The 144179-nt window shown below is 46.7% G+C and overlaps 2 protein-coding genes across 4 annotated transcripts in view; both read right to left on the reverse strand.

The window, feature by feature from the left end:
* Positions 1-33367: 33367 nt before the first annotated feature.
* On the reverse strand, positions 33368-99674 carry ABCC12 (ATP binding cassette subfamily C member 12). Of its 3 annotated transcripts, none has more exons than XM_040633258.1 (29): positions 99556-99674; positions 95826-95981; positions 92556-92703; positions 92034-92267; positions 89878-90051; positions 89334-89481; positions 85812-85960; positions 83050-83157; positions 80729-81004; positions 76647-76718; positions 74200-74324; positions 66439-66511; positions 64598-64801; positions 61013-61147; positions 60828-60903; positions 60673-60744; positions 57753-57842; positions 56984-57087; positions 54872-55069; positions 53945-54171; positions 49814-49951; positions 45903-46089; positions 41457-41546; positions 38957-39146; positions 38351-38510; positions 37247-37325; positions 36123-36236; positions 34168-34332; positions 33368-34063 (listed from the first exon to the last, which is right to left on the reverse strand). In XM_040633258.1, exons 1-29 carry the CDS (start codon positions 99672-99674, stop codon positions 33971-33973), a joined length of 4104 nt encoding a protein of 1367 aa, XP_040489192.1. In that variant the 3' UTR covers positions 33368-33970. The 3 variants fall into 3 exon arrangements, with proteins under 3 accessions (XP_040489192.1, XP_040489193.1, XP_040489194.1); XM_040633259.1 differs by having other exon boundaries at positions 45903-46059; positions 60673-60747; positions 60822-60903; XM_040633260.1 differs by lacking the exons at positions 37247-37325; positions 61013-61147; positions 64598-64801; ... (10 more) ...; positions 95826-95981; positions 99556-99674 and having other exon boundaries at positions 38365-38510; positions 60673-60732; positions 60828-60876.
* Positions 99675-124513: 24839 nt separating this feature from the next.
* Positions 124514-144179, reverse strand: part of ABCC11 (ATP binding cassette subfamily C member 11) — a 69297-nt gene continuing 49631 nt past the window's right edge. Inside the window, exons 21-30 of the mRNA XM_008702776.2 lie at positions 141468-141694; positions 140986-141123; positions 139553-139739; positions 135218-135307; positions 133662-133851; positions 131813-131972; positions 128256-128334; positions 127444-127557; positions 124733-124897; positions 124514-124606 (exon numbers count right to left, since the gene is read on the reverse strand). Of these exons, the coding sequence (XP_008700998.1) occupies positions 124514-124606; positions 124733-124897; positions 127444-127557; positions 128256-128334; positions 131813-131972; positions 133662-133851; positions 135218-135307; positions 139553-139739; positions 140986-141123; positions 141468-141694 (1443 nt within the window). The remainder of the gene's footprint in view (positions 124607-124732; positions 124898-127443; positions 127558-128255; positions 128335-131812; positions 131973-133661; positions 133852-135217; positions 135308-139552; positions 139740-140985; positions 141124-141467; positions 141695-144179) is intronic.

Below are 144179 nucleotides of genomic sequence, written 5' to 3' on the forward strand. Positions count from 1 at the left end.
AGGAAAGAAAAAAGGAAAAGATGCTAATTGGCCAGCTTGGGTCATATGACCAGCCTCTGGACCAATCACTGTGGGCAGGAAGCTGAGGCACTAAATCAGCTCAGCCTGGGCTAGGTGCTCGTTCTTGGAAAACTTTTGGAGAAGTTACTGTGTGATTATTGTGCAGTCATTGTGCAACTACCAGAAGTAGCTTCTGGTCAATCACATTTTAGAGTCATGGAATAAGAGAAAAACAAAACAGTTCCTTAAAAGATGGGCGGGGGGGGGGGAGGTAGCACAGCTTTGCCCCTGGTGCAGTTACTGTACACTGAACAGCAGTCCCCAAAGAAACGTAAAAGTTAGAGAAATAGAGAGGGTAAAATAACTGTTCCTGAAACAGATGGAATCGATCTGCAGACCTGGCAACACCAGACTTGGAGGTCGACAGTCAGCAAGAGCTCGGGACCAGATTCCCCTTTTTGGTGGGATGAGGACAGTCTACTTTCCAAAGCCACCATCAGGCTTGCTTTGCTCATTTATGTGACCGCCCGGCCCCTGTAGGCCTTTGAGTTTGAGGCCTGTGGCATAGCGTATCGCCAAATAGCACATTCCATCATCGGGACAACCAACTGGAGTATTCGTTTCCTCCATCATATTTGGCCAACAGCCCAAGAAGAAGGTTAATGGTTTGAAGAAAAAAGAGGCAAGGCAAAGGATCTGGCAGTTAAAAACAAGAGATTTCTTGACAGAATGGCTTATGGCATTTGACAGAATTTTTCAAGGCGCAGAAAAACAAGTTTGACAGCCTGTGTTTTAAGCAGAGATGCGTATATGGCACTTCCAAAGTCAATCACTGCCAGCCTTTGTGTGAGGTGGGAGTGGGGAGGGAGGGGGACTTTTTCCTCTCTCTTTTCTCCTTCTTCTTTCCACCCAGAGCCTTGGTCTGCCCTCTCTAGAAGGTTGTGTGAAATAGGCAAACCTGTTTCTTTCTTGTTCCCGCTGATTTCTAGGTCAGCTCTCTGCCTTGGCATTCCGTTTGTAATAATGCCCAGTGGCTCCAGGAAAAGCCACGAGCCCCAGGGCATTGTACAACACTGTACTTTTCAAGCTGTGGCCCTGGAGATCCTTTGCCGTGTAAGCCAGGAGGTGTTTTCTGGCAAGATGCCTGCCAAAAGCCTTCTAGGGCTTAGAGAAAAGATTTTGTTTTCCCTGATAGGCTGGGATGGAGTAGGCTAGTAATGGAAACACAGGATGAAGGTTTATGCTTCACATTCAGTCTGCATTTTTCTCCGCATCCAGGTCTGTGAAAATATAAAGAGACTCTGCGGGTGGGGGGAGAGGGCAGTGACCCCGAGCTGGGAAGTAGAAAGTGAGTAGGAGGTGATCATTTAGGAAAAAGCATCACTCCGGTCAAGCAAAAATGCAACTTTCTAGTCTCCTCTCACTGAGTGTCCATGAGAGAATGAGTCTCTCGCTTCCTTTTATGGAATTATTGGTGTCATTATCACATTCGGGGTGGACAGCAAGCTTGGCTGCCAGTGACCGTCTCCTTCTGCTGTCCCTTTCAGAATAAAACCCATTATTTCTGCAGCAGATCCAGTTCTCCTGACTGCTTTTCTATACCTCTGGGCGCTATTGTCCTCCCTGTAACTTGTGTAATCACCCTGCTACGTTCCTAAATGATTTCGTGTTCATTTGTATGTTTCCCTCTCATTTCACCGAGAGAGAAGAAACAGTTTATTGCTCCCTATTGCATCTCTACAAAGTCTCAGCTTCTGCGTAGGGTTAGACTTAGATCGTCATCCAACCCCTTATTTTGCTGATTTTTTAAAGACAAGAAATAATGCCTTTATCGGGGCTCCTGGGTGGCACAGCGGTTAAGCGTCTGCCTTCGGCTCAGGGCGTGATCCCGGCGTTATGGGATCGAGCCCCACATCAGGCTCTTCTGCTATGAGCCTGCTTCTTCCTCTCCCACTCCCCCTGCTTGTGTTCCCTCTCTCGCTGGCTGTCTCTATCTCTGTCGAATGAATAAATAAAATCTTTAAAAAAAAAAAAAAAAGAAATAATGCCTTTATCAAATTCCATTATTGGCCGGAAGGAAATGGGAATGTGTTTTAACTCATATTTTTTCAAATTTATAGCCTGTGCTCAAGGTCATCCTTAATCTAACAAGTAATTATCTCTCACACCACATTAATCACTCATCTGTCCATCTTTCCATCCACTCATGCATCTACCCATCCAACCATGTATCCGTCCGTCCGACCATCCATCCATCCATCCATCAATAATATTTATTCAGATTTAAAAAAATCATATAAAAACCCATCTCTTTGACATGCGCAGTCATCTCGGGGACCATATAGAATCAGCCACATCAAAAACATAGCTACTACGCAGAAGTCAGTTTTTAAAACAACCAAATAAACAATCTGACCAGGCAATTATTAAATATAGAACTGGACTTTTCTGGAAAATATTACTCCCAAATCTTTAAAAGCAATTTTTAGTTGTGAAAGTAAAGTATGACTATTTCTTAAAAAGACAAAAGGAAGGAAAGAAAGAGAGGAAGAGAGAAGAGAGATGTGAGAAAACCACAGCTATCTCTTTGGTAAGGTCTCTGCTCCTCATGCTCAACCTTGGTCCCCTCCCTTCTCCCTAAAGGCCAACATTGTTGAGGTTAAGATTTGCAGACCTTTTTAGATGCATTTAAATAAATATACAGTATGATACAGTTTATATTAAAATATACACAAAATAAAGCCGTGTATTTCTCCATGGTAAAAAATATATGCCTGTATTTGCTGATTTTTTTTTATAGCAAGGAGTTTCAAACATTCTCCACAGTTTCGATAGAAAGGTACTTGGGTCATTTATTCCTTGCTCTTTGGTAATATTTTGAAGGCCCTGGTTAAACATCAGTGCTTTGGGTGGCATCAGTGTCTGAGCTTGGGTCAGAATATTGGCATAAATTTGGAGAAATGCAATTTTCCCGACTGGGTGGCTGAGTCATTAAGCGTCTGCCTTCGGCTCAGGGCGTGATCCCGGGGTCCTGGGATCGAGCCCCACATCAGGCTCCTCCGCTGGGAGCTTGCTTCTTCCTCTCCCACTCCCCCTGCTTGTGTTCCCTCTCTCGCTGTCTGTCTCTCTCTGTCAAATAAATAAATAAAATCTTAAAAAAAAAAAAAAGAATTCAAATTTAAAACCACCCACTTTTACAGACAACACTGTATTACCAACTCTCCCAGGATTTTTCCTTAGTAGGGGTGGGAGATGAGGAAAAACAGCCTGTCCCCACCCTGATCTCCACAGGCTGGGCTTCTCCCACCAATTCACTTGCTCTCAGCTCACTCTCCCTGAATTGAGAGCAGAAAAATGGCCACCCAGGGAAAAATAACTTGAACAAGAGAGAGTCTTAAAGTATGGGGCTGTCTCTATATCAAGCCCAAACTGGAGGTGGTGGAGACATAAAAAGAGAGCCTTAAGTCACAATGTTAAGCCTGCTGTCACTCTGACAGGAGTCTTTCCTTCAGCTCTTCCCTCACATCATTAATTCACTGTATATTCACTTTTTTGCTTCGCTCCGGTAGTTCTGATCATAATAAATTCATTTGCTTTTAAAATAGGAGCTTGTTCTTTACCCTCTGCCCCACTCTGTCACCAGCTGTGCACCCCAACATAGATTAAGAAAACATGGGTACCAGGGCGCCTGGGTAGCGCAGTCGTTAAGCGTCTGCCTTCGGCTCACGGCGTGATCCCGGCGTTCCGGGATCGAGCCCCACATCAGGCTCCTCCGCTGGGAGCCTGCTTCTTCCTCTCCCACTCCCCCTGCTTGTGTTCCCTCTCTCGCTGGCTGTCTCTCTGTCACATAAATAAATAAAAAATCTTAAAAAAAAACAAAAAAAAAACAAGGGTACCATACTTCAACAATGGCATAGTCATATGTTAACATACAGAAACATTTCCAAACTGGAAGACTTTAAGCTTAAAAAATATGTATCTGAGTTATAAATTAGGAGGATTTATAGATATACTCAAATAGTCCATGTAAACATGAGTGATTGTGTACGTTATCCTAAGAATCTATATTAAATTATTCATCTATACAGCAAATTTTTCAATGAACCCAGAGTCCTTTACTTTAAGATGCTTCTTTTGAGAGTAATGATTGTATTGGACTTTAAAAAAATAGTTTCTGTTTATTCCAAACAATTTAAGGTATGTTGGAGCCCCTGGGTGGGTCAGTCGTTAAGCATCTGCCTTTGGCTCAGGTCATGATCCCGGGGTCCTGGGATCGAGCCCCACATCGGGCTCCCTGCTCAGCAGAAAGCCTGCTTCTCCCTCACCCTCTGCCTGCTGCTCCCCCTACTTGTGCTCTCACTCTTTGTCTGTCAAATAAATAATTAGAATCTTCAAAAAAAAAAAAAACACGAATTTAAGCAATGCCAAATCTACAAAGAAGAAAGTAAAAGAATTATATTGAGTCTAACCCCTAGAAATAGATATTATTAAAAAACTACATCAAAAACTAATAATGAGGGGCACCTGGGTGGCACAGCAGTTAAGCGTCTGCCTTCGACTCAGGGCGTGATCCCGACGATCTGGGATCGAGCCCCACATCAGGCTCTTCTGCTATGAGCCTGCTTCTTCCTCTCCCACTCCCCCTGCTTGTGTTCCCTCTCTCGCTGGCTGTCTCTATCTCTGTCGAATAAATAAATAAAAAATCAAAAAAAAAAACTAATAATGTACTATATGGTGAATAACATAGCATAATAAAATTTAAAAAAATAATGTGAATTTTTTTTAAATTATCAGAATATCATTCCACATACCTCGTTTTCTTTTGCATGTATAGATGGGAGGACACATAAGTCCTGTAAAATAGGTTTCTATGAAGGAGATGATACCATACATGTTATTTCTAAAAAATAAATTTATTTTACTTGAATTTAGTAGGAAAAAAATTGACATTAAACTAAAAGAATTTATACATTTCAAGTAAAAGTTACTGTACCATCAAACGTATTAATTCCTAAAGAGCCCCCTTGGATTAAACTAATAATGACAATGAAAACTCGAAAATGCCTCATTTTTTTTCTTTAGCCCTCCATATCAATTTTTAGGTGTTGTTTATATACATCTATCAATTTCAAATAATATTTACTTCATCCTATGGAAGATACGGAAATCAGCACTGTCCTCCCCCTATTATTGTTGGTTATTGTTTCTTAATTTTCAAGATTTGTGACATTTGCAGACATTTGCAGGCTATTCTTTAGTTATAATTCCCAATTTATTTAGTTCTGGTTCACAATTAAGTGACTCTAGTGTTCAGAACCTGCCCCTTTCCATGACTTCTCCAACCCTACTTTGTTTTCTTTTTTTAAGATTTTATTCATTCATTTGAGGGAGGAGCACAAGAGCAGGGGGAGGGGAAAGCAGACTCCCCACTGAGCAGGGAGCCCGACCCAGGGCTCCATCCCAGGACCCAGGCTCATGACCTGAGCCGAAGGCAGATGCCCAACCAACTGGGCCACCCAGGCGCCCCTCCACCACTACTTCTTTATTTTGGCTTCTATGTTAATTGGCTATATATTGTTATTGGGTTCAGATAAAAAAGTCCTTTTCAAGAGGACTCAGGTGTGTTGTTTTTCTGTGGTTCTCTCCCATGAGAATCCTGGTCTGCAATTTTTATAGCTGAATGACACCTTGTTGGAGTAGAGTAGATTAGGAAGGTCTGTTACAGCCCGACCCCAAAAACCTTGGGCAGAGATCCTGACAGTATTGTACTCAGCCTGTTGGGTCCCAGTGGTCTCAACGCAGTTAACACTTAGAAGCAAAAGGAAAAGAGGAAGAAGAGGAGGAAGAAGGAAACGTGTTGGGGCAGGAGAGTGGGAATAATTCTGCGGGAGCCTGGGTGAAAAAAGGTACCCTGGTCCTTTGTGGGTGCCAAGGAGAGGCCGCCCATCAAAGGGTGAGCCCCACACTTCCAGCGCTTCCATGAACTACACATGAAACCCAAAGGAGGAGAAGAAATGCCCTCATGAAATCACAGAAGCAGAGATGAGAGCAAAACCCAGCCTGCCAGGGAACGAAGGAGGAAATTCTGCCACCTGAAAGCCAAACCCTCTGAGGAATAAAGCAGAGTAAAACTAACCAACTAAATAAATCAGAGCAAAAGCAAATTAACAGGGGCAGTGAGGACAGGAGGGAATGAAAAGCTGGTGCTCAGGCACCGCTGGCCCATTCAGAGCAATCTTAATATCTCTCAATTACAAGATGAGCTCGGCTCTTCAAAACCAGTTATACTCATGTCTTCATTCAGTTCACAGCAACACTGCGAAGTTGACAGGACTAGCCCCATTTTACAGAGAAACACACCAAGCGGGGATATGGCAGGGCTGGGACTAGGTCCCCAACACCAATCCAAATGGGGGCTCCCATGTGATGTCTCTGGTATATTCAAATGACGAAGAGGGTAAAACTGGGAGAGCTTTAGACATCTTCCTCTGGATTTCCTTTTGGTTGTCTTTTGCAAGATGGATGCTGGCCAACAATATCATGGACAGCCATCAATGGCCCACCACTTTCCTGTTGGTAAATTACTTCCTGTGCTCCCCACTGGGGATAGTCTTGGTGAAAAACAATTCCAGATGATCACCTTTCACCATAAAACTAAGGGAGCCACTTCAGGATAGCTAGAGCGGATGCTCTCTCTCCAAACTATGAATCTTAAAAAAGTGCTAAAAGGAAAAGTAAAACCGTTGAGAAGTGAATGACCCACGATGAGACCATTCATCATGGCAATGGTGGAGGTGGTAGTAGCCATGGCATCCACACTTGAGACAGAACAACTCCTACTTGTCATAGCTTTCCTATCCGTCTCCATTTGGATAAAGAAACCAAAGATGTTTTCTGTTGTGTGCAGCCCAGAATCCTGACACAAAGGGATTGGCGGGGCTTATAATCTTCTCAAAGCTCCAGCCCCCTACTTGGCTATAGAGACCCCAGGTGGACAGTCAAGGAATTGGGAAAGTAGCAAAGAGGACCAGGTCTTTCTTGGGCCATGCAGCTATAGATGAACAGATCCCGGATGGCAAATGTTCGGCAATCCTTGTCTAATCAGTGAGAAGCACCCGGAGTCTCCAGAATGGTGGGTTCATGGTCAAACAGGGAGTTCCTGGGGGACTGTGGGACTGAAGTCTGCATTAAGCTGGAGTTGCCCGAGGGAAGGGACACGGGCTTTGTACAGGAACATTCTTCTGGAACGTAGAAATGCGTCTCCATCACCAAGCTTGTTCAAGGTGTCATTTTCTCCTTCTAATGATTCCCTGCACCAGCGGAATGGCAGGCATCCTGAAGAAAGGCCATGCTCTGAGTCTCACTGTTTGCAGAAGAGATGCTGGAAAGCACCTGCCCGGGAAATGTCAGTGAGTCAGCTCTTAAGCACTCACCTCTGGACCTGCACGGGGGCAGCCTGTAAACATGCATTTTCCATTGCATGGCAGAGCTTTGTTTCTAGAGTACTCAGTAGAGTGGCCTAGCCAGCAGGCCTCCATAAATCATACCTCGGAGCCCACTTCACAGCCTCTTTCCCGCTGCCTGAGGGCTGAAGGATGACTGTTTCCCTGATGCTGTGGGTTTCTGCTTCTCCCCTCTCTGCCTCCTCTTGCTGTGTAGGAAAAGCAACATAGTTCTCATGGTGGGAGTCAGTCTTGAAGGCAGGAGTTGGTTTGGCAAGAAACAAAGAGCTTTTATTTGACTTTATTCATTCCCTCAGTCTTTAGGCTGCTTGCAAAACGGAGATGAAGAACTGATAGGGTGACAGCAGTAGAAGAAGCAAATCCGTCTCTCCTGCCTCTCCTCTCATTGCCTTTCCAGCAACACACTGCCCGAGCTGCGGTAGGAGGGCCAGAGCTCTTGGACCAGAAGCTCATTTATGGGCCCTGTGCGTCTGTCTTTCCCTCCTAGAACAGAAGACCCATGAGGGCAGAGGCCGTTTGCTCTGGTTACTGCTACATCTCCAGGGCCAGGGAACGTGCCTGGCCCTGAAGGAACAGTGTGCTCAATAAATATGGCGGAAAGGAAGTGGTGCTCACCAAGTGACGCGATGTGGCAGGGGGTCTCTTTCTCTTCTTTTTTTTAGTATCTGGAATAAAATGTAGAATGTGAAGCATTCTCAGGGATATACTCCAAGAGCCGTACTTTGGGATGAAGATGCCCAGGGAAATAAAAGAATTTGCCCCTGAGTCCCACAGCTAATTAGTGGTAGCTATGGGACTCACACTAGAGAATTCAGACAGGTCTGTCCAGACCACAGAAGTCCCCTTAAATTATTAATTTTCCAGGTTATATAAGAAATATGAGATTTTTTAAATTTAATTTTATAGTGGCAAGAACACTTAACAGGAGATCTACACTCAACAAATTTTTAAGCATTGTTAATGACAGGTATAACATTATACAGCAGCTCTCTAGAACGTCTTTACCTTTCTCGACTGAAACTTTTTACCTTTTGATTAGTAATTCCCCATTTCCTTCTTCCCCCAACCCTGGGAAACCACCAGGCCACTTTTTGTATCTATGGATTTGACTATTCGAGATACTTCGTGTAAGCGGACTCATGCAGTGTTTGTCTTTCTGTGACTGTCTTATTTCACTCAGCATAATGTCCTCACAGCTCATCTCTGTCATTGCATATTGTAGAACTTCCCTCTTTTCTAAGGTTTCATTGATTTTTTTTTTTAAGATTTTATTTATTTATTTATTTATTTGAGAGAGAGTACAAGCAAGGGCAGAGGCAGAGGGACAGGGAGAAGCAGACTTTCCACCAAGTAGGGAGCCCGATGTGGGGCTTGATCCCAGGACTCTGGGATCATGACCTGAGCCAAAGGTTAACTGACCTGAGCCACCCAGGTGCCCCTAAGGCTCCAGTTATGTATGCACCACATTTTCTTTATCCGTGCATCTGCTGGTGGATATTTTGACAGTTTCCACATCTTGGCTACTGTGAATAATGCTGCAATGAACACGGGAGTGCGGGTATCTCTTCAAGAAACTGATTACAGTTATTTTGGATAAATACCCAGAAGTGGGATTGCTGGGTTATATGGTTAAAAAAAAGAAAAAGAAATCTATGATCCTGTCCAAGTGCCAGATTTTAAGAGGGATTCAATAAACACTTTTTGAATGAATTGATGTTCGAAGACTTACTTTGACAACTGGGATGAACTGAAGAAGGACAATGCGGTCGGAAAGCCGTATCATTTGAGGACCTGAATACATGGGGAGTCTGGAGAAGGAAGGGCAATGGGGTGCAGAGCTGCTATCTTCACATACATTTCTTTCCTCCCCCACAAACACTTAGCACAGAGTCGGCAGACCATAAATATTTGTTGGGTGAGTCAATTAATTGCTTTGCTTGGAGAAGAGAGGGCTGACATACTACATGCTGCTTCAGAAAGCTCGAGCTTCAGAAAGCTCATGATAGCTAATGAGTAGAAAAGTTTCAAAGAGCTGGCTCTCTTCGGGGGAAGTGGGTGGCATCTGTCAGAGGGGAAGGAGAACAAGGCTTCTCAAATTTCAATTGTTCGTGACTCACCTAGAGGTCTTGTTAAAATGCAGATTCTGGTTCATTAGGTCTAAGGTGCAGCTGAGATTTCTGCATTGTCAGTGAGTTTCCAGGGGATGCTGGTGCTTGCTGCTCACAGACCATTCGTCGGGCGGGGAGGGTATAGATGAAACTCCTCAGACAGGTTAGTGTCAATAATCATCGTAGGTCACCTCCACCCCTAAGAGTCCCTGAGTGCTGAGCCTTCAACAAAAAAGACAAAGTTGAGAAATCTGGTAGGGTGTGATTTCCAGACCCACAAATTAATCTATTTATGCAAATCCAGAGATCTCTGTGCTGGGACCTGTGATCAAAGGAAGGAGGAGGTATTCGTATTTTCACACCAGAAGAAAAGCATTCCTGGGGGCTTTGATTCTACTAAAATGCCCAGCATATGTGTGCTGCATTTCACAACAAATCTGCTCAGTTTGATGCATTTAAAAACCTGTCAAATGCTTTACAAGCAGAAAATACATAACTCGTGCAGAAGCTGTAGACACTTTAAAGCCCCTTGCTGTTACTCTTGGCAAAATGGTCTCTCGCCCTCCCATAGCCTCTCCATTAGGTGTGTTTCTGAGTTACCGGTTTTCCATTCAGATTTCCACCCCGATGCTGCTCTCCCACTTGGCCCAGGAGAGCGGGAGGAAATTGCCCTCCCCCCTTGAGCTGACCGCACTGGCCATTCCTGAAACGCCAGATAAAGGGCCAGTTTTTCCTCACCAGAAATCCCTAGATTGATAACTTCTGTTTCACACAAAGTCAACAGGGAAGGGAGAAGAGAAGGCAATCACATTTGTTGAGCACCTATGACATGCCAGACGATGGTCCAGACTCATTCCACAATTTTCCCTCTGCTCATTATACATTGTTATAAGGCAATAGAGGGTAAAGAAGTTTCTGGATATACATGGGCTTTGGGGGTGAGCACACATTTCCCAGGCTGCTCCCATGTCCCTCTACACACAGGTCCTGACTTCGACCATGTCCCCAAATTTCCCACTGTGGCTGGAGGGCCAGGACAGACACCAAAGCATGCCCAGATTACAGCTGCCTGGATGCCTGAGGAGAATCTAGTGAAGGGGGCTGTCGGCTGTCACTGTTCCCTCCAGTGTTGTCTGCTCCTGCGGGAGAGCTGCAGAGAGCAAATGCAGAAGTCCTGCCTAGATTCTGCCTTCACAAAAACCCTTTCCTGGGGCCTGAAGTGCCAGACCAGGAGAGTGCTCAAGCCCAAATGCTAATGCCGCAGCACGAGGAGCCCGTTATTAATGCTGACAATTTCAGGTCTATTTCCAGTAAGGGAGGAACGGGTTTTTGTTTTGTTTTGCTTTGAGGCTAAATTGATAAGTAACAATGTATATCCTTTGCGGACAATGGGCCACACTGGCAAAAAAAATGTCTGCGATAAGAACAACAGTAGCAGCCGCAACAACAACAATAATAATATTAAAACAATGCCACCATGACCTTTCAGCCATATGGAGGCAATCATTCTTCAGCAGGGATTCATTTTTCCAGCTTTCATGCTTTTTAGTCATAAGAAATAAAGCATAATCCTATTCTTTAATTCACTGTCTTCCCCTTCCAGTTTCTGTATGCTGGTAAATTAAATAAATACAATTTATAGGTTTTTTCTTACTTTCCTTGCTCCTGTGAGCTGTTTCCAAAGCCTCTCAACTCTTCCCCTCTCCTACCTTACAAATTTCTAACTCGGCCCTTCCAGAGGGCTTATATAAATACCGCTGAACTGGATCGGGTATCCTGCACATAGTAGGTGCCCGGTAAATGTTGCGTGGGATTAAATTGAAGCCCTGACAGTTTCTTATCTTAGTGTTAGCCCTATAGAGAACTACAGGATCTGGGGAGATGGACTGATCACCCCTTGTCCCCCAATCTAGTTTGCTCTCTTTCACGTTCATTACCCGACTTGTAATGGAAAATCTCACTCTGCTCTGTATCCTCAGAAGAGCTTTTCCTCCCTAGATACTGTGTTGGATGAAGCATGGAGTCCAGCCCAGCCTGTATCAGCCGTAACAGCCTGCACCTGTCAGCACAAGGTCTGCAGATCAAATGGAGGGGCCTTCTAATGGGGCCGTCCTGGCAGGGCCACTCTGTAAGAAAGGAGTCACGTACTTGCAAAATGGGGGCAGAGGGCAAGCACACTACCCAAATCACAAAAATATGCACGAACTGAAATAATCATTGCTTTGTCTTTTTTTCTCTTTTTCTTTTTGTAAACAGCTCTAGGTTCTTGGTTCTATTCCCTGACCACAGCATCCCCTAGTGGCAGTAAGGTGCAACACACAGGACTGCAAAAGGATCCCAAAAAGAAGGGCTTTAGAGTTTCGATGGTTCTAAATATGTCTCCAGACGTTAGTAGGAGGCTGAAACATCCCCCCACCTCCCTGCTCACCTTCACTAATTTTCTTAGGGCCTAGGTTAGTTGTAGACTTATACTGACACTGTGTGTGTTGGGGGGGGGGGGCTGGAGAAGCATCTGGGTCAACCAGCCCCTGGGGTGGGGGTACAGAGCTGCAGATTGATGAGGACAGGGAGTGATTCTCAGCAAATGCCCATGTTCACTGGCCTAGTGTCTCTCCTGAAGCTGGGGCCCAGCTCTGACTTAATTTTTGTCCAGAAGAATTATCCGTCAAAGAATGAGAGGTAGGCAGGCCAGGCCTCACCCCGGGGCTCACCATCTCTGCTTTTATCCTCCCACCCACACAAGCAGCAGGGACCAGCCAGGGTAAGGAAAGCATAATGGCACCCTTGAGAGAGGGCCTTGCATTAGCAACAGAGTATCTTCTCTCTTCCCAGGGAATGACAACACAACCTGAAACTCCTACCCTGGATGACAGTTTACACAACTTCTTTTAAAGAAAACCTAAATGGAAAAGTTTACTTGTTTTTTGTTTTTTTTGTGGTTTGTTGTTGTTGCTATTGTTTGGCATGTGTGAAACTTGGTGCTATATGCTTTATTTTTTTTAGTAATGATTTTTTCATTATGCTATGTTAGTCATTTGAAACAGCATACTAAGGGTGTCCTTGGATGCCTAACCCCAGGTAATGAGTGGATACAAAGACGACTTTCCCTGACGGGAGTCTGAACAGTCAAGGCCCTCTGAAATCCCCCTTGCTAGGATCAAAGGCCGGTGGGAAGCCCCAGCCTCTGCCCAGGTCCATTTTGGAAGGGCTGGAAAGGGAGGGGGAAATGGATTTGTGAGTGCCTACTGAGTCCTGAGACTGCTGGATGCTTCTTTCATTAACCCTTAGCCCACTTGAGACTCACACAGAGGAAACCAGCATGTGAAGGATTCCTCTGGGAGGGAATTGACACTTGGAGGGATGGAACCCTGCCTTCAAGGGACTCTGCAAATATTTGAATTGATTTAAATACATTTTTTTAAAATTTATTATCGAAGTATAGTTGACATGCGATGTTATATTAGTTTCAGGTGTGCAACGTCATGATTCAACAATTCTATACATTACTCATGGCTCACCCCCATAAATGCAGTCACCATCTGTCACCGCGCAACGTTATTATAATATTATTGACGATATTCCCTCTGCTGTACTTTTCATCTCTGTGACTTATTTATTTTATAACTGGAAGTTTGTACCTCTGAGCTGGGTGATTTCGACATTGATTAATATACTCCAATAAAGTTAGCTGAAGGGGTCTTTGAATTAAAACTCAAGAAAAGAAGAAGAAAGACCGGCCTTTATACTTCCTGCTTTAAATTTTAACGGCGTCTACAGGGCAATTCCCTCAGGGCTTATTATAAGACTCAGAAGATGCTAAATCCGCAAGGAGAATCCCAGAGCTCTGAATCTTGGAGGAAAATGTGAGTTAGTCAGTAAGGGGACAGTAGATCACTCTAACCATGTGTGATAATGGCCTTGGTGGGGCATGCTTGCCAGCTCTTTGAAGGATGGATGTCAGAGCAGGCAGGTTGGGTTCTCAGGAGCGCACTTCCAAGACATGATCAGGAGAGAAGAGTTTCCGAGGGACAGAGGCATTTTAAGAACCACAGCCTCCTCCCCATCATGGCCTGCCCCTCCTAACAACGTGAACGTGAAAGATTATCCCCTTCCCACATGACCCTTCATTGCCCAGCCTTTGCTCCTCTCAAGTCCCCAAGCCTGAACTGTTTCCACCTCTTCAACCCACCCTTCGTCAGGCTGCATCCACTGACTTGGCTTTGGGGAAGTTTCGTATGTTGAGTGCCCTCTTACCGTCCAGATCCAGGAGCCTCCTCTCCCCTTCCTGCAGTTGGCCTGCCTCTCTGATCTGTTCTCCTCATGCAGCTCCGGAGACATGGCTCCTGCTCAAGTGCCCTTTCCTCCTCTGTTCTCCCTCCTGTCCCTCAAGCTGACCTCCGTTAAGGATTAATGCTCTCTGTGGTTTGGTAGCAGACATCCCATCTTTCTACAAACCCAGGATCCACTTCCCTCACATGCGTTCATGCCACAAATACTCATTAAGTACCTACCGTCTATCAGACATTCTGCCAGCATTGGGCATATAGCAGTACCTACAACAAAGTTCCTGTTCTTATGGACTTAGGTTCTAGTGCAGGGGTTGGCAAACTTTTCTGGAAAGAACCAGTCTATTTTAACAACATATCCAGGACAATTCCCCCAGGGCTTATAACAAAAATCCAGAAGATGTGAAACCCATAGAGAGAAGCCCAGAGCTCTAGATATTGGAGGAAAATGTGAGTTAGCTTGTGAGGGGACAGGATCATAGGATTGCAGGCTTTGCAGGCCGGGTGGGCTCAGTAGCAAGGACACAGCCCTGTCGCTGTAGTTCTAAGCTGCCGTAGACAATGCGTAAACATGCGCGCAGCTGTGTTCCAAATAAACCTTGTGAAATGGGCTGTAGGAGGGAGGATTCGGCCTGTGGGTTCTCCTGGGTTAGCAGCACGTCCAATTTCCTTTGCCCAGGCATACCTTCTCTACCCTCAGTTCCTATTGTTTAGGTAGCCTTGAGCCCACTCCTCAGACCTAAGGGTGGTCGTGTAACCCAGGCCCAAGGTCATGGGGACTGTCTTGGGGCTGGACGGGCACAAGAGCCACGAGCTGATGAGAATCAGTCTTGGTTCCTGTGCCAGAACTGCTGAGAAAGACATGACCTTTCTCTGTTGGTATTTCTGAGTTATAGAATAAAGCCTCGGGGCCCTTTTTTGCCCTACACGGGGAAAAACGTACTTGAGAATGAAGCCAACCAGAAGGAGAGCAGAAAGGAGAATCCTCATGACATCCATGACATCTTTGACATGCAACCGGGTGTGAAGCCACGTGTGGACCTCCCCCTGGAACTTCAGTTCCTGGAGTCAATAGAGGTTCCTCCCCTCTGCATTTTTGTTCTTAAGCCACTTGAGTTAGGGTTCTATCACTTGTAACCAGAGCTCTGATGGATACAAAAACCACTCTTGAATGTCCTTTTTGCTCACTCTGTATACTTTCCCAGGGAAAGCTCATCCACCTCCATCAATTTCTTCTGTCGCCTCTACGTAGATGATTCTCCTATCTTTATTTCAGGTCCTGACTTTAGCACTGCGTCCATATTACCTACTGCCTAGTGGACATTTCCACTGAGATATCCTGCAAGTGTAACATGTCTAACGCTCAACTCAGTGGAACCTCCACTCATCCTAACAACTTCCCGTATGTTTTGTAATAATACTAAAACTAATAACACCAGCTGGGTTACCACTCTGTGCAAGGCCCTACGGTAGCATTACACATACACTATTTTCAATCTTCCCAGCTAGCACGCAAGGCAGATATTGTAAGCCTCTCTATACAGATGAGGAAACTAGACCTCAGAGTCTAAGCTCATTTGTTCAGTGAATGCCTGACCTGCAGCTGAACTTCTGGCCAGCTGTCCCAAACCTTGATCCTCTCTACTAGGTCAGTCTGGCAGCCTTTCTGTTTGGTTAACAGCACCAGCACCCAATCAGGCATCCAAGCCAGGAACTTCAGTATCCCACTGGTCACTAGGACCCACTGACTCTTCTTCCAGACCATCTTCTTCAGCTTCTTCTCTATAAATAGCTTTTGTCTTGGTCGAAGTTCTCATTCCTGAGATGATGCAAGAGCTTTCCAAACACCTTCCTTTCCCAAAGTCCTTCCATTCCACTCCAGTCCATACTACGTTTCATCTCATTATACATCTCATTATAAATCCAAACTGTCAATGAACAAAAATAAAAATCTCTTCATCTTGAACTCCCCTTCTCAGAAATGAACAGAACAGTTCCTCCATCCTCCAAGCACCATAGCTTGCAGTCAAGGCCAGTTTTTTTTCCTGTTTCTTTTTTCTTTTTAGAAGTGGGGGAGGGGCAAAGGGAGAGGGAGAGAGAGAATCTTAAGCAGGCGGAGCCCGATGCAGGGCTCAATCTCACAACCCTGAAATTATGACCTGAGCCAAAATCAAGAGTCAGACATTTACCCACCTGAGCCATCCAGGAGCCTCTCCTTTCTTCTTCTTTTTAAAACAGCTTTACTGAGGTGTAATTGACACACCAAAAAATGTACATAGTTAATGTGTACAGTCTGATGAGTTTGGACACACACATACACACAAGAAACCATCATCACAGTCAAGGGAATAGATGTACCCATCACTTCTAAATGTTCCCTTGTGTCCTTTTTGTATATGTGGTGAAAATGTTTAGCATAAGCTCTACCCTCTTAACAAATTTCACATTTTTAAGGGCACAATACAGTATTGTTAACTAGTCACTATGTTCAATTCGTATAAAATCTCAGTTATACATGATGAATAAGTTCTAGAAATTTGCTGGGCAACATAGTCAAGGTCGACTTCGATCCAGCCCATGACCTACCTTTTTAACCTTCTCTTGTAGTGACCCACCATTTAATATAGTCTTGATCTAGCCACTGCTTCCAGAATATAAGTTTAATCTCCCTTTCTAGAGCTATCGGACCACTTCAGTTTGGACTAATCCACCTGCTCTCCGACTGTCCTTAAGTTCCTTCTCGATTTCCAATTCTTCCACAAAGCCGTCACAAAGTCTTGAAACTCCTCTTCCCTCCACGCCTCCCCAACTTGTTTGTCCCTTGAGTTGCTGTCTTATTTCACGAGCTAACACGTACACTGTTATTTAACGCATATGTTTCCGTAACTAGGCGGTAAGTACCCAGAGGTCAGGTGTTTGGTTTTGTTCACTTGTTTTGTTTATCTTTCCACAGTTCCTAGCACATTTCCTCTCAACTTTAGTTGCACATTAGAGTCTCCAGTGGAGCTTTTTAAAAAATACAAATGCCACGTCCCGCAATCAGAGATTTAGATTTAACTGGTCCGATGTGATGCCCAGGCCCAGGTGATTCTAATGCGCAACAGGGTGGGGAACTAGAGGCCAGCCCGTCAGAGATACTCAGAAAATGGTTGACAGATATTTGATTGATCGGCTTGCGTCTAGATGTGGACCCAAATTTCATAATTAATTACCCCACGTTTATTTGGCTGCTATAATAACCTACTTAATAAGTATTGCTTGGGATTGAGGATGATAATGTCATTGATGAGGACGATGATGATGGTCATGATGTTACAAACAGAGATGAAACAAATTCCATCTGTTTTCCACTTGACGCAACAGGCAAGAGTTCCCCAACAAGAAATCAGGTCGGCCCCAGTTCAATCTCTGCAAATTCTTTTCCTCCCTAAGAGGCGCCTGGTGCCTTCTCAGTTACTCCATTCGGGGCTTTGCAAGACAACAGGCTTCCTGCTGCAGTGGAGCAGACTCGCTGGGAATAACCCAGTTCCTCCTCATCCCCAAGGCTGCAGTTTATAAAAAGCTTAGTTAATTTGTCATTCTGAGGAACTTTTGGACCCATCTCAGTTCTTTTCTTAATGAGGCCTGGCTCCCAGGGAATGGGTAGGGGCACAGCCTTTTAGTCCATGGCCTATAACATTCTTGGAAGAAAAGGCGTTTGCGTCAATGGCTGTTGTCAGTTGTTTAGAGACATTTGCTAATGAGGGTGGTGTCATGGCTCCAACCCCTCATAGAGTAATGAGCTTTGTCCATTCTGTGAATGGAGCCTGCCCCTGGTCTCACTCCGCCTCTTGCAAATGCCCTCAGACGTTCCTAGCGATGGTAAGACAGTGTGAAAGATGGCTGGTTACTGCTGGATTAGAGAGCACATGCGCATCTGTGACGCAGTCCCCACAGTTACAGCCTAAGCCTCAGGACCTGGGAGCCATTTCTGCCATTTTATGGCAGAGCTGATTAGGGACTTATCTTGGTTAGAAGTCAAATAAGCCAAGATGCCCTTCAACAGACGAATGGATAAAGAAGATGTGGTCCATATATGCAATGGAATATTACTCAGCCATCAGAAAGAACGATTACCCAACATTTGCTGCAACATGGACGGGACTGGAGGAGATTATGCGAGGTGAAATAATAACATAACATAATAAAAAATATTTTTAAAAAGTCAAATGAGATCTAAGATGCAAAAATTGGACATGTTTTTATTTCGCCTGTAGTCCAACTTCCATTTAAAGCCAGAAGAAACCAGGACAGGTCTGAGTAGATCGGAAACAGAGTGTCTTGGACAGTGCTTATTTTGGGGACCAGGCGGGGAACATGTCAGGGGATCGGAGTAGTATAGGGGTCAGGAGGACAAACTCTGGAGTCAGACTGCCTGTGTTCAAACCCCACACTGACCTTTGGCAACTGACTTCATGTTAGCCTTGAATTTCCATATTTGTAAAATAGGATAAAAATAGTAAGTAATGGTAACAATCCTAGAATGTTCTGGGTCAGGGCAGAAGGAGCTAATTGTGGGAACTGTGGCACTGAGGGGCCTCTATGGCTATTGTGTGATAATAACATTGATCCCAATCCTTGTTCCCTGTAGCCTAGCTTCTGTTTAGCACACTCCTCAATTAGGAGAACCAGCTTCTCATCTCAGTGGCCGGTGGAGGGTAATAGGGACTCTTTTGTCCTCAACCCACAGGATAGACCACTCTAGAAATGAGGATCCAGTCAGAAAAGTAAAAGTCAGCCCAGGTCTTCCAAGCAGAAGCAATTTGATATGGGGAAACTGTGGCAGATAATGTAAAAACCAAGATGCCAAACAGAAGACAATGTGGAGAGCCAGAACTTAGCAACCGTGGCGAGTCACCATCACCTGAGGGCTGGAAGGACGAGAGGAAGAGATGGGTCTCCAGGGTGCAGAAGCCAGGCCTCCTGGTAGGAGCTAAAACCACGGCAGGGGCTTCTGGGAAGTATCTGGGACCATGGAGGGAGAGACTGCCTGGTGGAAGCTAACCAGCAGAGGAGACACAGCCACTGGTAGAGACACCCAAGTAGGCAGAGGGAGGTGGGAAGAAATACCCCGGCTTTTCTCCTTCTCTCGCCCCCACTTCAGGGAGCAAGGGAGTCTGGGAAATGTAGTTTCCAATGACACCCTATGAGACAGAGAATGCAGGGAATGGATCTGGGAGCGAACAGGCATCTGAGGAGCACAGCCTCCTTCCCCACTTCCTATCGCACTTGTCCCCCCACCGGAGGCAGCACAGAGCTTTGTCTCATTGGATGAATTACAATACAAAAGGGCATCTCTCACCTGGGAGGTGTCAGAAGGCACTGGGTAAACTGAATCAGAAGGGTCCTGGAAACACACTGCATACCCAGGGCTGCTCTATTCGAGTGCAGAATACTACAGAGAGCAGGAAGGCAAACACTGCAGGGATTGGGGGCATTGGATTTGCTTGTTTCCTTTCATTTTTTTTTCTGACAAGTGCTTCTGTTCTTTTTTATTATTAATCTGGGATTTTTCTTTCATGTTCTCCATACATCTTTGGAAGATTAATTTAACCCAAATCTGTAGGTTCCCAAGAGGCTAATCCATTTTTCTGACTCTTTGAACAAAAGACAAGTATCATTTCTTATCAACAGAAAAACACAACTTTCTGAGTTAAGAGTGCAAGCAGTTCCCCACCCCCTCAGCAATCTGGAGGCTTGAGACATGGTTAGCCATCTCGGCACAGACGGAGTTTCTCGTGGGACTGTGAACGTGGTGATAAGGGAAGAGAGAGAATGGCCTTTGCCACAGCAGGTGATGACCTCAGGCCATTAGCACCTCAGGCCACTACCCTCCCTTGCCGTCCTTCCATCCCAGTTCTGTGAAAAGAGCGGGTTTCCCATCAGCCAATGGGTAAATCTGTAATGGGGAGGAGAAATGAGTCTTCCATCTTTTGTCTGAAGTTCGGAAGCTAGAGCCTTCCAGCAAAAAACAAATCATGGCTGAGGCTGTCCAGGGGGCACTGAGAGACACAGCTAGTGCTGGAGATGCCAAGTAAGCAGAGAAACTGGGGATAAATGCCCTGGCTTTTTTTTTTCTCTTCCTGCCCTTCAATCCTGGAGGAAGAAGGAAAATGAAGACTTTAAAATAATACAAACTCCTGGGTGGCTCAGTCAGGTAAGCATCCGACTCTCGATTTTGGCTCGTCATAATGCTCAGGTTTGTGAAATCGAGCCCCACATTCGGCTCCAGCTGGACGTGGAGTCTGCTTAAGATTCTCTCTCTCCTTCTCCCTCTGCCCCTCCCCTCCCTCCCTCTCTAAAAATAAAATAAACAAAATTTAAAAACCACAGACTCAGAGCCCGAATGTCCGGCCTTCTAACAAATGTCCCCTCCCTTAATATCCCCTCTCCCAACCCCCTCTCCTGACCCCCCCCCCACACACAGAGAATCTTGATGCTGTTAGAATATAATATGTCCAGCACTAGGGAGTTCACTTCCCTGCATCCCTTTGGTGGGGAGCCAATCACTACACTTCTTCCTTTCACTGAGCCAAATCTGTCCACTGGTTGGCTTCCCTGCCTGGAAACATCTCTTAGACCTACCCCCACCCGTCCAGTATCTTCTTTTCTCCTGGCTGAAAAGCCTGTTAAGCACTACATTCAGTTCTGATTTTATACGTCTGCCTATTAAGAATTTGAGTCAGATTTATCCAGAATTTGTCACAGCGTATGAATTGATGATCTTTGGCCGTTACCGTCAGCATCTACCCATATCCTTCCCTCTCCCTCCTCCACTGCACACCAGCCCTCTTTCCACGGTCCGTGCGCGCATTTCTGTTCCTGAGGGCCTTGTCTGATCCTTGGAACCCACTTTGCTGAGCCAAAGCAAGCAAGAGGTGCTGAGGAATGAACACTCTTAAGGAGGACCCCTCAAGTAAAGAGAGCTGGAGGTGGGGCTCTCTCACGTTACCCTCAGGTGCGAGGACAAGCCCGTGTCCTGTCTGGCTGCAAAGGTCCGCAGTGGGATTAAACTTCAGTTCACAGTGGTAGCTGGTCCTCTAACTCATCCTTTACTGGCTCCTTTCACTTTGCTTTCTCACTTCCCCGCTCTTGTTCTGTATCTTCCAGGACTCAGGAGTCTCTATCTCGGTGAACGCTCTTGGGAAGCCCAAATTAAAACCCAGCCAACTTGCACTGTAAATCTCCATAGTCAGAGGCCTTTCCCAAATGTATTTAATCGAGGAACACTTTTCTCACGGTTCATCTTAGGGACCAGTGTTCCAGAGAACATTCTTCTTCGGGAAGCCCCGTTCTAATTCCTAGGCGGCACACACACCTGTCACTTGTTGAGAGGAAAGAAGTTGAGGACGGATGCATGAGGCAGGAATGATGCTGGCTAGGGAATATTCAGCCACCTAGAAATGCCTGAGATTAGGACTCCTCAGAGACAGAGTCCAGTCTGCCAGAAAGTGGCTGACGTGATCGTTAAACAGATTCATCTGTTGTTACCAGACCTGCTTGGAATTACCATTCTCGCCCTTAAAGCGCAGTGTGTGGACTAGGCTAATTCCTAGAAAATTCACACTTCTCGAAAAAATTATATTTTCACTGTCTGTGAGGGAACTATCCCTCCTGCTCGGCTTCTATCTGTAAGGAAATGGTACCAGTCTCCTCCAGCTGCGAGACAAAGAGGCAGAGACACCCCGGGATGGGGCAATTATGTCAGGAAATTGAACATTTGAGATGAATGGGAAAATGGCTGGGGAGTTTTTTTCAACAACTTGGCTTGAGCAGGATTGATTCCAGGACTGAGAAGCATTCAAGCAATACGGTGCCTGCCGTGTCATAAAATAGGATGATTTTATAGTTGGAAAATCTGAGGTATGCCCTCCCATCAAAGCACAGACATTTAATAATGTTGGTTGAGAGGGTGGAAGCAGTGCGGGGGGAAATCAACCATGAAACTCTCTGTCAAACCTATCTCTGGAGTCTGGACCATCACAGAGACACAGAGACACGTCCTCCAGATTTCGACACAAAGTGGAAGCCTTCATTTTCCCCTAGAAGGACTGGAATATTCTCTCTGGGATGCTTCACAGCGCCCTCCCAGGAAATCTCCACGAGTCAGGAGTGCTGTCTGAGCCTGCACGCGGATCCTGGAGGCCTCCACCAACCACTGGTATTCACATTTGGTATTCGGTGGTCCGTCATCCACGTGATGGAATATAACATTTAAAAGATGAATGTTCTCAGTCTTCCCTGACCCCTTACCCACGAGTGAGGATTCTGTCTGAGCCTGCTCCCTATCCTTTAAGAAGGGCACCACTCAGCAGGCCAGCTCTTCAGACCGCGTGGTGCAGAATCTGAGGAAAGGGAGAGGGAAGGAAATCCAAGAGGTCTTGGGGAGGCAGGGCTGAGAGGATGAAGATTTTCAGGGTGGTTTGGAAAATAAGTCTGGAGTGCTTTAGCACGTGAGCAAAGTAGATGAGAGAAAAAACAAAAATGTGTTAAGGATGACTGAGGTCAACGCGTGCTTTCCTTGACATCTGAAAAATATAAACCAAGGATAAGAGTGCCTGCTTTGAAATTACTCTTGACTGTGGTTTCTCTGGACCTCTGACCCACCCTGGCACTGGATTTTGTGGGTCATGGCTCAAAGGACGACATAGGTGCACACCCAAACCCTGAGCCTATAAATAAACTCACCCACCCACAAAAGGTACGGCTAATGACCAATAAAAATGGACGTTGGGACCTCCAGCCAAGTTCACAGCTTAGTGTCTTGGATCTTCTCTCTCCTCCCAGCCTGTTCCTCTAGTCTTTTACTGTTTAGTCTTTTCTTGACTTCTGACTTTCAACACATCTCCCGTTTTTGGCCCTGCCCTTCCTTCTAGGACGGGAGCACAGAAGTTGACTTCCCTGGCGTTGATCCTTGCTGTCCGAGGGGAACACCTTTTTTCTCTTTCTGGCTCTCTCCTACCCTAAGCCTCCAGCGTGAGCACCAGCTCAGCCTGGCTCCAGTCCCTGGGCCGCCATGATGCCTGGTGTTAGCTGGGCTTGATCCACACCCCACTTTGGCCTTGAGGGGTCATTAGATGGTGTAGAACATGGCTGTTTTCCCCGGAGCTTGTACCTACTGGCTGTAGTACTGTAACTACTGCGACTGCTCAAGATCCCAGATAGGTCTGGTCTAGCATGGTGTCCTCCCCACTCCTATCCCTGTACCTCATCTAAAGCAAGGGCTTATCAAGTAGCTATTGATTCCCAGACATAAGATCATCTTTAGATCTCTGCCCGCAGAAAATGCCAATAACAACTGTGACACTTTGAATTTACTATTGAGATGTTTACATGTGTTAACAGAAATTCCAGAATTTCAGAGACGTTCCCAGAGAAATTAGAAATCGTAGGAAAGAGAGATGCTATTTTCTGGTCAACAGTCAATGTACTAATGACCAAACAGTCAATAGCTCGAGACATCTCTGTGACCTTACCTCACTGAATTGTCGCCTTTCCTTTTGCTTTTAAAGGTCGGTCCTTTCCTGGCTCAGCTGATTTTTCCCAACTAGACTGCACTTTCTCTGAGTCCCTAGACTCCTTCCTGCCTTGTGTAGCTCTTCCCCTCTGATCTCCTCCTCTTCATTACACCTAGAACTTGGAGCCAGACAGAAGCCAGATTTCCTTAGCTCTGTGATGAAATCTTGAGTTGTTTCTGATTGGACTATTCACTTTTCCTGGTTTTATTCACTTTTCAAAACATTGTTTTAAGTATGATGAGTAAGCCCTTTTCTGGGCTCTAGGAATACAGTGACAGATCTTGACATCAAGGTTCCAACACCCCTGGGAAGACAGACAAGATGGCGGTGAATTACAAAATGCTATTTTGGTGGGGCTGGAGTGTTGCAGAAGCAGAGAAAAGAGCCACACAACCTAGCCTGGGGTTGGGCTTCTGCGTGTGGTGGTGGGTGATGAGGGGGTGGGGGTGTGGGTGAGAAAGGCTTTCAGGAAGGAGCAATACCTGGGAAGATTTTAAAGGATAGATAACAGGTAAGTTAGTCCAATAGAGGAGCAAAAGGAAAGTGTTCTAACCTTCCTGAACAATCCAACTTGAGTGTTCTTTGAGCCTTCTTTACCTGATACATCCATATACTTCCTCCAAAGCCCAGCTCAGACATCACCTCTGTAGGGTCTTCCTGACCCCCTTTCCCCACCTCAACTTTTGGGACTCAGCTCTCTGGTTTCCTCATGGTACTTTTGAATCCAATGCAATAAAACTTCTCCCACTATGTCATTATTATGCACCCATGAATCTATCTCCCCAAATGGAAAGTCCCTAGGTCTTTTTCATCTCAGTAGCCACAGGGCATAGCACAATACCTGGAACCTAGTAGGTACTCAATAAGTGCTTGTTGAGTTGAAATAATAAAATCTTAAGACAGCTTACTGACGTCATAGAGTTTTTTTTACAAGTATCAATTTGGATAGTGATTGGTGCCTATTAGAGAGCATATTAGAGTATGCTAGGCCATGATACTGTAACAAAATCTCAACCCAACAAAGATTTATCTTATACTCAATATGGCAGAAATTTATTTCTCATACCACCTGATCTATTCAGGTCAGCCTGTGGTAGGAAAGGGGGGGAAAGGAGAATTTCTTCCTCACCTACTTACTCAGGGACCCAGGATGGTAGAGCTTCACCATTTGGAATGTGGCCAAAATAATGGAAGAGATATCTAGAAGGCTTTCACTGGTTCTTCCAAGCATCAGTTTATTTCGACATGTGTCACTTCCATTTAAGCCTATTAACCAAAATTGTGAGGGAATTGCAAAAATCTCTCCCTGACAGCAGGGAAGCCAGGAATGCAGGGGGTAGGGAGGCACAAATGGAATGTTTGGTGAGACCACTGCCTCTGCTACAGGTAGAAACTAAAATCCCCACCACCTTTTCTTCACCAGATTTGGAAAATAGGCACCATTGGGGGAAAGTCACCAACCCACACAACGTGGCCTGAGATCCCATTGTCCTGGCTCCAATTAATTTGCCGAGAACTTGGTAAGCCTGAAGCCTCAGGAAACACTCATGTTTTGGGGGGTATTTTTGTTTTGTTTTGTTTTTAAAAAACACTCATGTTATGTTCATCTTTCCTTAGAAATGCTAACCACTGCTCAGATTTGACCAGTCCCTGGCCTTCCCCAGTACCATCACCACCCCCATTAGAAGAGCTCCATCGTAATGCAGGTGCCAGAGGCTCGATGGGCAGTGCCCCTCTGTCACTGCATCCATCAATGGCCAGTGGAACTCTGTCCCCACGGATTCCACTTTGCACACAGTTGCAAATGCAATTTTGTGGAATCATGCTCTTTACTTTCTTGATTTTCGAATTTTCCTTCCTCGTTCTCCTCTCTGGTGCCAATGCCTTGAATACTGCCATGTTTTCTACTGCAGTTTAATCAGCTCATCTCCTGAGTTGCTGTTACCAAGGGCTTCAAATAAATAACTTTTGGTAATCATTTTCAAAGTCTTCCCAGCCCTCCCTGTGGCCCCTCCCCCACCTTCTATTGTCCTCTGCATCTTCTCTCTGTTCCGAGCTTGGACTCATTTATGAAAGTCGTTTGAATCTGTTTTCTGCTTGGGTCTATTAATACAAAGCATTTCCATGCTATCGCCCTCATTAATTCTACTTGTGCTGCCGACTCCGACTCAGGAGATATCCATCAATCCACACGTGTTAGCTTTTTGGAAGGGAAAAGAAAGAGGCTTGGCTAGCGGCGGGCGTTTGCGTTGCCTCTACTGCTCTGTTTCTTCCTTACCTCTCAAGTGCAGTTGATAGTTTGCATTTGCTTGGGTTTTTCCTTCTGACTGTGGACTCCCCCTGGCTGTCTCCCTCATGTCTTCTCTGTACTGTGACACAGGGCCTGCTGGCTGTGGCTGCTCACTGGCCTGCTTGTCTGGCTGATCCACTCCCATCCTCCTTCTGCTTACCTCTCTCAGGGACTCAGTCTGTGGGAGCAGAAGAAGACCAGAGCCTCTCAGCAGCCAGGTCCTATGAGAGCCCTGACCATCCCTAAAAGATGTTGGTGCCTTCGTCATGTTCTTGCCTCCCCCTTCAGCTTGTCTTCCGCTAAAAATTGAGGGAAATTTGGAAGTCCCTTGGACACTGAGGACACTTCCTGACAGAAATAAAGCTATTGGCCTATTCTGGGTAGCGAGATGGGGGTGAGGGTGGAGAGGAGTAGTTTCTGAGAGGGTGGGTAAGTGCAGTGTGTGTGTGTGGTGGGGGGAGAGAGACAGAGACAAACAGAGACAGACAGAAACAGAGAAAGATGCAGAGACAAAGACACAGAGGGAGAGAGTCACACATTCTCCAAGGAGCAGGGTACAATACAGGAACTGGGAGATTAAGACTCCAGATCCCAGCTTGCATTTAGGCAAACCTCTCTGTCCTTAGAGCCTCTGCCTCCCCTCCTGTTAGATGAGCAGTCAGACTTGGGTGTCTTTAGTAGTCCCTGCCACCTCCGAGCTTCTGTGGTTTTCTGAATGAACTCTGACTTAAGAGTCATAGTTTGACCCCTGGCAATTTATCTCAACTTTTTATGCTCTTCAAAAAAATTCTAAATGAGGGCTAATAATCCCAATTCCTTAAACTGTTGTGATAATAAAGCAGATTAAAGATGTGAAATCATTTAAAAAACTTAATGGTACCTTAAAAATGCAAGATCCTTGGGCAAGTAACTCGGCCTGCCTGTGCTTCAGTAAAACGTGGATAACAACCCCATGTGCTCATCGAGCTCTTGTGAGAAGTCAATGAGGTGACCAGGCCAAACTCACGAAACAGCGTCTGGCACGCGGCAAGCACTGAATAAGTGTCTTATTATTTATATGCTTCTAGACGCTAGCAGAGGGACCTCCCTGTGCTGAGACGGTGATTCAGGGACTGATCTGCTGGAGATGTATGCAAGGGAGGCCTGGGTCTGGAAGAGCAGCTAGCTCCTTGTCTTGCCCCGTGGGCTGGGGTGGGGCCATCTGGTGAGGACCTTCTTGCCATTCAGGCATGACACAGCACAGCTATGACACAGCACAGCTATGACACAGCACAGCTATGACACAGTGGGGGCATTTGGGTCTTTGGGGGGTTAGGAGGCTCTGTGGGTACCAGAAGTCAGGAGCCCAGGCCGTCCGGCAGCAGCAAGGCCATCAATAGGGACTGCGCTCCCTCACAGCTGGTAAGGAATACCCAGGGCCCAAGGTAGCATCTTCTCCATATCTGAACTCTGCTTTCTTCTATGCTGCCTTCACTCTCAGGCAGATACTCTCCTTGCAATATTGAAAATGGCATCTGGAAGCTTGAAGCTAAAGAGGTCTGTGGACCTCACCATCCAAGAAGGAGAACTCCCCGTTTTCCTCTTAGTTCCAGGGTTTGACCTTGACTGGCCCAGCTTGGGACATGGGCTCACCCCCAGCCTCTCAAAGCACCACAGAGGTGTGACTCCTATCAGCCTGGCCTGGTCCCCAGCCTCACCCCTAGAGGTAATTGTTAGGGTCAGCCTGAACTGCTTAGATCCCAGGCTAAGAATAGAGTGGGTGGGGGTCTTCCAAGAGGCGCTGGAGACTTGAAATGATGGGTTTGCTTCTAGGCTTTTCTGGGTTTTCTCAGGAGTGGCTCCAATAGCCCAAGGCAGTCCTGGGAAGGAGAGTTAAAGGTACAGACCAAAAACACACCGGAACAAGCAGCAAGACGGACCTGGGCAGAGTTCTAAGAACACTTCCTAGAATCCTAAAGCCTAGGCTTGTTTCTCTGTACCACGTGTCCCTGTTCTCAGTCAATTCAGATGTTAACACGTTGCCTTTGATCAGAGTGAGGACACTTGGCTCTAAAATCCCCTTGTCAGAGAAAACGGAAGAATTTGATTAGTGTGGTAGCACCATTATGACCACTTCCCAAAGATCCCCTTAGGCTGCCAAGCCAAATGTGCTCTCTGTACAGAGAGGCCTCCTCATTTCCAAAATGATCCTGCTATGCAGATTATCTCTGATTTACCAGTCGCCGAAGCAAAGAGGCACACCATTGAAATGGAAGCCGCAGAAGGAACTTGGCTGTCCTGTCTCTTCCACTGCATGCCTGAGAGAGAGCTTCCTGCTGGTGGGGGCAGGGTGCATGTTACAGATGCCCTGGGGAAGAGGGTGATGTGTTGGAACCAACCAGTTTCTGTCCCCCATAGCTTGTTGGCTCTGCTGCAGTGGGATTGTCGGAAGCCCTGCTTTTCCTTGGCCAGACTCCCATGATTGCTAATGGGTTCTTCCCAGCACTGCCCTAATTGTTTCTACAACAAACTGTTCTCCCACCACCAATTGTATCTAAGCCACTGGTGGTCTCCAACTGTGTTTGGAGATGCAGACAGTGAAGTACCTGACGGTTTTCCAAACAATCATCAGCCCTAGTTAGACAGTTGCCTGCTGTCTCCCTCAACCAAGCTAATCCTTATCTCCAGGTCTCTGGATGATTTCCCCAACCAGGATCACATTCATGGCCCCTATTTTTCCTACAAGGGCCATTGGTTGTTTCCAGAATCATCTTCATCTCTGCTAGGCTTCAATCACCTCTCGCTTTTTTAAATGGAAGGATGGATCGAGAGAGTGAAGAATCAGGTAAATGAATGAGTGAATGAATGAATGAAAGGATGAATGAATGAGCCGACATCTAACCTTACACTCTGTCCTCCAGCATGCTATGCTATTCTCTTTGGCACTGTTAAATCATCTCCCCAGGAATATTATAAGCTACCTGGAGGAAAGTACTATTGTTTTCTATGTCTTTCATGACTTGGGTCACAGAACCGGGCCACCATTGGCCTTCTTGAGAACATTCTGCATCAGTCAATGTGCAGTCATGGATATAACGCTAAGTTGGAATTCAGGGTACTAATCCTCCCCCACGACTCTCTGACGTTAGACCAGTTTTAGGCTTTGTGGGCCTTAGTTTTCTAATCTGTGAAGTGAAGGGATTGGGCTGAGAGAGTAGGCTCTGGGCTTTCCCCTATCTACCCTCTAGGTAACCTTGGGCGGGTTGCTTGATTTCCCCAAGCAGACAGGAAGAACCATGTCTACCCCGTGAGCTGTTTTAAAGACTTAATGATGTGACGTACATCAGAAGCTTAGCCCAGAGTTCATAATTATATTCCCTAAATTCCCGTCGAGATTCTGACACAGACTATCCACTCGAGATGTTATATTAGAGAAGGAACTTTGCAAAATGGTAGAACGCTGTCTCTTCCGTTAAGATGTTTACACGCTATGTAAATTATCTTTAAAGAAATGCAAGGCCAATAAACACATGAAAAGATGCTCTGCATCACTAAACATTAGGGACAAATCAAAACCACGAAGAGATCCCCCTTCACACTTACTAGGAAGGCCTTAAAAAGAAATGACTGTCCGGCACGGGCCTTGAGGGTGTTATGCTAAAAGAATTCTTCCAGCCACAAAAAGGCATTATACGACTCCATTTTCATGAGGCACCTAAACTCGTCGGATTCACAGGGACAGAAAGTAAAATGGTGGCGACCAGAGAGTGGGGGTGGGGCGGGGAATGGGAAGTTATCGTTCAATGGGTAGCATTTCAGGTTGCGGAGATGAGAAAGTTTGGGAGATGGGTGGTGGTGAGGGTTGCACAACAGTGTGAGTGGATTTCACGCCACTGGATCCTACACGGGAAACAGTTAACATGGTAAATTTTATATGTACTTTAACATAATAGAACAATGTCTTAAAGAAATGTAAACCAACATTAGTTTCCTTTGGGTGTAATTTTTTGCCAGGTGAAGGAGGCCCAGAGCTGAGGGTACAGATCATGCTGCCATGCTTTGTGCTGAAACCCCAAGAACAGACTCGGCCTGGCCCTTTAATGCCGGTCCCACCAGAGAGAAAGCTTTTNNAGCAGGAGCCATGAAAACACACATTGTGAAGTCAGGCAGACCTTCTCTATGGAAATCAGCATTTGTTTGAAGGCTTTAGTGCCCGATTTAGCCTCACCCAGAGGTGACCTTCTACACAGGGCCGAAAGAAAAGTGATTTCTTTGATCGTCCATTTGACCCCAAACTGACCTCCTGCGCTTTTCAATTCATTTTAAATCATGCTGTTCTGGCCAAAGCGATTCCAACCCTCAGCAGAGAATATTTCACATTTTTACCAACAATTCTGGGCCAATTTCAGATCCGTTCCCTCGAATAGCAAGAACAAACTCTGTGAGTTCTTTCTGAGTCTTTCTGATCTTAAGCAGCAGGGAGGAAAGTTGAGGGAAATATTCATAAATGGCATGAATTTTCCAGGGGGGAGATGTGAATTGGAAACTCCTCCTTGCTTAGATATGACCTAATGCTCATTTGGGACACATCGAAGGTAGGGGAGATAGGTGTGACTCCCCAGGCAGGGACCCAGATTCTCTTTCCCTTGAGTCAGAATCAGCAACGTCCCAGGAAGGAAGACATCACTGTTCTCTGCATTGTTTATGGTGTTGTGGGTTGCAAGTAACAGCAAGCCAACTCGGGCTGGCTTGCACAATAAGGAACGTGCATCTTCTGGCACAATAAGAGGTGGAGTGAGGGCAGAGTTGGTGAGCGAGGAGATCAATGTTGCAAACAAGGACCTGTGCTCTGTCTGTCTCTCCACTTCCTCTGTGATCACAAGAGAGCTGCCATAGTTTCAGACACTACATATATACCAGGCAATGGGAGAGAATGCTTTCTAGAACTTGCCTCCCAAAACCCAGATAACTTCCCTCTCACATCTCATTGACCTGAATTGTATCACTTACAAATGCCTAAACCAGGAGTGATCAAAATTTTCTGTAAAGGGCCAGGTTAGTAAATATTGTTGGCTTAGAAGACATGCATTTGGTTGCAAAAACTCAGTGCTGCCATTTGAATGTGAAAGCAGCCATAGGTAATGCATTAACAAAGGAGAATGGCTGTGTTCCAATAAAACTTTATTTATAAAGACAGGTGGCAGGCTGGATTTGGCCAACAGGCTATGGTGTGCCCACCCCTGTTCCAGATCAGCCATTCCACAATTAGCTTCAGGACACAACTAACTGGGAAACACATCACAGGCAATTTGCTATTAATTTATAATAATAACATTTGTAAGTGGCTTCTTCTCTGCTGGCCCCCAAGAAAGGATATTCAAGAGGTTCTCATTCATAGATCACTCGATAGGTAGGCAGATGAACGGACCAGAGTAGAACCGGGCCACCAAAATAAAATGAGAATAAAGTTTCAAAGAAGTTCTTATGTGCAAAGAGCATCAAAGGAGGAACTAAGGAAGACCCAGAACTTGGTTAAACTTTGTTCAACATATTTTACAAATATAACCTTTTATCAAAAATGTTTAATTATAGTTAGGGTTCACTGTAATTCCCCTAAGAGTCTAAATTCCACTCTTTAGAAAGTGTTCTTATATCCACCTTTTTTTTCCCTTCCCACCGTTAAAGTCAGGACTGGAAAGAACCTTATCACTCAGTCCAAACCCCAAATTTTACAGATGAGGGAATGGAGGCTCAGAGAGGACATGCGAATTTCCCCAGATCACACAGCTACCCAGTGGCAAAACCAAGACCCAAATTCAGGCTCTGGTGGAGTGTCAGAATACCTGCTACCCCTCCCAAGAGGTGGATTCTACAACTTCCTGCAGGGAAAAATTCCACCACGTGCTTGTGGTGCCCCTCCCTGCAGGCAGACTATGTATATCCTTTACAGCTGAACTCAGGAGCAGCCACGTGACTTGCTTTGCCTGTGGAATGTGGGTGAAATGGCACATTTCACTTGTGATTCTCATGTGTGTCCGCCCTCCCTCACAAGACTGGCGATGTGCTGGGCAGAGGCTGCTCTGTCAGCCTGGGCCACAGAGTGAGGAGGATAAAAAGTACAGGCACAGCTGACCCAAGATGGACATGTCACATAAACAGGGAATATACCACCGAGATCTGGGCCTGCTTGTTACCGCAGCATAACTGAGTCGATGCTGACAAATACATGGGCTTTACAACACTAAACGCTGGGCTCCCTCTCACCTGCAGAATCTCAGGTTCCCAGCAGCATTAAATGGACTGAAGAGCATGCAGGTTAGAGTTGGCCTGCCTGGGTTGAGATTTCACTAGCTGTGTGACATTGGTCATGCTACTCTCTGACCCTCAGTTTCTTCATCTGTAATATAACACTGGTGCTTACCTCCTGCGGATACGGTGAGGATTCAATAACTGATCCTGTGTTTTGTGGACTACTGGCTAAATGTTTGTTACTATTATTCTTCGTAGGGTCTCCGTGGGGACAGTTCAGTAACAGTAAGGTGTGGGTGGTGGGGGGCTCACTGAGACTGTTCCGTGTCATTACACATGAAAACAACAGCCATCCTTCCAGAAATCACTCTCCCTGGTGTGCAGTGCTGACAGTCATCACTGTCCCTGCTACAGGCCCAGGGGAAGGGGCATGAGAGGCTGTTACAGAGAGTTTAGGAGCAGGGCTCCTAGGGTCAGCCTGGTGAGGGTTCAAATGCTATCTCTGTCTCTCCTTCCTGTGCAATTGTAGTGAAGTTCTTAACCTCACACACTCGTGCCACTCATTTCTGAGTGTTCATGTGTGCCAGGCATGTTTGGAAGGGTGGGGAGAAGTATGTGACCAAGACGAAGAAGGGGAGGTGCATAGGAGATATCAAACAGAAGCTTTGCGGGCCACCGCTGCCCTGTGCCACACCTAGAGCTCAGCCGGGGGCTGAGAGGTGAGTCCCGAAAACCTCACCAAAACATCACGGGGGACTTCAAAGTTAAGGGAAGACAAAGGGTCAGACTGTGGGTGTGCCCTTGGCAAACAGTGCGCAGGAATCCTTTGGATCTTCTGTCTTCTCTTCTCTTCCCTTCTTCTCTTCTTTCTCTTCTCTTCTCTTCTCTTCTCTTCTTCTCTTCTCTTCTCTTCTCTTCTCTTCTCTTCTCTTCTCTTCTCTTCTCTTCTCTTCTCTTCCCTTCTTCTTCTCTTCTCTTCTTCTCTTCTCTTCTCTTCTTCTCTTCTCTTCTCTTCTCTTCTCTTCTCTTCTCTTCTCTTCTCTTTCTCCTCTCCTCTCCTCTCCTCCCTCCTCTCCTCCCTCCTCTCCTCTCCTTTCTTCTCTTCTCTTCTTTTCTTCTTCCTTTCCTTCCAAATGTTACCATGACTTAACAGCACTCATTCCTGGGCTACTGGAAACATATCTTTCCTTCCTCCAACATAGCAAACCTTAAAGTTGGAAAGCAAGCCTTTTATTTAGGGATGCTGTGGGGGTTTATTACCAAGTCAACCCAGAAAGCAACGAGGGCCTGTGAGAGGAAGTAGTACAGAAAGTGGAAGATCTTCAGTAAAATAATTGCAAGGCGACACTGCAGGGTAGTTTAAGTTCCTTCTGCATTTTAATGACCAGTATAGAAGATATAAAAATGTCATTTATAGAGAAACTCCAACCTTTTGTTTTCCTTGTTATTCTAATAGCTCAAATGGAACATATAATATGATTTTTTTTAATTTTTCACCAAACACTGTAATCAATCTTCGTGCTACAGATCTGTGTCGTTACTGCTGGTCACACGCTCAAAATAGATGTGACTAGGACTTTAACAGGGAGGAAACTCTGCTCTTTTCCCTTCTGGTAACAAGGCAGGAAACCTTTTACAAATTCCATCCTTAAGCATTTTCCCATTCGGCTTGATCAGACTTAACTGAAAGTTACAAAGTTTCCATTCTCAGGCACTGAGGTTGTATTGATGGGGACACAATGATGGGGACTTTGGGGTTTTAGGAGGTGAGGGACAGTTTTTTAATCCATTTTTCTTCTGCCTCAGTTCACCACCCAGAACCAACCCCAAGCCTGCCAGGTGAGGTCGGAAGGCATGGGCTGGGTGAGGCAGGACAGCAACCCCCACCCCAGCTCAGCCCTCGTGTCAGGGCTGGGAGGGACAGTGGGCCAGGGCTGCCTGCAGAAATGGCAGCCCCTTCTCCTGCAGGCTCCTCCAACTCGTCTGAAGCATCCTCTTCCTCCTCCAAAATCAGCTGACGTGGCCCCCTCAGAGACCTCTACAGTCGGACTTTGTTTTCTGCAGCTAGTAACATCGCAAACGCAGAATCTGGCTTCTCAGCAAGGACTTCAGGCTTGTCGAACTCGACCACCTGAAAGTCAGAGAAAAAGAGCTGAAGTTGGCAGAAAATACCCACTCACCTAGAGTCCAAACCACTGAAGCCTCTGGGGAGGTTATGCCAACAACTTCCTGTACCTTCCCATTTTCCATGACCAGGACGAGGTCGCAGTTGAGCACCGTGTTGAGGCGGTGGGCGATGGTCAATACGGTGCAGCCTTTGAAGGCGTCTTTGATGGTGCTCTGAACAAGGGTGTCGGTCTTGGAGTCCATGGAGGCGGTGGCTTCATCAAGGAGAATGATCTGTTGAGGAAGGCACGTTGTAAAAGTCACACTGAGCCGAAACTGCGGCTAAGGGAAACTCGTGGTCTTAGCTCTACTTATTTAAAGAAGAAGAAGAAGAAAAGGAGGAGGAGGAGGAGGAGGAGAAGTAGAGAAGAAGAAAAGGAGGAGGAGAGGGAGAAGGAGAAGAAGAAGGAGAGAAGGAGAAGAAAAGGAGGAGGAGAGGGAGAGGGAGAAGAAGAAGGAGAGAAGGAGAAGAAAAGGAGGAGGAGAGGGAGAGGGAGAAGGAGAAGAAGAAAGAAGAAGAAGAGGGAGAAGAAGGAGGAGGAGGAGGAGAAGAAGGAGGAGGAGAAGGGCTGAAAAGTCATGAGCTAAGTGTCCATCTCGAAAGGTTAGAAAAAATAACAGCAAAATAAAAGTCAGTTCACACCACCTCCATCTCCTTCAGAGGGACTGACGGGAAGAATAAGGTGATATATGATTTCCTTCTCTTTTTAAATGGTTTATTCTAATCTTACAAACTAGTGGGAGGCCTTATCGACTGTGCTAGCATGAATCGGCATGAGCTATAATAACTTGTATTGTTTCCAGTGGCAGCTGTAACAAACCAGCACAAACTCCGAGGCTTAAAGACAACCCACAGTGAGCGTCTTGCAGAGCTGGAAGTCCCAAGTCCTAAAGTCAAGCTATTGCCAGGCCTGCATTCCTTTTGCAGGCTCTAGGGAGGAACTGTTCCCTTGCCTGTGCCAGCGCTCCGGGCTGCCCGTGTTCCTTGGCTCGTGCTACCTTCCTGGCATTGCTCTAATGGCTATTTCCACTGGTCACATGGCTTCTTCTCTTTCTGACTCTCCAGCCTCCCTTGTATACAGATCTGCATTATACTAGGCCCACCCAGGTAATCTAGGAAAATATCCCCGCCTAGAAATCCTCGACCTTAATCACACGTGCAACGCCCCTTTCTCTCAAGTAAGATGGCATATTCACAGGCTCCGGCTATCAGGACGGGGATACATTTGGGGGGGGGGGGTACTGTTCTGCCAACCGCAGTGCTGGTTTGCAAGTCAGAGGGCCTGAGCTCAGCTCTAGCTCTGCTTGGCCTTGGTTAAATGACTTAACTTCCCTAAGACTCCCTGTCCTCATCTGTAAAAGGGGGCTATACCTGCTTCTGAGCATGAAGTGCAAAGACAACACAACACACAAGCACTTAGCAGCGTATAGGGCCTCAGCCAGCACGGAAGGCATGCTGGGGCTGGCTCTCCCCCTTGCCATTAGGACGTCCACACAACACACAGGATGGGTTACCCTTTGCTCCGCGTTCAGAGAATGGGATTTTAAAGCAAGAGCAACCCGTTCCTTGAAATCAGTAACCAAGGATGACTAAGTCACTAAGAAAAATGAGTATAAATCGTACAATTCTCATTTCTTAGCATTCAGAAGGTGTTCTTTAAGCATCCTGGGTATTGTTTATCAGGCTTCAGGATTGTTCAGGGACAAGGCAAAAAAAAAAAAAAAAAAAAAAAGGAGAGGCAGGTTCCTTATACTCAAACCACTTAGGAGGACAGAGAGAATACCTAAGCAAGGCTTCCCAGGGGGGAGGCCCAGGGGAGGCAGGTGCTATTGCTGTAAATGGCTGTTATTTTTCAATTTTTACCCCTTACAACTTTGTCTTAAAAGAAAGTGCTCGGTTTTTAAATGGCTCGATTGTTCTCTCTTTGCTGAAAGACAAACGCGTGGCTCTGCCTCCTGGATTGAGGGGCGCTGCGGGAAATATCCAAAATTTGACCAATCCATTTTCCGTGCTGTTTCCTTACTTTTGAATTACGGAGAAGCGCTCGGGCCATACAAAGCAGCTGACGTTCCCCTACTGAGAAGTTTTCTCCATTTTCTGTGACTTCTGCCTGTAATTTTTCCGGGAGTTTCATTATCTATAAAACACAGAAAAGGCCACAGTTATGCTGATGACCTATAAAATTGTCCTGCGTCGTCTGTATTGATTGCCCCCTTCTCATGCATTCATCAGCTGGCTTTATTTTACTGAGGAAAAGAAAGTACAAAACAACAATCCTTTCTACATCGCAAACAGGCACCAGGGAAAGACCAGGGAGTAGGCGGACGTTAATAATTTAAAATCACAGTATGATTCACAGAGCCCCGTGGACACCTTGCCAAAAGAGGACAAACGGTACACATATGGCTCCAGAGAAACACAAACGAAGTGTAAATGGCTTCCAGGGCCCCTATTTCCATGGACAAAATGGACATGGGATGGGGGAGTTTTCTAGTCATCAAAGAAAGGTAAGACAGTGTCTGATTTATGCAGTCATGGTGACATTGGGACATGCTCAGCTTGGTACCAAGTGTTGGTGGGAACAGTCCCCTCGGTGTGCAGAGGTGACCACACTCACTGCTGACCCCAGCTGCAGCTTTTAGAGGACAGGACCCCATCTCACAGAAACTGGCCATATTGGCCTTTCCTGGAGCGTGCCATGCCCCCTCACCTTCCTGTGGCTTCTCTGTTCCCAGAAGCGAATGAGCCTATTGCGCCATCTGCTCTAGAGTCAGACGCAGTTGGGTTCAAGTCTCCATTCTGCCACTTACTAGTTCATACATGTTTCTTCCCTGAGTCTTCCTTTCTGTGCCTCTGAAAATCCGGGTAGGAGTCCCAACCTCTGAGGGCTGTAGTCAGGACAGGACCGAATGAGACAATGCATGCCGAGCTCTTGACTAGACTCTTGGAGACGCCTGATATGTATTATCTACGGTTGCTTTTCACAATGGAGAGTAAACAAGGATCACATTCTACTGACATATGTGACGCCCCCAAATGAGCCTGGCCACACGCTGGCCCGGTGCTTGTCCAGTTCAAACCTGGGCCAGGTATCTGGGGCCCTGGTGCTGAGAAACAGGTTTATCCTGGACAGCCCCAGAGACCTACTGTGTCTCTCATGAATGTCCTCTCCAGAACCTGCCAGAGCATCTCATCCGAGTGGCTCTCAAAGGGATCCAAGTTGTACCTGCAAAAAAGGGAAAGAGCGGGGAGCTGGATTTCTGAGGAAGACAGGATGGGGGGAGGGTGTTTACTACCCCACGTGGGAGAAGTAAGAGGGGGTGTGTAAGGACCCCCATGCCTCCAAAAGCGGTGCTTAGCCGAGGACAGTGGTCCATAAAATAACCAACCTTAGGCCGAGAGAGCAAGAACCCACCGCTCTGTGATGAGGCCAAGACCACCAAGGCAGGAGAGAGAACACTGAGCAAGGCCCTCAGGAAGACACAGTCGGTCCTCATGGCGGCTGTGTGTGGCAGAATGCATTTGGCCTCTGCAAGTTCTTGGTGCAGGTGGACGGGTGGGGATTCACTCTACCGCTGCATTCACTCTGCCTTCAGAAGCAAGGGGTATAGCTGCAGCCCCCAGGCCCTCACGCAGGGTGGCTATCCCACTGGCAGGGTGAGTCTAGTACACAGCCCACTACTTGATCTGGTGCTCAATGGGAGAAATGTCCCTCTCATCAGAGGGGCAGCCACTGCGCTGGATTAAATGAGAAACTGGTTTTCTCCTTGTCCCTTGACATCAGATCTTGAGCCCTGTAGAAGTTGCAGCCCTATGGTTCTTATACTTGGAACAATTTCTGTCCGCTCCTCAGTGGGAATAAATTGACGCATTTCCCTACGGATGGCTACGTATATACGGTAACCATTTATTTTATCTCACAAACTGGGTTCTTTTGAGAGTGGCCATTGCTAAACGTGATAAAATGCTGAGACACAAGCATAAACCAGGGCTCTCCCGGGCCAACTGGGATACCTGCTCACCCAACGTATAATCATCTCACTTATTGGTGTCGTAGCTCGTAAGATACCGGTGATGTTCAGGGCCTTGGTCCTTGGCTCCCCCCAAGGCTTCACTGAGGTACTAGCAGTGCTCGTGAGCACCTCAGGATGCTGCTTCCCTCATCCCCACCGTGGACACGTCACAAAGTTCCCAGCTGGTCTGATTATACTATCCAAAAAATAGGAATGCACGACGATCAAAAACAGCTACCTTACTGTACCTACAAACAGGACAGGATCCTGGGGGATCACAGTCAGCTTGGTTCTGAGGTCTTCCAAACCAATCGTGCAGATATCCACCTCATCGACGAAGATCGTACCGCCGGCTGGCTCCACCAGACGAAACAAGGCCATTCCCAGTGATGACTTTCCTGGGAGCAGTAAAAGCAAGAGCAGCAAATCAAACATCGGTTTGCACTTCCATCATATCCAAGTATCTCATCGAGGGAATTCGTCGTGCAGTGAAAGGGCTCGGTGCCGATGACCATGCAGACGGACAGGCCTCACTCGGTGGGGGCAATCCGCTGCCCATCCCCGCAGGGGCTGTTAACACACGGCTCGTCCTCTGGGCCTCGTTTCACCAGAATGATTCTCATTTAATTAATTCAAAAACTGATGTGTGTTTGTTTCCAACTCTGCGCACCCGTTCAACCTGAAATCCTAATTTACAGTAAAGAGAGTTGAGGGGGAAAAACCCAGCCAGTGCAACACACACACACACACACACACACACCACCCTCTGGTGTGGCTGCCAGCACACCCAGTAGAAATGCGAAGAAAACAACCTGAAAAAAGCGCAGCCAGAGCTGGTCCTCACCAGAACCCGTTCTTCCGACGATCCCAACTGTCTGCCCACTCTGAATGACCAAGTTCAGCCCGTCAAGGACAAGGGGAGTGTTGTCTCTGTACCTCATCTGATAGTCGCGGAATGTTATCTCCCCACGGCTGGGCCAGTCGTGGGGACAAGTCTCTGCTTTGAGGGGGTGAGTGCTTTCAGGAACACAGGTCTGAAAGGCAGAATGACCAATGACAGGTTAATAACCATTCACTTTTCCATCCATTTAATTCATTCCTTCATTCCCACAAGTCTAGGTAATGGCGTTCATGGTGGTGAGCTAGACCACTAATTCAGTCAAGAACTCGCATTCCAGTGGGGAACTCGGATGACAAACAAGAAGCGAAATCAGCAATGAAGACAATAAGACAGAGTCTTGTAACAGAATGTAGAATGTGTGTGTAGGTGGAGTAAAAGTAACTTCAGGGTTGAAGAAGGCATCTATGAGGATGCAGCATACAAGCTGAGACCTGGAATGTTGAAGAGATGCCTGCTATAAGAAGATGTGAGTCCAGAGCCTTCCAGACAGAGTGGGCAGCTAGTGCAAAGGCCCTGAGGAGAGAGGGCAAGCTTGGGCACTTTGAGGAATAGAAAGAAAAGTCCTGTGGCTGGAGCTTAGTGAAGAGAGAAATGGAGAACTACACGGGACAGCTCCTACTGGGACTTGTGGGCCTGGGCAAGTGTCAGCAGTGTGACCTTGAAGCTGTGTGACAAATCCAGACCAAATCTTGGGATTTGCAGAATTCAATCAGGTATAATTTCAGTAACTGCAAGAGTCATCATGGTTTTAGAAGTAGGAAGATGACAAGAAGGCAGAATGTCAGCTTCAGAGGTCTTTAAAGTGACGTGGAAGAGACATTTTAGTTTCCCAAGAATCCGAGAAATGCAAAGTCTAAGTAAGGAGTAGAGCAACTTGGCTGTGTTATAAGACCGGCCCCTCCTCCGAAGTGATGAGTCTCTGTTAGCGATAAGGAGCCACTCATGTGCCCTGTAGGGTGGCTGACCAGCCCGAATCTGTGATGAGCAACCACAGTCAGCTGAGAAAATAACTGTATTCTTAGACAGTGAATATTTTCAACCCCCAGGAGACCTAGATTCATAACAAAAATATTTAGGAGAAGTTTGAGGCACCTGGGTGGCTCAGTGTGTTAAGCGTCTGACTCTTAAGCTTGGGGTCATGAGTTCAAGCCTCACATTGGGCTCCACGGCCAAAAAAAAAAAATATAGATAGATAGATGATAGATAGATACAGATATATATATAATAGAGAAGCAAAATTGTAACAGTAGTATTAACTGTTTAAGGAATCTGCATATTTGGTGTTTAAAGTATAATAATATTAGTAACATAAGGGCCTGTGATTCTAATTTAAAATGTATAATTGAATAGGGGCGCCTGGGTGGCACAGCGGTTAAGCGTCTGCCTTCGGCTCAGGGCGTGATCCCAGCGTTATGGGATCGAGCCCCACATCAGGCTCCTCCGCTATGAGCCTGCTTCTTCCTCTCCCACTCCCCCTGCTTGTGTTCGCTCTCTCGCTGGCTGTCTCTATCTCTGCTGAATAAATAAATAAAATCTTTTTAAAAAATGTATAATTGAATAATTTATTTAAACATGATTTTAAGTTAAAAGTTTACTGTTCATCTACAGCATTGGGATTGTTATGCAAATTTAAAGCTTACTGTATTTATAAGTGTAATGTATTACATTTATATAACTTCTGGAAGGTTTGTTTGTTAAATCAGATAATCAAGATACTTAAGAAGGGAATGAAATGCACTAAATTTTAAAATACAGTTTAAAATGTTTTAAAGAGTTTAATTAAGTTTGTAAATGGGGCCAAATGCTATTCAGAGTCCCTCAAAAGTGATTGCTTGACTTGTCTAGACTTCTTTTCAAAGAATGGAAGGATTTGTAAGTCGAACTTGAAAGCTTTTAGTGAAGGGGTGCCTGGGTGGCTCAGCTGGTTGAGCGCCCAACTCTTGGTTTCAGCTAAGGTCATGATCTCAGGGTCATGGTCTCAAGGTCATGAGATCAAGCCCCACACAGGGCTCTTTGCTCAGCAGGGAGTCGCTTGAGATTCTCTCTCTTCTTCTCCCTCTACTGCCCAGGCCCTGTGCGCGCGCTCTCTCTCTCTCTAAAATAAATAAATAAATAAATCTTTTTTTAAAAAAGCTTTTAGAGAAGAGTTCAACCATTGTTTTTGTAATTTACCGTTTCCGTCAATCAAATATTAATTTTTAGAAACTTAAGTTAGCCACTGATTTCTTTTTGTGTGCAGAAACTGCCCTCGAGGAAAAACTTTTTAAAAAGCATCTCTTCCTCAACCTCAAGAACTTTAGAGTAAATGTGGGTTTTAAGAAGAAGTTTGTGGTCCCATTTCAGTTTTTAAAAAGATCCCTTTCACATGTCAAAAACATCAAATGCCTACCTAAATTCTTCCAGAGTTAACTAGCCCCTCCTCCGGCATGCACTCATTTCTTACCAAAATATACTCTCTGAGCAACTCCACGGAGGTGAATTTGGCCTGGGTCTCTGTCCCTGTTCTCACGCACACTTGGAGCAATCCGCTTAGCTATTGTGGGGAAGCAAGCAGCTGGGTTAGAGCCCTTTCCTCCCTTGGGTTCCACCATCCCACCTTCAGGGGAAGCCCTTATGAAGTACCCCTCCCCAGTCTCACTCAGGGCCACACAGAAAGTAGGCCTGCATTCCCAGCCAAGTGCCTAGAAGATACTGGGGTGTTTTGCCTTTAAACATTTCCTCTGCATTTAGAAACAAATGGGTAATGACATTTTCCCTGGCACTCCAGATGGCAAGTACCATCCCACCACAGTATCACTTGATCACTCTTAGTCTGAGCGACAGGGAGCTGCTGTTGAGCAGGAATCTTCCAGGGCCACAGAACTGCGGGCTCTCCACCCCTTCCTGCCATCTGGGGGGGTCCTGTACCTCCATGCCCTCCCCGCTTTACCCTACCCGCAGCCAAGCAGCAACTGAAATCCAATCACCACAGATCATCAGAGGAAGAAAGCCATTAAGCCCATCTGTTTGCTTCAGACGTGAGAAAATCTAGGCTCAGAGTGGGGGATGTAGCTTGCTAAGGTTACTCACCTCAGGCCAGGATCCCCTAGAAGCCAACCCTGAAATTTGAGTGTAAGCAGTATATTAGGGCAGGTTGAATGGTGGTCCCCCAAAAAGATATGTCCACATCTGAATCCCTGAGCCCTGTGAATGTTACCTCATTGAAAAAAGGATCCTTGCAAGTGTAACTAAGGATCTTGAGATCATCCCGGATTACCTGGGTGGACCCTAAATCCAATGACAAGTGTCCTTCCAAGAGACAGAGGAGGAGAAGACACAAAAGAAAAGAAGAGGCGAGACAGAGGCCAAGAGTGAAATGACGCAGCTACAAGCCCAGGAATGCCAGGAGCTGCCAGAATCCGGGAGGGACAAGGAATGGATTGTCCTCCAGAGCATTCGGAGGGAACGAGGTCCTGCCTACACCCTTGGAACGTCTGACCTCCAAAACTGGGAGAGAATACATGTCTCTGGTTGTAAGCCACTAGCTTATGGTAATTGGTTACAGCAGTCCTAGGAAACTAATCCAGGAGGTGGACCCCAAAAGTACCCATAGGAGCTGGGAGAAGTGGGGCACAGAAGAGAAGGTAAGTCCTGAGAGGTTCAGTTGTGGGCAACCGAAACTTGATCCCGCTGGAGGCTCTGGGATACGGGATACTGCATGAAACACGCTTGAGTTGTCCTGAGGAGGCTGGGCTACATCTCCACTGACCCCCTTCCATCATCGCTGGGTCACTTCCAGCTGAGGGAACTCCCCACACCTGTAGGCTGCCCTGGGCTTGCACAGAGCACCTTCCTGTAGCAGCAGGATGCCAACCGGCCTGCCCTGGAAGGTTGCTGGGCCAACAGCACCTGCCTCCGTTGCAAGGTGGGCTAGTGGGCTCGAGGCAGGACCAACTCTTCTTTCTCTAAGTGAGCCGTGACTGTGGGCCAGGCACTGCGGGGGTGGGGGGCTGGGTTTCCAGGGCTGAACGTGATGAACAAAACCCCTGCCCTCATGAGGCTTATGTTCTAGCAGGCGGGCAGGATAAGACACGGGTGATTTCAAGAAGTGGTGAGAATGCCAATAAAACAGGATGACATGAAAGAGTGGCCGGGTTCGGGGGTGAGGTTGCCTCACTCAGGGAAGTTAAGGAACTGTGAGTGGAGCCATTTACAGTAAGAAGAACACCAGGCAAATTCGGGGTTTGCATAGCTCTGAGTAGCAGCAAGTGGCCTTGACAGGAAGGAGGCAGTGTGGCCCAAGCAGGTAAACGAGGGGAGGAGCAGTGCAGGTCCAGACCCTTTTCAGGGTTCCCTTGCTGCTTCCCCTCTTAACACATGCCACTGGCTTTCCATTTCTCTTAGAGCAATGGCTCTTGACCTGGGTGATTATGCCCTTCAGGAGACAGTTAGCCATGTCTAGGGATACTTCTGGTTGTCACAGCCTTGGAGGAGGGAGAGGTTCCACTAGGATTTCCCGGTTAGAGATTAAGGAGGCTAACATCCTACAACACACAGGATAGCCTCCCACAAAGAGGATCATGTAGCCCAAATGTCCATAGTGTTGCAGTTGAGAACGCTTTCTTAGAATATAAGCAACCCCCTCCCCCCGCCATGGGTGACAAAGCCCTGCAGAGTCTATCCCTGCCAAAGCCTCAGACCTTATTTTCTACCAATCTGCTCAAACTACATGACCTTCTGAGTTCCTCAAATGCATTGAGCTCCTGCCTACCCCAACCTTGCCCTGGCCCCTCAGCTGGAAATATTCTGCCTTCCACGTTCTTTGATTCTTCGTCGATCAGGTATCGGTCTGGAAGTCACCTCCTGGCAGAGGTGTTCTCTGACTATGGGATCTAATGCTGCTCCCCTGCTGACAGCCACATTCCCTGCTTTAGTATCTTCATAACATTTGAACAATTTCCAAAGTCTTCTCCTTGATTTACTTGGGCACTCATTTATTCCATCGCACGTTGTATCCCTTTTTATCCCGTAGAGTATAAGCTCCCTGAGGGCAGGGACCTGTCCAGCTTGTTCACTGCTGAATCCACAGCACCTACCGAGTTCCTGGCTCATGGTCGGTGCTCAGTGGCTATCTGGTCAGTGCAAGCCTTGAGAAGGGCTTATACATGTTTTGTTCAATTCAAGGGTATCAGCCCCTCAAGGCTCCGGGGAGCCCTCCACAAGTTTAGAACTCCCCTGTCAGCACAGTGCTCGCCTAGTAAGTGCTCATTCTCCTCCATGATGTGATGTGATGTCACTTTACATTCACTTTCTGCTCTGTGGGACTTCACACCTCTAGGGAATCTCGTCTGTTCTCAAGGGAAGTTCTGTCGTCTGGATTCTGTGTTCTCCAAAGAGGGGTAATGTTCAACAAAGCCACAAAGCCAGCTAGAGAAGTGTTCCCCTAGAACTCAGTGTGTTCACATTCTCTAGCCTTACAGCAATGTTTGAAAACAATCTCATGGAAAGCTGATGATATCCCCAAAAAGCACAACCTCAGTTGAGGAAAGCTGTTTCACTTGGACCAAGTAAGGGAATCTATTCAACATCGTCTGCTTTCTATTTTACTAGGCAACAACAAATAAAAACATCCATCAATGAGGGAAACTGGGTACCCAAGAAAAATTCCTTTTTTCCCCACTGAAGATAAAGACCTGAGAATATATTTTTGTTCCTTCCCCTTCCCAAAATGCCATTACAATAATATCAGAGAGATTTTCAAAAAGGAATAGACCTTTAAGGGCAAGGCGGTTGGGAAGAGATACCTTTGAATGAAAGAGTCACAGATTTCTGAAAGATGGAAAACGGAAGAAAAGCCTTTTGACAGAATGGAGGCAGAATGTGCTGCAGGGGCTTACAGAGCCTTCTATCTGGCAGAACTCAGACAGGCCCCAGGTGTGAGAAGAAGCCACAGGAAGACTGATTTGATTGGTAGTCTGTCTACGGACCCATCTATTCCCCTCCCCTCATCTTTCTCCCAACCAGAGGTAGCTGGATACTTTATCCCCTAGACAACACACACACACACACACACACACACACACACACACACACCAACATTCACACTCAGATGGGTATCAGACCCAAATGACCTTGGTTCAAACCCTAACTCTCACACATGACAGGTGTGTGATGTTGGACAAGCCTATCTGAGCCTCAGTCTTCTCTTCTATAAAATGCGGATTACGGCAAGACCTATCTCATAGGGTCGTTATGGGAATAAGTGAATCAATTTACATACAAGACTTACAATAGTGCCCAAAACGGCACGTGTTTCCTGATTATTATTATTATTATTCTCTATTACTATTATTTCCCTATTACTGTCTTTTTCAAAAGAAAAAACACCAAAGCAACCAAAATGAGAAGTCAGTATTATTTGTCATGGACATCACGGTTGCCTCTCCAGCATTCTTTTCCTGCTCTCTATTGTGGAGCAGCTGTGTGACTTGAGGGTTGGATGGGGTGTGACTCCATCCTTTGGCCTAAGCCAATCATTCCAATTCCACCCAGGCACTAACTAATTCTGCGATGCCCAAATTAATCCAGGAAGAGTAAAGCTCAGGGCTTTTGCTCAGTGGCTAGGGTAGGAAAAGCTTTCTTCCTCTTTCCTTCCTGTTACAGCCCTCAGAGACTGTCGGTCACCATTGTGCAACCATGAAGGAAGTCACCACAGAATAAGGACAAAGCCAGGGGCTCTGATCCAACTATTCCTGAACCCCTGTTAACCACCAGGCCTTGTAATGATGTGAGCCAGTAAGTTCTTCATTCTTTGAACCCATTTGAGCTGGGTCGTCTATTACGTCCATCCCCCCTGATACGCCCTATGCCAGAGCCTGCGGGCCAAGCCCAACCTTACACGAGGTGTTACCTGGATGATGTAAGACAAAGACAAGCCTTTGGACGAAGCACTAATTGAGGAGAAGCTCAACGTCACCAGCAAGGCCACAATGAAGGTGACGATGTTCATGAGGACGTCCATTCTTAGAGCAAACCACCTGAGAGCACAGTTGAAGTATAGCAGGTGGCTGGAGTTTTCATCGTTTAGCATCTTAAACCTAAAATTAAAAGATCAGACAAAACAGGAGATCAGGTGTGCTTCCATAGACCTAGGGTTGGGGCTACTGGAAAATTAAAGCAAGGGGGATTTTTAATCAAGGGCTGATGTACTTACATAGGAATCCCTTACAAAGATGGGGAAACATCCATACTCTAAAATCCACTGCCTTAGGTATCTTTGATTTGTGCATATCCCATGTGACAGTACTGTGCTGAGTGGGTTCTTTCTCTTTCCCAGAACTGGCAACTAGGACTCACAGCTGAGAACAAAAGGTACCCAGTATCTCACGCTCTACCATCAAAAGATCCCTATTTTGGAGTCAGCCACTCCCCATAAAGGCCTTGTGGAATTGATAGTTGGCCCCCTCGATCCATATAAGGGGTGAGGGCTGCTTGAGAAGGAGGTTGCCTTTAGGGAGAATCAATGTTTATGATGGTAAGAGAAGGGAACAGAGGATGCTTGGTTCCCTCTCAAGTCACAGAAAGAAGATTCAAGGCAATTGCTCATAAAGCTGGGGGTCTCCTCAAGAAGAAAACGCTGCCTTTTTTTTTTTTTAAGATGTTTTAAATTTATTCATTTGAGAGAGAGAGAGAGACAGCCAGCAAGAGAGGGAACACAAGCGGGGGGGAGTGGGACAGGAAGCAGCAGGCTCCCAGCAGAGCAGGGAGCCTGATGAGGGGCTCGATCCCAGGACCCTGGGATCACACCCTGAGCTGAAGGCAGACGCTCAATGGCTGAGCCACCCAGGCGCCCCTGAAAACGCTGACTTCTTGTACCTCTGCTGTGTATTCACTGAGCCAAAGAGGAGAGGGCATAAGGCAGAGGGACAGAGTGATGACACCGCCAAGGATGAGGACAAGACCCGTCCCAGGAGTTGCTCATTTCCCGGATGTGTAGAAGGCAGATCCTGCCCATTCCTGCTGTTGCTACGGTTGGGGGTGCAGAGAGGTGACTTTCGGTGCTGCGGTCTTAATGCAGTATTCCTCAGCATGAGGCTAAGAGGCCCCGCATGAGTGGAAGGCAGCGTGAGGCTGCCCAGGAGGAGCTCTCCCGAGGACCCAGGCAGGTCTTGCCTGTCAACAATGCCCGGCAGAGCTGCTAGGGATTTGGTCCTGTTGGAGCCTCCACCTGGCCACATCACTTCGGCACAATTTTCTGGAATAGCAGAAATGAGCAGCAGGCAGGAGAGAATAGCCCGAGGATGTGTCCTCCCCCACTCCATTCCCCTGCACCAGCCTCGGGGAACCCGGCTCAGAGAAAAAGGAGAGGATGTTTAAAAGAACAGATCAGGGGCTTCCCAGCGACACACCTGCCCCCCATCCTGCACAGCTCGTACACACGGCACAGTGTTACGACTGCAAGCCTCTGGGTGTGTTAGGGAGGGAATACAGTGGACCCTTGCACAACACAGGCTGGAACTGCACGGGTCTACCCGTACATGGATTTTTTTTCAATAAATACAATGTGGTACCGTACATGCATTTTCTCTTCCTTATGATTTTCTTAATAACACTTTCTTTAGCTTACTTTATTGTAAGAATACAATATACGATACATAAAATAGATGAAATATGTGCTAATTGACTGTTTATGTCATCAGTAAGGCTTCCAGGCAATACTAGGTTACTAGTAGTTAAGTTTGGGGGGAGTCAAAAGTTATATGCGAATTTCCAACCATGTGGGGGGTTGATACTCCCTAACCTGCATGGTTCGAGGGTCAACTGTACATTCAAGATTGAAATTTTAACGGAGCTGAACAATTAACCACAAGAGACATCAGGTTCAACTGCCACTGAAGGCTCCCCTGATCTATTGGGAAAGGGGCTTCATCAGAATGACTGGTAGAAATTATTGGGGAAAAAAATGGAAACCTTCCGATGTTTAGACCCCTAAAGAGTGAAGATTCCTCCGCTGGTACAGTCACAAACATCCTCAGGCATTGCTGTTCCATCCTGTTCCACTCAAAAGACTCTTGGAAGCACCTCTGACCAGCCATGCTGGGGCCTGTAGCACCTTCCCCCTTCTGTTTCCACCCTAACTTACTTTCCCCAGAGCTTGGTTAAAATACTTTTCCAAACACCATGGTATTTCTATCCTATAGCCATAAAGCCTAAAAATTCAGCTGACAGTTTAACTGACTTAGAAGTTACATGTGGTCTTATCGGTGTGGTTGGTTAGACCACACAGGAGCAAAAGAAACAGATTGGAATTTGACCTGAAGGCTGTGTTTAATCTTGCGGCATTTTTGGCTGGTGGCGAAAGCAATACATGTCAGAAGCCCCAGCCCGCTGGAGAGTCCCAGACAGGAAAGAAAGTATTAAAAGAAGGGGACCCCATCAATCATGTAGGACTCAGCTGTCCCATAGGATTTCCTTAGAAACCTTGGATGAGGACCTGCAGGAAGACAAAGCTTGTATCTGTTTTGCTTGTCATGAGTAAGTCGATGAATGATTCCATGGACAGGAGCCTTTCTTCATGACCAGGACATGGGAAGGGCCCCTGTGTGATGCAGGACTCTTGACAGATGACATTCATGATACACTAAGAATAGCACAGCCACTGACTGAACTAGAGGCAAGCTGGCATGCCGAATCTACACTGAAATCCTTGGTGGCAAAATGTGGGAAGAGAGAGAGAGAATTAAACCCAAACTTGGAGTGTGTGTTAGGTTTTTTAAGGTGGGAAAACACAGGGGGAAAAAAATGCAACACCAGTGCGACAGATACTGCTATGGATTCACCAAAGTTCATTTTCTTTTCCCCCTATGGGCACCGCTGGACTCCATTTCCCAGGCTTTGTGTTTGGTGAGCCCATGTGAATGAAGTCTGGTCAATGAGTGTACAGAAGAGTACCTTCATTGGAGGTAACCCACAAAAATCTCCCATGAGGTCCTGCACCCATTCCTCACCTTATCTTCCAGTTAGACACAGATGATCCTGGAGAAGACCCCCAAGGCCCTCAGGATGGAAAAGCCCCAGGTTGAACAACACGCCTTTCCCCTGCCCTATGGACCGTCATTAAAATGTGACTCGAAGAAGAGTAAACATATACTGTGTGAAGCCTGTAAAATTTGGAAGTCTTTGCAACCACAGTGAGCCTACATGGTTGATACAATTTATACCTTATTTTAGAAGTTTGGAGCTGGAAGACTCCAGAGAAATTTACTCATCTAGGGCCCACATTTTAAAAAGAAGGAAAGTGCTGTATCCATCAAGTAAAATATAATATGGCCTTTAAAATTTATTTTTATGAGAAATATAACATTTTAAAAATGCCACTTAAAAATAAAATGAGACAGACATGATTATGAATTCTTAAGAAATAGAAAAAATGAAAGACTGGAAGGAAATACGTGAACATACTCGTGGGATTTGGGTTGGGGACCTATGGGTGATTTTTTTCCTTCTTTTTTTTTTTTGCTTTCTCCTACTTTCCTGAATTGGACACATTTTGCTTCTAGTGCAAAAAATAAAACGTAAATACACATACTGAGGTTATCATTGAATGAGCTCCGCACTTTTGGGGCCCCAGATACTAAGGAGAAAAGCCTAGTGCCTTAGGCTGCTCCTTCTTGATTCTGCCAGCAATTCACCTACGGTGACTCCCCAGCATCCCAGACTTCCCTTCTCAGAGCCAGAGAAGCCACCTATTCCTGTGACCTCCCATTCAGGGTCAGGTATAAAGTGGGGAGCCCTGGACCAGGGGCCCAGCACTGGACTCACTTGCTAATGCAGTCCTCCTTCTTGTCATAGGCGTGGATGATGCCCAGGCCCTGCACGGATGAAGTGATGTGGGAGAACCAGGGAGACCGGCTGATGTTCTCCACCTTCTTGAGCTCCTGGACTCCTCTATGGAAAATGCTGTGGGGCAATCAAGAGGGCCACAAAGTGGGGTCTCTGAGGGCTCGCTCTTCACACACACAGGTCCGACTATGCACTCAAGACCAAGTCTAAGTCAGATGGGTGCCATATAACTAGGGAGAAGGGGTTGTCCCACCACTCTCCTCTAGGACAGGCCATCTTGGTTGTGGGACAGATGGGGTGTCAGAAATGGGTCTCCAACATGAATAGACATTTTTCCAAAGAAGACATCCAGATGGCTAACAGACACACGGAAAGAGGCTCAGCATCACTCATCACCCGGGAAATATCAATCAAAACCACAATGAGATATCACCACCCCTGTCAGAATGGCTAAAATTAACAACACAGGAAACAACAGATGTTGGCAAGGATGCAGAGAAAGGGGAACCCTCTTACGCTGTCGGTGGGAATGCAAGCTGGTGCAGCCACTCTGGAAAACAGGGTGGAGCTTCCTCAAAAAGTTGAAAATAGAGCGACCCTATGACCCAGCAATTGCACTACTGGGTATTTACCCAAAGGTGACAAAAATACTGATTTGAAGGGATACTTGCACTGCGATGTTTATAGCAGCGTTATCAACAATAGACGAATTATGGAAAGAGCCCACATGTCCATCAACTGGGGAAGGAATAAAATAGATACACACACACACACAAAATAGAATATTTATTACTCAGCCATCAAAAAAAATGCAATCTTGCTCTTTGCAATGACATGGATGGAGCTAGAGGGTATTATCCTAAGTGAAGTAAGTCGGTCAGAGAAAGACAAATACCATATGATTCCACTTATATGTGGAATCTAATAAACAAAACAGACAAACATAGGGGGAAATAAGAGAGAGAAGCAAACCGTAAAATAGACTTAACTATAGAGAACAAACTGAGGGTTGACGGAGGGACATGGGCAGGGGGATGGATTGAATGGGTGTTGGGCATTAAGGAGGGCACTTATTATGATGAGCCCCAGGTGTTGTATGGAAATGATGAATCACTAAATTCTACTCCTGAAACTAATATTACCCTATATGTGAACTTACTGGGAAGGGAAGGGAAGGGAAGGGAAGGGAAGGGAAGGGAAGGGAAGGGAAGGGAAGGGAAGGGAAGGGAAGGGAAGGGAAGGGAAGGGAAGGGAAGGGAAGGGAAGGGAAGGGAAGGGAAGGGAAGGGAAGGGAAGGGAAGGGAAGGGAAGGGAAGGGAAGGGAAGGGAAGGGAAGGGAAGGGAAGGGAAGGGAAGGGAAGGGAAGGGAAGGGAAGGGAAGGGAAGGGAAGGGAAGGGAAGGGAAGGGAAGGGAAGGGAGGGGAAGGGAAGGGAAGGGAAGGGAAGGGAAGGGAAGGGAGGGGAAGGGAAGGGAAGGGAAGGGAAGGGAAGGGAAGGGAAGGGAAGGAATCTGAGAAACGTGAGCCATTCCTTGCTCTCAGTTTTGAGCGCTTCTTGTAACAGAGTGTCTCCCTGCAAGACATATGATTCCAGTCTTTGATGACCAGAAATTTTCATACAATGCAGTTCCGAGTACAAGCCAATCACTTTTTGGGACCCAACCAAAGAAAAAGTGATCTGTTCCAATTCTGGAGGAAAATCTGGTCTGTCAACTGTCAATGCATGGTCTTCTAAAGGCATTTTCAAAGGTAATTTTGAATCATAGCCTCGGGAGCTGACTTTAGAGCCAAACCCCTCCACAGAATGCAGCTCCCCTGGGTGTTGAAGCTCCAGGACCCTGCTGAGCACCAGACCATTGCCCTCAGGCATGCACATTGGCAGGCTGGCCCACGACAGCAAATCCGATCCGCCCTCCAGACTCTCAGCTAAAACTCACCCAGGGGAGAGGAAGGAAAACCTCATTAGCTCAGAGCTCAAGTGAGTTAGCTGGAAATATTTAGGTGATTCTGTCATTGCCAGCCATGGTCTGGCCTGTCTTTGTAGCAAGAAGTAGGGTGCAGAGCAGAGAAAAACCTTTTGCTGAGTAAATCAACAGTATAAACTGGAGAACACACAGGAACAGTGGTCGGTCAAACGCAGGGATTACAGAAATGAACACCGGGCCAAGGAGTTCGTCTTAAGAATGGTATCCAAGACATGCTTTACCTTTGCAAAGGACTTACAGAAAGTGTTTATTGGGTCATCACCATAAACTCTTGAGGCTTATTGTGACCTTTCTTGGAGTCACCAAGGAGATAGTGGGAGACCAAAGAGAGAGCCCAGGGCACTGGTGTTAGTTCCCACGGTCACAACAGCTCCTGCACAGAAGCCAAGGACGCAGAACCTACCTCTCCAGCCCCAACGCATCCCTATAACTTCCCTTCCCACTGTCTGTTGGCACCATCTGCGGACTTGACCCACAAACTAGAAACATCCAAAAGTAAGCCCACAGTCTTGATTACCCAAACCACCTCTCTACCTGTATCACCTGTGTCTCTCTTCACGTCACTCCCCATCTTAGACCCATCCTTGGCCTCTCCCATCCCCCAACTCCATAGACCATTTCAGAAATGGCTCTCGAATCCACCCCTCCTTTCTCTCCCCCACTGCTGCTGCCTGTCTCATCTCTCATTCAGACTCTACATTTCAAGAGCCTCTCATCCCACAGCCGTGGTCCTGATCTTTCTGGAGCGCCATCCATCCGCCACACTGTGGCCAAAGTGATCTTTTTAAAACCCAGCTCTGAGTGTCCTGTCCCTGGATGAAAACAAACAAACTTGCTTGCAGGTGGAGGCAGGTCCAGGATTTGGGGGCTGAATCCTTTACAATGTGGGGGACCCTCTTTGAGACCCTCAGTGTCCAGCCCAAAATTCGGCACATCTAGGAGCATAATAAACATATTGTTGAGTTTTATGAAAACTCAAAGTTTCTGTAACATTGTACAGCTGACCCTTGAATAGTATAAGGGTGGGGGCGCCAATCCCCCGTGCAGTTGGAAATCTGCATATAACTTTCGACTCCCCAAAAACTTTACTAATAGCCTACTGTTGACTGGAAGCCTTACCGATAACATAAACAGTCAACTAACACATATGTTATATGTAGTATATACTATGTTCTTACAATAAAGTAAGTTAGAGAAAAGAGAGTCATTAAAAAAATCTAAAGGAAGAGAAAGGTACTGTATTTATCAAAAAAAAAGAATCCACATATAAGTGGACCTGTGCAGTTCAAACCCATATTGTTCAAGGGTCAACTGGATTCCATTTCTAATTTCTAAGCCACTGAGAGCCCTACAGTCTCATTTGATCCTCACAAGCACCCCCTAGCTCGTGTGCCAGGCGTATGTTTTAACGATTCCCTTTAGGAATGAGGAAACAGGCTTGCTGCACTTCTCTGGCGTCCCCGCGAGGTCCTGCAGCTAGTTCTGCAGTAGGCCTGGGGCTCTGGTGCAAATTTCTGATTTCCAGCCCTTCGGCCTTACACAATACCCATCATGCTCCCTGCTGAGAGCTCGTGCTCACCCCAGCAACAGGGAGAACTGGGTTCCTCAAGGGCTGGGGTCAATCCACCCTCCTCCTTCCCTCCAAGGTGGGTGAGGAAGTGGCTACGGGACACAGCCTCCCCAGGGCTCCCCGGCGCCTAGCTGCCCGAGGCCTTTCTCTAACCCTATCAGTGGCTAGGACGGGGGCTAGGTCCCACAGCTCAGACGGACTAAGGACCGGTCTTCTCCCTCTTCTCCAGCAGCAGGATGGAAGACAGAGCTCTGTGGCTGAGAATCTAACAGCAGACAGACAGCAACCCTGGTTACTAGTTTCCTGGCCCAGGACCACTGACTTAACCTCCCAGTCGTGCCCACCTCTCAGGGTTACTCTGAGGCCAAAATGCCAGATCTATGCACAGCACCGAGCGTAGCACCTGGCATTTCGTCGGGACTTAAAATCAATATGCTCCCCCGTTCGGAGAAGACAGCAAGGATTCAGCTCACCTGATACTACCCTGTCATTGTGCAGAGTTCACCAAATACAGAAAGGTTTCATGTGCTGCTTTCTAAACAGCACATCAACCTACCGTAAAAGAACGAAGAAGCCGACAGCAAGGCCGGCCAGGACTAAAAGGACAGCGGGAAACACAGCGGCCAATATCACAAGAATAAACAGCACCATAGAAAATTGCTGCAGAAAGTTCTCCGCGTGAAACGGCAGCCTCACATCCAGCTCGTCCATATCCTTGGAAAAACGGTTCATTAGCCTGCCAGTGGGAGTCGTGTCAAAGAAGCTCATTGGGCTCTTTAGGATCTGTGGAGAAAATGAGAGAGTCCGCGGCCAGGTGTGTGTTTAGGAAGCACTGACCGCTCTGCTGGGGCTGGGAGACTTCAAGCAGCTCGAGCATTTTTCCAGGGCCTGACACAGTGTCCCAGGCCATCCTGGGAAAGTGAGGATGCTCCCCATTCTTGTGGCCCCTGGGGAACGGACCGAACCTGGGATGCGGCCTGGGGCGTCTTTGGGAGGAGGAAGGTAGTTTGTGGCCGGGGACAATCTAAGTTCCCCTGTGTCTGTGTGCCTAGTGTGAGCCACGCCTGTGGGCCTTGGCAATAAAATAAATCAATAAAATAATCAGCTCTGCCTACTGCAGCCATGGAACGAGGAGGTGGCCAGAAGCCCTTCTTGAGGCCCTCTGGGGACTCAGGGCTCTTTGGAGCGGAAGATGGCCTGCCGACCTGTGCATGTCTGCTCCAGTGCAGTGTCTTCAGGAAACCTTCCTGACCACCTTCACCTCTGCCCCTCGTCTAGCCTGAGGGCCCGTGACCCCTCCCCGCAGTCCCTGGAGTGGGCCTTCACAGTCGATAGTAGATATCTCGATAGCTTCCTCCACTGTAAGCTCCTCGAGCATTGGGTCTGTGCCCAGAGCCCAGCACAGGGCCTGATGCGTCACAGGTGCTCAATAAATGCTATTGACTGAATGACCGGAATCGCGTGCGGCCCCTGGGAGCAGTACCTTGTCAAACACGTGGTCGTGTAAGGAGGAGGACGCCATCAGTGTGGTCTTGGTGAAGGTGAACCCTTTGATGACACTGAACACCAGCACGGACACCATGCTCCCTGCGTACACCCACTGGTACGCACGCTGCCCCGTGTCTGCCAGCACCGCGCCGATCTCACACGCGCTCTTGTTGCCCTGGGGCCCGCAGGTCATCTTTGGAGAAAACCAAGAGAAGCACCAAGAATCGGTTAATTGTCAGGAAAATGGGAATTTGCCAGAGGATCTTTCCAGAGAGAAGAAACTCAAAAGCGGTGCATGATTGCAAAGAACGAACCGGGTGGTAAAATCAGGTCACTTCCCTTGGAGGACCTCTGAGCTTTGCCTGGGTCCTCCTGCTGGGCTACCTGCCCCCAAGGCACCTGACTTACGAGGCTCGGCACAGTCAGTGGGCAAGCAAAGCAGGAAAAGCAGGCAGGCACAGGGTGGCCAGAGAGCCTCTGTCCCAGAAGCAAACTATACCTCAGAAGACCAAAGGTGATGTTGGGCCAGGAAGATGACAGAAGCACAGGAAATCTGGATTTCATGAGGCTGGCTGAAAAGCCCTCGGGCAGCCCATACAGGACAGGATATCAGGAACCTGCCTGGCAGAAATCACCAGGCCTTTGGGGAGGCGTAGGGGGCCTCTCTCTGTAGGATGGGCCAGCCCCACAGTCCCCTCCCTTTTCTTTTTCTCAAGGAGCATTTTGGGGGACACTGGTCCACGACCCTGAAGCCCCTGGCAGGGAGGAGGGAGCCTGGTGAACCACGGGGCTCTAGGAAGATTCAAGAAGACCACATGCGGCTCCATCCTGCTGAGGGGAGAACACACATTTCTGCTAGCATTTCTGGGGAGAGGCCATCTCCTCCTCCGGAGAAACTGGCAGCTTCATTTTTCTCCGAGCCATGTGCTGAAAGTCAAGCCTGCCTTTGGGGAGCAAACAAGCCTCTTTCTTTTAAATGCCATTTTGCTGATTACAGCAATAGCGGAAATGTAAACCAGAGGTGGTGGCTGATGGATGAAAATCCATAAAAGCAAAAGCTTCCCTGGGGAGCTAATTGATGAAGGGGCCCAGCTTGAACAGAGGAGGCTTCACAGCGTGGCAAGTTGTGCCCACGGCGTCTGGGGGCAGGGCAAACGCCTGGGTCTGCCATTACTGCCACACGCTCAATGAGCCGATGGCACCGGCCCCCTGGGGAAGCACCACACCTAGGAGGATGTTCCATCCTGACCGGAAACCTTGGGCTCTCCACGGAAAGAGCTCTTCATGAGCCAGGGAGGATCTGGGGGAATATTCTAGAGATGGCCCTCTTCCTGCACAGTGCAGAGCACCCACTGGCTTCTCCCCTTGGGAATCCCCTCAGGAAGCCATGCCAACCTCTGAGAGAGCTATAGCGGCCTCTCCCCTGCCTACATCTCCCCAGTGCCTTCCCACCTCGGTTTGTCACAGCAACAGAACTATACCAAAATGTTATCTTGCAGGATGGGCCCACGGCATTCCCAGGGGCTCCAGGAAAGCTTCGGAACCACTGGCCAAAAGCTAGGAGAGTTTTTAGCAAGCGCCAGCAAGAGCAGAATTATCAGTCCTTCCCAGGAGGGGCCCTGGTCTAGAGGAGATCCATGGGTGGCAGATACCCAGTGTCTGAGAAAGACCTATGGTAGGTCTGCAGCACGACTAGGAACGGAGTCTGGCTTCTGCGTGTCTGGTTCCTCGGAGGAGCTCTGGAGGGCAGACAGAGCTGGAACCCTCCGACACCCGACAGCGTCGACAATAAGATGTCAGTTTCTGTTCAGAGGCCGGAAGGTTGAAGTCCACGCTAGGTTTCCCTGGCCGCTCCAGGGCCCTCCTCAGACATGCTGCCTTCGCCTGGCATAATCACAACATTTTTAGTCAATCCTTTCAAAAGTGAGGGTGGCACATAAAATTCCAGACGCCCTGCTTGTCATGCAAAATCAAAGGGAATTTGTGCAGGCAACTAATCTCAATTTCATGGAAAGGGGCCGCGGGAGGTTCATTGTGTGGTGTTGGGCACATTCATGCTCTCCGTCCACAACTGACTCAACTTTTCCAACGCCAAAGGAAAACTCACCTGCGAGCCCTTGTCTAGCCAGAGACCCAGCCACCAATTGCTGAAGGCAGAGCTCCCGATCATCAGGAGGAAAAGGGACACCGCAAACAGAGAGAGGAGGTACCCTACAAGAGGAGGGGAGAGGTCCAGGGGGTTACAGAGGAGGGGGCCACCGGGGGGTCCAACCCTGATAGAAAATTCAAAGCCTGCAGGAGGAGGGCCTTGATCCCTGGGAACCACCTTCCCAGCTGCTGTCACAAGTCTGGGTGTTGGGACCCTGAACCCTGATGGGGACATGTGTTCCACCTGGTTGGAAAATGGGTCCAAATTGCCAATATATTGAAAAAAACACCAATATGCACCTTAATAGAAGCAACTCAGTATTCTTCAAAAACAAACAAAAACCCAGTCTTGCTGGGCAGGGAATAAAATTATAAGGCATTTTTGCACACTGAGATGGGAACCTTGCACTGAAGGCAGGCCCTGGGCGGACTGCTGTCGCACTCAGGAAGAAGCAGCGAGGTGCGGAAGAACCACGGCTGGTTCATGGAGCTGCTCACTCAGGTTCAATAAACGGAGTCTGGCAGCTTTAATGGAGATAAAGGGTGATTCCATTTAAAAGGCTGTATTACCAGACTTCAGATGGAAAAAAAAAATAAAAGCATCGATAAATGGCTCTAGCATAAAAGGAGTCATTATTAAGGAAATCATAAAATGTGAACCCAACAGTTTGAGAAAAGGTTTTTTTTCATGCAAATTAAATCAAGAAACCCGTTGTTTTAGATCGAACCTCCGGAAGCCTTAATGTACGCGTGGTACGTTTTCCAGGTCACGGTTCCTTCCCGAGGGGATTCAGTCTGGACGAGCTGGTGCAGAGGAACTACGGAGACAGACACAAGTCCTGCGGCGCGTGCTGGCGGCAGGAGGGAGCCCAGCGGGTCAGGCACACCCCTCCTGCACACCCACACCCCCAATCCTTCCTTCCATTGTCCCACACTTTGAAATTCCCAACACACTTTTGTTCTTGTTATTTGAACTTTATCACAGGCCTGCAAGGCAGGTGGCTTTCAGACTTTCGAGAAATATTTATTCAGCAACTACTATGTGCTCAGCCCTGGCATACAAGGGTTGTCTTGGTCTAGTCCTGCAGAAGTAGTTCCTGAGAAGGGGGTATGGATTCGGGAGCTTTAGGGAACCACAGGAGGCATCTCATCAAGCCAGCGACCCCAGTGGGCAACTGGAGCTTAATCTTAATGCAGAGAAGTGTCAGAGCCCGTGTGGAACACACACCTCACAGGTTTTCACCCGACCAGAGGGATAGAGGATATTTCTACAAATCCCACTGGTCCCTGGGTGAGGGCTCCTCCCTACGGGGTTAATTCCCCAACACTTCTAGCTTGACCTGAGGTTGGCAGCTTGCAGAGAGAGCCCCCAGGCTCAAGAATACTGCAGGGAGTCGGGCTGCATGCACTGAGGTGCTAAAGGCCCCCACAGCCACTACTGCGGGGTGAGCAAGGAGGTGATGGCTCCTGTCTTCTCGGAGCTCCTGCCTTCCAGAATAAACCCAGGGCATCCTCCTCGGTCAGCCGCTGCCTGGGTGTCCGATTCCCTCCACGTGGCTGTTCCAAGTCCTCCCCACGTTCCAAAGGGACGGCAAAAGGACTGTCAAGTTATGGAAAGCACCTGCAGAGGTGAAGGGACGCTGGCTAACGCAGCTCCCGGCAGTCGGAACTGAGCGCTCCTCCCCTTCCTCTCCTTCAGAGAGCAGGAAAATGTCAGCTCCAGAGCAGAATCCTCTACCAGACATGGCTTTCATAAACAGACATCAACAGAGCTAGACACGGGGGTGCCCCTGCGCATGGGCTCTCGGCACCTGGCTCCGAGAGGGATAGCTGCCACACCTGCGAATAGCGCTACTATTACACCCTCTGCCTGGGAGCCTTCGCACTTCTTTCAGAGTGTTCAGCCTGACTTCCTCGCATTGTGGCTCTCTCCAGGCCTGCAAAATGAGGGGGATGCCTCCGTGGGTTGGCGGAGCCTAATGAAAGACATCCTGGAGCCCAAAGGGAACTAGTCAAATCCCACTGTAGCCCCAGCCCAACCAGGAGCTTGATGATGCTCTTCCCCCTGCTGTGCTTAAGAAAATGCCCAGGTGCCAGGCGCGGGGGGCACTGCTGCCTCTAACCGGCTCCCTTCCTATAGCGTCCAGAGCAGGTGGGTTCAAACGCTCAGTTTCCCCTCCAGAGTGGGGGGGGGAGGAGAAAAAGAGAAGCAGGGTTTACTTTCTCCACAGGACCTCACGTCCTTGGCAGCCTGGAGCTTTCCCAGGAAGGCGTGGAAGAGACGGTGGGCACCTCACTTCAGCCTTGGCCGCCTCCAGAGCGATAAAAATATGTTGTCTTTCCAAACGTGCATGCATTTGTCACAAGCACCATTCATGGTGCCAAATTTCATCGATTCAAAGACTCACTTTTTTTTTTTTTTCACATTTTTACATCTCTGAAATCAGGATGTGCCTTCCATTCGGTAGTATGCCATAGCATCTAATTGGCAGAGATTTTTCTTTCTAAGTGGTACACAAAATGATGGAGATCTTAAAATGGATGGTATCTTAAATTTGACGGAATACACTGAGGTTTTGTGCGTTTTGTTTGGTTGTTTTTTTTTTTTTTTCCCCAGCTACGCATTACTGAGGAACAGAGCTCTCACTTGGGAAGCCACCAAGGGCACTCTGAAGACAGACAGTGGATCTGGATCCCTGCCCTCTTGGTGCCCAGCCCCGGGGAAGGGCATAGAGTAGGTGCTCCACAAGTGTTGAATGGATACAGGGGTGGAAGGGAAGAGCGCGGGGAGAAGTCGGAGCTTGACGAGGCTGGCCCTCACCAGGCTTATCTTATCTCCCACCTCTCTTCTCTTTGCCTTCCTGGAATTCCTTCCTGCCTTCAACCTCAAAATCCTCCCCTTCTCCCACCTTCTCACCACAGCTCCCCACCCCCCCAGAAAACGCCTGCATACCTTCAACGGACCAATCCCCAGGTTGCCACCTCTGTGAGGCCCTCCCTGACTTGTCATGCCCACTCCAACTTCCCATTGCCCTTATCCCAGTTTCCCATGATTATCATTATCCCCTTGCCTGTGTCGCCCACCAGACCATGAGATCCTGAGATCTCATATTTTTGTCTATGCAGACGAGTGTGGTGCCCAGCACATAGCAGAATGCTTAGTCCTCCCACCCAGTGTTGTCAGTGCTGCACATTCCTTTCTCAACGCTCCCCAGAAAGAATGTGATGCATCTCTCTTGCGCGTGCTTTTGCCTCCAACCAATCTCTGTGCACTGCTTTGACCTCTCTAACTAAAACAATAATAACTACTATCGAGAGGTACTATATGTCAGACACTGGGCTAATCATTTCATGTGCATTTTCTCATGTAATTTTTGCAAGAACCTATGAGGTTGGTTATTATTCCCCCGTTTTACGGATTAAGAAACTAAGGTTCAGAGTGGCCAGGTATCTTGTGCCAACTCACAAAACTAGCAAGTGGTTGAGCCAGAGTTTGGACTCAGGCAGTTTAACCCCAAGGTTCACATGACAGTCAGCTGTGCTAATTCTAGCTGCCCCCAAAGGACTTACAAGGTGCCTACATTTCTCTATCCAGAACGCTCAGCAAATATGTAAGACTATGTAACTGAGGGAACAAATAGCAAATACCTTTTATGTCTACAAATTCTGAGTCTGTTTCAGGTTCTTTTCCTTCATCTTTCCCATCTCCTGGAGCCAAAACTAGGGTGAGAAATAAAGAGAGATCTGTGTCTGCTCGTGAGCCATGGGCAATAAGAGAGGAGTGGTTCGAACTCGGATTGTACCAGCATCTTCATCTCTCTCAGAGGGGCTCTCCTTAAGGGCTTCCACCATTGCTGCATTATAAATGTGCTCGGGATCCTGGAGACAAAACGACATTCCTTCTGAAAGTTCCAGGACAGGACCTCTTGCCAGGCTCGAGAGCGAGAGCAAAAGACCCCATCTCCTGCACCCAGGTGTGAAGAGTTACCTTGAATTGCAACCCTCGGAGGTTATGAATCAGTTTTGCATAGCACCCTCTCTCCTCCATCAACTCCTTGTGGGTTCCCTTTTCGCAAATCTCTCCATCTTCTAACAAAATGACTTCATCACAAGACTCCAAGAACTGCAAAGACATTAACGTGACCTACAGCACACTCCTGCCTGGTACGAGAAGAGCGCCATGCCAAGCTCCCATCCAGGGGCATCCCGAGCTCCTCTAGCACGGAGGTTCTCAACCTGGGCACTGTTGGCACTGAGGACCAGGATGCTCTTTGTGGTTGGGGCAGGGACGGGGGCTGCCCTGTGCATTGTGGGAGACTTAGCCGCCTCCTCCTTCCCTCTACCCATTAGATGCCAGTAGCATCCCCCTTCCCCAGTTGTGCTAAGCAAAAATGTCCCCAGATATTGACACATGCCTTCTAAAGGGCAAAATGGCCCCCCGTTGAGAAGCACTGATCCAGTGCCTATTGGTGTCATGAGGACAAAGGGGGCGTCTCGTTGTCACCGGGAAACACTGTTCCCTAAATGAGCTGCCCTGCTAAGAAATCTGATCAGGGGGCAGGTGGGATTTGGAATATGAAATTGACAAGTGACTGCAAGACAAGATCTGGTGGAGAGCAGAAATAGGACCTCAGCAACGGCCTTCCTTCGCTACAACGTTACAAGCCCACCTCATCATCCTCATCTAGCCCAGGAGAAGCGGAACATGGAGCAGTCCCCGGCCACCAGGCCCTACTCCTCCCCTGGCCCCCCCCCAACCCACACCGGGCCTGAGGAGTTGACACCAGCTTTATCTGTATGATAAAAATATAGCTACATTTCATATGGCATCCCACATTTTGCCCAAAGCATTTCTCTTTTTCTAATTTGAGTTCCCTTCATTTGCATATCACTCCTGAGATCAAAGAGTTCTGCTAATTGGGGTTTCCTCTCATTTGGAACGAGATAGATTTCTCTCCCTAGGATCAACCCATCTAAGAGCAGGAAGTCCCTCCTACAGGAGCAAAATGCTGTGATATTTAAGATGGTTCGGCCTAACAAAGCCTTTGCAATACAGGCCAGAGGTCTTCCCCTGAATTCGGGGTCCACCCAAAGTCAAATCAACTTTTGATGCCTTGCTTCAAAGCTTGAGAGAAGCGGCTACATTCGGTCACTGTACTCTCGACGGGATGCTGGGGGAATGGGCGTGGTGCCCAAAAGGCCAGATGACAGCAGTTCTGATAGCTTGGGCAGCTCCAGCCTTTCTGCCTCCCTTGGACTAATGACTCAGCTCTTCGTCCACTTTCCCATACAGCTACGCAAGAAACAGCCTGGCTTTTAATGCCTAGTAGAGACACTTTCTGAGTCTTTTTCCTGAAAATAACCTCTCACCTTTATATAGCATATTCTAGCTTTTCAAAGCCTGATCGTGTTTTGTTTCTTATGTCTCAATCTCCCAGAAGCCAGTAAAGGAAGTGGCAGCTCGGTTATCAGCCCATTCTCCAGATAGGGAAACTGAGGCACCAGTGTGAGGCATGCGACAGCCTCACAGCCTTTTCTTCCTCTGTGGGGACCCACATGCTAGCCCCAGATGTTCCTGGTGAAGGCCCTCTGGCTAGTGAGCCCCCCCAGTTCATGCCAGCGAGATCTGGCATGCTTTGAGCGGCTTTGTTCTGCAAACTCACAAAAATCTGACCCTGGGTTGGTTTTCAGTGGTGACCGCAGGCTTCATCTCATTTGTTTCCTCAAGTAAAAGAAGAGTAATCGCCCAGCCCAGGCACTGGGAAGCATCCGGATTGGCTGTGGGCCCAAGAGTAAAAGCAGTGGAGCAATGTTCTGGAAAAGCCCCGGGGCTCCAGTTCAGGGCCTCAGAGCCCCCTGCTCCCCAACGACGGACAGCTGGACCGAGACTCCAGTGCCATCTGGTGGCTGCTTGCATTTTTCAACATTCCAAAAAAGAGAAAATGACCTTGGTGAAAGGTAGACCCTTTGAGAAGACTCGGGCCTGGGGGAGAGAGAGTTCTTGCCTGACGTCAGGCTGCTAGTCATCAAGGTTCAAAGACTGGACCAGGGCTGAGGTGACGATGCCCCCCAGTGAAGATTCCTGCAAAGACAGCTATGACCCACAGTTGTCAGGGACCAGAGTCCCCTCCCAGATCCCCAGGACCCCTCAGGAGGACAGCTCTCCCCACGGCAGGGGGTCTCCAGGGGTTGGACCCTCACGGTGCAGAGCTGTGGTTACAACGTTTAGCACCCTGGCTGGGCGAGAGCCATTCCCACTGACATCATGGCGGTCCAGAAGAAATCCAGCCTTCTCCTCCACTATGATGCCTGGCCATAGAGCAACTTGTCTGCACCACTGGATGCTTCCTAGAGGTGACTGAGCCCACTCAGAGGGAACCCAAAATTCAGATGCTTAGAGCTTATTCTGAGAACTCTGGTCCTCAGCAAAGAGACCCAGGCTGGGGGCAGAACTATAGCAATGGGAAGGAATGGTTTTCCTGGGTCTTGAAGAAATCTCCCCCTCTTCAAGCTAGCCCTTCTGGCCACTGATAGAAGATCCTAGACATGCTGGTTAGAGCACCCTGTAGCCATGGTGACCTCATTTGCCTCCCTCTCCCCTAGGTTGACTTACCCTTGCAAAGACCACAAGGTTTGCCTCTTACCCCCAGACCAGGCCCCTGCTGAATATTTTCCCCACAGGTGGCAGGAGAGGAAAGAAGACAGGACTTCTGCTCTAACAGTCCTTTCAGTGCAGGTCAGTCTCATGGGATCTCTCCTCCAGCAGGAGATCCACACACATGTATACACACACACATACACGCACACACACCCCATGCCTACAGGGGCTCACTGTGGAGAGGGGAGATGGAGGCAGGGGGAAATCTGGTTTGTCTCACGGTAGAGGGGAGTCTCAGATTCCTACAAGGCATTCAGAACCCTTGATGAGGCTGACACTGTGAGAACTCTCCCCACTCTGCCGAATTCTCAAGCCCATTCAGGGCAAGATTAGTAACTCCTCAGCAAGCTTCATGTTCCTGAGCCCAAGGGAGTGGCTCTGAGAAAGGAAAAGAGTCTTGCTTTAGCCCAAAAGCCCTGGTCTCCAGCCTTTTTCCCCCCAGCCAGTGATGCCAAGGACATCGGAGCCCCTTATCCCCCGCCCAAGCACTCCTGTCCTCAGGCCCACCTAGCCCTTGCTGGAGGAAGGGTGGGGCCTGAATTGTTTCCACCTGGCTTCCCACCTCCCCACTGTCGGTGGTCCAGAGCTGGAGGAAGTACCCCACGTCCACCCCGTGGATAGGGGTCATTTGCCTCCAGAGTCTATCCTCTGGTGGAAGAAAGGTTTTGGCCCCACTGACCCAAATTTAGGACCAAGAGAGGCTATGCCCAGAGAGGAGCGGGCAAGGCTGTGTGCAGGCTGGGTTGGCCGGGGAGAATTATGAATGTCACCTATGCACCTCACTCCCTCCGTCCCTGATCCTGTCCAGGTGACGCCAGCCTCGGAGAGGACAGATTAAGGCAGAAGAGGAGGTTCTATGAGCGTTAGGTGCCACACCCATCCTGTGACCTCATTAATCCTGCCAGTCCCAGTCACCTGCAGCTGGTGGGTCACCAGGACGATTGTCTTCCCCCTGAGCGTCTTCTTAATGCACTCTTCGAAAACGTGCTTCCCCACGTGGGCATCCACTGCTGACAGGGGGTCGTCCAGCAGGTAGATTTCGTGGTTTGAGTAGACAGCACGGGCCAGACTGATCCTCTGCCTCTGCCCCCCAGAGAGGTTGAGGCCCCGCTCCCCAATCTGTAGACAGGAGCAATGTTACTGTCCATCTCTGGGCCCCATTCCCACCCTGCAGTCCTCAGGGAAGAAGAGCTTCTTGAAGCTTCTCAAGACTCTTCTGCAGACTGATCATTACTACATTCCGGTTCCTCCACCCTTTACAGGGACCTCCTGACTGCACCAGATGCCCCGGGAAGTAGAAGACTCACTTCTGTAGGAAGCCTGGTGGACAGTGGCAACTAGAGAAAAACTCCAATATTGAGTGAGGGGGACCTGTCTCACCACAGCCCCATTCCAGTGCATAGCCCATAGAGAGGGGCTATGTCTTGACCACTAATACGAAAAGGGAATTGTTGAGCAGAAAGTTCTGGGAGCGTGGACAGGTGAACAGGAGGGAGCAGAGCCTGGGAGCAAATGTACAAGGAGGCTCTCACTTTGCTTGCTTGTGGACCAACTCCCCACCTCCACTAGGCCCTCTAAGCTCTACAGAGACAGAAGGCATGTCTACTTTGTTTATCACTATATCCCTAAGGTCTGGCATCACACCGGACCCAGAACAGGTGCTCAGTAAGTATCTGTAGAAAGGATGAAAAGCTAGATAGCTTGTGAACACAGGGGAAGGACACATGAAGCTGAACAAAAAAGTCCCCTATCTACTGGGAGCTCACATATCAGCAGAAAGTGGAGGCATGGTCAGTTATACACATAATAATGGTACAAAGCAGAATTTAACAATTGCCAGCTGAGAAACATAAGCCAAGTATTCTGGGGCAAATTACTGTAGACTATAGGATTTAGGAAAATCTCCCTCAAGGGGGTGGATTTGTGGTTGGAACCTGAAAGGTGGTAACAATAGCAGGAACAGAGGTCTGGAGGCTGGAAGGCAAGTGCACATTTAGGCAGGTAGGGATGAACAGAAGCAAACCCTGGGGAGGTGGGCCGGGGCTGCAGCAAGAGAGGTCCTGAATGCCAGGCCAGGATGGCTGTGTATCCATTTCCCTGATGTAGGCACATGGAGGGCCCTAGCAGAGAAAGGCAATGTATTCCAAACTCATTTTTTCAAAGCACTTTAGCTCTCTGGTCTCCTCTAGGGCTTTTGGGCAAAGTCAAAGACTAAGCAGAGAGCACACGGGGATGGGGAGACAGGAAGATGGCACAGTGAGCCCCACCCTGGGTCATATGAGTTGGCAGGCTCAACCCTGGACCCAGGCAGCTTTTTGGACAAGCAGCTGGGAGCAATGTTTGGAGGACAGAGTAAATGAGGTAAGAAGAAGGCCCTTGGGACTCCAGCCACAACGCAGCACCGCTGGACCTCTGTCTTTGGAGGACAGACCCTGTCCACAAGATACGGAAGCAGCTTTCACCAGAAACCTTCTGTAAGTTAACAGGGAGATAGGGAATGGCTCTAGGAGTGACCACACCGAACCCAACACAGGTAGGGTTGGTACCACATCCATTATAATATTCCCCCAAGAATAAGCCCAGATGGAGAATTCAGGATGGTAGAACTTGGCTTTTCCCACACTTCCTGGGACCTTTCTGTCCTCCAGGGCATCCAAATGTGGATGGAACCAGGGCCTGCCAGCCTCAGCCCTTTCAGCCTAGGCAGCCAGGCTGCCATGTTGCCGCAGTGCGGCTGAGCTCCTAGCTCCGCTCACCTCAGTCAGGTCTCCATAAGGAAGGCTGCTCAGGTCCTCCTGAAGGGCACAGACACGAACCGTGTGCTGATACCTGTAGACACAAATGACAGAAGTCAGCATGGTGACAAAAGACCCCACTGCTGCCCTGGGTTACCTGAAAAGGCATTGTTGGTGTCACTGGGGTAAGGCAAGGAGTTGGCCAGTTGCTTCATCTTTGATGTCCAAAGGCAGCTTCCCCTTGACCCTGAGGCATCTCCCACATACCTGATGCAGAGCTGACTCAAGGATGGCTCCTTCCCTCATAGGCTTCCTGCCCTGAGGGAAAGATGACTCCATGTACATGAAACCTCTGAAGGGACAACTGGGGGCACAAACTGCTAGCACTGCTCTTGAGAGTGACCAGTGTGAGCTGAGGTCACTGTGGGAGGCTTCCTGGAGGATGCGAGGCCATGAATGGAACAGATGTGTGTGGGTGGAGGGTAGGAGCGGGGTGCTGGGGATGATTATTAACAATGACCTGCATCTGCTCCAAGGTACCCCTCTATCCACCAGTCACTCCTACCAGGTTGGAGGGAGCAGGGCTTTCTCCCCCTGAGACACCTGACTACACAGGGCACAGAGAACACTGCCTGAAGAACAGAGGCCAAGCAGGAATAGGATCTCAGTTCCTTGGACCTCCTGGCCTCTTGGTTTTGTCCCTCAACATTGCCCACTGTCTAGCACTGGGACGGTCTGTTGCAAGTCTAATGGGCAAGACCCTAACTAACTCTCAGCAGCCATACTGCTGGGATCGGTACCTCATCCTGCAAAGGAGAGCTAAGCTGGGTGACCATGACCTATGGGCATGACCCCAGTCTCACTCCCTGGGGACTTCTGACAGCAAGGGATCTAGGAAAGTCAATAAGTTAGTGGGTAGGAACTCAAAAATGCCCAGGTCTCAAGCTATGGGAAAATTTCACACGCTCCTCCCTGGGTTATCTCTGTACCTCATTCCCACTCAGATGGCTCCCACCGTCAGTAGAATCTTTCCCAGGGCACCACAGTACACCACATCACTGCTTCAGGAACTACTTCCTGCTCTGAATTCCCTGACGGGCCTGGCGTCAGTTCAAGCCCATGCCCTATCCAAGGAACAGTCAGTTCCCACCACCGGGCCTAGGTTTCTGTCCCACTTGACAGGCTGCCTGCCTCTACAAGGGTTAATTAACTGATTAGTTGATTGATTGATTGACTGATTAGCTGATTGATATCATCAGCATCATCTGCATCATTGGGATCCTCTCTTCTCAATGCATGACAGTGGGCAAGCCTCACAACTCAGACTTTGCAGGACACACTTTCCCAATAAAGGGCACCAACAACAGAGTGAGCAGGCAGATCATGGGCTGCCCTTCAGGTGGCATGCTGGCCCCTGGCAGCGCTTAATGTCCTGGAGCAGAAGCTGGGCATAGCCCTGAGCGTGACTCCCATACACCAACTTTAGAAGTGGTATACATGGTGGTGAAGACTGGGGGCTTTGGCAAGGTAGCAATATTTATATTAGACAAAATAGACTGTAAAGCAAGACACAAAGAAGGGTATTACATAATGATAAAGGGATCAATCCAACTAGAGGATATAACAATTGTAAATGTGCCCAACATTGGAGCACCTAAATACATAAAGCAAATGTTAATGAATACAAAGAGAGAAAATGATGGTATTATAATAATAGTAAAAGACTTTAGCACCCCATGTACGTCAATGGATAGATCATCTAGGCAGAAAATCAATAAGAAAAGTGTCTTTGAATGATTCATTTGACTGGATGGACATAAGAGATATATAAAGAACATTCCATCCAAAAACAAGAAAATATACATTCTTTTCAAGTGCACATGAAACATTCTTCAGAATACATTGCATATTAGGCCATAAAACAATCCTCAACAAATTTAAGAAGATCAAAATCATAGCACATCTTTTCTGATCACAACAGTAGTAAAACTAGAAATCAATCACAAGAAAAAAAACTGGGAAAAACACAAACACATGGAGTCTAAACGACACGATATTTAACAACCATTGGGTCAATGAAGCAATCAAAGAAGAAAGAAAAAAAATACATGGAGACAAATGAAAATGAAAACACCATGGTTCAGAATCTTTGGGACACAGCAAAAGGAGTTCTAACAGGGAAACATATAGTGATACAGGTCTACCTAAGAAACAAGAAAAAGCTGAAATAAACAACCTAACCTTACACTTGAAGTAACTAGAAAAAGAAGAACAAAGCCCAAGATGAGTAGAAGGAAAAAAAAATAAAGATCAAAGCAGAAATAAATGACACAGAGATGAAAACAAGTCAGAAAAGAAAATCAATGAAACCAAGAGTTGGTTCTTTGAAAAGATAAATAAGATTTATAAACACTTAGCCAGATTCATCAAAAAAAAGAAATGACCCAAAAAAATAAATTCAGAAATATAAGAGGAGAAGTAACAACTGACACCACAGAAATACAAAAGATTTTAAAAGAATACTTTGAAAAATTATATGACAACAAACTGGATAACCTAGAAGAAATAGACACATTTCTAGAAACGTATAATCTTCCAAAACTGAATCAGGGAGAAATAGAAAATTTTGACAGAGCAATTACTAGTAACAAAATTAAATCGGTAATAATAATAATAACCTATTGAAAATAGAAGCCCAGGACCAGATAGATTCACAGGTGAAGTCTACCAAACATTTAAGAAGAGTTAATACCTATTCTCCTCAAACTGTTCCAAAAAATAGAAGAGGAAGGAAAGCTTCCAAATACATTTTATGAAGCCAGCGGTATCCTGATACCAAAACCAGACAAAGACACCACAAAAGAAAAGAAAACTACAGACCAATATCCCTGATTGAACACAGATGTCCAAATCATCAGAATATTAGCAAACCCCATTTAACAATACATTAAAAGGATCATTCACCATGATCAAGTGGGATTTATTCTGGGGATGCAAGGATGGTTCAATATTTGCAAATCAATCAACATGGTACATCACATCAATAAAATGAAAGCTAAAAATCATATGATCATCTCAATAGATGCAGAAAAAGCATCTGACAAAGTTCAACATTCATTCAAATAAAAACTCCAAACAAAGTAGGTTTAGAGGGAACATACCGCAACATAATAAAGTCCATATATGAAAACCCACACCTAATATCATACTCAGTGGTGAAAAACTACAAGATTTTCCTCTAAGATCAGGAATGAGACTAGGATATCCACTCCCACCACTTTTATTTGACATCATATTGGAAGTTTTAGCCACAGCAATCAGACAAGAAAATAAATGAGGCATTCACACTGGCAAAGAAGTTGTTAAACTGGCACTATTTGTAGATGACATGATACTGTACATAGAAAATCCTAAAAACCCCACCAAAACACTACTATGAGTTCTGTGAAGTTGCAGGATACAAAATTTACACCCAGAAATTGGTAGCATTTCTATACACTCATAACGAAGTAGCAGAAAGAGAAAATAAGAAAACAATTCTATTTACAATGGCACCAAAAAATAATAAAATACCTAAGAATAAACTTAACCAAGGGGATGAAAGTTCTGTACTCTGAAAACTATAAAACACTGATGAAAGAAACTGGAGGTGACACAAATAAATGGAAAGATATACAGGGTTCATGAATTGAATTGAAAATGTCCACACTATCCAAAGCAATCTATAGATTCAATGCAAACCCTATCAAAATGCCAATAGCATTTTTCACAGAACTAGAACAAATGATATTAAAATTTGTATCTTGGTACACAAAAGACCCCAAGTAGCCAAAGCAAACTTGAGAAAGAACAACAAAGCTGGAGGCATCACAATTCCAGATTTTAAGATATACTACAAAGTTATAGTCATCAAAACACTATGGTACTGGCACAAAAACAGACATATAGATCAAAGGAACAAAATAGAGAGCTCAGAAATAAACCCCTACTTAAATGGTCAATTAATCTATGACGAAGGAGGTAAGAATATACAATGGGAAAGACAGTCTCTTCAATAAATAGTGCTGAGGGGCACCTGGGTAGCTCAGTCAGTTAAGCATATGCCTTTGGCTCAGGTCATGATCCTAGAGCCCCAGGATCAAGCCCTGCATCAGGCTCCCTGCTCAGCGGGGAGTCTGCTTCTCCCTCTGCTCCTCTGCCCACTCATGCTCTCTCTCTCTATCATTCACTCTCTCAAATAAATAAATAAAATACATTTTTTTAAAATGGTGCTGAGAAAACTGGACAATTATGTGCAAAAGGATGAAAGTGGGCCAGTTTATAACACCACACACAAAAATAAACTCTAAATGGATTAGATCTAAATGTGAGACCTAAGGCCATGAAAATCCTAGATGAAAACACAAGCAGTAATTTCTCTGATATTGGCTGTAGCAACATTTTTTTAGATGTGTCTCCTAAGGCAAGAGAAACAAAAACAAAAATAAATTAATGGGACTATATCAAAGTAAAAAACTTTTGGGGGCCCCTGGGTGGCTCAGTCAGTCAAGCATTCAACTCTTTATCTTAGCTCAGGTTTGATCTCAGGCAATGAAATTTAGACCCACTAACAAAGAAACAAACAAACAAATAACTTTTGCACAGCAAAGGAAACTATCAACAAAACAGAAAAGCACGGGGCGCCTGGGTAGTGCAGTCGTTAATCGTCTGCCTTCGGCTCAGGGCGTGATCCCAGGGTTCTGGGATCGAGCCCCGCATCAGGCTCCTCCGCTGGGAGCCTGCTTCTTCCTCTCCCACTCCCCCTGCTTGTGTTCCCTCTCTCGCTGGCTGTCTCTCTGCCAAATAAATAAATAAATAATCTTTAAAAAAAAAAAAACAGAAAAGCAACCTACTGAATGGGAGAAGCTATTTGCAAATGATACATCTTATAAAGGGTTAATATCCAAAATATATAAAGAACTTATAACAACTCAACACCAAAAAAACAATCTGATTAAAAAATAGGCAGAAGACCTGAATAGGCATTTTCCTTAAAAAAGACATCCAGATGGCCAACAGACACCTAAAAAGGTGCTCAGTATCATTAATCATCAGGCAAATCAAAACCACAATGAAATAACACCTTACACCTGTCAGAATGGCAAAAATCAAAAAGGCAAGAAATAACAAGTGTTGGAGAGGATGTGAAGAAAAGGGAGCCCTCATATACTGTTGATGGGAATGTAAATTGGTGCAGCCACTCAGGAAAATAGTATAGAGTTTCCTCAAAAATTAGAAATAGAAATATCATATGACCCAGTGATTCCACTATGGGGTATTTACCCATAGAAAACAAAGACACTAATTGGAAAAGATGCATGCACCCCTATGTTTATTGCAGCATTATTTACAACAGCCAAGATATGGAAGCAACCTAAGTGTCCACTGATAGGTGAATGGATAAGGAAGATGTGATGTGGGTGTGTGGGGGGTGTGTGTGTGTGTGTGTGTGTGTGTGTGTGTGTGTGGTGTGTAATGGAATATTCCATAATCTTAAAAAAGGATGAGATCATGCCATTTGCAACAACATGGATGGGCCTAGAGGATATTATACTAAATGCAATGAGTCAGACTGAGAAAGACAAACACCATATGGTTTCACTTATACATGCAATTCGAAAAAAACAAACGAATAAACAAACAAAAAGCAGAGTCAGACCCATAAATACAGAAAACAAATTGAGGGTTGCAGGTGGGGGAAGGGAATGGGCAAAATGAGTGAAGGGGGTGGTGGAAGGTACAGGCTTCCAGTTACAGAATGAGTAAGTCGTGGGGATGAAAGGTACAGGACAGGGTGTCTAGTCCATGATATTGTAACAGAGTTGGTAACTGACAGTACTACACTTAGGGTGAGCATACAGTAACATATGGAGAAGTTGAATCACTATGTTGTACACCTGAAACTAATGTAACGTGTGTCAACTATACTCAAATTGAAAAAAAACCCAAAAAACCCAAAACTTTTTTAAAAGACCAGGGGCTTTGCCATTAGAACAATCTGTGTTTGAATCCAGCTGGGTGACCCTGGACAAGTGAATGTACCTCCCTGACCCTCACTCTCCCCTCTATAAATTGGGCTAATAACTCTGATGGGGTCGTGAGAAGGAAACAAGAACGCACCTGTAAAGCCATCTGGGCAATTCCTGGAGCGCTGCAAATTCTCCATCCGTGGTGGTGATTATTCACAGTATTACCCTTGTCGACCTTTAATTACGAGACGCAGATTGCTCGGCACATCTTCATCCCTTTGCCACCCCTACCCCCATCTTAAGTTTCGCCCCAGTCTCCTGCTTCCTGTGGCCTGAGAGCCACCATGTTCACCCTAGGGACGCCACACACAAGGGGTGTTCTGATCTACTCTGCCAGGCCCAATTCAAGCTCCACGCTCTCTTCCGTCTCAGGAGCTCAGCTGCCTCTGAATAATACAACAGAACCTCGCGCCTCTTGGCACATTGCTTCTTGGTGCACCGTATTCCTGCACATCTCTTGCAGACCCTTCCAGACTTGAACACCTCAGGGGCAAAGATCCGTCTGAGCCACCCTTCTTTCCCCCATCGTCCGGCACCGTCCTCCAAATTGCAGGCATTTGGTAATATTTGCCCTGACATCCCGCCTGATAAAGATAGGAATCCTTCCTCCTAGCTGGCTACTACAGAAAGAAAAAACATTCCAGGTGCGGTGGGGAGGAGGCCAGGAAATGCTGAGCAGAGCAGTTTGGCTGGTGCCGAAGACTCCTGCACTGATCAGACCTTCCTGCCGCTCTTGAGCCTCCTGGCAACAGGATGCCATGGCCAGGGAAGAGGAGGGGACATGATAGACCCCTTGCTGGGAACCCACGTGCTGGCCAATGTCAGCCAGCAAGGACAGTTTGTGGGTTCAGGCAATAAAATACACAAGTCCAGACCATCACTGGAGAGCTAATAGCCAAATTAAAAAAAAAAAAAGCAACTCCATGGGTCTTTACTTCAGCATCATGCAGCCTGGGGAGGCTTCAAGGGGACCCAGATGTCAGGAAGCTCCAGGGAGGACAAATGATGTTGGCCTGGCACTCAAGACCCAAAAACCCCTGCCATTTAATAGCCTTGACGTTGGGCAGGTCAACTCCCCTTCTGAGCTTCGCCCTCTTCATCTGTAAAATGGGGATATAATGCCAGGATTTCCCTAAATAGGTGTTTATAGAACTCTAATGAGAGAATGTACATGGCAGCATAGCAAATCCAGGAAAGAATCATAGAAAGCTCTTACTTTCCAGTGCTTAAATATCGGTCCAAAGTGTATCCAAAAATTCTGACTTGAACTTCGTTTTTCTTCCCTTAGATCATTTTGAGTATATTACGGCAATATATCCTTATAGATCTGATGTCAATTAATCATTTCAGGGCTGATTAATTTGTGTACCGGCTGCTCATGATTTCAAGCAGTTTTGGTTACTCGGCCTAAAGCAAAATTGCCAGATATATCTTTCTGCAGTCAGACAACATATGCACCGTTACAGAGAACCTCAGAACATATGCACTGGGAATGAGGTGCCAATCCTATCCATTCCTTAGAGTGTGGTCACAGGTCTGCAGAAGGCGCCTCTCCTGAACTCTTGGGTCAGGAAGAGAAAAACCAACACCTATTTGGATCTGATGACTGTTTAATCAGAATTCATTAAAGAAACCCACTTAGCAAGCATCACGATGACATCAGCATCTATAGCAGAAAGTACCAAATGCCTCATCGTTTCAAGGTTAATATTACCTTTGGTGATCATACTTTTCTCCAAATAGGATGTTTTCTCTCACATTTCCATGAAAGATCCATGCTTGCTGGGAAACATAGGCCACAGTCCCATTGACTGCCACAATCCCCTGCTGTAACTGCATCTGGAGAAAATACCGGAATGCCTTCAGAAGCTACACCTCACAGACGTCTCTTCAGGGGCCCGCTGCACCCTTGCCACCCACTGATTCCGTGGACATTGATTGTGATGGTGCAAGAGGGTCAACAAGACGTCTTGACCCACATTGCAAAGCACAACAGTCTGTGGTCTGATGGCCACAAAGTCAAAAATCTATAAGTGGCCAGGCAGGAATGTCACAGAAGGGACAGTGGGGAGCTCTACTGTGGGCTGGAGAGGCCACATGGCTCCTCCGTATAACCAGATGCCCTCTGAGAGGACCCATCACAAAGGTTTCCTTTTCCTCCAGGTGCACCAGCAGGATCCCACCCTCCTCAGCCACGCCCCAGGGACAGGACATAGCCAGCACGGCTGTGGACGGTGGTCCTGGTGTGCCCTGTCGCAAGGAAGCAGCCTCAACTCAGCTGCACATTTCATGCGGGGCCGGGGACAAGGACGCAGGTTTGGTGCAGCCAGAATCTCCCATTCTTCAAGAGGAGTGGGAAATCTGGTTTCATGTGGCACATCGAGCAATCCAATTAAAAACTTGCATGAGCTCTGGTGTGTGACCCTGAGCACATAAGTTCACTTAGGATGATCCCACGTGGTGGGCCTCTAACAGGTAACAGTGGTCACTAGTCACGATGCCCTGTTCAAAGCTGTCAGGAGACAGGATTTGTGAGGGACGGGGACAGAAGATAGCCAAGGTCAAGGGATGTGATGCCATTTCACCTCAGGCACGGTCCAAGGGACAGAGAACAGTAGACTTGGAGAAGAGAAAACGATATGACAAGAATGGTGATAAGAAGTGAGTGAATGGGGTATATGCCAGGCACAGGGTCAAGTACACACGAAATGTCGATCACCACGACTGGCCCTGGGAATGACCCTATAATGATTATATACGTCATCTTGTGTAATCCTCACCATGACCCTCCTAACCCCCATTTTACAGAGGAAGACACCAAGGTTCAGAGAGGCTTAGTTACTTATCCAAGGTTCAACAGTGAGCATGAGGCTGAGACAGGTGGTAAGCATAGGCAGTCCGCAGCCCACTCAGCGGTCACCCTGCTGCCTCTATCCCAGGGACTATGCTGAGGCATGTGATCTCACCACTGTCACATGGGAGATAGACTCTCTTTTCTCTGAGAGATTCCAAAGGAGCAGACCAAAGGGCAGAAGTTAAAAGGAGGCACACCTCACTTCCATATACATCACAACTCTCCAAAGAGGGAACTGGCTGTTGAAATAATGAACTCCCCATTGCTGGAGCTATCTGAGCAGAGGCTGGCTCATCTCTTAGGGCATGCTGGGGAGAGACTCCTGTTATTAAGTAGAGAACTGGGATGGGTCACCTGGAACACACCTGCGGACTCTAGGGTTAGGACAGAGATACACACACAGAATCCTAAAGCATAAGGGACCTTAGGAGCTCACCGGATTCTGTCCCCACCTCCTCCTTCAGACAGGGAAGGGGTTGTCACTCTTTCTAGAAATGAGTTAACTGAGGCCAAAAGAAGTCACCCTAGTCTAGCAGGCTCTTCTGAGCCTAGCATGCTTGTTTTTTCAGAGGTGCCTCGTCTCCCTACTACAGGCATCCAAACTACTCTTTAGGAACAGCAGGGTGGGGAGAAAGAGGACCTAATATTCATTCATTTGGGATGAGAAACCATATCAATTTAGAGCCCTGTGAATACATTAAGTGACTAGGCCATTTCGCTGGAGTCACACAGCCGGAAGTGGCAAAGGACAAGAACCCCGAGCTCTTCCCTCTTCCTACCCCGAGGTCTGCAGAGAGTTGAGGGCACACTGCTGCTGTAGTTGATGCGTGCCTTCAGCCGCTCCATCAAGGAAGGCCTGGCTGAGCCAGTGCTCTGGGCAGACACTGGGACATGGAGATGGACAAGGGGAAAAACACATCTAGAGTCACGGTAAGTCATAGGTTCCTCGGTCCTTCCCTGCCAAGCCCCCTTGCCTGCCTTTCTAGTCAGGATGGCCCAAGTCATGGGAAATACCATGTACTTCATGACTTGTCTCTTCCTTTGACAAAGATGGCACTCTAGGCAAGGAAACAGTCATTGTTTAACACATGTCCTTCGGAGGCAAAACCAGGAGTGTATGAAAACTCAGCACCACCTGGAAAAGGGGCATGGGGCTACTGAGCACATTAACCTCCTGGAAATCTCTGTTATTGGACGTCCAATGCAGCCGAGCCCAGCTGCTGGGTCCACTGTTCTCGAAGGGTCCCAGACACAGCAGACAGGGGGCCATTTGACTGTCATGTCAGTGTTCCATCTTCGCAGCTTACCTGTCCTAGGAGAGTTGCAATGAGGGAGCTCTTTCCACTTCCGACATTCCCGCATACTCCCAAGACCTTCCCCTACCGAAGAAACAGAAAAAAGACACAGTCATTCCACCAGTTCTCAGAGGGTCTTGGGCCAAAGGTGTTGCCCCCAACTGTGCTGGCTCGAAGGGGTCACTGCTGGCTCTAAGAGGTGGCAGCTACGGCCTCACACCCCAAACCTGATACACAGCCTGGGAGGAGGCAAGAACCTAAGTCTTAATTAAGTGCTTTCCTTGGCATAGCACAGCAGAGTGCCCAGAGGACTTCCAGAAATCATGTGCAAGCACTGATGCGAAACAGCCTTGTGCTGGTCTGGGACACACAGGCCCTGGTCATGAGGATTGTCTTGTGCCCACACTCCAGGAAAACAAATCTAACAGCAGTTAAAGGCTGCACAACCCAGGGGGACAAGGGTAGCCTTTGAAATAGAGAGCCGAGTGTTTTTCAAAAGTCATTTTTAAAGTATCCTTCCACCATACCGAAGCATAATCTGAAATTACTGAGCAGTTATGCTATTCCAACGCACTGGGTTCATGGATTATTCTCAGCTACGGATCCATTAATTCAACCACGAATCATTGTAAGAGACTGCTACGGGCCAGGTGCTGTCCTGGACACTACTAATAGCACAATATGGTCATGAACATGACAGACAACAGGTGGGCTCTGCCCTCAAGGAGCTTATGTTTTAGTTGGAGGGACCAACAGTCAACAAGGTAAGTAAGTAAAATATGGAGTAGGTCAGGTACACGCCATGGAAACACAGAAAGCAGGGAGAAGACAGGGAGGAGATGAGGGCGGAGGGAACCTTACTGGAAAAGTAAATGTCTTAGCTTGAGTTCTCCCAGAAACAGGCCTTGAATCAAAGATCTGAGGGAAGGTAGTTTGTTTGGGAGGTTCCATGGGAAGGGGAAGGCGGCTCATCAGGGGTGTACTCTTATGTCAGACCCCACGGGAGGCAAGTGAAGTTCAGTCCTGCTGGGAAATTCTGGGACGCTGAGGGTGGTTCTATGCCCCGCATGGCTGAGGGGGTTGGGGTAGCCAACAGTCAGTGTTTGAGAGCGGCTCCCTCGGCTGTGGATGTGCTGCTGCTTTGTGGGTGGTGGGGAGGGCCCTCGGGCAGAGAGAGAGCTCTGGCAGTCAGAAGATGGCCGGGGCACATGGATGGGTCACTGACAGTATCTGCTATGGGCGCCATTTGAGTAAGACCTGAAGGAAGTGAAGGAATCAGCCATATAGATATCTGGGGGGACATTACTGCAGGCAGAGCAAGAGTCCATATGGAGACTTTGAGGCAGACACGTGCCCACTCCTGTGTTCAAGCAATATTGTAATGCTGCAGTTGGAACATAAGAGAATTCTCATTAAGACCTGCTGTCTGTGATCCCTTAGAGCAAAGATGTCCACCATGGAGCTAAATATGTCTCCTTTCCTATCTGAGATAGACCAGAAGGGTCCTGTCTGCTATCCCCACCACGTGAAGATTGCTTCTTGTCACCATGGATTTCTTTGACAAGTCTTTATGGAACACAAGGCATCATTCTGGGCACCAGGGATAAAGCAATAGGCAGATGTGACCCCCACCTCAGGCAGCTCACACTGCCATTGAAGCTGCAGGTAACTGAGCTGATCCATTTTAATTCCACTAAAAGGACTTCAAAGAACTGGGACATTACAAAGAGTTTGGGACAGAGACCACAGGGATGGATCCAGCTTCTAGGCATTTGGTTCTCTTTTGATTTCTATCTACTATCTGGGGCCAGGTCTGAGCCTTCTAGATTCATCCTTGCCTTCAGGAGAAAATCCATGAGGCCTGCACCCCCGGGGGTTCCCGATTACTCATTTGTTCATTCAGAAAAGAGTCTTGGGAGCCTACTCTGGGCCAGGCACTTGCTTTGGTGCAAGGTCACAACTGTGAGCAAGACAGAGACGTGCCCTAACCTCAAGGAGGCTGTAGTCCAATGGAATCCTGGAACTAAATTTGGGGAAATATGGATGCTCTGAATTTAGGATATTTAAGGGAAGCACTTAAGCTGGACTGGGTTGTGAGAGGAAAAAGGCAGCAATAGCTAACACCAGTTGACACTCACTATGGGCTTAACATGTTTGTATGATATCTCTTTCCGTTCTCACACCCACCTTGCGAAGTGCTGCTATCATGAAAATATCCATTGAGCAGGTAAAGGAGGAGGGGCTCTAAGAGGTTAGGCAGTATATTCAGAGTCACACAGCTGGCAAGCGGCTGGGCCGGAACACATGTACACCAGGTTCCAGAGGCATACCCTTAATCCACACAATGTTGTGTTGTCTTCAGAAAACGTCGACCATGTCCTTGATGACAAGCCCAAAAGTCACCAACATAACGAGAAGGAGGAAAGCAACAAGGGGGCTAAAAGGAAGCTTCTTTAAAACACAAGAGTAGTTCACTGAGGGCTCTCTGGAGCAACTCCAAAGGCATGGTTAGAGCCCTCCAGGTGCTGCACATCATAGGCCGGGGGAGGGGATGAGAAAGCAAAATGGGTTGCACCCAGCAGGACTTCAAGGAGAACCTAGCTCAGTGGCACTCAGCCCAGCAAACACCATTTCCAACGAATACATGACAGACAACCTTATGAATGACAAGAAGTACCACTCCACCCCAGCTGTTGAGCTTAGCATCGCATAATAAATAGAAACCTCTCCTTCTAGTGTGCTCACACGGGGAAAGGGTGAGTCAACACCGTGGAAGGTTAAAATACTAGGCACAAGATGAATGCCGAGCCCTCTGCAGCAAAACCAACGAACACTGCCATCCCCGGAGCCCTGCTGCCGAGTTCCCAGGGCAAGAGAACCACAGGCAGAAGGCCATACATTCCGTGAGTGCAGAGCTTTGTCTAAACGCTCTATTCCCCGGGGGCGCAGCCAACAGACTGACTGGCTTCTTTTCTGGGCTGCTTGCTGATCTCATTTGCTTTTGACAAGTATGTTACTGAAGAGAGCAGATTCTGGGGCCGGGTGACCTGGGTGGGAAGCCCTCTTCTGCCACTTGCTAGCAGTGGGTGAGTTATTTAACCTCCCTGTGTGTCAGGTTTCTCAATCATAAAGTAGGGGTAGCTATTGTACCTACCTCTTACGGGGGTGGTTAAATGAGTTAACTGTTTACCTGGTAAACAGTAAGTGCTCATAATTGTCACTTATTCTCTATCGTAGTCCTCCAATGTGACATTAAGAACTCATTTATGGAACATAAGAAATCGGAAGATCGGTAGGAGAAGAAAGGGAAGAAAAAAGGGGGGTAAACAGAAGGGGGAATGAACCATGAGAGAGTATGGACTCTGGGAAACAAACTGAGGGCTTCAGAGGGGAGGGGGTGGGGGAATGGGATAGGCCAGTGATGGGTAGTAAGGAGGGCATGTATTGCATGGTGCACTGGGTGTTATACGCAAGTAATAAATCATGGAACTTTACATCAAAAACTAGGGGTGTACTGTATGGTGACTAACATAACATAATAAAAAAATTATTATTATAAAAAAAAAGAGGGGCGCCTGGGTGGCACAGCGGTTAAGCGTCTGCCTTTGGCTCAGGGCGTGATCCTGGCGTTGTGGGATCGAGCCCCACATCAGGCTCCTCCGCGGTGAGCCTGCTTCTTCCTCTCCCACTCCCCCTGCTTGTGTTCCCTCTCTCGCTGGCTGTCTCTATCTCTGTCAAATAAATAAATAAAATCTTTAAAAAAAAAAAAAGAAAGAACAAATCTAAAGAGATTTATAAAAGATAGTCAATTTGAGCCTAGCCACCTGAAATGGATTGTCCATTCAACACTGCAACTGGCTTCTCTGGAGCCTGAAGATTAGTACTAACATAACCACCATCTTTTCTCAACTTGAAGAGAATGTCTCCATTATCCATGTACGTGGTTTTAAAATTGGGGAAAGAAAACAGCCTAGAGATATTCCCCCCTACCACCACGCCCAGCTCAAACTGAATTATGTTAAGCCTTGTGAAGGCCATAGCTGTGTGACACAAGGAGGAAAGATGGAAGCCATACTTGTAGAACACACACCCACCTTTCTCACCACGAAGTTTATGTTGTGCAGAACCAATTTGGGGCTACCACTTTGCTCCTCTGGGCCAGCAGCTCCCTGGGCTGATGAACTCGATCTGTAGGCTTCTAGCCTCTGTTTCTTGAGAAAATGCTTTTTCTGGTTCTGCACCTTCTTTAGGTCACTTTTTAGGCTGGTTTCTTGATCCCATGTCAATGTGGCATTTGCTAAAAGCAAGACAGTATCTGGGTCTTCTGGTTGGGTGATGTAAGATGGGGGGCTTTTATCTATGAGAATTTTCTAAGATTAAAGAGACAAAATTAACTGGGCAGACATTATCCATTTGCAAGAACCATCCCAATATATCTTCTAATAACCCAAAATTATAATCTTGGCAATTTTACTTAGGACATTCAGAGAAGATATTCTGAGGATATTCCCCTAGGAGAAGCCGCAGCAGAAATAGTCTACTAGCGCATGCTATCTAGGACAGATGCCTCTTTAACCACAGGTCTATATGGGTCACCCACATTGGAGAATGCTAATCTCCACCACATTTCGTCCTCATGCCCAACATAAGAAGCTTTTGCCAGTCTTTGGGTAGTGGGCTTCATTGCCTGGCACTGATGCTTATGAAACCAAGGTCACATATGCTCAGTCTCCACTGTGTCTTCTTCCTAGGTCCCCACTCAGCTCAGTTCAACAAAACATTTGCCAAGGGCCTACCCTCCGCCAGATTCTGGGATAAACAGTAGAAATGCAATTATGAATAAGGCATGATTCCTGTCCTTAAAGAGATTACAGCCTGGGGGAAGATGGGAACGTACACAGGCATTTCAGGGAAATGTGACAAGAACAAAAAACTGTAACTTCCAGAGAATGGAACGTGGGTCCCCATCCTGGGGGCCTGGTATTGGTGCCTGAGCTGAGTCTGTCCAGGGGCTGTACAGGCAACAATGAGGGAGGGAAGAGGAGATGGGATCCTTCCAACAGAGGACATGGCATTAGCAAAGGCAAGGAAGCATGCAACCCCACGGTCTATTGGGATGGGGGCATGAAACAAGCAACTCAGGGTTGCCACAGAGCTCAAGATAGGAAGGGTATAGGAAATCAGGTGGAGACATTACTGAGGACCTGCTAATGGAAGGCTCAGTCTCAGTCCTAGACGGAACAAGGACCCGAGGATTTCAAGCAGGTGAATATCAGTGGTCTGACCAATATTTTAACAGCTCTCTGGGGGCTGAGTGTGATATGGATTTGAGGAGAGCAACCATGGAAAAGGAAGATTGGTCCATAAGTCACTGTGATAATCCAGAATGAATGAAGGTGATGGCAGTAGGGACGGAGCAAAAGTTGAAGAGTCAAGAAATAACACTGTTCCTCTAGCCTAAGATATCTGATACAATATACACAGTTAATGTGATGGTGTTCGTGCTTGCGTTTTGTTCAAAAAGTGATGAGTCAACAGTGCCACCTTCCAACCCAATCTTACAAACAGCGCCTCTTAAAATTGAGGAAATACAGTGAGCAGAAGGTGACCCAACAGGGCTCTTGATTGGTTGAATGTGGATAGTAAGGGAGAAGAGGGATACAGGCATCTCAGATGCCTAAGACTTCCCGACTGCTGGCCTGAGTGAATAAAACCATTCAATTAATTCACACATGTCTGAACATGCTGTTCTCTTGTCTGGAACACCCCCCTCTTTTCCTTCCCTTGCCTGAACTTCAAAACCACTTTATGTACTTTTTTCACAAGTCATGTATCCTTGCTGCATACAGCAATTCCTGGGATCCCTGGTCCTACACTAGACTGGAGGCTCTTGAGAGTAAAAATTCTCTCTTCCTCTTATTTGCGTTTCCCACAAGGCCTTCTATATGTGAATCACGCAGCGTGTCTCCGAGGAATGACTGACTGAAGGAAGAAAGCAACTGAGTGCATGAATGTGGTGTCCCGCCACCCTCTTCGTCACCACCGTCACCACGCCCACCATAAGACAAGCCAGGTAGGCAAAGGGGAGGAGGAGGGCTCAGCGCAAACGCAAGCCCACTCCTGGAACAACTTCAGAATTGCAGCTTGGAGAAAAAGTAGAGGGCCAGGAACATCATCTCCACGTACGGAGATTCCACGTCATTTTTACTAGAAGTGCAGAGCACCTTATAAAGCTCTGCTTGTACCCTCCTTCATGTCCATTTATTGATCCAACTCTGAACGCAGGGCCTGCTCCCCAAGTTCTTCAGACCAGTGACCCAGCCCTCCCATGGGTTGACACAGCTTCCCCACATTTGAGAATTTTCCCACCCCAAAATGAGACCTCTCTTCCCCACTCACCCGGCGTGAGTTATACCTTCATTCTCCTCAGGGAGACATTGGCTTCGGCCATTGCTTTGACGGAGAAAGGCAAGATTGCAATTGAAAACTTCATTACATTAAACATGGCAATCACGCTAAAGGCCTGAAGAACAAAAGAGAGGTATAGGGTGTAGGATGAGATGTTGCCTTGGCTCTCAACCATTATATCCATGGGAATTATATTTGCTGAGATGAGAAATGATGGCCCAGTTGGAATTCTTACAGGAACTTTTTTTTTTATTTCATGGCTCACAAATCATGGGCTGCCCAATTAGGGATAGCAATATCTGAATCTCTTTTGCTTTGGATTTTTATCAAAATGGTGGGAGATTTACCCCTTGTCTCTGTCAGTCCGGAGAGGATAATGTCCAAGGAAGGCCTCTAACTGAATGTGTTTGGAAGTCTCCATCCACACCGTTATGTGGCCTAGACCATACTCAAAACCCCACGGATTGTCCTAAATTATCCCCTTCTCCCAGTTGCTTCAGAGGCCTCTGACACTTCAGATCTACAGCCTCCCTTTCTGTACCATATTCGGCCCCAGGATGAAGACAGAAGTTTCCCGGAAGGACCGGTTGGCCCATGCTGGCTGGTGGAGAGTGACTGCTGGCTCTCCAGCCCTCAGGGTCTGGCTTCCACGCCCTGCCTCACCACATGCCTGAGACAAATTTGAAAGCCTCGGTTCAACTGCCATTCCCAAAAAATCACCTCCCCTCCTTACTGGGGCCTTTCTCACTGAGCCCTGCCCGGTAAGTGGCTAACATCATACAGCCTCAATGAAGATAAGTTTCCTCCTGCATCAGTGCCCCAGGGGTGCATGATTTCATCTCTCAGATTTCATCTTCTTGTCTGTCCGACCTGTAATTAGCAGCTTCTCCCTAACCACCCCTTTAAGAAATTAATAATACAACTTCCATCAACAAATCGAGAGCGATCCTTCCTGCTGTTGAATGGGCCCCGTGGACAGAGCCCTGGGCTTCAACTAATCCTCATTAGTTCTGTAAGGGGACAATGAAGAATGTTGCCTTCATCGCATCTGGTCCCAAATCCTTCCCCAAAGAGAACTCAACTCCCCCCAAGTCCCAAAGCACTATCTTTTTTTTTTTTTTTTAAGATTTTATTTATTTATTTATTTGACAGAGATAGAGACAGCCAGCGAGAGAGGGAACACAAGCAGAGGGAGTGGGAGAGGAAGAAGCAGGCTCACAGCGGAGGAGCCCGATGTGGGGCTCGAACCCAGAACGCTGGTATCACGCCCTGAGCCGAAGGCAGACGCTTAACCGCTGTGCCACCCAGGCGCCCCCCAAAGCACTATCTTGGCTCAGAAAACCCAGGCCTTGGTTGACAGAGCACTCGGTCTGCCTGATGTGGTCCAGCACCTGGGGGCTGACCTCCTACTGATGTGGTCCTGACGGAGAAGCCCAGGGATTCTGAGTCTGAAGAAATATGCAAGAGGAATGGCTTGCGTTCGGGGGGAATTTGTTCGTGGTCTACATTTCTTCTAAATCATCATTTTAGGAAATATTAACTCTGCGCACCCAATTTGATTGTAAATTTGCTTGGTGTATTGCTGGGGAAAGAATTTCTTGTTGTCATTTGGGACCAGAGGACACAGTCACAATAATCGAGAAGCATTCTGTCGAGGCTTTGGTATGTCGTTGCCCTTCATCCTGGCTTTGGGTTCACGGCTGAATTCAAGCCCCCAGAGTGTGGGAGTTAACTGCGTGTGAAGAACCCAAGAAAACACAAAGCACCTCACAAAGAAACAGGGAAGTAACAGGACCGACAGCCCCACAACAGATCCCCCAGCAAGAGCATCCTGCCTTCTTACACATCCCCCTTCCCCTCAAGATCCGTGATTTTCGGTGCAACTATTGCTCTGCCAGCACACTTGCTTCTTTTGCTCTCTCTCTCTCTCTCTCTCTTTTTTCCCCTTGCTTTTATTGCCTTTCCTCCATTCACTTACCCTTCAGACACCGGGTTTAATATCTCAGCTGTTTGTTTATTTCAGCCAGGGGCTGTTTCCCATCTAGCCCAGAGTTTCTTTACCTTTGAGTGCACAGGCCCCCTTGTAAGAAAAAAAACCTGACAATCTCACATTCATTCTAATTCTCCCTCTGAGGCTTTCAGCCCAAAATCGCCTGGCCTGGGTGGGCATCAGGCTAATAAGAACAACAAACACTTACACAGCATTTACACCGTACCAGGCGCTGTGCCACGTGCCTTACATAAAAGACCTCCTTCAGTCCTCACAACCACAGGGACTAGTATAACCCCATTTATAGATAATAAAACCAAGCAAGAGAGGTTCAATGAATCGCCGTCTGTCGTAGTAAGGTACCATAGCTGAGATTTATAAAAGGGGGATTCTGACCCTCGCATCTCCCAATACCTACGACTCCGCCCACCCAGGGAACTCCCACAAACTTCCCGTCTTGTAAATCGCAGGAATAATTGTGAATAAAACAGCCAAGGGCTCATCTGATTTCAGTTTTGTTTTCTGAATGTCAAATGGTGTTTCAACATTAACCACTAGCCCAGCACTGACAAGAGACTGGGTAAGAGTTACTGTTAGGCTCTCCTGGGCTCCTTGGCAGCCCAAGCACTGGTTTTTACAAGTCAAGGTAGAATTCTGGCCCTTCTGTGATGGGGTATTCTGGTGCCAGGGCGGGGCCTCTCCAGGCAGGGAAAGCATCCCCACCCAGCACTTGCCACTGTTGGCACGTGAAGGAAGCCAGTTCTAGAGACGGTTCTTACCACCGGGGCGGTGAGCCTGCGTCTCAGGAGGATGTGGCAGGTGAATGTCAATACGATGGCTATTGTAGATGCAATGGGGGCCAGGGCTGAGTTTCCGCTTTGGACAAATCCAGCTTTTTCCAGTAATTTCCTTTCCCTCTTCCTTGTATCTGTCAATAGAAAACAGTCCATGAGGGATTTATTTTTGCAGCACTAAGAAATGTATTTACCCCTACCTGATCCTCCTGCAAAAGAGTGTTCAGGGTTCCTGTTGTGAAGTTTAAATGAGAGGAAGCACAGAAAGCCCTGGGAACAAACTGGGAGCTCCGTGCATGTCAGCGGCCATATTGGATGGTTTCTGAAGTCTCTCCCAATCCTGATTCTGTGTCAGGAGGCATACACTTGGATGCCTACAGGAGCTGGGCAAGTAATATAAATGGAGGGAGTGGCCAGAGAGTAAGAACCGAAGGAGGGTGTGGCGTGTAGCAAAATGGGGACCACATGTCTCAGTGAAAGGGGCCACCACCTCTCAGTGCGGACAGCCCAGTGTCACCAGACCTTCAAGTGTTCTGAAGTCTGGGATCTGGAATTTTGTGGGACATCTTTCTACTTGTAGATATTGGGAACTAATTGAAAGAAGTTTTTAAGTACTGTAAAAAACAAACAAAACACCTGTGCCAAGCCTGAGGACTGCCAGATTGGGGCTCCTGTCCTGTGTCCAGGAACAGCTACAAGAGCCCAGGAGCATTCATTTCTCCCTTTCGTAAGTCCAGATGGGGTCCATGCCTCTGCACGGCTCACAAGTTAAATTCAAGCCTCCTTCTTTGGTGTTTAAAGTTCTTAACTCCAATTCCAGCCTCTTTTGCAAAAACCCTTTCACTCTGGCAACATGGAGCCATCACCACTCTTACTGAGTGCTCTACCGAGCACTGCCCCGTGTTCTCATTTGACCGCTCTCATCACTGTGTGACAAGGAAGGGGCTATGATTATGCCATCTGGCAGGACAGGAAAGTCATCACAGGTTAAGTAACTTGCCTTTTAAGTGGTCATGGCAGAGTTGGAACCCAGTTCTACTGCAGTCTGGAGCTCTGCTGTCCACAAACCCTTTGCCTCTAGGATACCACCCACCTCCTTGTCCCCAGGCACAACCTCACATATCCACCTCTAGACCCTTGTTCCTTCTGGGGGTCTTCCCCAGCTCTATCTGTGTCTGAATCCTTGCTATCCTTCCAGGTCTTTCTAAAATGCCACTTCTGCCATGACACTCTTCCTGATCTCTCCAATGTGATGTGCTCCCCCCCTCACCCTCCTGGAGCTTCTCTCCATTTCCTTTCCGGCATTTTCCCCATTTCGTCCTACAGTTAATTCATGTGTTCACTCATTCAACAAATTTTAACTGGATGTCTACTGTTGGCCAGGTGCCGTGCTTGGTGTTGGACAACGTAAGAGTAAACAGAGTCTCAGCTCTCTTTCCATAGGGGAGATAGACAATAAAGAAATAAACAAATTCTATCATTACAAATTTGTTGGGCGATATGAAAGAAATGAATGGGATGAAGTGATTAAAAAGAACTGGTAGAGAATGGACCTGCTTAGAACTCTAGTCAAGAAGGCCTCTTTGAGTCAGCAACGTTGAGAGGAGTCACAAAGCCAGCACGAACATCTAGCAGGAGAGCATTTCAGGTAGAGGGAACAGCAACAGCAAAGATCCTGAGGTATGAATGCGCACGGATGTTGTTCTAAAAAAGACAGAAGGTTCGCATGGCCCAAGCGAGTTACCAAGGGTTAGGGCAAGATGTGAGGTCAGAGAGGTCTTCAGGGATCAGATCATGCTGGATCCGATAGGCCATACAAAGGAATTCGGATTTAAAGATTTTATTTATTTATTTGAGAGAAAGAGATAGAGAGAGAGAGAACCAGCAGGCAGAGGGGCAGAGGGAGAGGGAGAAACAGACTCACTGCTGAGCAGGGAGCCCAATGCGGGGCTTGATCCAAGGACCCTGTGATCACGACCTGAGCCAAAGGCAGATGCTTAACCAACTGAGCCACCCAGGCGCCCCAGGAATTTGGATTTAAATCAAAAGTCCTAAATTGTAATAATCTAAGTGTGATAAGAAGCCACTAAAGATTTTTCAGCAGGGAGGGACAGGATCTGATTGACATTTTTAAAAGGTCACAGTGGTTTCTGAGTACATAATGGATTTTAGGGGGAAGGAAGAAAGCAAGTGTTGCATCTGAAAGTTCTTTCCGTACTCCAGAAGGGGGGGAATATCGGCTTGCACTAGGGCGGCAGGAGAATGAAGAGAAGCAGATTCCAGATATGTTCTAGAGGTAGAGCCAACAAACTTATAGCTACCGTTGAGCTTAGCTCACTCATCGTCCCTTCATCTTAGAGGCAGGGACCCTTTCTCTAATCATTTTATGCAGCTCCCATGACTTTGCTGCCCATAGTAGGAAATTGATAAATATTTATTGAGTTAAACTGACTCAAGTCCAGTTGAGTTGAATTCAATGGAACTAAGTCAAATGGAATCAAGTTTAATCAAATCATTGTATTAAAGTGAGTTCAATGCGTGGGGAAGTATTTCTGGGTCTTCAAGGAAGGTCCCAAAAGGTTGCCAGAGTCCCAACCTGCAGCACTTTCTTGGCAAGCTCAGAAGCAAGTTATCTAAAGCCACTCCCTAAAACAGAGAGACACAGCTTCAGGCCCAATTACATGCTGATCTAAAAGTGTAATTGTAGAGCCGAAGAGTCAATTGTCACAGTGGTTCAGATCATTAACCGGCCGACCACCTGAGTCTATGTCAGCAATTATGTAAATGTTCCTGCAATTAGATTTGCATTTATATTTGATTGTAATGGTTTTAATATCATCCTTTTTTAAAAATCTATGTATGCGTCCTCCTATCTGTGTAAGGAATGTCGAGTCAGGGGGTCATGCAATCCTGATGATGTGGCTGCCGGCAAGGAGACATATCTGTAAGTGTGAGTGTGAGCCTGGGTCTGGGTAGATATCTTCTAAGTCAAGGAAATAGCCTGAGATAGCTCTTCTTCTTCTTCTCATAAGGTTTTAGTGGATTTTTTTTTTTAAGATTTTATTCATTTGACAGAGAGAGACAGCCAGCGAGAGAAGGAACACAAGCAGGGGGAGTGGGAGAGGAAGAAGCAGGCTCCCAGCAGAGCCCGATGTGGGGCTCGATCCCAGGACCCTGGGATGACGCCCTGAGCCAAAGGCAGACGCTTAACGACTGAGCCACCCAGGCGCCCCACGTGGATTATTTTTGTAAAAAGTAACCGGTCAGTAGCAGCATCCACATGCCTTCGGAAAGGCGAAACCATATGTCGCTCACCTGCTGAGTGCTTGGGTTCACCAGAACAGATGCCTGGGTCTATTAAAATCTCTGTAATCCTTTGAAAAGCCTGCAAAGCAGCTCAGGGGGTCCCCACAGCCCCCTTTCTGGAACGCCTGGCCCCAGGACCCTTAAGAAGCCCTTAGAAGAGCACATTCTACGGGGTAAGTGGTTCTTCAAGCACCATCCTACCTTGGATGGTCTTGGTAAAAGATTTCTCCCAGGCGCACATTTTAATCAGCTTGACGCAGGTCAGAAACTCATTCATTGTCTGAACTCGCTTGTCTGTCACTGAAATCGCTGATCTTCGGAAAGCTGAATTGAGCTTAGCCATAAACATCTGAAATCAAGGTACAAACAGTGTTCAGAGAGAACTGCTGAGTTGCAGTTGGCCTAAAAATCCAGGGATCGGAGTAGAAGTGCCAGGAAAAGTTCTGACAGAAGCTGGACTGAGATTCTCAGCCATCCTTCCCTTGAGTTGTGACAGCCAGGGTGGACCAGGGGACACCACTGGGGATCGGGCAGGTGATACAAATACTTCAGTTGCTAGGAGGCCAAGAAAGTGTTGGGGACATTGACAAACTGAAAAGCAGGCCTCCCTCCCCCAGGGCATTCAAATTCAAGTCCTTAAAAAAAAACACTGCGCCAACAAATGAAACCTTCTCTCCAATTCAGTGTGAACATCTGTGCAAAACGCAAGCACACAGCAGTTATAATCGCAAAGACCCGCCATTACCTGAATGGGGATGAATATGGCGTACACAGATATCCCAACGAGGGCTGTGGGCCCCAGAATGAAAAAGGCATACACCGCACACACAGCCATGAGGATCGGGATGGTGGCTGGCAAGGGACAAAACAAGGCGGCTTCGAACAAGGAATAACTATCACTTGATAGTATATTGAGCACCTGGAAAGAAAGCACATGGATTCGGCCTTTGGAAGTGTCACCCAAACATCTCCTCAACTGAGGAGAGGAGAGAAAAAACTGCCTTAAGTGGGAGGGGGATTGTCAAGGGACCAACATGATGAGTTTTGTGGCTCTCTGGCTGATCTGATTTTGGCCAGGCCAGTATTTCAGGACTGAGAGCCCCAACGAAGAAAGACGTAAAGAGTAATAAATATTACCATCTAAAAGCACGCTGGAGAGAGGGCTAGCGCCTTACCCTTCATCTCTCTCTCCTTCTTCCTGCTGAGTTCAGAGGAGCAACGTGCCTGGCTAAAAAATTTTTAAGCCTCCTTTGTGGAAAGAGTATGGCCATGTGACTGTGCCAAGGGCCATGAGATAGATATAAGACAAAAGAAGTATCAAATGGAAGTTTGGAAATGTTCCCCCTAAAGGGAGCCAACTGAACTTAGAGGACATGCACCTTTATTCTTCTCTCCTTCCTTTTACCAGCTATCTGAAACATGACGGGCATGGCTGGACCTCTAGTACCCGTCCTGAACCATCATGGCAGCCGTGCACTAGGGTAGTGACAAAGAGAGGGAGGAAGATCCGGAAGTCCCCATACCAGCCCTGAAACGCTCTTTTCCAGACTCCTTTTGCAAAAAGTGGAATAAATTCATCTTGCTTAATCTACTGTTATTTTGGATTTCCTTTTTTTTTTAAAGATTTTATTTATTTATTTGAGAGAGAGATAGTGACGGAGAGCACAAGCAGGGAGGAGAGGGAGAAGCAGTTTCCCTGCTGAGCAGGGAGCCCGATGCGGGACTCAATCCCAGGACCCTGAGATCATGACCTGAGCCAAAGGCAGATGCTTAACCAACTGAGCCACCCAGGCGCCCTATTTCAGATTTTCTTATTCTATGCAGCCGAGCTCGTCTTAACTGATACAGGATGCTTTGGACATAATGAAAGAGCAACTGCAAGAAAGAAGCAAGTCTTCTCCCTTACGTCATGCCACCTGCAGTTCCCTTGACTAGGGAAATTTTATTGTGTAAATGGTGAGAATTTTATTGTTAAGGTTCAAGGGCTTAAGAAAATATAAATTCAGGGCACCTGGGTGGCTCAGTCAGTTAAGCATCCGACTCTTGTTTTTGGCTCAGGTCATGATCTCAGGGTCGTGAGATCGAGCCCCATGTTGGGCTCTGCACTGGGTGTGGAGCCTGCTTGAGATTCTCCCTCTCCCTCTGCCCCTTTCCCCCACCCTCTCTTTCTCCCTCTCTATAAAATGAAAAGAAAGGAAAGGAAAGGAAAAGAAAAGAAAAGGGAGAGAAAGAGAAAAAAAGAAGCAAAGAAAGAAGAAAAGAAAGAAAGAAAGAAAGAAAGAAAGAAAGAAAGAAAGAAAGAAAGAAAGGAGAAGAAAAGAAAAGAGAAGAAAAGGAAAAAGAAAAGAAAAGAAAAGAAAAGGGAGAGAAAAAGAAAAAAAGAAGCAAAGAAAGAAGAAGAGAAAAAAAGAAAGAAAGAAAGAAAGAAAGAAAGAAAGAAAGAAAGAAAGAAAGAAAAAGAAAAGAAAGGAAAAGAAAAGAAAAGAAATTCTGAGGTCCAGCAGGCATAGTCTTTATTATGGCTTTAACACCCCAAACTCTACACAATCAGAATTATTGGATCAATTCCTCACTCATTTTGTAAAAGCCCGTGATGTATCCCATACTGCCTCGGTGCCCTGTTGACAGTTAAAGGGATCGAATGAGGTTGCCCCCAAGCCCTGTCTCAGCTGGAAGAGGGAAGCCTTTCCAATCTCTTCAGCTTGAAAGGAGCCTTCCTTTCACTGAACCCCTCTGATGTTTTCAGTCTCCATCCCCTCACTTCGCAGGGAGATGGGATAGAGTGGGCAGGACATTGGACAAATGAAAAGAAGGCATATGTACCATCCAGGAAGCACATCTCACTCATATGCAGAAAACGCAGGATTTAATTTTCTAAAATTAAACTCTGGACCGGCTTACCTCGCCAACAGAGATGTGTGCCAGAGTCTTGAAGGACACCAGGTTCTCGAAAACCAGGGTGGAGACGGCCACCTTCAACCGGATTGCTGTGCGGTAATTTATGGCCCAGGCAAGGGCCCAAAAGAGCACTTTGGTAAACTCGGTAGCGAAAAGGGCTATGCACAGGCCAACGCCAACCCAGACGTTCCTAGAAACGCTCTCGGTCTGCTGAAGGATTTGGTGAATGAGAACCGTCTGTAAAACAGCACAATGGAGAGAGGAGAGGCCACTGGGGGTTGAGGGTGGAATAGGGAGCCTCAGATAATGTCAGCAAGCTGACTTTACGAGGCAAACTTTTTAATTAATTTCAGTGGCGGCTGCTGTGCTTGACAAGGATTAGCTTTATGAAAATTTGCCCCCAAGGAGCTCGAAGATAATGACAATGTACTAAACCCACCAGCTCGTAGAGAAAGTAACTAATGCCATTCTTCGCCAGTCTGGGGACCTGTGTGACAAGGCGGGAGAAGGGCCGCCCCCACTCACCGGCCCTACGGCGGCCATGATAATGCACAGGATGTTGGCCACAATGTCCATCAAAACTCGTGTCCTCTGGAATTTCCAGACCACTCGGCCCAGAGAGGCTTCCTCAGGACCCACCCTTTCTACCTCTTCATCCCAAAGGATTCGAAATCTGTGATGAGAGAACAGGAAGAAGGAAAGGGACTCACATTTCCACTCGCTGTTTGAAGCTACTTCCACAGACAGACCTCTCAAGGGCGCCAGCACAGCCCTCATCCCTGGGCAGTGGCGGCCCCCTGCCAGCGGCACTGATGCTCTTTTCCTCTTTTCCAGGGCAGATGGGGTATGGGAGGGGCAGGGGGGCACAGCCCTGCCACAGGCACCGGCTGGTACCTGGCCCTTGGGCAGTGTCCAGCCCCTCATTTCCTGCTCCTACTGCCCAGCTCAGGCACAAAACCAGTTCTGATAAAAAAAAAAGACAGAGGCAACAGGGAAATGGCAAGAGTCATCTCCCCCAGGGCAGGGAGGAGTTTGTCCGTTTCAAAGATCTGAAAGAAGGTCAGTGTGACACGAGTAGGGTAAAGGAGGAGAAGGGCTGACACGACACTGGGAGGACAGGCAAAGCCAAATCCCTTGGGACCTCACAGTTCTCAGAAAGGAGGTTAGGCTTCTTTTCTTGAGCAAAGGAAGCCATTGAAGGTTTTTAAGCCAAAGTGCTAAGATCATTTTACATACCTAAAAGAACGGTCAGGTTATCAGGGAAATTCAAATCAAAACCACACTGAGATACCACCTTAAGCCAGTTAGAATGGCAAAAATTGACAAGGCAGGAAACAACAAATGTTGGAGAGGATGTGGAGAAAGGGGATCCCTCTCACACTGTTGGTGGGATTGCAAGTTGGTACAGCCACTCTGGAAAACAGTGTGGAGGTCCCTTCAAAAGTTAAAAATTGAGCTACCCTATGACCCAGCCATTGCACTACTGGGTATTTACCCCAAAGATACAGACGTAGTGAAGAGAAGGGCCATATGCACCCCAATGTTCATAGCAGCACTGTCCACAATAGCTAAATCGTGGAAGGAGGCGAGATGCCCTTCAACAGACGAATGGATAAAGAAGATCTGGTCCATATATACAATGGAATATTACTCAGCCATCACAAAGAACGATTTCTCAACATTTGCTGCAACATGAGCGGGACTGGAGGAGATAACGCTAAGCGAAATAAGTCAAGCAGAGAAAGACAATTATGATATGGTTTCACTCATTTATGGAACATAAGAAGTAGGAAGATCAGTAGAAAAAAGGGAAGAAGAAAGGGGGGTTAACAGAAGGGGGAATGAACCATGAGAGACTATGGGCTCTGGGAAACAAACTGAGGGCTTCAGAGGGGAGGGGGGTGGGGGAATGGGATAGGCCGGTGATGGGTAGTAAGGAGGGCACGTATTGCATGGGGCACTGGGTGTTATACGCAAGTAATGAATCATGGAACATTGCATCAAAAACTGGGGATGTACTGTATGGTGACTAATATAACAAAATAAAAATTATAAAAATAAATAAATAAAATAAAAATAAAAAACCGGTCAGGTTGCTGTGAGAATAGTGGATTATAGGGGAACAAAGGCAAAAGCAGGGGGACCACAGCAGGACACTGTTGACCTCCAGGGGAGAAGTGGCAGTGGTTTGACACTGGACTTAAGAGCAGTGCATCTGAGGAAGGATGGACAGAGACAACAGGACATACTGATGAACTAGATGTGAAAGAAAAGGGAAGGAGGATCAAGGACCCCAATTTTCTGGCTCAACCAGCTGTGTGAATGGAATTTGTCAAGAAGAGAAGAGCATCATCAGGTTGGGGCCCCGGATCAAGAAAGCAGCATTCGATAGAAGATGCTTGTGAGTCACCCAAGGCCAGCTGTCCAGTTGGACACGGGGCATATGAATTCAGAGTCTGGAACAGAGGCACGGACTCAAGTGGCATGTTATTAAGAGGCCGTGTTTGGTGTTGAGTCTTTGCAGTGGATCGGCTCCCCTAGGAATAGGCACAGCATGGAAGAGAGGAGGGTCCAAGCTGTTGTTGGATAGATGGAAGGAAACACTAAAAACAGAACAAGAAGTTCAGACAAGAAAAGTAGGAGGAAAATCCAATACTCCATAGGCACTGGTCCAGCTCCTTCTCTCTGATCTCACAGGCAACTTTCTCCAGACTGTAAATTTGGGCAACTACCATTGAATGAGCTATCTGCAGCCCACGGGTGAGGGGAAGCACAGTTGTAGAAACAATTGCAAGGCCCTGATGAAAACTCCCAGCCCTTGAAGCACAGACTGCAGGCTATGCCTTGCCCTTTACCCCCTGTGGCCAAAGATAAGAAGACTCCCAGGAGAAATAAATGCAGAAAAGGCTTAGAGAAGTTCCCCATTGTTTAAGACATTATGATTCATCACAACCTCAAAGGTCAAAGCAGCTGGTAGAAAGAATGAAGTTAACGTCTCTATCCTTACGCTGACATGGAAAAGTCTTTATAATGCTTTCTGAAAATAGCAAAATGGGTAACATTCTATAGTATGCCTCACTTTGTTTAAGGAAAAAAAATATGACATGTAAGTGGGAGGAAGAAGAGGTACTGATCTGCGGAAGATGGCACCACAGGACATACTTAATTAGAGAAAATTCTGGACAGATCCACAGCGACATTTCACGATGCTGACCTCTGGGGAGCAGAGCAGGAGCGCAGTAGGGATAGTCCCACGGCTTGCTCGTCTGTTGCCTTCACATTTTTAGAATGAATATGAATTAGGGTGAACCCATGAAATTTACATTTTTTGCAAATCAAAATTGTCAAATATTGGCAGTTTCATTTGGTTCAACCTAAACTTATTTTGCAATATGAAAGCCCGATAATGATTTTTAAAGTAAAACAAAACATGACGCCTGGAGCTGCACTCAGCAGCACCCCGGCGTGGGGGGGGGGGGGGGNGGGGCTCCGGCCACCTTCGTCCTGAGGCAGTGCTCCTACAAACCAGAGACAGCCCAGCCAGCACGCTCCTGAGCCTCAGGCTGTAGCCCCCAAGCAGTCCTTTTTCCACACCCCCAGTCCTCACCCCCGCAGACACTGGGCCAACAAGTTCAGTCAGCCCAACCCGTGTTTCAGAGAGCCGTTACCAAAGAGGGTCTCCAAGGACCTGGAGGTGTCCATTTCCACACCGGGAAAGGGGAGCACTCAAAGGGCCCGTGGGCTCCTGCATAGGGTGGGCTCCTCTCCTGCGGTGACCCAAGGGAATCCTGGTACCTTTTGGCATTGGTGTCCGATGAGTCATATGGTGACAGCGGGGGCAGGGTATCCACAGTCAGCGTGTGCTTGTAGCCTTTAACCATCACTGGTGTGAGCCAGGAAAATGTAGCAAAGGAGAACAGTCCCGCGTCATCCACAGGGTTGGGTGCCAGCCTAAGACAAACGAGACACTCCAGGCTCCGGGGCATAGTGGTCATTGCCCTGAGTCCCTGGCTTGAGTTCTTAGCCATAGTAATATCCACAGCCACACTTAGAAGCCGCGATTCCCACACGTTAGCCCTCTGAGCAGTGGTGTGTGCTGGGACTGGCTCATACCAGCTTGTGAGAGCTGATTGTAAGATTTTCAGGAGTTTTGCAAGTTAGCTGCCAAACATGGCTGATGAGGGAACAGAAGGCAAGCTGAGGACAAAGGAGAAACTGACACCCCACAACTCCTAACCCCCCCCCCATGGGATGTACGTGACATTCCTCAGGCACTCCTGGCTGCCCTAAAGGACAAAGAAATAGTTAACTTATACAGACCACAATCCTGCAAGACTTGGGTCTCCCTCAGTTTACAAATGTTTTAGCAATCTACAAGAACAAAGCATTTCTATCAATAACCTAGCTTCCAGAAGGGAATATAAATACAAATAAATGTCCTTATAATCTGTAGCCTCCAGGAAGTTCCCAACTATCTTCATGTGAATGCCTTACTAGAGGGGGAAACAACCTTAACTTGACAATGGCAGGACCTCTGGTATCCTGTGAGTCTTCTTTAACGTATGAAAGTACTTTCTTGAAACCTCCCTTTTTCCTTACCTCCCCCAACCCCATCGTATATAATCAGCCACCCCTCACACCCCGGGGCAGCCGCTCTTTCTGCCCACGGGTCCTGTCCCCCCCCCGCCCCCCACTTTAATAAACCATCATTTTGCACCAAAGACATCTCAAGAATTCTTTCTTGGTCATCAGCTCCGGACTCCACCCCACTGAACCTCACTGATACCCTACAACTTCATCAATGGCCAGTATTAAAAATTACATAATTTTAAATAAATAATCTCAAGGACAAAGGTAATAAGTACTTGAAACTCATCACTTCCTAATTATTTTACTAGATTTTGCTAGTATCTATGATCTCTAGATTATGCAAATCTGTTGCGTCTATATGGTAGAAATAGCACATAACAGGGCGCTGCTGCGCGTCTCTTCCCAACATGGCTCTCAGTGACATCACACTGGCTTGAAATTGGCCATGGTGGGCCAGAAGAACTGATAAATGCTACAAACCACAGAATTTTTTTAGTGAGCCAGTGTTCAAGCCTCATGACCATCCCGTGGGAAAGAGGGCACCTGACCCATTTGTCATGAGGAAATGAAGCCCAGAAGCTGATCATCAGAGAAGTGAGGTGCAAGTCTTGTTGCTGGATTTTAGCAGGCACATGCTGGAGGCAAACTCATGGTTCTGCAGATCGGGAGGATGGAATGAATTAAAACATTTAAAGTGCTCCGGCTACATAAATACTAGCTAGCAGATAAGACAGGAAGATGGAGGAGGGGAAACGGAGGAGGAGAAAAAAGAAATGGAGAGGAGAAGGAGGAAAAGGAGGACAAAGAAGTAAAAAGAGGAGGAGGAGAAAGAGTAAACAGTCGAGGAAAAGGAGGAGAAGAAAAGAAAGAGGAAGAGGAAATGAAGGAGGAAAAGGCCTTGGTTTTGCCCTTGAGAAATTGACCCTCTAAGACAGAATAAAGCCAGAGACGTGGAGTAATATCTACTGATTACTAAGTCGTTAGTATGTTCTGGACCCTGTAAGAGGTTTATATTTGTAGCAGATGCTGTCAGGATGCCCTGGGTCACAGACTCTTGGCTCAAGCTGACAGCATCCCATCTCGAATGTGAGCTATGCCTCTTTTCGCCACCTGTTTCGGTGCCTTCTTGGGAGCATAACTGCAGCCCAGAATTGCAGAGCACGGATGCCTCCAGGGGCAAATCTTAACGAATGGAGTATAGGAGCCCCTGGATAAATGCACCCCCTCAACCTTTGGGTGGAAAATTGTACACCTTCTCAGAAGGGTAGAATCCAGTCCCCATTCCTACAGCAGTGACACTGATGACACCATGTTGTCCTTCCCTGACTCACTTTCCCTAAATCCTCCCTCCTGCTTCCTGGGATCACCTGCAGCCAAGTTCTCAACTCAGGCTCTGCTTTGGGAGAACTCAAGCTAAGAGAATATTAACAATGTACTATGTACCTGGCACACAGTAAAATTTTCTAAAAAGCGGCTTTTATGATAAAGTTGTACATTACCTCATAGCATTATTACAACGAATCAGTGGAATGTACAGAAGGGAAGTATAATGATACCATTTCATAGACAAGAACATCATGGCACAGAGAAGTTAAAGTACTTGACCAAAATCTTACAGTTGATAAGTGCTGGAACAATGATTTAAACCCACTGCTTGCTGACTCCAGGATCCCGTCATTCTCTTAAGCACTATACCACATTGCCTCTCCACAAAGCAATAAAAACTTAACCAAAACAGTGAGTAGTTATCGCTTTCCTGCCTGGGGCTAATTATGGTAGCCTATTCCCTCACCTTTCAACCTTCACCTCTCCCCTCAGAGGGCTCAAGCTGCATCTTTGGTCCAGAAATTCTAGAAGAGAGCAATGCTGTGTCAGCTTACTACAGAGATGCCACTTGGCCTTCTGCTGTTCAGAGGACAGGACACAGGGCCCTTTCCATGTAGAAAGGGCAGCATTTTATAATATCATGACTAATATAATATGAATAATATCACATCATATCATGTTACAGTTAAGCATGTGAGCTTGAAAGTCAAGCTGCATGTGTTCCTATCCTGCAGTTCAAACTTGACCCAATTCCTTCTCCCCATTTCTATAACAACTCTTTGGAATGTGAGCTAGCAGCTGCTTCCATCACTAGGTCTAGCCTCTTTCTCCACATCTTGAATCTGAACTGACTTGTGGCTTAATTTGGCCAATAGAATGCTGTAAATAAATGGTGTGCCAATTCTGAGCCTGAGTCTCAAGAAAGCCTATATGCTTCAACTCATCCTTTCGGCGGTCGACCGTAATACTAAGCGATCAAGCCCAAGATACCCTGATGGGGATTGATAGCCCACGTGGCCCACCTGTCCCCACTGCCCCAGGCAACAGCCACCTTGCCGACCAGCAGATTTATAAGTATCCAGTGACCAGATGAATCACCCAACTGCGCCCAGCTCAAGTTGCTGACCCAACTATAAAATTGTATGCTAACTAAATGGCAGTTGTTTTAAGGTTCTACGTGTGAAAAGTGTGTGTGTTACAGAGAAAAAGCTCACTGATGAACTTTGGGCAAATTACTTAGCTTCTCTGTGCCTCACTTCCCCACCCATCAGATAAAGATAATAATACTTCCATGGTGGCTGTGAAGAGTGAATGAGACCATGTTGGCAAAGTACTTGGACAGATGGATTCTGGCACAACAAAAGCTCTCCTTAAACACTGGCTATTGTCTCCCTTTCACCAAAGGATAATAAGAGTAAAGAAGTGGTTAATAAATGGATGGATGAATGGATGGATGGATGGATGGATGGATGGATGGATGGGAGACAAAAACACAAGCATATAGAGCAGCAGCATGGGGAGCAGGGCCAATGTCTACTCTCCTGATGAGCTAGAAACTAATTCTGGAAGTTCTACCCTGGCGCTCCATCCAATCCCCCACCTGGCTTACCTTGCATAGGGTCTCACCGGGATCATGGTCTTCAGGCTGTGGTCATATCTTTCTATAAAGGATCTTCGCTGGCCTCGCCGATCCAGATCTGAGATAAGGTAGGGGCCTTCACCCACCATCCTGATGGCAGCCTGGAGCCCTGGGCTGTTGGCCTAGGAACACTTTCACTCTGCAGCAGGGAGATGAGGAAGGTCACTGAGAAATGACGACACTCTGGAATGGGATCCACCCATACTCTACCCACATCAGCTTCCTTGCTCTAACCCCTTAGACAGTTTCACCAATTAGCTTTCTACATTTATGGATCAGGTGGGGGTTGAGGGGTGAGGTGTGACCAGAAACCCTGCCACATCTCTCAACTTCACTCTGAGGTTTCCTTATTAGCAAGGACATTCAGTGCCTCTTCTTTCCCATTTTGGGTTAACTGGGAGCAGAAAGCCTATCATGGATTGTCTGTTGGAAGCCAGTCTGTGGCCAACCCTGAATCCCAGACCAACAAAGAGCTCCAGGAAGGTGTGTTTGCTGTCACATAAATTCGCTTCACATAGACCGAAGTTTGTCACGCACACACCTCTTTTTCTTCCTGCTTCTCTCAGATACTCAGAAGCTTGTGCATCCACATTGCCCCATACCCAAGGGCTAGAGACCTCCAATGAGACTACTTCTCAGGACCAGGCACATCTGGACAAGCCCACATTCCCCCCACTTCTGGGACAACTGCCCCTAAGGAAAGCCAACAATCTAGGTGGAGAGAACACTTTTTGGAGTGCCTGTCCAGTCCATAAAGCAACCACCCCATTCACCAATCACCTAAACTTAATGAATAGAGAATAATCCTTGAAGGTTCTTCTATTCCTGGTTTCAATCCTTTCCTGAATGAAACCCCAGCTCTATTCTTCCCCTAGGGTTCCATAACACCTCCCTCCTTATATGCTAGAGATGAATTCTCCCTTTTTACCCAAATTATCTTGAGTTGGTTTCTGTCACTTACCCCCAGAGGCCTCACTATTATATATATATGGGGGTCCCATTACCATGAATTTTCTCAGGAAGTTTTCATGACTAGAAACATCAAAAAAAACCAATTCCCGTCAAGGTTGTAATGACTGATAATTCAATGACAGAGTTGGAAATGTTCTCTGATTTAATCTTTTACAAACTCTTCATTATACAGAAGAGGAAACAGAACCTCAAAAAAGGGAAAGGATGAGAATATATGTAGCAATGGCACTAGTATCATGGCTGAATAAGACAATTTTTGTGTTTCCCCTACTCCCAACAACAATTTGGCATCTATTCACCAGCAAAAATGTCCTTCTGGGAGCGGTGGGATCCAGCACCATACGCCAAGAAACCCAGGAGGAGTCTTGCCCACCCATATATCAGGTAATGGACATAGAGACCTTGGTTCTGGCTGTGAGCCTTGAATGGCCCATGAACTGGCTCCAGCCCCTCTTGGCCACGGTCTAGGAGCCCCTGAAAAATATTGCTTTGGACAATCACTAAGGACAAGAGAACATTTGGGGAAGTTCAGGTTCCCAGTGGAGAATTTCCAGCACACCACTGGAGCAAGAAAATGTAAGTTTGGCTATATTGGAGAGGGAAAGGAGAATAGCTTGACTTCATCCACACTATCACTGCCCCAAGGCAGCATTGCTTAGGGCCAAAAGAGATCTTCTCAGCCCATGATCTCTCCCACAGGGGAAAGTGAGAACTGGCTTCCAGAGCTGGCATCCAGCTATGCAGGATGCTGGCAAAGAAGCCTATTTTTCTTTCACCACATTCAGAGGACTAAATTCTGAGCTACATGACAGGGGCAGGAAGAGGCTGCAAGAGAGGCACATAGGACTCTTGGAGGGCAGTAAAGGAACATGGATCCTACTAACTGCATCACAGACTACATCAAGAAACTTGCCCTTGAGTCTCTGAGGATACCTCACTCACACATGCATCCAACTGGTTCACAGGCACCCTAGCATTCAACATGCCTCATCTACACACACACCCATCCTGCGGCCAGCTCCCTGTGTATGTTGCCAATGGCAGCAGTGAGAGGAAGCTTTGACCGACAGCTAGTGAGCATGCACAGGAAACCACACCAAATCCGTGGACTAGGGAATGACCACAAACTTGAGCTTTAGCACCACTTTTGGGGAAACAAAAGGGAGGCTGTCAGCACCCACCCCAGTGCTTTGCAGGATTGAGAGAAAGCATATAGGCTTAAGAATTCTGCCAAAGGAAGAGCAAGAAGTATGGAGCAGACATACCCATGGAAGGTCTGAGAAGGCCCTAGACTCCCCAACAAGGATCATGGAAGGTATTTCTGTCCCAGAGGCAGTTTGTAAAGATTGGAGGAGGTAACTGATATTTCAAACATGAAGACAGCAATGCAAAACTTCAGGGAGCATGAAAAATTAAGGAAACGTGATACCACCAAAGGAAAATAATAATCTTCCCAAAGATATGGAGATCTGCAATTAACCCAATAAAGAAGTGAAAACATCTGTTTTAAGGAAACTTGATGAGTTACAAGAAAACACAGAAAGACAATTCAGATATATTAGGAAAACGATGCACAATGAAAATGAGAAGTTTAACAAAGAGACAGAAATTATTAAAAGAACCAAACAGAAATTCTCGTGGTGAAGAAAACAATGAATAAAATGAAAAGTGTAATAGTATCAACAACAAAAAGAATCTATGAGCTAGAAGATAAGAACTTTGAGATTATCCAGTCAGAGGAGAACAAAGAAAGAAGAATAAAAAATAGAGTGATGAAAGCCTATGTGATCTATGGAATACCGTCAAAAGAAAGTTTGCCAATTGTTGGAATTTCAGAAAAAAGAGGGAGAATGGGGCAAAGGCTTATTTAAAGAAATAATGGCAGGGTGCCTGGGTGGCTCAGTCAGTTAAGTATATGCCTTTGGCTCAGGTCATGATCTCAGGGTCCTGGGATCAAGCCCAGAGTTGAGCTCCCTGCTCAGCAGGGAGTCTGCTTCTCCCTCTCCCTCTGATCCTCTCCCCTGCTCATACTCTGTCTCTCAAATGAATAAATACAAAATCTTACAAGAAAAATTTTAAAAATTAAAAAAAAGGAACTAATGGCTGTGATGAATTGCTAAATTCTATTCCCAAAACTAATATTACACTGTATGCTAACTAACTAGAATATAAGTAAAAATTTAGAAGGAAAAAAAGAAAGAAATAATGGCTGCAAATTTCCCAAATCTAATTAGAGATTTGAATAGCCAAGTTCATGAAGGTCATAGGTCACCAAAGAAACTCAACTTAAAGAGATTCTTTCTAACACACCTTATAATAAAACTAGTCAAAAGCCAATCAAAGAGAGAATCTTAAAAGCAGCAAGAGAAAAGAAGCTTGTAACTTACAAGGGAACCCCAATAAGGCTATTAGTGATTTCTCAGCAGAAACCATACAGGCCAGGAGAGTGGAATGATGAATTCAAAGTGCTGGGAAAACAAAAACAAAAACCTACCAACCAAGAATACCTTAACTGGCAAAGGTATTATTCAGAAATAAAAGTGAGATAAAGACTTTCCCAGGCAAACAAAAGCTGAGGTAGTTTATCACCACTAGATCTGCCTTAACAAGAAATGCTGAAAGAAATTCTTCAAGCTGAAATTAAAGGATACTAATTAGTAACATGAAAATATGTAACATACCAACTAATGTAAGTATATAGTCAAATTCAGAATACTCTAATATTGTAATATGGTAGTGCGTTAACAATTCTAATAGGAAGGTTAAAAGACAATAATTTTTAATAAATACACAATACAAAAAGAGACAAATTGTGACAACAATAACATAAAATAGAGGAGTAAAAGGGTAGAGTTTTTGTATGTGATCAAAATTAAGTTGTTATCAACATAAAATAGACTATTATATCTATAAAATGTTTTATGTAAGACTTAAGGTAAAAGGTTTTTAAGCAAAAACCTACGGTATATTTACACAAGATATAGAGAAGGGAATCAAAGCATACCACTATGAAATCATCGATTCACAATGGAAGGCAGCAAAAGAGGATGAAAGGAACAAAGGAACTACAAAATTGCCAGAAAACAGTAAGCTGGCATTAGTAAATTCTTACCTATCAATAAGTATGTGAAATGTAAGTGGATTAAATTCTTCAATCAAATGGCTTAGAGTAGCTGGCTGGATGAAAAAAATAAGACCCAACTATGTGCGGCCTACAAGAGACTCACTTTAGCTTTAAAGACACACATAGGCTCTAGGTGAAGGGATGGAAAAAGGTATTTCATGCAAGTGGAAACCAAAAGACAGCAGGCATATCTATACTTATATCAAACAACATAGATTTTAAGCCAAAAATTATAACAAGAGACAAAGAAAATTAGTACATAATGATAAAAGGATCAATTAATCAAGAAGATATAAAAATCATATATACATATATTATACATACATACACACACATATATATGTTGTGTAAATATAAACAGATGATAGATAGATAGATAGATAGATAGATAGATAGATAGATAGATAGACAGATACGTTTTAACAATGGAGCACCTAAATATACTAAGCAAACACTAACAGATCTGAAGGGAGAAATAGACAATAGTACAATAATAGTAGGTAACTTTTTTTAATTCAATTAGTCAACATATAGTACATCATTAGTTTTAGATGTACTGTTCAATGATACTTTAATATTCCACTTTCAACATTAGCTAGATCATCCAGACAGAAAATCAATAAGGAAAATCAATAAGGAAACACTGGACTTGAACTACACTTTAGACCAAGTGGAGCTAACAAACATAGACAGAACATTCTGTCCAACAACAGTAGAATACACATTCTCTCAGGAACACAGGGAACATTCTCCAGGATAGAACATGATAGGTCACAAAACAAGTCTTAGCAAATTTAAGAAGACTGAAATCATACCAAGTATTTTTTCTGATTACAATGGTATGAAAATAGAAATCGATAACAAAAGAAAGCTGGAGAGTTCACATATATGTGGAAATTAGACAACACATTTCTGACCAACCAATGAGTCAAAGAAGAAATCAAAAGGAAAATGGAAAAAAAAAAATCTTGAAACAAAGTGGAAACACAATATACCAAATCTTGTGGGATGTAGCAAAAGTAATCCCCAAATGGAAGTTTACAGTGATAAATGTCTACATTAAGAAAAATGAAAGATTTCAAATAAGTAACCTAACTTTACACTTCAATGAGCCAAAAAATGAAGAACAAAGTAATCCCAAAGTTAGCAGAAGGAAATAGCAAAGATCGGAGTAGAAATAAATAAACTAGAGACCAGAAAAACAATAGAAAAGATTAATGAGACTAAAAACTGGTTCTTTGAAAGGATAAGCAAAATTGGCAAACCTTACCTAGACTCAGAGGAAAAGAGAAGACTAAGAAATAAAATTAGAAAAAGTGGTTATTACAACTGAGATACAAATGATCATAAGACTACTAGAACAACCATACTTTGACAGATTGGACAACCTACAAGAAATTGATAAATTCCTAGAAACACACAACTTACCAAAACTGAAAAACGAAGAAATAGAAAATCTGAACACACCAATACAATAAGAAGATTGAACCGGTGATCCAAACTACCCCCCAAAAAGAAAACCAAAGACCAGATGGTTTCCCTAGTGAATTCTACTCAACATTTAAAGAAGAATTAATGCCAAACCTTCTCAAAATCCTCCTGAAAATTGAAGAGGAGATATTCCCCACAAACTCATTTTATAAGACAAGCATTACCCTGATACTAAAGCCGGATAAAGACATTACAAGAAAAGAAAACTATAGGCCAATACCCTGATGAATATAGATGCAAATTTCCTCAAAAAAATATTAGCAAACTGAATTCAACAACGCATTAAAAAACCATACACCATGATCAAGTGGAATTTATCCCTGGGAAGAAAGGATGGTTCAACATATGCTAATAATAGCCGAAGAAGAAAGAACAGAGCTGGAGGCATGACACTTCCTGATTTCAAACTATACTACAAAGCTATAGTAATCAATGGTGCTGGCATAAAAATGGATACATAAACCAACAGAACAAAATTGAGAGCCCACAAAAAACATATACATATACATATATACTTGCATATACAGTCAACTAATATTTGACAAGGCATACAAGAATATTTTATGGGAAAAGATATTCTCTTTAATAAATGGTATTGAGAAAACTGGATAATCACATGCAGATAAATAAAATTGGACTCCTGTCTTAACACCACTCACAAAAATTAACTTGAAATGGATTAAAGACTTAAGCATAAGAACTAAAACAGTAAACTAGACGTAAACAGAGGGAAAAGCTCCTTGTCTAGGCAACAATCTTTGGGATATGACATCAGAAGCACAAGCAAACTAAAAAGCAAAAATAATTAAGTGGCACTACATCAAGCTAAAAGTCTTCTGCACAGCAAAAGAAAAAATCAACAGAATGAAGAGGCAACCTACAGAATGGGAAAAAAATATTTGCAAATCATGTCTCATAAAGAGTGAATATCCAGAACATATAAAGAACTCCTACAACTCAAAAGCAAAATAAAACAAAAAAATCTGATTAAAAAATGAGCAGAGGAACTGAATAGACATTTTTCCAAAGAAGATATACAAATAGTTGACAGGTACATGAAAAGGTGCTCAACATCACTAATCATCAGGGAAATGCAAGTCAAAGCCAACAAGGAAATATCACTTCACACCTGTTAGATGGCTATCATCAAAAAGACAAGAGATAACAAGGTGTTGACAAAGATATAGAGAAAAGGGAACTCTTGTGCACTGTTGGTGAGAATGTAAATTGGTACAGCTAGTATGGAAAACTGTATGTAAACTCCTCAAAAAGTTTACAGTAAAACTGCCATATGATTCAGCAATCCCACTCCTGGGTATATATCCAAACGAAATGAAATCAGAATCCTGAAAAGATACCTGCACCTTCACATCCCTTGTAGCATTGTTCACAATAGTCCAGATACGGAAACAACCCAAGTGCCCATTTATGGATGAATGGATTAAGAAGATGTGGTGTACATACACAAGGGAATATTATTCAGCCTTGAGAAAGAACGACATTCTGCCATTTGGGACAACAAAGATGGACCTGGAGGGAATTAGGCTGAGTGACAAAGTCAGACAGAGAAAAATAAATACTGTATTATGTCCACTTATATCTAGAATCTAAAAAAGCTAAACTCATAGTAACAGAGAGTAGAACAGTGGTTGCCAGGGGTTGGGTGTTGGAGGAAATGGAGACGTGTTGGTCAAAGATAGGTAAAAACTTCTAGTTATGAGTAAATTCTGGGGATCAAATGTACAGCATGGTGATTACAGTTAACAATACTGTGTTACAGACTTGAAAGTTGCTAAGAGGGTGGGTCTTAAACATTTTCACTTCAAAAGAGAATGGTAATTATGTGAGGGGATGGAGGTATTAACTAATGTTACTGTGGTAGTCATTTCACAATAAAGTCTATCAAATCCCCATGTCGTACACATTTACATGTATAATACAACAAGTTGTATTATATGTCAATTATATCTCAATAATGCTGGGGGAAAAGCAGAGTATATATAAAATGAGTGGCACTATCTCATCTGGGGCAGGCTAGATACAGAGAAACTGACATGCCCACTTTTTCCCAATTACCCTTGCATATATTATATTTCAAGAAGCATTCCTCTAGGGGCGCCTGGGTGGCACAGCGGTTAAGCGTCTGCCTTCGGCTCAGGGCGTGATCCCAGGGTCCTGGGATTGAGCCCCACATCAGGCTCCTCCGCTATGAGCCTGCTTCTTCCTCTCCCACTCCCCCTGCTTGTGTTCCCTCTCTCACTGGCTGTCTCTATCTCTGTCGAATAAATAAATAAAATCTTTAAAAAAAAGAAGCATTCCTCTAGAATAATATATTCTTTCCTACAATAAAGTTTGAAAATTAAAATGTCTTCCCTTCAAAAAGAGAAATCCCCCAAAATGGCATTTTAAACAACTAGAGCGGGCAAATGTTTTATAGGCAATAATTCTGCTCAAAATCTCTTCAATCATTCAATTAATGAATATGAATGACATGAATACCGTGGATCCAGTACTAGATTCCTAATTCAAATAGGAACTCCCTAAACTTCTTGTCAACCTGCTCTGTACTCCACCATCCACCTCCATTTGCACCACCTAACACTGCACTCCAGCAATGCCACATGTCTGAACAAATCGCCAATTATTTCTGCCTCTTGGTCTTTGCACTCACCACTGCCACAACCTGGAACAATGTAACATCCTTCCCTTCACTTGACCAGTTCCTGTTCAGCCCTCAAGGCTCAATTTAGACATTTTCTCCTCTGGGAAAACTTTCCTACTTACTTATCTATTTCCCTAAGCAGACTGAAAAATAAGCACACAATAACACATACGAAAATGTAAATCACAGCATAGTGTTAGCTCTAGGGGGTAAAAACATAGAAAGAAAACAAAGACTTAAAGCTAAAGAATTCAATCAAAATACAATGGAGCATAAAATAGTAGATTAATCCCAAACAGCTTTATTGAGATATAATTGACATCTCAATGCCAACCCTCTGTAGGCAAAGAGGAATAGAAAAATAAAACACAGAGGGATAAGTGGAAGACAAATAGCAAGCTGATAGACTTAAACCCAACCATATCAATAATTACATTAAATATGAATGGAGTAAACACTTCAGTTAAAAACTGGAGATTGTCAGACTGGATGCAAAAGCAAGATGCAATGATATGGCCCCACGAGAGATGGGTTTTAAGTATCAAAACACAAATAGATTGCAAGTAACAGGATGAAAAAAGAACTACCAGCGAACAGTATTAAAATTGTTCAACTCCGCGAGCACCAACTTTATCAACTAGAATATGGTGCTTCCAAGAGTATAGTACAGTATGAAAAAGGAAAGAAAAGAATAACTTTACAGTAGAGAAACCTGACAAATACTACTTCAAACCAGGTGACCAAGGTCAACCTCAACAGTAAAAAGCCATGTGTGGTTTTGTTTTGTTTTTTTAATAACAAGTCATGTTATTCAAAAGACATAATTTTTTAAAAGACCAGAATTTTAAAAACATTGTTTCAAGATTAAAAAGTGAAGCAGCATCCAGGTATAATTGTAATTCACTTAACTACAAAGAATTAGTAAGCAAAGTTTACAAAGAATGCTCCATATACCAATAACAAAAGGACAATCAGTTAGAGGAGCGAGTAAAAGATACAAACGGGCAATTCACAGATGAGCCAAGTAAGCGGACACAAAAATGTTCCATCTCTGAGTATCAGGGAAATGTGCATTAAAGCCACAAAGTAAGGGGCGCCTGGGTGGCACAGTCGTTAAGCATCTGCCTTCGGCTCAGGGCATGATCCCGGCCTTATGGGATCGAGCCCCACATCGGGCTCCTCCGCTGGGAGCCTGCTTCTTCCTCTCCCACTGCCCCTGCTTGTGTTCCCTCTCTCGCTGGCTGTCTCTCTCTGTCAAACAAATAAATAAAGTTTAAAAATAAAATAAAATAAAATAAAAAGCCACAAAGTAAGAACTATTTCACCTTGTTCAGAGAGGTGATATTTAAGTCTGAAAATTTTTAAATCTTGGCATGGGTGGATTACAGCAGCTCTTAAACCCTGCCGATAGGAGTATAAATTGTTTAACTAATTTATAAAGTAATTTGGCATAATCTGATCAAGTTCAAGCTTATTTTACTAACTTAGCCAGCAATTCCTCTCCTTAGGTATATAAATGTTCAGAACCGATTCTGTCTGCTCAAGGAGTCCCGTACAGAGTAGCCACAAACCTTGCACGCTCCCTTTCATGTTCCTCACAAATTCACCCCTACTTCTGCTAGCCTCTTTTCAATCGAACTCACTAATGTCAACACTGAACTTCAATCTAGAAAAACACAAGCAAACAATTCGTGGAACTAGAGCATATTATGTTAAATAAAGTAAGTCAGTCAGAGAAAGACAGATACCATAGACTTCACTCATATGTGTAATTTAAGAAACAAAACAGATGAACGTGGGGAAGGGAAGGAAAAATGAAATAAGATGAAAACAGTGAGGGAGGCAAACTATTAGAGACTTAACTGTAGGAGACAAACCGAGGGTCGCTGGAGGGGAGGTGGGTGGGAGGAAGGGATAATTAGGTGATGGGCATTAAGGGGGGCATTTGATGTAATGAGCACTGGGTGTTATACACAACTGATGAATCACTCAATTCTACCCTTGAAACTAATAATATAGTATATGTTAACTAAATTGAATTTAAATAAAAATTTGTTTAAAAATCCACAGAAGACAGAATCTCATGTACAAATATCTCCGTGGCCCCTCTATAGAAATATTTGTAGCAGCTCTTTTTGTAACATTTTGAATATTCATCAATAGGAAAACGATATGTCGTATAATATGAATACCTTGTATTACTATTCAACAATAAAAATGAATAGAAATCCACACATCAACCCATGTGAATATTGCACATGATAAATTGAAAGTGGAAAGGGCATCGGAAGAAAATACGTGCACTATGATAACCACTTGTGTAAAGTTCACATACTTGCAAAACAAGTATGCACTGATAAATATATTTATAGTAAAATTCCATTTCTCCAAGTAGCCCTGATTCCTCTTACTGGAAAGTAGTACTAGAAGCCAAGATATGGGTACTAGGTGTGCTCTTTGTTGCTAGGATGTTGTTGCTTCTGGACCCCCTTGGCTGACAGAGCAAGGAAGTGTATGCGTGTATATGAACTAGCATAAATAGACATATCTAAAATTATTTTTACGTGTAACCATCTGAATATATTTAATCTAAACATGGGTCCCTCCTGATTCTCCAACTGTAACCCATTGCTGTAATTATCATAATTCTAACTTCCACCCCTTGCTTACTTGTAAACTGCTACTTACTCCAAAAGCGAGAAACCTGGCTCTCAGTGTTCACCAACCATTTGCTTAATTGAATTCCGATATACAGACACAGAAGTATCAGAACTGCCAACGTGTAGGCCTGGGAGAAAGAGCTCTATCAACCAGAATACAGTGCTCCCAAGTGTACCGTACGATATGGAAAAGGGAAAAAAGGAATGACTTGACAGTGAAGAAACCTGACAAGTGCTACCTCAACCAGGTGACCAGGGTCAACATCAACAGTGATAAGTCATGGTGATAGTATGTGTCCTTGAAATGATGGGATGAGGAAGGCACTTTACTTCTGTGGTCCTCCCCAAAACCCATAATTCCAGTCTAATCATAGGAAAAGTAACAGACAAATCCTGATCGAGGGACATTCTACAAAATACCTGACCAGTATTACTTAAAACTTTCAAGGTCATCAAAACACAAGAAAAATCTGAGAAATTGTCACAGCCAAGAGGAGCCTAAGGAAACATGATGACTATATCCTGGATGGGATCCTGGAACAAAAAACGGACTTTAGGTAAAAACTACGGAAAGCTACATGAAGTTTGGATGTAGGTCAGTAATGGTGTATCGGTATGTGTTCATTAATCCTAACACATATGTAAGGTGTTAACAGTAATGTCAGATGCAATAACCCTCTGTCCTGTGTTCACAACTTTTCTGTAACCAAACACTATCCTTAAAAAAAATAGTGTACCTTTTAAAATGAATAAGAAAATATACACCAGTTTCAAGATGGTGGTTACCTCTGGGAGGCAAAGAAATGAGATCTGGAAGTTATGGAGGGGTTGCCCCACGATGCTGTAACATTTAACCACATATTTAAGAATGGAAACCCTGGAACCAGGATATCTACGCTCAGTGTCACTAAGTAACACAGACCACCTGTGCTACCCAAGTTCTGAGCAAGGAGAGAGCGGTATGGTGTGGGAGGAGGATGGGGTTAGGGGGAACCTCTTATGAGAAGTGACGCTAGAGCGGAGTGGATGCAAAAGAGAGGAGAGGTGAGCAGGAGAGTTGGAGAGAAAGCCCAGGTGAGGCATCCATGTGGGCAAGACCAAACCCTGGGCAAAAGTCCCCCCACCGCCACCCCAAGAGCCTTCCCATGAGATTTCCATTTGGCTGTTTATCAGAAAGCCCTTCAGGGCTTCCTCTAGCCAAAGCATCACACACAGCCCCGTGGCCCCTCAGCTTTTCCAGATATGCTGCAGGAAGACAATAAAGGGGGGTGCTCAGGGATACGCAGACTGAGAAAAGTAAAGAAATTGTCTTCTCATCCTTGGATGGGTCCTTGGCTCCTTAAATAAATACAACCCAGCCCTGGCCAGAGAGAGAGGAGGAGAAAAATCTGGACAAGAGCACAGCCTTGCATGCAGAGTCTTTCTACCACATTCTCATCTTTCCTGTTACGGTCACAAAATGGGCATGAGCAGCTAAGCCACGGTCCCTGACCAGCTGCCTGTGGCTTCCCACTGCCTCTGGGCCACGTGCCCTGCCTGCAGTGTCCTGAGGGCTGCCCAGAAGGTTAGCCTGAGCAAAACGGAGGCAGAACACAGAGGAGCTGATAAAAAAGAAAGAGCTCACTACAAGTTCTGAAACCCAACTGAAATTATTCGGGGGAGAGAGAATCACAGAATCCAAGAATTGAAAGAATTCAGGAAGACATCAGCCATGGAAAACTCAGGGTCTCGAGTGAGAATTTCCTTCTAGCCAACCAGCCCGTGATTCAGCAAGCTGTGCAACAGACCCCAGTCCCTTCTCAAGATAGCCCTCGTGGGTATGTCAGCAAACAAACGGAGAGCCGGACTCAAGTCATGAGGAAATAGCAGATAAACCCAAAGGAACATTCCACAAAACCACTGGCTTGTGCTCTTTAAAATTGTTTGCATTATGAAAGACAAAGAAACAATCCAGATTAACAGCAACTGAAGATACCTGACAGCTAGAAGCAATACCCAATTCTGCACTGGATCCCGGACCAGGAAAAAAAAAAATTAAGGATGTTATTTTGGGACAATTGGGGAAACTTGAGTATGGACTGTAGGGTACATAATAGTATTATATCAAAGTAAAATTTTCTGATGTTGATAATTGTACAATTTGACAATTAATAACTGTGATAATTATGGTTATATAAGAGAATTTCCTTATTCTTAGGAAATATATACTCAAGTATTTAGAGATAATGGAGCAAAATGTCTGCAATTTACTCTCAAATGTGTCAGGAAAATAATAATTATGCATAGAGAGAGCATGTTAAAGCAAATGTGGCAAAATGTTAATTTGCAATTCAGAGTGAAGGGTAGTTAAAATTTCTTAGCATTATTGTTGTTACTTTTATGTAGCTTAAAATCATTTCAAAATAAAAAGTTAAACCTTTTTTTTTTTTTTAAAAATAGCCCTACAGGGAATGAATTGTTTTCTTTCTGTGGAACTGAACGTGATTTTCCTGCAACAGAGGCTCTGTGCTCAGTACCATGCGGGCTACATTTACCCCGCCTTACGCGCCCTCAGACATGCGAGGACAGCCACTGTGTCCCTCTGCTCACCCCCAGCAACCCAGCTGCAATTTCTCTCCCGTCCAAACTACATGGCCCCGTCTCCAGCACCCAGAATTCCTCCTCCCGAGAGTGTGGGCTTCACCATCCATGCAGCACCGTTACTATGACCTCTGTAATTTTTCTCACTTTCCTAATGGCAAAGAATCCTGGCAGCAGCTGTCATCCGCTCATCTTAAGGGGTCTGGATTCCAAGATGCCAAACAGGAGACCAGGCCTCCCTGGCCGTGTTCAGGTAATCAGAGTGCGTAGGAAATTGGTGCTGGGAGGTAATTTCCTTGAGCACTCCGCAGGGAATACAGTTATGATTACCTAAGACGGCTTGGAAGCATTGCAGCANGAATGGCACCTTGCTAAATTTGGCAGCCCCGGGGGGAAAATGAGACTTTAAATCAGGAAGTCTGCTTTGGCTAACGTCTCTATCCCCGTCTGTCGTGCCATCCGCTGCCAGGAGTGAGGAGCAGCCTGGAGCGGCAAATCTGCTTGCTGGCAGCCAGGGGGTGGGGGTGGGGGGGCCCTGATGGCAGCTGAAAGGAGAGAAGACAGCACCGGGCCAGGGCCCCTGCAGCCATCATGACTCTGTTCCTGGCAGGTTTGTCCCACTCTGAGCATCTGAGGGTTGGCAGGGGATGGAAGAAGGTCCCTGGTGCCTCCCTCTGCTTTCCTAACCTGACCTGCATGGACCTGACAAGGTAGAAGCCGGAAGGTGTCTGTTTAGAGCAGTGGACACAAGCTAGTGGATGATGGACCACTTACGACATGCAGGCCCATTTTATTTAGCCTGTACAGTTTTTAAATTTTTCTGAATTTGAATTATGAGAGATCATATTAAAAGAAAAAAGACTTCTGGCTTGTGACAAAATATCAAGAGCTCTGCATGCCCACGTGGCTACTGTCCCCCACACTGAGGAGCAGCAATCCTTTTCTGGAAGGGCACACATGCATTAGTTTGCCACAATCCCCACCATGCCTTAGTGTCTCCCTGACTCTGGGGCTCTGGGAGACTCGGCATTTATCCTCACATTTGCACTGCTGTTTTCCTTATAATGGATTCATTTTTCTCTATCCTTGCTCTCCAAAAGGGAGGACAAAAGATATCTAGAGGGTGTTTCAAGAAGAAATATTTTCCGCATCTACTTACTTTGCTCAATTATGTTCCATTTCTGCCTTTCTAACCCAGAAAATTAACAAGTAGCGATTCTTATTTGAGAATTGGATTCTTAGTTTTCCTTTGTGCCTATAGTGGAAGTCCTTCCTTAGGAGTCCCCTGCATCAGTCAAATGCAAATACACTGTTAATGATAAAATCCTTCCCAGATAAGAGATTACAGCCTCTGTTGATTTCTTGATAAATAAATTCTTAATTTCAAGCCACCCAAATTACCAGTATCCAGTGGCCTCATGTCCTCTCCCCAACTCCCATGTCCCTTTCCTCCAGGCCCTGACCAGCCTCCAGCTCAGAGGAAAAGCTCTGTCCAGCTGTCCCCAGCACCCAAGTGGAGAGCCAGAGGAGAGCCAGGAGGAGAGGGAGGCAGGAAGTGGAGAGAGGGCAGAAGGAAGCTCAAACAGATTAGCGGATGCTAAGCCTGGGGGGCAGGAATGGGGTGGGGGCTTTGCCCAAGGCCTCTCATTCCCACAGGGTCCCACAAAGTGACCTGTGTGATGTCTCCAAATGAGGTCACCCTTGAAGTTACAGAGATATTCGGACAAGATGGAAGGAAGATGAGAACTCCCATCTTAGACCTGTGTGAACCATGCGGGAGTGCACCGTGAACGGTGGTGGTGTGTTTTTTTTTTTTTAAATAAATCCTGTGATGAAATTGTGAACAGGACAGTGTGTCTCTGTGTGTGTTAGAAGACTTCATTTATTCAATGTAGGCTTTTGTATGTCACAAATTTGGATATCCTGGCTTGGCATGTCTACTTTTTCTTGTACGTACCAGTGGGTTCCAAAATGGAAGGGCCCCCAAGCCTCCCTTCCGCTCTGGGAGGCCACAGGTCCCTGCCGACTCCCGCGGGGGCAGCTACAATGGGCGTGGTGCCGCCCTCCACAGCCTGAACTGGGGAAGACAGACACGGGCACCAGGCGCTGACCGCTACAGAGAGAAGCTCTACCTGGGCAAGAAACGCTAGCGTCCCGAGGAGGAGAGGATGAGGAGGAAGGGTCCAAAGTCATGGGGCTCGGCGGGTGTTGCCGGCTGCGTGTAGCCTGAGTCTTCTTCCATCCACGGACCTCAGATTCAGCTTCCCTGTCCCACCTGCCTGGAGCCCTCCTCTCCAACTGCCCCATTCAACTGTCGCTCCCAGCACGCCTGTGGAGGGAACTCTGGGGGACCAACATTCCCTCTGCCACATTAAAGGGCACTGCCCCGGCCCCCTCCTTCAGTGACAGCCGAAGTTCATGCAGTGTGCTTGCTCGGCTGCCCCTTCCTAGCCTGTCACATCACAGCTTTGTATAAGTAAAGGAGAAAATGCCGCTCACCAGCCCCCATTCTACAGGTGAGGACAGTGAGGAATCAGAGACCCTCCACGACTGGCTTGGGGCAAGGCTGAGACCAGTAGCCGCGTCTCCTGACTCCCAGTCAGGGACCTCCCTCTCCGTGCTCCTGCAAAGGGAAAGCAACTCTGAGGTCAGGGGACGAGGTGTGTGTGTTGGGGGTGGGGGGATCCAATCTTCAACACAGAGAAAATCTCATTCATTTACCCAAAAATAAAAGGCAAATCTGAGCGCTTTTTTTTTCTTGAATTAAATGAACGTAAGTCAGGGGCTGGCACTGAGAGCTAATTCTTGCATATAAAAGTTCCCCATTTACCTCACTCCAAGCTTTGCAAACTCCGGAGGGCAGGACTTTTCCAATGTCTTGAGATTCTTCGAGTGCCTGGCTGTGGGGCCTTGCTCAGAGTTGGCTGAAGAATTCCGTAGTGGGCAGGGAAGGGTTAGGAGCAAGCAAATCTCTAAATTCCGAAATGACAAATCTGGATTCATTTTTAAGAATTATTTGGACACCTGGGAAGACCTTCCCCACCTAACTCCCGCGGATTTGATGCCACATTTTACTGTAGTATTTCAAGCCTGCCCCAAGCCTCTTCTTACTCTTATCCTGGTCAATCCCGCCCCCTGCTGGCTGTTTCTGGCTCCTCCACGTCCTGGGGATGCAGTTCCCAGGGAGGCTACCGCCCCCAACGTGGTACTTCGCTTCCTGCCCAAAAGGGAGGTGGAAAGTGGGGAGGGTGTGTACACGATTGATTGCCTGGTAGAAAAAGATACGAGAAGGAAGCCTCCCTGGCCTCAGGGGAGGGCTGCCTGCAGAAGCTGTCCTTAGGCAGGTCTGTGTCTCCTTTTTTGCTTCCATTCCTTCCTCTATAAATGCAAATCACTGCTAATAATATCACTTGACATTTGTAGAGCCCTTTGTGTATGATGAAGTTCTTCTCCCTTTTATCACTTGATCTTCACGACCGCTCCGGGAGGTCTCCGCAACACAGCCCAGACTCGCTTTCATGATTCCCAAACAGATTTGAATGCTGTCAAGTTCACAGCAGCCTGATGAGCAGTTTTTCCGCCAAGTTCATCGAAGGTCTGGCAGAGGCTGATCTCTGCGGAGACACGCAGTATTTTGGTGCTACATGAAGATGATTGTTTGGGCTGTCAGGCCACCGATTCTGGAGCGAAATGATGGAGGGGGCGTTGTGCCGTTTCTGCCAAAGGGGGGCCTGAGGAAACGAACTGACAAGCTCCTGTCCCAGATAGCATGGACACCCACTGGAGGCCAGGACACTGAGATCCGAGCAGGGCGTAGACACCCCCCGGGGGCTGAGGGGGACAGGAGAACCCATTGGAGTACAGGAAGAAAATATTAGAAATCCTTTCTAGGGGCGCCTGGGTGGCTCAGTCAGTTGAATGTCTGCCTTTGGCTCAGGTCGTGATCTTGGGGTCCTGGGACCCAGCCCCACATCAGGCTCTCTGCCCAGCAGGGAGTCTGCTTCTTTGTGTGTGCCTGCTCTCTCTCTCTCTCTCTCTCTCTCAAATAAATAAATAAATAAAAATCTTTAAAAAAAAAAGAAATCCTTTCTATATTCTTCTTCATCCTTACAAAAAGGATATTTTTTGTATGAATATAATGGGACAATGATATGTATGCATATGCTAGGCTTCATTTGTGAATAAATATGTATGCATGTATCAGGAGTCTGCACCCCCAAACACCAGTGGTGGTGCCGGGTGCAAGCTTTCAAGAGCACTCCTCTTGGTCATTTCCCCAGCTCCGCAGCTCAGTGAGGCCCTTATTCCAAAGCGAGTCTGTCTCAGATTCTCCCTATCCCCTCCTTTACTGGCATATCTTCAACAAACCATAAAAGACACAAGCTCAATCAACCTCAGAAACAGTTTTGTAAATAACTTTTTTAAAAGATTTTATTTATTTGAGAGAGAGAGAGAGAGAGCAGGGGGAGGAGGAGGGGCAAAGGGAGAGGGAGAAGCAAATCCCGCTCTGAGCACAGAGCCCTCCAAGGGCCTCCATCCCAGGACCCTGAAATCATGACCTGAGCCGAAGGCTGACGCTTAACTAACAGAGCCACCCAGGCGCCCCTGTAAATAACTTTAAAAATGTATATATATGTGTGTGTGTATATTTCTGTATATATATACAGAAATCACTGTGTGGCATTGCAGAGTCAGTAGCATATAATGGTTAAGAATAGAAACTCTGGAATCAGATCTGAGCTCAAACCTCTAAATTTCAATTTCCCCAACTACAAAATGAGACCACTAACTTGAAAGCATTGGAAGTTAAGTGAGGATTGGGTAATGTAAGGCAAGTGCTTACCCAGGGTCTTAGACATTGCAAACACTCAATACGTGGTAACTATTCTTTGCGAATAATATATATATTTTTTTAATTAGCAGGATCTCAGGAGAAATAAGCCTCCTACCTTTGGGTTACTGTGGGAATCTGCCCAATGGAAGTACACAGCTTATCTGCTAAAGGAAGGGGCTCGGGTTTTTCATTTTTGTTTGTTTGCCTTATGAACTAAGGAAGGAGTCGTTGTAGGAAGAACAAACAAAAGTTGATGTCGAATGAATTTAGAAAGTAGTTTGGAATTTGAATGGGCTTTTAAAACAAACAGATGAGTGAAGCAGAAACACAGGCCTGCAACAATTAGAGGACAAGCTCTCTAATAAAGGCCAAAACATGCTCTTGGGCAGAAAGCATGAGCTCCGGCCTCAGCTTCACCACTCAGAGCTTAAAGCCCTGAGCAAGTCCCTTGGCTCAGAGCTGAGCCAGAGAACACAAAAGCCCTACACACAGGAAAGGTGGTGGCCCTGCCTTCTCAGGACCAGGAAAACTTGGCTTATTGTGAACAGCTTCATTCTTCCTTTACATGGCTGAGTTGTGAAGATCGTATTTTTTTTTAAGGAATCTATTTATTTATTTGACAGGGCTGTTGGGGAGAGCATAAGCATGGGGAGCAGCAGGCAGAGAGAGAGAGAGGGAGAAGCAGAGCAAGGAGCCTGATGGATGTGGGGCTCCATCCCAGGACCCTGGGATCATGACCTGAGCCGAAGGCAGAGGCTTAACCGACTGAGCCACCCAGGTGCCCCCAAGTAGTGAAGACCTTGTTCCTTCCTCTCACGTAGGGAGCTCAGAGTGAAAACTCCCAGCTATCTCTACCAACGGATGGTACACAATCCTACGGCGTGCATAAGTGGGAAATGATGTCCGTGGAAGTGCTCTGCAAGTTCTAAGTCAGGAACCAGGCACAACCCCAGAATCGTGAGGAATATCAATGGGTGTGGGGAGAAGAGGTGGGGAGCATTTCAGTAAATGCCGAGTGGTACTGAGGCCCTTATATTGGAACAGAAGCTTCTGGATCAGTACGATTGTTGCTAGAATGCAGCTCGTATGACAAAGCACTCGGGAGCCAAAGATTTGGCAAGAACTATCATTATTAAATCAGAAAATTGTACTCCTCTTTGCTGTAAAGAGAAATGGTTTTGCCATGATAACTGCTCACACTTGCTGCAATGGTGACCGGAACTGGGTGGGGGTAGGCCAGGCATCAGAACTAGAACTTCTGCGAAGGGGCCAGCCCATCCACCCCCTGCCCTGAGCGGACCGTGCCTGACCAGGCTATTGGGGTAAGGCCTTTATCGCCAGCCCTTGCTGTCTGCCTGTCCCTTCCTCTCAATGCCTTTCCTCCCTGATTCAGATTCGAATTTCAAGCCAGGCTATTAAAAGCCAGTGGTGTAGGCAAGGCACCTTCTCTTTCTGGGACTCAGTTTCCCTCTATAAAATCAGGAACTGAATTAAACCAGGGTTTTAACCTTCTTTGTGCCATAGATCTCTTTGGCATTCTCGTGCGTTCTCAGAATAGTGTTTCTAATATGTAAAATAAAGCACATAGGATTGCGAAGAAAACCAATCATAAAGAAACATGGTTAAAAAAACCAAAGTTGGATACTATAATATATATTTCTATATTGACGTGTGAAGTAAAATGACGTCGCAATTCAAAGGAATATCTATGATTCTATTGGTGGGTGATAAGGTCACAGGTAATAATAATACTATTACAGTTTGCCACCTCATTCATAATCAGTGGAAATGCTAAATATCAGTTAGTTAAAAAAAAAAAAAAAAGACACAGTTTTTCCCTATCCGAGCTCTTGGGTCCTCTGAATCTAGCTCCAGGTTCCATGGACCACAGGCTAGGGAACACCCAGACTAACCATCTTCGAATTTGCTTCTGACTCCGACAGAGTTGAATTCCAGAGAGTTATTTAAGTGAGTCAGGAGTGGGGGGGGAATAGAATAGGGGGCTTTTAGGATAATGGGGTGAAATTGTACTATCTTAACAGCTGGTATCATAGGGCAGAAACTGGTTTTGTTTACAGAAGTGCTTTGTTACGTCTCCTGGGTAGACTGTGAGATCCTCGTGACTTGTCTGGCAGGAAAAGCCATCAAAATCAAGAACTGAGCTGCGTAACATGTGTCCGGGAACTGGGAGGCGGGGGGTGGAGAGAACCCCGGGGCATATTCTCTGGAGGACCCTGGAGTCTGAGGGAGTAGACAGGGAGAGACTCCTTAAGAAGCTGGTGCGTGGGGACGCCTTGGTGGCTCAGTTGGTGAAGCACCTGCCATTGGCTCGGGTCGTGATCCTGGGGTCCTAGGATCGAGCCCTGCATCGGGCTCCTTGCTCAGCAGGGAGCCCGCTTCTGCCTCTGCCTCTGCCTGCTGCTCCCCCGTTTGTGCTCTCTCTCTCTCTGTCAAATAAATAAATTAATAAGATCATTTAAAAAAATAAAAAAGAAGAAGACGGTGCCTGATATTCAATCGGAAGTTGTTGAGTTACTGGGATAGAAACCTCTCTTTTGGCCCCAAATGTCACGGGAGTCATCCACAAGTACAAAGGAAATAAAGGAAAGCCCTGGGTTCTCCCAGGTCAACGTGATGGAGAAAAGGAGAGTCTGTATTGCCTACTGAAATGCTCAGGGGGTCTGAACCAGAAGAAGTCATAAAAATTAAAGTGCCCTGAAAATACATAAACTTGGAGGAACATGTTAAAATGAGGGTTTAAAAATCTTCCTGTCTTGGGACACCTGGGTGGCTCATTGGGTTAAGTGTCTACCTTCAGCTCAGGTCATGATCTCAGGGTCCTGGGATCAAGCCCCGCATCGGGCCCCTCACTCAGCAGAGAGCCTGCTTCTTCTGCCTGCCGCTCCCCCTGCTTGTACTCTCTCTCTCTGTCTGACAAATAAATAAATAAAATCTAAAAAAAAACAAAAACAAAAAAACAAACCTCCTGTCTAAATCACATAGGACAGAATAATCTTGGCTAACCCGTGAGTTCTCAGAGTGTGGTCCCTGAGCAGCAATATCAGCAACATCTGGAAACTTGTTAAAAAGGCAAATTCTCAAGCCCCAGACCCACTAAATCAGAAAGTACGGGGGTGGGAGCCAGCAAGCTGTGTGTTAGCCCTCCAGGCGATGCCGGTGCGCATTCAAGTTTGAGAGCCCCTGCCATCCGGCAATTTTCTGTTTATAATTGCGTCCCAGCATCACATGCGCCACAGACGTTATCCGATCCAATTTCCCACACATACAGCATCCCTGCCAGCACTCAGCCTTGGAGGAATGTTCCGAGCCTGCGGATATCAGCTATGCCCCCTCACCCCGCACCCCGGAGAGCTGTCAGAGAAGGCTTCCAGACATTGAGAGCTCCCTGCCCCAAACCAGCTACTCCCTAGTGGGACTTTTCCAATGACCTGAACGTCTGTGCCTTCAGAGCCTGGGACCGACCTTTGGAGTGACTTCTAGAGGAAGTCCTTCAGGAAAGTGAAGAGTGAACCTGGTTCCCTGGTGGTCATCCTTTGGCCAGCCTCCATTTAGCAGCGTTTCTCTTAAAAGAGAGTGTCCACAGCTGGGGATGATGCAGGGCAGGGCCAGGGCCAGTAGCACTATTACTTCCTCTCATCTGTACCCCCACCTGTCGTCACTGTGGACCACATCACCCAGCTTGGGTAGAAGTCGTTCACTGCATTTGACCAGGAGGAAGGCTAGCTTGGAGAAGGCTAGACCAGGGGATAAATCAGGTCCTTTAAAACCCCTGGGCACCTCTTAACTCTAGAGAACAGACTGATGGTTACCAGAGGGCAGGTGGGTGGGGGTGGGGGAAGTAAGCGATGGGGACTAAGGAGGGCACTTGTCCTGATGAGCACCGGGCATGTACGGATGTGTCGAATCATTTTATCGTACACCTGAAACTAATATTACACTGTATGGTAACTAACTGGAATTAAGAAAATTAAGACAACAACAACAAATTATTAATTAATTAATTTAATTAAGGACTAAAATAAAAAAAAAATAACTGGACACCCAAAATACTCTGATCTCCTCCCCACCAGGATGTCATTGAGAATATACATAACAGCAAACCATTAGACAAATATAAGAAAGTAGAATCGAGTTCCACATTCAGTCATTACAATGATTGTTTGCATTATTTTTTGTATATCAAATACCGATTTCTAAAATTTAATACAAAATAGTTCAGATGACCAAAAAATACATATTTAAGCATTATTTAAAGAAAAGAAAGTCATATACTTAACCACTCAGCTTAAAAATATTACCAATATTGTTAAAATATACATATAATTTTTCAAAAAGTTCTGTTTTATTGCTGCTTGGAGCCAAAGGTTCTCAACTTTTGCTTCACATTAGGTTCACCTGAAGCTTTCAAAAAATCCCAAGGCTCAGTCTCCACCTTAAACCAATGAATCAGAACTTCCAGGAGTGGACATCAGTGTTTTCGGGATTCCTTGGGTAATTCTAATCCTTCCAGCAGGAGAGGCTGCTTCAAGGGAAGGTGGGGAAAGGCTGTCTTCTGTGCTCTACCTCAGGGGTCCACACTCCCCCTAGCGGATTCTCAGTGGATCTAGATCGGAAACCAGCAGGCTCGCCCCTCATTTTTGGGAAGAGCCTGCCATCTGCTGGCCAACTCCAAGAAAATATGGCCGCTACAGCTGGCCTGGGGAAGGACGCTTGGGTCAAGGATCACGGCCAAGGGGCACTCAGTCTGTGAAGCTCCTTCTCACAGGTGATGCATGCAGTTGTCCCACAGGAGTTCTGGGAGGGGCCAGGGCAGGGCGAATACAGTCACTTTCGACTTGCAGATAAGCAGCTCTGTGACCCCAGGGTTCAGATGGGATGGGAGCAGAAGGGGCTCCCAGTGCTTTTCAGGGTCTAAGAAACAAAAGGCAAGGGCCCAGGGGAAAGGGATAAATTGGGCAAAGGGATTTTTAAGAGAGAAAAGACACTCACCTGGGGAAAGGCCTTGGGAAGAGAAGCAGAGGTTACCTAAAACCTCAGGAAGGGAACAGAAGGTGATGTATATGTCTCACTAACTCTGGAACTTGGGCTTTTTCCTCTGTTTGGTCCAAGGATTACATCAGCCTGTCATAGTTCTTTCCCGAGGGGATTTGTTTGCTGTTCTGCCTGCCTGGAACATTCTTTCTTGCACCAGCAAATGTTTGTTCAGGTTTCAGGTCAGTAAACCACAACCTTGCTTCTACCTGAAAGCCTGCTCTAACTGTCCTCAGCTCCTGCACCCTGTCCTCACCTCCTGCCACTCAGTTCTGGAACCATCTGTTTCCTTGTTCACTGTTCACTCATTCTCATAAGATCCCAAATTCCATGAGGAAGGGGACTTCATTACACTCCCAGCACCCTCCCCGGTGCAAGAAACGGAGCAGGAAGTATTTGTTTACTGAATTGATTTTTCTTATACCGAGACCAGACACTGCAATGAGTTCTCCCTGGTGGTAAATTGAAAATAATTACCTTTTTCTATGTATGTATCTGTAACTACTTGGCGGAGTAGGGAGACCAATAATCTTATTTCCGGTTGGCATATGTTATAAACTAACTCTTTATTCCATCCACTTATGCTCTAATCAGTAAATAAACATGGTAGACAGCTGCTATTTTGGGCCTGCCCCGTGTCCATATCCATTTCTCCTTCATGTAGGAAGACCATCCCAATTTTATTTTGGAGAAATAACCCCCTCCATTCTCAGCCCATGTGATTCAGGACAGCTGACCCCATCCCCAGGTCCAGGTGTAGGCATGGGACTTGGGACCGGGCTTGTCACTGTATTCCAACAGCCTAGCATGTGATTGGTTCAGGGATGAGCACATGACCCAAGTCGACCCAATGAAATTTAGCCATGGAGCTTTTGCTGGAGTCATTTGGGGAAAGCAGACCCAGGGCTCTGAGCTGGCAGGACATGAGCCTGGAGCTGCTGACAGCCTTGCTATCACTATGCGGAGCGAGGAGGCCAAAGAGTGAAGCCACAAAAGGAAAGTACAGCTGAGAGAAGAAGAAGCAGAGTTCACAAGACAGACATCTTTTAGCTACTGACACCCAACCTAGAACTTTTTCTGGACCTTTCCATTCCATTAGCCAATGAAGTCCCTTTTCCAGAAGTCAGTATGAGGGACTCTCTCCTCCCTGCAGTGAATGAGTACTAGCTAACAAGAAAGCAGAACAGAGAATGTGACTTTTTCTTACTTTTATTTTTTTACAAACTCAATACAGCATTTGCAATACTTTTAAAACTATAATAAGCTTTCACATTATTATGAAATTACACAACCTATCAGTTAAAAAGAGACGCATCGTGATTTGCTCACATGGTCTCAAATGGTGCAGGGCTTCCCAGACCTGGGGAGCTACAGAATGGCCTATCCCAGGTTTTGCTCCCCCCATCTTTTCTACCCCACTGCCAGCACCCCTGAGCACATTTGACCTCCGCTTTCGGGAGAAGAAGCTATCTCTACACAAGAAGGTCATGGACTACAGGTCTCACAGCTGCACGTGGCTCTGCCGTCAGCCCCCACGCAGTCACCGGTTCTCTTTAACTCAGTGAAGAATTGGCTGTTGCCAGCAAGGCAGCAAACAGAGACTCAGGCTTCTGCTGCAGGACCTCAGGCCTGTCAAACTCTACAACCTGGGAGACGAAGAAAGGAAGGGGGGGAGGGACACCACTGAGCTTAGTCTTGAAGGATCCAAAGGCCCCCTGGGATGCTGGCCTGAGCACAGGTCCCTCCCCTGGCCCCAGGGACACAGCTCTCACCTTCCCATTGCTCATGACCAGGATGCGGTCACAGTCGAGCACAGTGGTGATGCGGTGTGCAATGACCAGCACCGTGCAGCCCTGGAAGGCTTCTCGGATTGTGTGCTGGATCAAGCTATCGGTTTCTATGTCAATGGAAGCTGTGGCTTCATCAATAAGGATGATCTGGTGAATACAAAACAGGGGTGAGGACAGCCTGCTTGGGGCCGGAGACCTGGATCTAGTCCTGGGTCTACCACTAATCCACGAAGTCCCCAAGCTGGAAGGTGAGAGATATGGATTGAGTTCAAACCCCACTTCGAGCTCTAGTCATCCATTATGTTAGAGAATGTTAGGTCTCAACAAAGAGCTTGTGTGTGTGTGTGTGTGTGTGTGTGTGTGTGTGACCAGAGAATTAAACTCTTGAAAATGAAAATGGTCCAGCGGCAACTTCTTGTTTATGAACTGCCTTCTGATTTGCCTAAATTAACATAGACCAACGTTCCCCAAAGTGGGGCATGCACACACGCTTGGATGGCACGTGAGATGGTGTGGCTGGAATATGGATAAGGTTTCTCTTTACTTTAACATTTTTATTTTATTAACAATATGCATTAGAAAGATAAAACTAGCACAGAAATATGATTTCACAAATGTTACTGTTTAGAATGAGGCTGTTTTTAAAAAGAGGGCATCACGGGTAAGTCAAAGGAGAGATGGTACACATTATGACAAAAGTCATAAAGTGATGGCTCAAGTTTGGGGAAACAATGGAGAAAGTAACTTTGGCACCAGTGGTCTAGTAACTGTAAAATAAGGAACTGAGCAGTTCAGAAAGTGCTACATGCATATTGCAAATCCTGTCTCTCTTCTCTGCTGGAAAGAAGGAGATTGTCCTCCTTCCTGTGAAACCTTCTTCCCAGCTTCTGACCCCACTGGGCTCTGCCCACTTTTTCCCCAGAGCTCTGACAGTCCAGATACTACTAGCCCAGGTAGTCAAATGCCTAAAACTACTGGTACAATACTTGGAAAGCTTCAAGAAGCACCGTCTGATGAAACTTTTGAAAAATAGATAATTTTGGAAAAAAGACACTCTCTTCAACAAATGGTGCTGGGAAAACTGGACAGCAACATGCGAAAGAATGAAATTGGACCGCTTTCTTACACCATACACAAAAATAAATTCAAAATGGATGAAAGACCTAAATGCGAGACAGGAAACCATCAAAATTCTAGAGGAGAACACAGGCAGCAATCTCTCTGACATCAGCCACAGCACCTTTTTATTAGACATGTCTCAGGAGGCAAGGGAAACAGAAGCAAAAATAAACTATTGGGACTACATCAAGATAAAAAGCTCTGCACAGCAAAGGAAACAATCAACAAAAGTAAAAGGCAACCTATGGAATGGGAGAAGCTAGTTGCAAATGACATATCTGATAAAGGGCTAGTATCCAAGAAAAATAAAGAACTTATCAAACTCAACACCCAAAAAAAACAAATAATCCAGTTTAAAAATGGGCAGAAGACATAAACAGACATTTTTCCAAAGAAGACATCCAGATGGCCAACAGACACATGGAAAGATGCTCACCATCACTCATCATCAGGGAAATGCAAATTATAGTTTTGAACTATAATGAGATATCACCTCACACCTGTCAGAATGGCTAAAATCAATAACACAAGAAACAACAGGTGTTGGCGAGGATGTGGAGAAAGGGGGACCCTCTTACACTGTTGGTGGGAGTGCAAACTGATGCAGCCACTGGAAAACAGTATGGAGATTCCTCAAAAAGTTGAAAATAGAACTACCACATTCATCCAGCAATTGCACTACTAGGTATGTACCCAAAGGATACAAAAATACTGATTCAAAGGGGTACATGCACCCCAATGTTTATAGTAGCATTATCAACAATAGCCAGATTATAGAAAGAGCCCAAATGTCCATTGACAGATGAATGGATAAATAAGATGTGATATATATATATATATACAGTGGAATACTAGTCATAAAAAAGAATGAAATCTTGCATTTGCAATGACACGGATGGAACTAGAGCGTATTATGCTAAGCAAAATAAATCTGCTAGAGAAAGACAGAAACCATATGATTTCACTCATACGTGGAATTTAAGAAACAAAACAGATGAACATGGGGAGAAGGGAAGAGAGGCAAACCAGGAAACAGACTCTGAACTATAGAGAACAAAGGGAGTGATGGATATTAAGGAGGGCACTTGCTGTGATGAGCACTGGGTATTGTAAGTGATGAATCACTAAATTCTACACCTGAAACTGAAATAATAATAATAATTTTGTCCTGGAACAGCTGTCATCTGATTTCCAACTCTAATAAAGAGAATGTCCTACATCCAAGTTGTAGAAAAAATATACAATAGGCAACTGTTAAATCAATAAGCTTCTAAACTTTCAACTTCTTGTAAGGAAAGTGCATCATGGTTTGGTTCTAGTGGTGGATCGTTTCAGCTTGGCTGCAGAGTATCAGGGTTTGAGAGAGCCCAGGCTGAGTCCCCACCTACATGCCTCTCCCACGCCAGATATGTACAGAATGGCCATCAGCGACATGAGGAAGCCCTTCAGGTATTTGCGGAAAGGACGTACAGCACAGCACCCACTATCCTATGGAGACGGAGGGAGAAACAGCCAGTGTGGTTTCCCAAGCCACATGTCATCCGTGACCGCCCGTGGCCATTCCGTGGTCTCACCTTGGAGTTTCGAAGGAGTGCTCTTGCGATGCAGAGTAGCTGCCTCTCCCCCACAGAGAAGTTTCTTCCACTTTCCACCACTTCTGCTTGCAATCCTTGGGGTAACATTGAGATCTATAATATCCAGGAAAATGAGATGTAGGCTATGTAGGCATGTGGCCATGTAGGCTGCTGCGGGGTAAGACCTAACCTGACCCCTACCAGCCCCTCCCGGAGCACTTTGTAACACTCCTCACCTCTCTATGCTCCAGCCACTGATCTTTCTCTTCCTTACCTCTGCCCCTCTCACTCCGCTCTCAGGGTCTTTGCATATTGCTAGTTCCTGTGCCTGGAATGTTCTCTCAAAGATCTGTGCCCTCCTGCCCCCTCAATATTGGGTCTCAGCTCCAATGCCCCAACTTTAAAGACGCCTTGCTTGGCCACTTCATGTAAAAGAGCTGCTCCCCAACCGAAGTATCTTTTGGTCTCGTGGCCACCTTCACAGCACTTACCACCATCTGAAAGCATCTTCTATGTCTATTTGTTGTCTGTATCTCCCACCGAACGTAAGCACCAGGAGGGCGAACACCTTATCTACTTTGCTTTTGCTGTGTCCCCTGAGCCTGGCATGCGTCTGGATCACTGTTGATGTCTGAGTGCCATCAGACTTGACTTAAGAATCCAAAATCATCTCATCTCCATGAGATTATTTAACCCATGCCCCCAAAGTGGCAACATCTGAAATATCATGTGAGATGAGCCCCAAAGGACCAGCAGGCACTGCTGTTGAAGAGGCAGGTGAAGACCAAGAATCAGGTCTTAGAGCTACTTACTGTCACGCTTAGGAATGTCCTCTCCAAGACATCCCAGATCTGCTCATCTGTGTAGCGATCAAAGGGATCTAGGTTGAATCTGCCAGAGAAGAGGAGGAGAAGTATTCCATAACCACATGTAACCATTGAACAGGCTGTCCCATGCACGGTAGATGACCAAGAATGGTTAGAACGGTTTTACTGGGTGTAGAGAAAGCCATGGAATTACCAAGAACAGTCATTTCTTGTGCCTTCCCAGTACCCATCCCTTTTGCAGGCTGCAGCCCCCAAGTTTTATCTGGAGACCACCTCGTCCCCAGCTCTCAAGCCCACGTGGTCCAGGTGGTCCTCTACCGCCAACTCCAGGGGTGGAGCAAATGACTCAGGCGTCAGTAGATGGCTGCAACCATCTTGCTCTGGGAGTGGGACACACCGAGTCCCCAGGGGCTCTCACTGAAGGCTGGGAATGCAGCCAAAGCACAGCTGGGGGACACTAGGCCCCTGAGTCAGTCTCGGCCTTCCCAGTATCATGAGCCAAAGAGGTCATTTTTAGCTTAAGCCACTTGGGATTGTGTGTGTGTCTCTGTGTAGGTGTATGTGTGTTAGAATGTACATATTTATCATTTAAATGCTTGTGAGTGTACAATTCAGTGGCATTAAATACATTCACAGTGTTGTGTGACCATCCATCAAAACTCATCATCCCTATCTCTACCCACTAAGCTCTTCCCCCTCCCTCAGCCTCTGGTAACTTCTATTTTATTTTCTGTCTCTATGAATTTGCCTACTCCAGGAACCTCCTTTAAGTGGAAATATACAACATTCGTCTTCCTGTGTCTGACATATTTCACTGAGCATGTTTTCAAGGTCCATCCATGTTGCGGCATGTATCAAATATTCATTCTTTTTTATGGCTCTTTAATATTCCAGTGTGTGTTTGTGTGTGTGTGTGTGTGTGTGTGTGTGTGTGTTTGTGTGTGTGTGTATTCACTTATCTGTTGATGACCAAACACTTGGGTTGTTTCCACCTTTTGGTTATTATGAATTAATGCTACAAACCCTGATAGACAAATATCCGTTCAAGTCCCACTTTCAACTCTTTCGGGTATATACCTAGAGGAAGAATTGCTGGATCGTATGGTAATTCTACATTTAACTTTTTGAGAAGCTGCCAAACTGTTTTTCACAGAGGCTGTACCATTTTATATTCCCACCAATGGGGCACGAGCGTTCCAATTTTTCAACATCCTCAGCAATACTTGTCATGTTCCCTTTGCTTTTTTCTTTTTCTCATTATAGCCATCCTATTAGGTGGGAGGTGGTATCTCATTGTGGTGGGGTTAGTTTTTCTGCCTCTCGCAGTGAAAAAATCCTAACTGATGGTCCAAGCAACATTAGGCTGGGCTCTATCTGGACTTTACACCCGTTAAGGTTTGCACTTGCATTTGGCATCGGCAACGTTATTAACACTCCTCTGTTGCGCAAACACTCGGTCCTGATTAAAACCTATTTTTAATCTGTTATATCTTTCCCCGGTTTTGGCAGCCACACACACTTTGTGCGGAGGGCTAGATTGTATGAAAGAAGCAGAAGGCAGAATGTCTTATCCGCATGAAACTTGATAGCTCCAAAGCACTTTCGTGGATGGCCCCTTTGACACCCTCTCCCCCAAGAGATGAGTAAATCCTTCATTGATGGGAAAATTATGGCTTATTGGTGTTAAATGCTTGGTCAAGGTCACCCCACAGGTCAGTCTGAGAGATGGGCTGGAATCAGAGACACTCAGAGAGAGACGAAACCTTAGTGGATAGAGAACCCAGGTCTCCTGTACTCCAGTCCATGTTCTTCCTACTGCAGGGAGGGAAAGCACTGGTTCAGGGATTAGGCTACCTGGGGTAATACCTCATCTTTATCATTTACTTGTGTGTCTCCTGAAACAAGTCACTTTTCCTCTCTAAGTTCCGAGTCTTCCCATGTAAAGGACGGATAAGAATGGTGCCTACCTCGTAAGGGTTGTGGTGACTGTTAAATGATACAAAACATTAAAGCATGGGGTTGGCCCATAGAAATGCTCAAAAAATGTGAATTCATATTCTCACTACTCCTATATCAAGGCACAATAGATGTCCCCAAGTTCTAGCTTAACACAGAGATCTATCACTAAATGTTATCTCATTCCCCTAATGCAAGCATTTTATTTATTTATTTATTTTAAGATTTTATGTGTTTATTTGACACAGAGAGAGACAGCCGGCAAGAGAGGGAACACAGGCAGGGGAAGTGGGAGAGGAAGAAGCAGACTCCCAGCGGAGGAGCCTGATGTGGGGCTCGATCCCAGGACCCTGGGATCACGCCCTGAGCCGAAGGCAGACGCTCAACGACTGAGCCACCCAGGCGCCCCTAATGCAATCATTTTAAAGTTCTCAGTTTGTGCGCATATTATGCACTCTCCCTGGAAGGACTTTCTCCCCTTTTTCTCCCAGGCAAGCTCCTACTTATCCTTCAAGGCCCTGCTCAAATATCCCTTCCCCTGTGGAGCCTTTCTGGATTCACCCGTAGAGCTACTTGTCCTACCTCTGGGCTTCTTTAGCACTTTGTTCGTATCTCTGAACTAGCAAATCTCTCCTTGTATTATAATTTGTTGGTTCTTACATCTCTATACCCACCCCCCATGACTACAATCTGAAGTCCTGGGGGCAGCAGGGGCAGTGATCATTCATCAAAGTGTCCCCAGTCCCTAGTACAATGTCTGGACCTGGCAAAGGCTCAGTAAAGGCAAGTTAAATGAATGAAAGGAGGGAGGGAGGGAGGGAAGACGGGAGGGTGGGAGGAGAGAGGGAGGAAAAAAACAGGGAGGGGGTGGGAGGGAGGAAGAAATGAGGAGTAAATTCATAAATGATTGAACAGAGCTCTAAGGGTCAAGTTTATCCTCTTGCCTCTAAGAACGTCCCTTAAACATTCCTGAAACACGAGGAATCTGGCTTCATTTTTAATGCATTAGGTTTCCTCAATCTCCATGCCTTAGTGTTCCCACATAGCTAACGTGCGCTGTTAAGCGGGAGCATGAATCTGGGTCAAGTTTAGTCCCAGCTTGCCAACTGAACTGCCTGGATTATTTCTCACTTCTCCCCTGCCTGGAATGTGCATCCGTGAAGAAGTGCTCCCTCCCAGCCTAAAATGCCCCCATCAGCTCGGTTGCCCCAAGGGTGCAGAGAGGAGAATAAACCACATCTAGGTATAAAAGAATATAGTAGCCACAGTGCAAATGCTTAATGGTGAACTGAAAGCTGACCAATCCCATCAGGTTAAAAAAAATAATAATAAAAATTATTCTTTGCTTTCCTTTAGCACATTACGGTTTACAAAGCGTTCTTGTGTCTATCAGAACTTCATTTCACCTTCAAGGGCACTCCAAGTGCCAGTGAGTGGCCCCAGTGTGACAAGGAGAGATCAGAGGCCCCAAAACTGAGGCACTGGCCACCAGCTAACCAGAGGCAGCTCAGCCCTGGCATCCTGGTCCTACCGCCCCTCCCAGGAGCCTGGCCTCTATACCGTGCTGCCTACGGGCCAACATTCACCTGATGGTTCCTGAGAGCAGGACAGGATCTTGAGGGACAACTGAGAACTTGGACCGCAGTTCCTCCAGGCTGATACTGCAGATGTCCACGCCATCAATGAGGATCCGGCCCGCTGCAGGTTCCACCAGGCGGAAGAGAGCCGCCCCCAAGGAGGACTTCCCTGTTGGGCAAGAGATAAGCGGGACCTCAGTTTCCAGATCTGTACTAGGGGCAGCACAGGCCACACCTGCAGTTCGCACCTGACCTGCTCCCCTCTGTAGCCCATCCCTTGTCATCCTGAGCCCTGAGAGAGCAGAAGAGGACTGGAGTCTCTGCTCCAAGTGGTGCCCCAAACCACAAACAGCTTTCTTACAGCCTAGATCAAAGGGCACAAATGGAGCCCCTGGATTAAATCCAGCCATTTATAGATTCTGTTTCACACACACAGTGCTACTGTTATTTTTTAAGTTCTTTGCCAGCGTTTTAAAAATCCGAATCCCCATCTATAAAAATCCAAATTGCATGCTTTTCTTGAAACCTAGAACTGGCAACACCAGCCCCTCAGCCTCCCACACAGCACGCAGCTGGAGCTGAGCGCAGCTGCTTTCTTGAGAGAACAGGGCTCTCCAGTTCAGCACACTGCCCGCCCCGCCTTGCATCACATCCCAGGCCCATTTCTCCCATGCATGTTGCTCGCCAGGCCCCAAAAGCATTTGAGTTTTCAACCTTTGCTCTAAAAAGAGAAGGTCAATGCAGGGGGTAGCTATGTGTCTTGTCTACCTTTACGTTCTCTTTGCCTGGCAGATAGTAGGTCCTCAATAAACACCTCCTGAATGAATACAGTCAGTTGGACCAGTATCTACTGAGAGCTTCTCAGGCCAACTGCAGGCTAGCAGAAAGGGAAGAGTACCTGAAAGAACACAGCTGGAAGCTCTTCACCTAACAGGACTGCAAGGCCTGCAGGGGACCTGAGGAGGTGGAGACCCAGGAGGGCTGTAGTCTTCCTGGAGGGCTACCTGGAGGAAGCAGCTCCTAGCCACACAAGGGTGGGGCAAGAATCAAGCCTGAGCAGTGTCTTTAATAATGCAAAAACAGGAGGGAGTGATACTTGGACCAGACCTCCGAAAAGTAATAGGAGAGGAAGGGAGGGAAAGAGGTCAAAAAAGAGGGCAAAGAAAGAGGCTAAGGGGTCTAGGAAGGGTGGGGAGGAAGGAGAAGGGGGACTCAGATTTCACTCCTGGCTCTGCTCTTGCCCCCAAAGAGCCCTGCACTGCCCCGTGCTTAAAACACGCCTCCCCTGTACCCTGTTCATCCTTCGGGTCTCAGCTCAAATGCTGGCCTCAGAGCCCAGACCACCACGGCTCAAAGACCCAGCCCCATTACTCTGTGAACAGCACCCTTTTATTTCCTCCACGACATTCACCACAACCTGTAACGACCTTATGTGTTTCCTGGTTTGGTCACTTAACCCCTATCTCCTCCAGTGGGATTCCATGAGAGTAGGGACTTGGGGTTTTTTTTGTTTTGTTTTTTGGTTTTTTTTAAAGATTTTATTTATTTGACAGAGAGAGACACAGTGAGAGAGGGAACACAAGCAGGGGGAGTGGGAGAGGGAGAAGCAGGCTTCCCACCGAGCAAGGAGTCCAATTCGGGGGTCGATCCCAGGACCCTGGGATCATGACCCGAGCCGAAGGCAGACGCTTAACGACTGACCCCCGGTGCCCTGGGACTTGGGGTTTTGTTCACAGTGTCTGGCACAGAGTAGGGCCTAATAAACATCTGTGGGGTCACTGAGTAAACACATGCCCTGAAATGGGCCCAACACCACAGGGCAGAGTTGAGGACAGGGGATGCCCAGGACTCCACTCACCAGAGCCTGTCCTTCCCACGATGCCTACCACTTCCTGGCCATGAATCGTCAGGTTGATACCATTGAGGATAACGGGTGTGTTGTCCCTGTATTTCATGTGATAATCCTGGAATATGATTTCTCCATGCTGTGGCCACCCAGGGGGACAGCTCGTGCCTTCGATGTGCAAAGGAGACTCGGGGACACACATCTCATTTTTGAAGAGAGAAAAAGAAATCAACAGTTATCATTAATCTCTGCCCATCTCCTGCTGACCCACTGGCCTCCAGCTGTTGGTGCGTGACCCACCCCAGCCTGTCCCTCACTGGGGTCAAGCCACTGGCTGTGTCATCAGAGGAATGCCCCAGGGGGAACATCTCACCCCCACTCACCTGACATGCATATAATTTTATCCCAAAAGAGTGAGAAACCATAGAGCTAGCCCCCTTGTTATTAATGCAGGGAATTTTTTCTAATTTATGGTATGGGGCTTTAAAGAAATAAAACCCAGAACAGTGATAATAAAGGTGGCAGAGCTAGCTGACCCCCGTGGGGCATGTTTTCTGGCTCAGACGCCTTGTGCAGACTTCTCCTCCCTCTGTCCTCATTTCACACACAAGGAAACGGAGGCTCAGACAGGTTAAGGGACTTGCTCCAGATCACATAGCGATGAGCACAGAGACCAGGGCTGCCTGACCCCGAGCCCACTACCGAACCAAGCATAGCTGGGTACGTCCTGAGGCCCGAATGATGGAGAAGAAGCACGGTAGCCTGACCGCACACGTCAGAGCTCTTCACTGCAGATGTGGCTACACCACAGTGTTCCCGTGTTAAATCAAAGCTCTATGAATCACGAATTTTGCTCCTGTTCACAGGGGCAGGAGAACTGGCTTCAAAGGGCTCTGCCAGACCCCAGCTGTGTAATCTGAAGCCAGATGCTCAGCTGAACCGAGCCTCAGTTTTCCTCATCTGGAAATGGGGATAATAATTCAACCAACCTTATAAAATTGTTTTGTGATTCTATGAGATAATCTATATATAAAAATATTGAGCTTTTACTGTGGGTCAAGCACCGTACTAAGTGCTTCACATATTATATTATTCAATCTTTGGAATAACCCAATGAAGTAGAGACTGTGATCTCTCCCCAGGTTACATAGCTGACTCAAGCAGCAAAGCTTGGACTTGAAGCCAGTTGATCTGGCTCTAAGATCTATGTTCTTGACTATTCTGACACACATAGAACAATAATAATACCAATTATTATTGTCATTATTCCTATTTTTATACTTGGGCAAAACTCTTATCTCTACAAAGGGCAGAGCTTTCTCTCTGCACCCAGGAAAGCGGTGAGGGATGTGATGACAATGGGCCAACGGGTGTGGAGGGGCTTCTAAGAAATGATAGACACAGGTCCAGGGAAGATGGGGAGGAAGGGCCGGGAGCCTCAGCTGCCTCTTGAAAAAGTCTCAGGGAGCTTGGGGTGCTGGAGCCTGCAGAGGCCACAGAAGCTGAGCCCCAGGCGTGGATGTGGCGCCTTCCAGAGCTCCCCACACCACACCCAGCCCGCGCCCCACCTTCATGTACTGACGCATCCTCTCCACAGCGGTGAAGTACGCCTCCGTCTCGGAGCCGATCCGGGCGCAGGCCTGGAAGTTGGATGCTAGCTGGAACGAAGGAGACGCATCAGGTCAAGAAGCTGACCGGGGTGCGCGGAGGATTTCGACGTTCCTAAAAACCACTGGTTGCCATTCTCTACTGAGTGCCTTTACAAACCAAGGCAATTTCCCTACAAAAATGGGGCAGATGCCTTTGGTGCCCCCTGAGGCCACTTCTGAGGTTCGCTGCAGGGGTGGTGGGCAGTTCTGGGCAAGACCCCACTGGCACCGTCCCACCTCAAGCAGCCTCTGTGTGTCTTTCTGTTTTCTGCGCAAAACCTTCCCCAAGCCACAGAAGCCCGCTCGCCCCATGCACGGTTGCAGCCCTGAAACACAGGGGGGTTAAAGCCCGTGCGTAATCCTCAACTAATGGGGAAGCAAGCCAGTAGATAAAGGCTCCTGTCCCTCGCCTTTGGGGGACAATCCAGGGAGCATCCGATATCCTTCTCCGGAGGCACCAGAAGTGAGTGCTGGGGACCCAGCACGGCAATCTCAATGACACATGCCCATGATTCTGTCCCTCCCTGCCTGCCTTGCTCTCTTGCTCCCTCAGTTCTGTTTCTCAGGAACATCTCCCAAATAATCTGCCTACACCCAGGTCCTTGTTTCAGGCCTTGCCTTCAGGGAAACCCCAGCTCAGAGGAGTCTCAGGGACTCTCAGAAATTGGAGACGCCCCAGAGGAGGATACTGAGGCCCAAAAGAGGAAACAACATACACAGAATCACCTGGAACCTAGAGGCATGGGGTGGGGACCCCAATCTTTACACTTTCCATCCCTCTGGCCCAAGATGTGGGCAAACAGGCCATGCGCAGGGTGCTGGACAGAAGTTCGTTATACATGCACTCGTGCTCCCGGGGGGCTCTACGCCAGGTGCCAGGCCAGGATCTGTGCCCAAAATGCAACAGAGAATGCCAGCACAGAGAGATGTGCTCCACCGTGGGAGGCAATGTGGACCACCATTTGGGCCCCCATGACAGTCCCCCAGACAAGGTCACAGGAAAGGACTAGAGCAGCAGTTGGCACAGGAGTTTCATTAAGGAGAGGTGGGATTTAGCAGGTTAAAAATGGGGGGAGAAGGGCGTTCCCTATAGAGGGGACAAAGTTCTGGAAGCAGTGGGTAGCAGGATATCAGGGTCTTAAACGCCATTGGCTATGACTGGAGCAAAGAGTATGGGAAGGGGAAGGAAGGCCCTTTAGAACTCAGAGACGGTGGAAGCCATCATAAAATGACACTAACGGGGGGGAAAGAGGCCGGGGAGACTGGCTTTCCTCCAGTTAGTGTAGCAGACATGGCTGGTTGCCTAGTCAATAGGCGGGGCCTTCTTTCTTCCTTGCCAGCACATCCTCTATTGTGCTCAGGTAACTGGCAGCCCGGCGCTGCAGGGAGCCTTGGCTCACTCACAACAATCCTGTGAAGTCCACTCCTTGAGTCAATGATGGATTTACGTGTGAGCCATGATACGATTCTGGCCAATGAAGCACGAGGAGTCAGATGGGAGTATTCTAGGAAACTGCTCCTTGTTCTTAAAATGGGGCACCAGAGAGGGGCGCCTGGGTGGCTCAGTCGTTAAGCGTCTGCCTTCGGCTCAGGGCGTGATCCCGGCGTTCTGGGATGGAGCCCCGCATCAGGCTCCTCTGCTTGGAGCCTGCTTCTTCCTCTCACTACCCCTGCTTGTGTTCCCTCTCTCTCTGGCTGTCTGTCAAATAAATAAATAAAATCTTTAAAAAAAAAAATGGGGCACCAGAGAAAAGTTCTCTCCTCTCTAACCCTTGGTGGTTATTGGGTGAGGATGTGTTGCTTGGGGCTGCAGCAGCCATTCTGTGACCTTGAGGAGACAATCCTGTGAATGAAGGCGGGCTGTGGATGCCAGGGCCAAAGGATAAAATGATCATGGATTCATGCTAGGTCACTAAATTCACAAACAGAGAAAGCCTACCCCAGCCTTCTGGATACATGACATAACAAGCCCCAGAGTGCCAAGGCCATTCTGAATTGGTTCTATGGTTTGCTGGCTTGCAGCCAGAAGCGTCTCTATTATTTACACCTCTCAGGGTTGCAAAGCAACATAGAGTGTGATTCCCGCCCCCCAAAGCTTGAGCAGAATTGCATTGACAGTGTATGCGGAGGTCAACGACTCGCCAGTGTGACCAGAGGAGAGAAGCGTGTTGGGGTCATAGGGCCAGATTTGAGGGACCTGAAGGCAGGGGCCATAGCTTAGGTTTGGCATAAGGAGACAGGGAATCTCTGAGAGCTCTGTAAACAAAGGAGGGACACGGGGAAAACTGTAATTGGAGATCACTCTGGTGAGAAGGTAGGAGGTGGGTAGGGGGCTTCCGGGGGAGGGGAGGAGTCATGGAAGCTGCTACCCAGGATAGAGATGAGACACTTCACAGGGCAGCAGACACAGAGGAAAAAGTAAACCCAGGGTCCTTTTGAAGCAGTCAGACCTCCAGCAGAGCTCCTCATGAGTTTCCTGTGATGGAACCAGCTGGGGAGATCTTGAGAGGTGTCTCACGTGCCCAGTGTATCCTGGGAGAGATGAGACCCACCCCTCCCCTTGCCTGTGCCAGGACACGACAACCTCGCCCCGATCTTTGCCCCTCTGGCCCATGTCATGTGGCAACCAGGAGGGATTTCCGGCCTTAGTGACTCCAAGTCCCTTATGACACCATGGTGACTGTCCCCAGAGTTTCGGAAGGCTTGGAGGCAACTCTGCACTGTACGTGTGTGCATGGGTGCATGTGTGTGTCCGTGTGTGTGTGTGTGTGTGTGTGTGTGTGTGTGTGTCTGTGTGTCAGAAAGAGGAAGAAAGAGAGGAAGAGAGTGAAGATGAGTGTCACCAGCTGTGGGAACCGGGGTAAGCTACTGAACTCTGGAGTCTGGTCTATCTGTAAGCCAGGAACAGTGACAGCTCCCATTTACTGAGCATTTATTCTAGGTGTTTACCATGCGTGAACCCTCATGCTTACACATATTCCTCACAAATCTATAATCTTCGATTTTATTATCTCTTTTTCACAAAATGAGGAATCCCAGGCACAAGGAGGGTGAGAGGCTTCCCCAAAGTCACACTGCTAATAATGGGCAGCGCCTGGCTCGAACCCACATTCTAAACCACACAATCTTAACCGCTTCGCTGTAGCTCGTGGAATGTGGTGGGAATTCCACGCGAGAAAGCACAGCAAGCACCTAGCAGGATGCCAGCTCAGCGCACGTGTCTGGGAAATTCCACACTATTTCCCCGGTCAGCGGTCTGCGAGTGTGAGCACTGCACAGCCATCCGCATGGCCCATGTGCCCTCACAAGGCTCTGCACACGGCAGGCACGGCTGTGAGTGTACAGGATTGTGCATTTACGCAAATAGGTGCCTGCTGCAGGGGTTCAACAAGGGGCAAGATGGAACCCCTTTGCAGACCCAAAAGTACGCCTCGGCGTGGGGGCACTTGAGTTCCAGAGCCGGTTAGAGCTAAAGGCAGACAGCTGCAGAGAAGGAAGCTAATGAGTGCCCCCTGGGGCAGGGGTGCCCCAGAACTGTGCAGCCAGGGTTCCCTGAGATGACTACAGGGCCAGCCTCTGGCCTCCCAGCCCTCCACGGTGGCCCTTGCCCAGGACTGACCCTGCAGACGGGAACCTTAGATTCCAAGATCTCGCCCAAGCAGGACTTGACTCTGAGGCCCCGAGGCTGTGCTCTGGAACACGTCGGCTGCACAGGGGCCCAGACTGAGCAAGCCTACGAGGCTGGGGCCCCGCACTCTGCTTCAAAGGCACACTTTGAAGCCTGAGAAGATCCGTTCCAGGGGAGGGACTGGACCCCTCCTTAGATACCTCAGAGAAGTCCGACAGCCGAATCCAGGCACGAAGAGTAAAATGAAAAGTACCAGCCAGCAAACCAGGAGGTTGGTGTTCTTTCTCTGGCTCTGCTTCCAATGCTCTGCCCATTCAGACAACCCCTTCCCTTTCTGGGCTTCAGTGTCCCTATCTGCACAATAAGAGGGTTGGACTCAGCTGCCCGTGGGCTCTCTGCAATCCCAATATTCTAAGATTTCATTAAACAGCTTTCGATACAGACTGCCCACTTCAGAGGGTAACCGGGAAACGGAGGAAAGCAGCAGATCCCGAAGACCGAGCACAGAACTCCTAAGATCACAGACGGCCAAAGCCCAAGGTGTGATCGAAGTCCCATGAGATGGACCCCTGGGTCTGCCCACGGGCCACAAGCCCAGCCCCCGCTGATGAGCGCCCTTCCCTCACCTGCAGGATGAGGCTGATAGCCATGGCTTTATAGGAGTAGGGGGCAGAGGAGATGCCGAAAACCACGAACAAGGCCACGGTGAGGGCCATCAGATTGGTCACGATCTCCAGCCTCAGTGACATCCATCTCGAGGAAGACAGGAACAGTAGCAGGTAATTATTCTGTGTATCACTCAGCCTCTTAAACCTAAGAAAAGAAAACCACATGTGCTTGTCTAACCCAGAGTTTTATGGGGACGGACACCGGTTGCTTCCTCCAGCATCCAGCACCCCACTCCCACCACAGGAACCTGACTTTTCTTGGGGGGCCTCCCCCCTGCCCTTTTCTCAGCCGTGGCGTTGACCTGACCTCAGACCTAGGAGTAGGCTCTGACCAACTGAGGCCTCTCAGCACAGGCTCTTCCAGCCTTGAGGACTGGTTCCTCATCAGTGGGGTAAGTTCTCTAACTGGGCCAAAGAGAGTGAATAAATGCCACGATCGATGAGTGACTGAAGGGGAGCAACCCCTTCCCAGTATCTCTGCACCTCGGAGCGTGGGCTGTGCCTGTCGCGTTCACGGCTTCTTCCCAGTGGGTGCTGAGCAGCTGGTAGGTGAATGAACGCATCGCTCCAGGATGCCCTCAGTCCCAGCACCTGCACAGTCCCTGAGTGCTCCCCAGTGCCGCTGGGAGAGCTGGTGCTGTGGCTCATCCAATATCCCGGTTCACCGAACCCACGCCGTCTCCCACACTCAACGGTTACCAGGCTTTGAGCCCAGTTCAGACACCACCTCACTCCCCCCCACCAGCTGCAGATCACCTCTTTCTCTCCTGAACTCTTATGGCCCTCTATCTGCGTTTCTCCTATGCTGTCAGTCACATTCAAGCCCAGATTATCACAAAAACATGTGTCTGTGTCTCCTGTCTTCTACCAGACTACGAACATCTTATGGTTCGGTACAGACCGTGTGTAGCTGACCTTGCAAATGGGTAAGGTCATAGGATACAATGAAGGCTCAGCAGCGATCATAGGATGTTTTTGTTGGTTTCAACAAACATTCAGAAGGCAAATCTATACGTCTGAATAGTGAAGGAAATTGTATGCTCTAGAAAGCAATTGTTCCTTGTATTTTATTAAAATTAGAAAGCTATTGGAAGCGAAAGAGAAAGAACCATGCGAGAAGCGCGAGCCCAGCAATACTTCCTACTAATAATTATGTTAATACATGGATGCAACGCCCACAGGTCTTTAAGGTTTACAGACATTTTCCAGGCCACTTACATTTCTTATTCCTATAAGCATCATCTCACTGATGACGTCCTGGAGGCCCAGAGAAGTAAGTGGGCTAAAACAATGTGAAGAGGACACCATTCCCGGAGTCTCAGTTCCCTCCCTTCCTGCTTCCCACCGTCCCCACAGCCCTGTCGTCCTCAGACGGCAGCAGCAGGACTCACGTGCTCATGAAGTCTTCAATTTTTCCATAGACATGGATGGAGCTCAGGCCCTGCACGGTGGCGAGGATGTGGGAGAACAGAGAGGAGCGGCTGTAGTTCTCCAGTCTCTTGAACAAGCTGATGGTCCTCTTAAACTTCCTGCATCAAGAATGAGAGGGAGTTGGGCGCCTGGGTGGCTCAGTCGGTTAAGCGTCTGCCTTCAGCTCAGGTTATGATCATGGGGTCCTGGGATCGAGCCCCATGTCAGGCTCTGCACGCAGCATGGAGTCTGCTTGAGATTCTCTCTCTCCCTCTGCCCTTCCTCCCACTCCCTCTCTCCTTCTCTCTTTCTCTCTCAACTAAATAAATAAAATCTTTAAAAAAAAAAAGATGAGAGGGAGTGACCTGGGCCACCCACCTCAGGGACCACCCAGTTCGAGGTAGATTCCACCCTTGTATCCCAAGGCACAAAGCCAGCTCACAAGCACAAAGAACCCACTTACAAATAATAGATAAGACAAATAGTGACTAAGACGACTCCCATCAGCAGGATGTACGGAGACAGCACGCTGACGGTGAACAAGATGGCGACCACCATCAAAGACAGGAGCAGGAACTCTTCAGCAACAACGGGCAACAACTGGTCCAGCATATCCAAGTCCCCCGTAAAGCAGTTCAGGAGTCGGCCTGTTGGGGTTGTGTCGAAGAAGCTCATGGGGGAGCCAGAAACCTGCAGGGACAAGAGCAACCCAGATCAACAGAGAGCTGCTGGCCTTGCCCTGGGACTTGAGGAAGACGTCAGTTACCCTTAGGCTCTGAAGACCCGCAGGATCCAGCCTAAGGGACATGCGGGGGAGACAGTGTAGGGCAATGGTTAAAACCATGAGCTCCACAGGCTGCTGGGTTCCAGGGTCACCCAGCTCCTCCACCTACTGCTGTGTGACTTTGGGCTTAAGTTACTTAACCCCTCTGAGTCTCAGGTCCTCGTTTGTAAAATGGGGATGATAACGACACTTCACAGAGTTGTGGTGAAGATTGCACACTTCTGCAAATAGACTAGAAACCTCTGAGCTGTGCAACTTTATTAAAAGGGTGAATTTTAGGATTATGTGAGTTATATCTCAATAAAGCTGTTAGAAAGAAAGAAAGAAAGAAAGAAAGAAAGAAAGAAAGAAAGAAAGACAAGAGATAATACACTGAAAGTCTCAGAACAGTTCCTGCCTCCTAATTAGCATCTCATTAATACTAGCTCTGATTATTTTCCACAGATGGGACCAGTTTCCAGAATCACCAAAGATTAGTAGCAGCAACTCCACTGCGGTTGCCTGTGACTTGGTGTCTTGGGTAGAATGTAAGCATGACCGCCCCTTCTTGAAGGTGGTGTCCTAACTTGGTCTCTAAAAGCAGTGGACAGGAGGCCCTTTGGAGATCAGAGAACGTTTCATACTAGAAGGGCTCTACCACTCGTCTTACAGATGAGGAAACTCAAGCCCAGAAAAGGGGAGGCGGCTCAGCAATGTTCTCAAGGTCACCCAAGTCGTTAACAGCAGAACCACGACCAGACCTCTCAGTGCTCCCTGACCCCCGGCCCCCCCACCCCCACAGCTCTGCTCTTTACAGAAGGCGTTTCTTAAAGGTTCATGACACTGAGCTCCTGACCAACGGACACCTTTCTCTTCCTATGTATTTCTCAAGCTGTAACACAAGAAACAGACATAAATAGAAGTTAGTCATATCTATTAAGGCCAAAAGCAAAGGAAAGAATGAAGGGGGGAGGAGGAAAGTGCATTTTGCTTACTAATAAATAGTAGTTATTAGAGTCACGAAGCGTCCCTTACAGCAGCTCTCACGGCAGGTGCCTGGTGCAGCTCACCAAGGGCTGTTCACACGCACGCTTGGGCTCTAAGGTAGCAGGGGGGGCAGTGGGGTTGGGAGGGACCGATCATGAGCTGCCTCACTTTTCCTGCCTCTCGATTATCTTTCGTCTTCTCTGCAGAATCTTTTGTGAAATACATGACACCCCCTCCAGGACTCTGAGCGCTCACGGGGGGCGAGGGAGGTGTGGTGCAGGGAGACAAGTGCACAGGAGCTGTGATGTGACCAAGCCATCTTCGTGAGAGCCCACCATCACTCAGGATCAGGAGCAGATGGTGGGGACATGGAGAAAGGGTTTCTGGTGCCCCGCAAGTGTCAAAATAATCTGGTTTTGCAGTTTGTTGTGCTTGTAGTGGAGCCAATTATCTCCAAGGTTTGTCCTTCACTGTGATTATTTAAAACTACAAAGATAAATTTAAAAAGCAATAAAGCTATAAAAGGACTACCAAAAGGAACATATTTTAAATATGAAGCATATTTTCTAATAAAAAAAAACTTGGAAAAAATTAAAATAGGAATTATCACATGGAGGCCTGAGCACTGGATATATTTGGAATCTTAGAGTGCAGAGTCAGAACCTTAGAAGCCAGAGTAAAGGTGGTCAAGAGTGTCTGGCCTCAGGTAGAATTTTCCTCTCCTGCTTTCTGGTTCCACCAAGCCAGCTGCTTTATCTGAGGCACGGGGAAATGCCTCCACCTCATCCTCTCCACGTTGAAATGTCAACACAATCTGCATTCAGTCTACAAGGAATGATCGATGTCCTCCTCACCTCCCGAGAGCACCCATGAAAACCCCTGCTCTAACCCTCTGAGCACCTGCTCTCCAGGACTCCATTCAATTTCCCCAGGAAAGCTCTGCTTCTCTTCGCCTCCTAATTTAAGCTGGCTAAAGTGCTTCAACTCATCCTTTAGATCATAGCAGAGAGGTCCCTTCCTCCAGGAAGGCTTCTTGGACTCCCATCCTTCTCTCCACCACCCACATGCTGTGGTTAGGTGCCTGTTAGGTTCTTTGGATCCCATGGGCCCCCATCCAGTGGGTAATTTTGCACACTATGTACAACAACCTGTTTTCTCATCGGTCTTCCTGAATAGACTATAAGGCCGTGATGGCCGGAAACATACCTGCATTGTTCATTTACCACTGTAAGCCCAATGCCCACCCCAGAACCTGAGCATAGTAACATCTGGTGAAGGGGAGAGCCATGACATTTCCAGGGGGCCATGTGATGCCACAGACCACTTGGTATCTTAACCATAACACATTCTCACCATAACACAGAAGGATTTCAGTCTTCTCATCTGTAAAATAAGGATAATAGCACCACTTCAAAAGGAAACGGG

The sequence above is a fragment of the Ursus maritimus genome, unplaced genomic scaffold, assembly GCF_017311325.1.
Source record: "Ursus maritimus isolate PB19 unplaced genomic scaffold, ASM1731132v1 scaffold_19, whole genome shotgun sequence".
Lineage (NCBI taxonomy): Eukaryota > Metazoa > Chordata > Mammalia > Carnivora > Ursidae > Ursus > Ursus maritimus.

Coding starts and splice junctions, on each gene's coding strand:
- ABCC12 (XM_040633258.1), bottom strand. CDS start 99,674: ATGGTGGGTGAAGGCCCCTACCTTATCTCAGATCTGGATCGGCGAGGC. Junction 57,843..60,672: donor AGAATTTGTAGACATAAAAG/GTATTTGCTATT, acceptor CTGTCTCCGTAG/TTCCTCTGCACCAGCTCGTC. Junction 34,333..36,122: donor CGCTTCTCCGTAATTCAAAA/GTAAGGAAACAG, acceptor CTTCCTCAACAG/ATCATTCTCCTTGATGAAGC.